The sequence below is a fragment of the Giraffa tippelskirchi genome, chromosome 14, assembly GCF_054371585.1.
Source record: "Giraffa tippelskirchi isolate mGirTip1 chromosome 14, T2T-mGirTip1v1.2.pri, whole genome shotgun sequence".
Lineage (NCBI taxonomy): Eukaryota > Metazoa > Chordata > Mammalia > Artiodactyla > Giraffidae > Giraffa > Giraffa tippelskirchi.
In genome coordinates, this window is record NC_137288.1 from 19,473,000 (window position 1) to 19,580,534 (window position 107,535).

At 46.4% G+C, this 107,535-nt stretch overlaps 1 long non-coding RNA gene across 1 annotated transcript; it reads left to right on the forward strand.

The window, feature by feature from the left end:
• The first annotated feature begins 33,249 nt into the window (after window positions 1-33,249).
• Window positions 33,250-100,564, forward strand: LOC145534719 (uncharacterized). Its single transcript, XR_014074900.1, has 7 exons — window positions 33,250-33,403; window positions 63,274-63,356; window positions 65,735-65,891; window positions 68,012-68,099; window positions 94,482-94,565; window positions 95,830-95,939; window positions 97,459-100,564. It is a non-coding gene; the product is annotated as an uncharacterized LOC145534719 (long non-coding RNA).
• The last annotated feature ends 6,971 nt before the right edge of the window (window positions 100,565-107,535 follow it).

Below are 107,535 nucleotides of genomic sequence, written 5' to 3' on the forward strand. Positions count from 1 at the left end.
GAGCTGGTCACCCCCACGCCGCTGCTGCTCCCCGAGGGTGGGGCTGGCTTGTTTGCTGCCTGTTGTAGCGCTTACTCCTTGTTCAGAGCGTGCGGGGCCCCGGGTTTCTTTCCTGTAATGCAAACACTCTACGTGCAGGCGTGTGTCTCAGGCCGGCCGTGTCTCTCGGCGACCCGGGGGGACATGGGGACGAGGAGAACGTGACGCTCTGGCTGTTGCTATGAGCGATGAAATCCTTTGTCTGGCCTGGGGGTCTTGTGTCTCCTGCCAGCTTTCACAAGAGAGCAATGGGCTAGCTTTCCGCTCCAGTGCTCAGTTGTGTATGACTCTTTGTGACTCCGTGGATTGGAGCCCGCCAGGCTCCTCTCTCCAAAGGATTTTCTGGCAAGAACACTGGAGCAGGTTGCCATTTCCTTTTCCAGGGCATCTTCCCGACCCAGGGATTGAACTCAAGTCTTCTGCATCTCCTTGCACTGCAGGTGGGCTCTTTACTGCTGAGCCACTCGGGGTATAAGCAAGGTTTGTTTGTACAAGCTTCTCGGCCTTGAAGTCCCAAACTCTGGGGACGGGGGTCTTCTTCTTAGCCTCCTGGTGCAGGGAGGCACCTTCACAGGAAGTTTTATTTCCTGGTCTCAAGGGGACAGAGGAGGGTCAAACTGTCTCTCTTGTACTGGCTGCATTTCAGGTTAACTTTGGGTTGGGAAGATCCGCTGGAGAAGGGATAGGCTACCCACTCCAGTATTCTTGGGCTTCCCTCGTGGCTCAGAAGGTAAAGAAGCCACCTGCAATGCAGGAGATCTGGGTTTGATCCCTGGGTTGGGAAGATCCCCTGGAGGATCCAGTGTTCTTGCCTGGAGAATCCCATGGGCAGAGGAGCCTGGTGGGCTACAGTCCATGGGGTCACACAGAGTCAGGCATGACTGAGCGACCTTCACTTTCACTTTAATTTGAAATAATCAGTACGCCATTGAGGCACATTTGGGGGCGATCTGCCCTGGACCCCTACCCCCCTCATGGTTATGAAATAGCTTCACTTTCTCCACTGTCACATCCACATCCCAGATAGGAAAAGAAGACGAAAAAGACAAAGAGAAGGAGGAAGAGGAAAGGAGAGATGGAATAAGAGGAAATGGGGAGTGTCTATTTCAGGAGAACAATCAGAAGCATGCCGCACACCTCTGCCTGTTGGCGAGAACTGAGTGTGTGAAGTATTCGGAGTGTCTAGTTACATTGAATAAAAGTAGGGTTTTGCCCATAAGAAAAGAGAGACCAAGTACTGAGTAATTTGCCCTTAGCATCTTCAAAAATGCTAATGTTTATGTAACTTTAAGAAGTACCCTTTAATAGACATAATCATTTCCTTTCTGTAGATGTAAAATAAAGGGGCTCAGCTGCTCAAGGTCACACTGCTGGTAAACTGGAAGCTAAGACTGAAGGACAGTCTTTCTAGCTCCATCCTGTCATTGCTAATAGTATCATACAACTGCCAATGACCCTAGAGTCCTCCGAATGAGTCTAGCAACAACGATCTTTCCCAACACTGTTGCCCTGGTCTGCTCAGGATGCTGTAACAAAATACTGTGGACTGTGGTTAAACAGCAGGAAGTTATTCCTCACTGTTTGAGGGGTTGGAAGTTGATTGGGGTGCTGGCATGGCTGGGTTCTGGCCAGAGATCCCTCTTCCTGGCCTTTTTGCTGGGTCCTCGTAAGGCACTGGGGTTGTAGCAGGAGGTGGAGGGAGAGAGTTGTGGAAAAGAAGCTTCTGCTCTCTTATAAGGGCACTAATCTCATCATGGGGACACTACTCTCATGACCTAGTCTAAACCTAATTGTCTCTCCTAATACCATCACGGGCTTCCCCAATGGCTCAAGCGGTAAAGACTCCGCCTGCCAATGCAGGAGACCCAAGAGACTTGGGTTCGATCCCTGGGTCAAGAAGATCCCCTGGAGAAGGGAAAGGCAACCCATTCCAGTATTCTTGCCTGGAGAATCCCATGGACAGAAGAGCCTGTTGGGCTACAGCCCATGGAGTCACAAAGAATTGGACAAGACTGAGTGACTGAACACACACACCATACCATCACATTAGTGGTTAGGGTTTCAAAGTATGGATTTTGGGGGAACACAACCATTCAGTTCAAAACAACACCTTTCTTTCTTTTTTTTTTTTTTACAGCTGAAGATGCAAGAGCTTTATTGAAACAGACACACAGCTATACACATGCAGGGAAGGAGAGATGTTAGGTCAAATACTTAATATCTCTAAAGTAGTTTTATTATAATTTCAGTTATTCACATCTTCTGTAGCATTTGATTAAAAAATATTTGTCATTCTGATTAGCATCCAGCACTATTTCACCATTTTGATTTCCATTTTTCACGTTATTAGAATGTGATCATCGCAGTGTATCTATGAGCAATTTGTTTCTTTTCTTTTTCACGTACCCTACTCATTATATTCTAATGGGTTTATTGTATTTATCTTAAAGACTTGCAAATGTTCTTTATCCATAGCAACAACTCTTGACATGATATTAATCTGGGTACTATGGATACTAAGGGTATTTGATGCTTTCTGGCATGAAGAATTTTATACTCCTATAGGCATGGTAAGATACAATCACATGAGAAGGTGATTCTCAATTACCTGAGAAGTCACGTTATCAGAGTTTAGAGAAAGGACTGTCTGGGCTGGTCTGGGAAGGCTTCAAAGAAAAGGTGGAATCTGATCTGGACCTTGGAAAATGGTCTTCATAGAAGAACAGGGAGAGGCATTTAAGGTGCAAGAAATTGTGTCTTGGTAGAAATGATGATACGTCCTTTCTTAGGACAAATCCTGAGAAATAATACTGGGGAGATTAATTATACTTCTAATGCATCCTGACACAAATAGAGACAGATGATTTTAATAAGCAAGCTGTTGGTACATTTATTGGTTCGGAATGTGGACGAATGTGAATTTATAGCCATCTCATCTCATCTCATCTATAAATAGAAGCTCCTTCTGTGGGTGGAATGGAGGGTGCAGAGCCCCCTGAGGGCGGGGGCCATGCTCTTGGTGTGGCAGTTAATCTCCTTCCGGGTCATCTGGCATGTTACATTCTGGAACCTCCGTCTGCGGGGGAACCGAGGTCAAGAGCATCCAGCTTCAGAACCCACAACACACTCAAGATGCCTTTTTAGTAGCAGCTGATTCTTCTTATTTTATTTTGTGCTATTTTTGTATTAATAGTCACTGCTCTGTTAAATGGGCAAACCCCCTGCTCCACTGGCTGGAGCTGATGAACTCGGGGTGGCCGCCTGGGTCAGAAGGAGCCATCCATGGTCTCAGGGCACCCGGCAACCTGGTGGTGGCTCCTGACACCCCACCTAGAGTTTTGGATCCCGCACAGCTGCCTCAGTCCTCAGGGCTCCTGCCAGGAAGCAGGAGTCCCTCAGGCTGATGGGGAGAGAGTCCTGCTTCACTGCACACGCGTGAACAGGTAGAGAGCGGCAGGTTTTGACACTCTTGGTGCTAATGAGTTGGAAGGAGGACCACGTGGTGCTGTGTTCACTGGGCTGTCCTCCCCCATGGCCTGGTTCTGTTCCCTGGGGGCCTGGAGGCTGTCCGAGGACCCTCCTGGTTGTCCTCGACTCCTCGGGGCAGGAGGTGCAGAGAGCAGAGGCGCGCTCTGCACGGGCGCATGGTGAGCTGGGTGGTCACATCGTTGGCTGCAAGGGGGGCTCACCCCCGCCCCTTTAAGTGCTGGCGAGTGCAGCAGTCCCTCCTGTAATTGTCAGTGGAGTCCTCGGTCTGGGACCCCTACCTGCTTCCCTGGGAGTGGCTCTATTATCAAAGGTCTAGACTCTCGTTTCTGAAAGTGTCACCAGTGCGGCCCTTCCCTTTCCAGCATCTCAGGGAATATGGAGCAGACAGGGAGGTGCCCGCACTCCTGGTAATATTAGACAAGGTTGGGTTCGATCCCTGAGTTGGGAAGATTCCCTGGAGAAGGGAAAGGCTACCCGCTCCAGTATTCTGGCCTGGAGAATCCCATGGACTAAGTGCATGGGGCTGCAAACAGTCAGACACAACTGAGCAACTTTTACTTCACTTCATTAGCAAGTTATAACCAGGGGGCGCTAGTGGTAAAGAGCCTGCCTGCTAAAGCAAGAGATGTAAGAGATGCAGGTTCAATCCTTGGATTAGGAAGATCCCCTGGAGGAGGGCATGGCAACCCACTCCAGTACTCTTGCCTGGAGAATCCCACGGACAGAGGAGCCTGGTGGACTATAGTCTATAGGGTCACAAAGAGTAGGACACGGCTGAAGCAATTTAGCACATTAAGAAGTTAAACTAACCAGAATCAAGAGTGTTAAGTCAGTAGATGGTATTTGGGAGCTGAACACCCACACCTCTAATGCCTCTAGTGAAATGACTTTAGTTAAGGTTAAGGTCTTGCCATCCTGGCTCTTGGACCCTCCTCCACCCTGAGCCCTTTTATCCGCCTGGCCCTGGGGCTCCTGTCTCACTTCCAGCTCTGCTCTCAGCCTGTCTGTTACCGAGGGCTCCCTGTCCCTCCACGTCCACCACCATGTGTTGGCCTCTTGGCTGCTCAAACCACCACACTCATGGCCAGAAGCACCTTGAAGTCACACGTGGGAGAGTCAGTGTTCCCTCCCTTTGGGGTCAGCACCTCTTTCTCTTTTTACTAGAAGGCAGCAGATGGCCAGTGCTCACTGAAGCCCTGCTTTCTCTGTTGTTGTTGTTCAGCCACTCAGTCATGTCCAGCTCTTTGCGACCCCATGGACTGCAGCATGCCAGGCTTCCCTATCAGTGAAGGACGCCAGTCCTTCACTATTTCTCAGGGTTTGCTCAAACTCATGTCCATTGATTGGGTGATGCCATCCAACCATCTCATCCTCTGTGGTCCCCTTCTTCTCCTGCCCCCAGTCTTTCCCAGCTTTGGAGTCTTTTCCAATGAGTCAGTTCTTTGCATCAGGTGGCCAAAGTATTGGAGCTTCGGCTTTAGCAGCAGTCCTTCCAAAGAATACTCAGGTTGATGTACTGAATAGGATTGAGTGGTTTGATGTCCTTGCTGTCCAAGGGACTCTCAAGAGTCTTCTGCAACACCACAGTTCAAAAGAGTCAGTTCTTCAGTGCTCAGCCTTCTTTATGGTCCAGGGAAGACTCCACTTCTCAGCCTGTGATTGGTTCTGGCCAGTGGATCACAGGAGACGGGACACTGGGGTCTCCCCATTAGAGACACTCAAGAGCTTGTCTGGGTTTTCTAGGTTCTTTCTTTCCCCTGTTGTAGCTATGCAAATGTCTGCTTGTTGAGAGAAATTCAGCTTGTGTCCCTGAGTAGCCATGTGGAGGGACGTCTGGGACTGCTCAGCATTGTGTGGGTGAGAAATAAACTCCCGTTTAATTTCTGAGATCTGGGCTTTGTAACCAATGCAGGGTCTCTTCTAACTACTTCTGGAAGCTGTTCACAATGTTTACCCAGGTGGCATCTAGATGAGTGCTGTTGTGCTCCCCTGGGGGACGGTAGCACGGACTCTGCTCTTGGTAACATGTTATCAGAAGATGCTTGGAAGTCATCCCAGGAAGAGGAGATGGTCCAGAAATAGTCATTTGTAAATGAAAGAAGAATGGACTTGGATAAAAGGGAAAGGATTAACCTTTTAATTAAGATATTAAGAAGAAGTGGCAAGAATACACAGAAGAACTACACAAAGGAGATCTTAATGACCCAGATAATCACGTTGGTGTGATCACTCAACTAGAGCCAGACATCCTGGAATGTGAAGTCAAGTGGGCCTTAGGAAGCATCACAATGTACAAAGTTAGTGGTGGTGATGGAATTCCAGTTGAGCTATTTCAAATCCTAAAAGATGATGCTGTGAAAGTGCTGCACTCAATATGCCAGCAAATTTGGAAAACTCAGCAGTGGTCACAGGACTGGAAAATGTAATTCCAATCCCAAATAAAGGCAATGCCAAAGAGTGTTCGAACTACCCCACAATTGCACTCATCTCACATGCTAGCAAAGTAATGCTCAAAATTCTCCAAGCCAGGCTTCAACAGTACATGAACTGTGAACTTCCAGATGTTCAAGCTGGATTTAGAAAAGGCAGAGGAACCAGAGATCAAATTGCCAACATCTGATGGATTGTCAAAAAAGCAAGAGAGTTCCAGAAAAACATCTATTTCTGCTTTATTGACTACGCCGAAGCCTTTAACTGTGTAGATCACAACAAACTGGAAAATTCTTCAAAAGATGGGAATACCAGACCACCTGACCTGCCTCCTGATAAATCTGTGTGCAGGTCAGGAAGCAACAGTTAGAACCGGACATGAAACAACAGACTGGTTCCAAATCGGGAAAGGAGTACGTCAAGGTTGTATATTGTCACCCTGCTTATTTAACTTATATGCAGAGTATATATGCAAAATGCCAGGCTGGAAGAAGCACAAGCTGGAATCAAGATTGCCGGGAGAAATATCAATAACCTCAGATATGCAGGTGACATCACCCTTACGGCAGAAAGCAAAGAACTAAAGAACCTCTTAATGAAAATGAAAGAGGAGAGTAAAAATGTTGACTTAAAACTCAACATTCAAAAAAACTAAGTTCATGGCATTCAGTCCCATCACTTCACAGCAAATAGATGGGGAAACAATGGAAACAGTGAGAAACTTTATATTTTTGGTCTCAAAAATCACTGCAGGTGGTGACTGCAGCCATGAAAATAAAAGATGCTTGCTCCTTGGAAGAAAAGCTATGACAAAGCTAGACAGCATATTAAAAAGCAGAGACATTACTTTGCCCACAAAGGTCCATCTAGTCAAAGCTATGGTTTTTCCAGTAGTTGTGCATGGATGTGAGAGTTGGACTATAAAGAAAGCTGAGTGCCGAAGAATTGATGCTTTTGAACTGTGGTGTTGGAGAAGATTCTTGAGAGCCCCTTGGACTGCAAGGAGATCCAACCAGTCCATCCTAAAGGAGATCAGTCCTGAATATTCATTGGAAGGACTGATGCTGAAGCTGAAACTCCAGTACTTTAGCCACTTGATGCGAAGAAGTGACTCATTTGAAAAGACTCTGATGCTGGGAAAGATTGAAGGCAGGAGGAGAAGGGGATGACAGAGGATGAGATGGTTGGATGGCATCACTGATTTGATGGACGTTAGTTTGAGCAACCTCCGGGAGTTGGTGATGGACAGGGAGGCCTGTTGTGCTGCAGTACCTGGGGTCACAAAGAGTTGGACACGACTGAGCGACTGAACTGAACTGAACTGAACTGTGCCTGGAATGCTTCTTATATGAGAAAGAAAAAGGATTGAAACCTACATATTCAGAGACCAGTCACTTAGTTGGGCCGAGGAGGGTGAATGGGGTCCACACAGATTCTAGGAACAGGGACCTGGGCTCTCGGGGAGGGCGGGAGGAGAGCCAGATGGGAACAGCACAGTGAGTCCCTGGAGACCCAAGTGGCTCGGTATATCCAGGGATGTATGTTGCTGAGTCCTACTCAAAGTCTCCTCGTTAGATGCTCATCAGGCCCTCAAGTTGTGGGCTCCTGGACCTGTGCCACTTTGTAAAGGCCAAGCCTAGAAGTGTATCTGCTCACTGACCTGTTAGGATAATTGGGTCCAGAGTGAGCCCTGGAGAGGCCTTCTCGAGTCACCTGTCCACCCTTTCATTCTGTGCATGGAGAATGTGGAGCCAACTTCTTTGTGACTAGTAGGAGGTGACAAACATGGAGATGACATGGGCCCCCACAGGTGGGCAGCTCTCCAATCTAGACCTTTCTGACTTCTGAGTGTGGTTTCCACACCCTTGGAAATTGGCTTATTTGTGGGGCTGGGGTGTGATTGGTTCAGTGTAGCAGCTTTGATGGGTTAAGGAGGCATGCAGGTTTTCTGACCCCGAGGAGGTTTTTCCCTTAGCTAAGATTATCTGGACATTGTTTTCTCCCTGATTTCAGAGTTTCATTCACAACGTAGACTTTGTTTATGATTTGTTGGTCCTACAACCTGACTTTTGGGGCCAAATAATGATTATTTGCATTCTGGGCAAATGTCACTTGTTGACTGTGAAATATGAGACAGCAGGGCTGACATGATTGTAAAAGTTCAATGTTGTACAGAGCAACTGCTCTAGGGCTTAACTTCAGGGCCACAAAGTACGTTGATGGTAATCACCTTGGTTCAGCCGTAGACCATGAATTAGTTACTAATCAATCTGCATTAAAGTAATTTATACACGACAGTTAAAGTAACAGGAGAGCCTCGGGAGTAAATATTTTATGTGATGAATTAACCATGTGAGGTTCACTCATGAACATTAATTCGAATCTTGAGGTTAAATTCCTGTGTGTTGTGAAGTGATTGCTGAGTAATCACCTCGGTGCAGAGTAATGATGCAGGGCTTGGGTTTTCATTTGCCAAGGTCTCTTCCCACCAGAAACGAGAGGTAACAGTAAAACCAGCAGTTCCGCTCTCCCTTCTGTTCTAAAGAGCAAGCAAACTGCCTCCCTTCTTCTGCTCCAAACCTCCTCCTGTGGTGTCCAGTTGGAGGAACATTGGCTGGTCCCCATCGGCCTGGCAATCTTGGGTGGCAGGTTTGCCTATGAACGTGAAGGTCCAGGAGACCCAGTGCAGCAGGGAGAATAAAGTCCCTTCAAATGTCCCTGTCCTAACCCCTGGAACCTGCAGTTGGTACTTTGCACAGCAGAAGGCATTTTGTTGATATGATTAGTTTAAGGATTTGGAGATGAGGTGATTATCCTAGATTACTGGGCGGGGGTGGGGGGGTGTTGGCAGTGTAATTCTAAGGTTCTGACAAGTGGAAAGGGGGCAGAAGAGGAGACCAGGCTGACAGCTGGTGAGAAGGGCGCTACCTGTAGACTCTGGCTGTGAAGACGGAGGACAGCGAGGAGGAAGACGAGTGTTCCGTGTTGTCGTTGACTCTGTGAAATTCCTCTGAGCACCTCAAGCCCTTTATAATTACAGTCGTAGCCCCCAGGTTCCTGGGAAAGAGGTAGGTAAGGCAATGAGCAGGCCAGAAAGGAGCCGGGGAACCAAAGTTCCCCCTTCCCTCGGCATTGAGGAGTGAAAGTCAAGGCTGAGCATCACTCTGAGCCCATGGGCTGAGACCGTTTTATCTTCTCATTCCCCTGGGGTGTCTGCATTTGCACCATGACCCAGTTGTGGAGGACGCTTTGGAAAACCTCCTTGGGTCTCTGATCACCGGGGACGTTGGGCCTGGAGGAATTTTATGAACTCAGAGGAATGACCAATTCAACTGAAATGATGGCAGGAGTGTTTTTAAAGGACATGGTACCGCGTGCATCCTGTCTCCCATGCCAACACCAGCCACTCAGCTTGTCCACAGCAGACCTTCAGCAGGCCTATGAGACCAAAGTTCAAGTTCATCTGAAAATTTAGCTCTTCCGTTGACTTAAGGGGGCTTCCCTGATGGCTCACCAGATAAAGACTCTGTCTGCAAAGCAGGAGATACAGGAGACTTGGGTTGGATCCCTTGGTTGGGAAGATCCCCTTAAGGGCATGGCAACCCACTCCAGTATTCTTGCCTGGAGAATCCCACGGATGGAGGAGCCTGGCGGGCTACGGTCCCTGGGGTCTCAAAGAGTCGGACACAACTGAGCACACTGCTTTAAGGCCATGGTTCCTCAGTGCACCGTGCAACTCTTTAGGAGCCGCCGGTCTCTTCATCCTGTGGTCTGGAAAAGGGAGCTTTGTCACCGCTCCCTCCTCCCATCTTAGCAGTGAGTGTGGACGCCCCCGGCACCTGCCTGGTTAAAAGCTCTCATCACAGCCCCTCGCCTCTTCTCGCCATGAATTTAACACTCTCGATAAACTTGCCTTTTATGTGGTTGCCCCTAAGTCTCTTCTGCTGTCACCAGAGACACCTCTTCAGTTGCTTTTACATCTTTTCGAATTACTCCCAGCGGTGGTGTGGGGACTGGTGTCTGGATCTTTCCTGAAAGCCGGTGATTCTCCTCCACACCCTCTGGTGACATTGTGCTGGGATGTCCATTTAGAGAGAGTCTCTGGGCAAAACTTCACATGTCCTTCCTACCCTGTCTCTTGGGCTCCTGTTCTTCACACACCTGAGGGCACAAATTTCTATCTTAGAAACATGCTTCAGCTCCTGATGAAACCTAAACTGACATCTATGCCACTGTTCACCGGGCACTTTGCAGTCTGCTTCCCATCCATGTATTCTGACAACTTAGCTGGAAAGCTTTGTGTCCCCACAAGGACTTCACATTCTTGGTCAGGAGGGCCCGCAACTTACACTTAAGACGCTTCCAACTCCTGGTACAGTAACAGGTGCTGGGGACTCAGTCCACAGCAACTGGACTGAGCATCAGCACCCCCGCTGTGGCTGTGTCCCCTCTTAGGGTTTCACTGGGTGATGTTTTAAAATTTTATTTATTTTTGGCTGCGCTGAGTCTTTGTTGTTGCAAGCAGGCTTTCTCTAGTTGGGGTTAAGTGGGGGCTACTCTTCATTGTGGTGTGTGGGCTTCTCATCGCAGTGGCTTCTCTTGTTTCAGAGCACAGGCTCTAGGCATGCAGGCTTGAGTAGTTATGGCACATGAGCTTTGTTGCCCCATGGCACGCGGAGTCTTCCCGGACCAGGGATCGAACCCGTGTTCTTTGCATTGGCAGGCGGATACCTAACCACTGGACCACCAGGGAAGTCCCTGCTGTGTGGTTAAAGGAGACAGCACATCCCCCAAAGAGGGTTCCCTGACTCCGCATCCCGCAAAGGGGCCACTGACCTGGTTGATCCAGTGTGACTGCCAACCATGCCACAAGTTACTCTACTTTAGAACTACTTGGGTCTCCTCCCGAATCTGAGTCCGTTGCATCAGGTCTTTAGACAGGTCACTTGAGTGTCTACAGCATGTGTGAAGCTATACTCTGTCATTAACTGTGCAGTTCTTTCACAGTGCACCCCAGAACGAAGCCAATTAGAGTAATCTGCAAGGGCAGTCAACTGAATGTGGGCCTGGTGGTAAACTCATCCTTTTGAATCCAGTCACTTATAAACTACACAGCCAGGGCTGTTTCAGGCAGCTTCGAGTTGCTGGTGTGTGTTTCTTCTGTTCATCGCTCCCAGTGTCTCTATATGGCTTATGCCACAGAGGTTTAGGGTTAGGGTTAGGGTTGCAGCAAGTTATGCCACATTTTCTTATCTCAGAGTTTATATTGAAATTCCATATTTCATGAAGAGTGTTATTGGTAGGTGTCCTGTAACACAGCTGCCCCAGGATCAAAGAGGTTTGTCGTATATTTCCTAGGGCCTCTCCTGCTCTAAAATGCATTGCCTGACTCAGCTGAGTTGGGGGGAGCTGAGCTGTCTGGTGTTGGAGTAGCCTATGAAGACCACGAACCAAATGAAAGTTACAGTTGAGACATTAATCTCTCACTGCCATGGTACGAGCAAGAGGCTACACCAGAGAAAGCACAGCCCCTGTTCTATTTTCCTCCATGAAACATCGCACTGGTCATCGGGTGTTGATACATCATTCAGGTGAATCAGCACAGATGTGGGGGTCCTCCTGTTGTAGAGGGAGCCCCAACAAAAGACTCTGGCAGTTTTATGCCTAGGACTGCGGGGGCCAGGGAGGGGCTGGGAGCGGAAGGTCCTGATGATGGAGTCAGCATGCAGAAAGCCTCAGGTCTTCTCCTCCCCTCCTGCTAGAAAGTCACTCCTGGCCATTGGCCTGGGTCATCAGAATTGCAGCCTGTGATTTCTGGCTGCCCGTGTCTGTAATTGCTCAGCGTTCAGCCTTGAAGCTGTTCCTTGACTTCATTTCTAATTCTCTAGCTATTTCTGTTCCTTTAATGGCTAATGCCGCAGTCGGAGGGTGAGACTTCCCTCCAAGGCAAAGGTGTTTGGAGATGCTTGTTACAAAACATTTTCCTGTGGAATGCCTATGATTGCTTCTAACTGTTTCTTCCCTGAACTGCTGTAGTTGAAAAGTTTTTAAAAAATATATGCTACTGGACTTCCCTGGTGGTACAGTGGATAAGAATTTGCCTGCCAGACCAGTCCAAGTTCGATGCATGAAACAGGGCACTCAAAGCTGGTGCACTGGGACCACCCAGAGGGATGGAGTGGGGAGGGAGGTGAAAGGGGGTTCGGGAGGGGGGACACATGTGCACCCGTGGCTGATTCATGTCAATGTATGGCAAAAACCGCCACGATCAGTTCAGTTCAGTCGCTCAGTCGTGTCCCGCTGTTTGCGACCCCATGGACTACAGCATGCTAGGCCTCCCTGTCCCTCACCAACTCCCAGAGCTTGCTCAAATTCATGCCCATCAAGTTGGCGATGCCATCCAACCATTTTATCCTCTGTCATCCCCTTCTCTTCCCACCTTCAATCTTTCCCAGCATCAGAGTCTTTTCCAAGGAGTCAGTTCTTTGCATCAGGTGGCCAAAGTATTGGAGTTTCAGCTTCAGCATCAGTCCTTCCAAAGAATATTCAGGATTGATTTCCTTTAGGATGGACTGGTTGGATCCCCTTGCAGTCCAAGGGACTCTCCATGATATTGTAAAGTAATTAGCCTCCAATTATAATAAATAAATTAATTTAAAAGAAAAAGGATCTGCCTGCCAATGCAGGGGACATGGGTTCGACCCTTGGTCCGGGAAGACTCCACATGCCAAGGAGCAGTTAAGCCCGTGTGCCACCACCACTGGGCCTTGCGAGTCTTCGTGCCTGTGCTCTGCATGCAGAGAAGCCCCCGCAGTGAGGAACCTGCACGTCGCAATGTGGGTATGCGACGCGCGCCGTGCGCAGAGAAGCCCGAGAGCAGCGGTGAAGACCCAGCACAGCCAAGATAAATAAATAAGTGCATTTTTAAAATTAAAAAGATAGAAGTGCTATCTCTCTCTCTCTATATATATACTCTGCTGGCGCTATACATGTGATAACTAGACGGACTCTCTCCCTCCAGCCAGGGTCATGGCCAGGGTCTCCCTCACTACACACACCCCTCCTTACACTGCCTGGAGTCTGCGATAATATAAGCTCTAGGGGCCGTACTTTCTCAGCTGAAATTTGGGACACACGGCCCTGCCAGGGTGACTGTACGTATGGGTACACAGGACATAATATTTCTTTCCCAGAAAACCTGAGGCATATGGTCTCCATATGTACAGAATCTATGGCCTCTCGCGCGTCTGTTTGCTGATGAATTTCTCACCACATGAATATGTAACAATAGTAATGCGATTTTTACAGCCTCGCTGTCCAGGCCTTTCCATTTGGAGAAGATATTCATCACTTCTGTTTATGGCCAAATTACTTCTCTCAATTTTGTGACCAGCCTTACATGATAAGTCATGTATCTTGGTTTTGATGTTCTTCAGTGAGTATATTTTCTTACTTCTATTTAGGGATCTGTGCTCTGTCTAGGCAAAAAAAAAAAAAAATGCTGTGTGTGTTCGTTTGTTCTGAAAATGTCTGTGGAGGAGGCTGCTTGATGGGGAATCAGTGTGGGGAGTGATTTCAGGGGAGTGTGGGGAGGAAGAACTAGAAAAGAGGATTAAAGTTTATGAAGTTCTCTCTCTGCTGGGGTCAGCGAACATGGGCATTCTGAAAGGCAGAGTAAGTGAGGAATGAAGGGAGGTTGAGAACATGGCAGGACAGGGGAAACCGTCATGGTGTGGGAGGTGTTTCCAGGCATCCCCTCTTCAGCCTGTTTCCAGGTGGCTAACCGAGAAACCAAATAGATAGGTGACTTTCACCCACAGCAGAGCCAGGAGATGGAGCAAATGCTGATGACACCTGGGAGGGTAATGAAATGTGGTTGAGCTAAGAAATGACGAGCACTGCGAGCATTTATTAATATTCATAAAAGTCCTGAAAGCAGTAACTGATGACACTCTGGTAGATACGATCACTCCAAAGTAAGCAAGAGATGACGTATTTGATTGGAATAATGAAAACAAGAAGTTCCTAAAAGAAAAATGATCCCTCGGAGCAGTTAAACTAAATTGGACGCAGTGCAGCTTGTTAAGGTGATGGGTGGAAGGGCGGTGATTGGCAGGCCTTGTACGTTACGTTGACCTTCAGACGGACGTGAGAGCCAAGCTTGAAGCACCAAAGCGAGTGATGAATGGAGCAGGGAGTCCCTTAATATTTTTCTCTCCATTAGGGAGTTTTAAATGAAAAATAAGCTCCATTTTAAAAATCCTTCGGTTTTTGGCAACAATTCTCTAGCGTCTATTTCCAATTTAGTCTTATTTCCCCACCAGGAAAGTGAAAAGTGAAAGTGAAAGTCGCTTAGTCATGTCCAACTCTGCGACCCTGTGGACTATACAGTCCATGGAATTCTCCAGGCCAGAATACTGGAGTGGGTAGCCTTTCCCTTCTCCAGGGGATCCTCCCAACCCAGGGATGGAACCCAGGTCTCCCGCATTATAGGCAGATTCTTTACCAGCTGAATCACAAGGGAAGCCCAAGAATACTGGAGTGGGTAGCCTTCCCTTCTCCAGGGGATCTTCCCAACCTGGGAGTCGAACCCAGGTCTCCCACATTGCAGGCGGATTCTTTACCAGCTGAGCTGCTAGGGAAGCCCATCCAGGCCATGTAGGTAATTTTTTTCTCCATCTCTTCCATTCTGTGCAGAGAAATAGTCATACCTTTCTTAAAACTTTTGAGGTGTTTCCTGTTTCCATTGATGGAAAAAATTCTCCACACGGTGTGCCTGCCCTATGCCTGCTTCACCCGCCGTGGCGGTGGTTACCCCAGGTCCCCAAGTGTCATTCTCAGGGCTCCCTGGCTCTCAGCACCTCTGTTAGTTCTGACCCCCTCCTCACCCTGGTGATTGCTTTCCCAGCTGTCAAGTTTCTGCTTGTGTGTAGCCTCCTTGGGAAAATCTCTGACTCTCAGCCGAGGGTGGGTCAACCGCTATGGACTCTCACATGCTCTGAGTCTTTCGTTTTTTAAAAAATTACTTATGTATTTTAATTGGAGGATAATTTACAATATTGTGATGGGTTTTGCCATACATCAACATGCTGCTGCTGCTGCTGCTGCTGCTAAGTCGCTTCAGTCGTGTCCGACTCTGTGTGATCCCATAGACGGCAGCCCACCAGGGTCCCCCGTCCCTGGGATTCTCCAGGCAAGAACACTGGAGTGGGTTGCCATTTCCTTCTCCAATGCATCTAAGTGAAAAGTGAAAGTGAAGTCGCTCAGTCGTGTTGGACTCTTCGAGACCCCAGGGACTGCAGCCTACATGAATCGACCATAAATATACATGTGTCCTGTCCATCCTGAACCCCCTCCCACCTGCCTCCCCACCCCATCCCTCTGGGTTGTCCCAGAGCACCGGGTTTGGGTGCCCTGCGCCATGCGTCGAACATGCACTGGTTATCTATTTTACATAAGGTAATGGACATGATTCAATGCTATTCTTTGTGGTTTTCAATACAATTATGTACTCATGTCAACATGCGTCTGCCTCACCAGACCAAGCCCTGCAAGGTCAGGGGACCATCTTTACCTCTCCCAAGTTTCAGTCATGGTGTTAGGATTGCCTGGGCTGGAGTGCGCATCGTGAGCTGGTGAGGAGGGTGGTGGAGAGAGGTACTCACGGCCTGGGGCGCGTCAGCTCAGTGAATGCCTAGGAGGGAGGCGCTGCTACAACCCACATGGTTTGGACGAGGACGCTGAAGCACGGAGAAGGTAAGTAGCCAGTAAATGTGGACAGATATCAGTGGTGAAGCCCAGTCAGTCTGTCTCCACAGGTTGACTCCCCTGAATTTTTGACTGTGGTGCAATTCAAGACAAGAGACTCCCTCCCAGACTTTCCTCCTTGATTTTATGCCCTCTTTTCATAGGACTGCAGCCATACTTAGTTGTGCTTTTGAGGCTGAGCTCCATCCATGCCTCCATCCATCTATCCAGCCGTGGATCCTCCCTCTCTCTTTTCTTTCCATCTGTCCTTCCATCCATCCATCCATCCTCTCTCTAAACATTTTCAAAACCTAATACGTGGTTTATTAATACTAGGTATTACTAATACTAGGTGTACTAGGTAATACTAATAGAAGGTACCATGGTTAGTGCTGAGAAATAGTAGTTCCTGTGTAGACATATTTATACATAAATATATAAATTTGTATATAAATATTAACCTCTATACTTATCTCTATATCAATCTATATATGAATTTATCAGTGTAGACCAGTCAATATCTATCTATCTATCTCTATCATTGGTCTGTCTAGCATCTGAATACACACATGCATTCAGACCACTGGTAGGAAGTATGATGGAAGTTTTAACCAATTATTATGGCCATCCAGAAGACTGAGGTTATTAAATGATTGGAAAAGTGCGGGAGGGCAAAGCTTATGGAGGAGCTAACATCTGGATCTGGAGGGATAAGCATGAATTTGGCAGGTAGATAAGTAGAGAAGAATGTTGAAGTGGGACTCTTATGGGTATGTGCTCTGTGTGTGTGCATGCGTGTGTGTACATCCAGGTGTGTGTGCACATGCATCTATCACATGTGTACCCACATGTGTGCACACACAACTGATGCCCTGGAGAATGTGTCAGTGGCCGAGTTTTGACGCAGATTGGGATTTCAGATTTCTGAGAAAGCTGCAGGGGGCAGGAGCCTGTACTGGGGACGACTGCCCAGTTAAGGCTGACGAAGCCCCGGACGGTCACGTGCAGCCCAGCAGACCCTCGCTGCAGACCCTGAGGGTGCGAGCGTGGTCCACCTCGGTGCCCCCCACCCCATCCTCACATGTGGCTGATGCCCTGGCCTTGGAGTCAGTGGTCCCCTAACCCCGCCGACCCTCACTCTCCTCATCTGTAAACTGGGATCGAGAAGTACCCGCCTCTGAAGCTGGGAGTGAAATGCCTCGCAGTCTCTGGCTCAGGCAGGGCTGACGTCCTCATTGAGTGGTGGTAGGGACGTCGGCTCTGGGACCCAGGCTGCCTGGCTGCCTAGCTGTGTGACGCTGACTAAGATAGGTAACCTCTCTGTGCCTTGGATACCCCCCAGGTGTAGGGAGGAAGACCCCTGCCCAGCGTGGCGCTCGAGGGTGAGGGAGCCACCCACGCTGGTCCTCGGACTGCTGCCTGCCACCCAGTGAGCGTGGCGTCGGCACTGCCGCAATGCTGCCCCCGGGGGGCAAAGTCTGGCTTCACAGAAGAGCGACTTGTGGACCAGTGGCCAGACCGAGAAAACCCTTGCCCTGTGATCTCTTGCTTCCAGTATGATGATGCTTGAGTCTTTCTTTTTTCCTGGTTGCAGATAATTTCTGTGCGCTTTAATTACGTAGCACCTGTCAGTTGATTCTGGTGTGCTGAGACCAGTGAGCTTTTTTTAGTTCCAAAACAGTATTTTTGTTCTAAGCTGTGGAGAAGGCGAGACTGACTCTGACATTGAGACCAGTCTGAGTCCGCAGGCTCACGCTGGCCTGCCACCCTTGGGGATCCCTTGTCTGTCCAGCCTTGGGTGCCTTCCAAGTTCAAAGCCACCTGCATTCCTATGTATCTCAGGAAAGGCACTGGAGGAGTGTCTCCCAGGAAAGGGGCAGACCTGAGTCACCGTGTTCCCTGTGGCTGTGCCTCCAAGTGGCCGGATCATGCTCCTGCCAGACATGACTGTCCTCAGAACAAGACCTTGGTGTCTTCCTTCAAGAATGAATGCAGGGCCTCACTACCCAGAGCCAATCCCAAGGATTATTACTTCTGCTTTTTTAAAAAAGTTAATCTTTATTTTTTTTTAACACCAAAGACATTTTGTATTGGGGTGCAGCCAATTAACAATCTTATGATAGTTTTAGGTGAACAGTGAAGGGACCCAGACATACATATCCATTCTCCCCCAACCCCTCTCCCATCCATACTTCTGCTTCTAATAAAAACATATATCTTTCGGAATCTGGCCTCAGATGTAGCATTATTTCAAGACTTAAGAAAAAACTGGGGGGCAGACCACACAACCTGGAATGAGTTACAATGGAATCTGATGTACAGAGGGCGATTAAATGGCTTGTATAAGGCTTTAAAGTTAGGAGATCTTTTCCTTTGATTACATAATTGTTTATCTGCTGCATCCAGCAAAAATATGAGCTGCCGCTCCATGACCGGAGGAGAGAAATCCAATTTGATCTCTTTTTATGCAGCCTGTTCATTTTCACAGGGAGATTCAATTATTCCCTCACTTATGAGGCTATAAATGCATTTGCTGGGCTGGTTCCTGACACCAGCACTCGCTCCCATCGTTATTCAGATTAGTTTTCACTCTTCTAAACTGGTCTTCTGCCTACTGCTCTTGGAGCCTGGCCAGCACTGGGGAAGAGGATTAAATAATCCTTCCCTCACCACTTCCTACATGTTGTGCTATTTTGTTCTCTCCCAAATGTCATCCTCTGCTCACACGTACGTTTTCCACAGGCGAGGCTCTCAGACTTCTCTGTGGCTGGTCGCTCTGTGGACAGCCGGGCTGTGCAAGGACCCGCCGAGCGGATGGTCCTCCACGCAGAGGCTGAGCTGGGGCCCGGAGCTGATCCCATCCCAGGAGCACAGACATCTCTGTCCACATGCAGATCCATTTGCTCTGTTGGGAGCAGAGGCAGAGAGGATCAGTGGGAATAAATTTTGAGGCATGCGTGCTAAGTCAGTTGTGTCTGAACTCTTTGTGACCCGCATGGACTGTAGCCCGCCAGGCTCCTCTGTCTATGGGATTCTCCAGGCAAGAATACTGCAGTGGGTTGCCATTCCCTTCTCCAGGGGATCTTCCTGACCCAGAGATCGAACCCCCGTTTCTTATGTCTACCTGCATTGGTAGGCAGGTTCTTTACCACTAGCTCCACTTGGGAAGCCCTAATTCCGAGGACAGGAAGACAAAATAAGGGCCCCTGGCACAGTGAGCGGGCGGTTCGGCCAGCTGCCCGGGCCCTCAGACGTGACTGGTTCTGTGGGCTGGTGCTTCCTTCCCTGTCGTGATGGTCTTGCCCTGACATACTCCAGATTCCCCCTTGAAGACCAGGGTGGGGAGCGGGGCCGCTGCCTCTTGAGTTTTAGGTGTGAGGTGTGATGAGTGCAAACTGTACCTTCCTGCATGGCTCAGGGGTAAAGAACCTGCCTGCCAATGCAGGAGATGCAGGCTTGATCCCTGAGTTGGGAAGATCCCCTGGAGGAGGAAATGGCAACACACTGCAGTATTCTTGCCACGGAAATCCCATGGATGGAGGAGCCTGGCGGGCTACAGTCCATGGGGTCACAAAGAGTCGGACACAAGTGAGTGACTCACACACACACCCCTTTCTGTGTGTGGATCCTGGGAGGAGGGTTCAGCGCAAGGAGGAGGACGAGGGGGAGGAGCGTAAGGAGGGCGGCTGTGCAGGTCCTCCCCCACGATGGGGACTCTTCTCACCTCGTGTCTCTATCAGGTTGGAGCCCCTCCAGGCAGAGTCCCGCCCCTCAGATACCACACGGGATCTCCAGCTGGCTCACTGCCAAGTCACATGGGCCGTGAACCAGCCTCGGTCCAGCGCCTCCACGGGGGTGTCTTCCTGCGGCTCTCCTCACTGGCGTTTTCCCTGTCTTTAGCCAGAAGAGCTCTGCCCACAGTCTGCCTTTCTTGTTGCTCACCTAGTCTCCAGCTCAAGCTGCTCACCCTCGCCGGGAGAGCTCTGAGCTCTTTGCCTGGTGGAGCCCTGATCCACCAGCTGTACCCGAGTCTCTCTGGGTGATGTCCAGGCCAGGATGGGCTCAGGACGGGTCTCAGGTGGCCAGAGTCTCTGCCGGTGATGCCCAGGGAGGCGTGGGTTCAGGATGGGTGCCAGGTGCTACATCCTGCAGCCCAGATTCTGAACGGGAGCCTAAGCCTTGGCTTCTCTCATCCTGAGGATTCAAAGTAGGTGTAGACAGTTCGGGGACTTTTGTAAATACAGACAACCCCATGCAGAAGCTGCAAAACTCTGTAAAGGTGACAACAAATTTGTGAGCATTGCCTGAGGGAGCCCTGAGGAAGGGATGCACAGCTCACTGGCAGCAGGCAGGGAGCACCCAGCGGATGGGCATTCTGGGCGTGGGTGATGGACAGGGAGGCCTTGGGTGCTGCAGTCCCTGGGGTCGCAAAGAGTCAGACATGACTGAGCAACTGAACTGAACGGAACCGGACTCGGGGCCTTTCCGGGGAGAGGCGGCGGGGGGGGGGGGGGGAGCAGGTTCGCAGGTGGAGTCAGGCGCGGGCGGAGTCAGGTGAAGAGACCTGGCGGAGCCTCGGTGGGTGAGAGGCATCGGGAGCAGGAAGGGGCAGGCCGTGCCGGCTCCAAGTGCCAGGCTCAGCCCTGCGTCCTCAGACCAGGGGCCCGTGGAGGCGTCCCCGCTGGTGCCAGTGGTCAGTTTCGCGCCCTAAAGTCACACCCATCGTACAACGTGGCCACCCATCCGTTTGTGACATCCCCAGACGTCTCCAGTTACTGACAAACGTCCCCCAGCTGAGGGCAAAGTGGCTCTGTTTAGGACACGACTCGAGTCCAGAGTTTTCACCAGGAGTGAGACTCATCCCCTCGGAAGCGGTGGGGTGGTGCCCTGCCCCTGTTCCCTGGGGAAGGGCGGGAGTCTGTCCCTCTCGTGCGGACGGAAACCGGACCGGCTTTCCTGCTGCTGCCCTCTGGGGACAAGCGGGGCGTGGTGCGGAGCCTTGCACGAGGATTTACACTGGGACTGTGTCCTCAGGAGACCCCGGGACTGGGGTGAATGCCCCAGCGAGCCTCACTGTAGTGTGGACCTTGGTGTATACTGGACCCAAGGGTCTCGCTGAGTCAGCGCGGTGGTCCCAGCGCTGAAGGCGCCTTAGAGGAACATATCTGACCGACACTGACTTCTCCAAGTTGGAGGGACCTGTGGGAGTGTAGCCACTTTCACTGTCTGTGATTCCAGGGCCCTGGGACCACCCGGACGTTCGCCTGATTTATGATTCGGGGACACACTCCTGTGAGTGTGGAGTGGGGAGCCTTGGGATGTAATTAAGCGCACATCTGTCTTGGACGTGTGCCCAGATGCTCTGCAATGGGTGAATCCAAAAATCAATACCAACTGCGGAAGACGGATAGGGTAGCACTAATGAGCTCCATAATCATCGCTTGTGAAACAAAGCCCAGCTTCGCAGGATTCCCGGGGGTCATGTGCACTTGGGACGCCAAGGAGCCAGAGCATGCGAATCTGTGGGGAATGAGCCAGAGTCGCTGGCTGGGACCCTTGCCCAGTCATCTGGGCACAGGGCGCTGCTGGGCCCAGAGCCCGGGGAAGCGAGCAGACGCCCCAGGAAGAGGGAGGCAGGCCCGGCCTCCTGCCAGGTCAGTTCTCTTCCGACAGAGGCCACCTGACCTCTCTGAGTCCCTATTTCCTCTTCTCCAGTGAATCCCGCATCCCTGATGGCTGTGGAGGTGAGATGCGTGTGGAAAGCGCTTTGTGAAACGTGCCAGGCTTCCCAGACAGCGGCCGCCTTGTCGGCATCGGCTGCTCCTGGGTCAGGGAGGAAGACACGGGCCTTCTTCATGGAGGGCAGCCCTCCCTGTGACCCCGGGTCAGATCTGTCTACAAGCCAGGAGCCCTGCGATGTTCTGGGAATAAGGGATGAGGTGTGGGCGCAGGAGCCTCCCCAGATGGAGAGGTTGGGGGGCAGGGAGGGGTCTGGAAGGGTCACAGAAACATCACCACCCATCTCGTGTTTGCGCCGCTGTGCCAGGACCAGTCAGAGCGGGTGGGAAAGTGTCGGGGCCGTGCGGGGCTGAAGCCCACACGCCGGGTTTGCAGAAACTCCTGCGCCTCCGTGAGGCGCCCTGGGCCTCTGAGGGCCTCCACCAAGTGGTTGCTCAGACCTGCGCCGTGAACAGGGCCTTCAGGCAGGAAGACAAGCTGGACCTGGGGCTGGAGGGACAGTGGGGACCCTCTGGGGCCGCAGAGCATCTCTGCAACATCTGCCTTTGGGCCTGGCTCCGTGCCTCCATTTACCCCTCCATGCAAGTTCTCCATCCTCTCTTTTTGCTATTGTGATAAAATAATAAAGCAGATATTTCACCACTATAACTTTTTTAAATTGATAGCACAGGGGCCTCAGTTACATTCACACGCTGCTGTGCAACCAGTACCTCTGTTTCCAAAACTCTTTTTTTAGCACTACAAAGAGAGCCACTAACCAGAAAGCAGTGACTCCCCCCCCCGCCCCCACGGTAACCTCAAGTCCACATCTGTCTCTATGAATTTGCCAATTCTAGATTTTCCAGCAAGTAGAATCCTGCATGGTAAAAGACGCTTGCTCCTTGGAAGAAAAGCTGTGACCATCCTAGACAGCATATTAAAAAGCAGAGACATTACTTTGCCAACAAAGCTATGGTTTTTCCAGTAGTCATGTATGGATGTGAGAGTTGGACTATAAAGAAAGCTGAGTGCTGAAGAATTGATGCTTTTGAACTGTGGTGTTGGAGAAGACTCTTGAGAGTCTCTTGGACACCAAGGAGATCCAACCAGTAAATCCTAAAGGAAATCAGTCCTGAATATTCTTTGGAAGGACTGATGCTGAAGCTGAAACTCCAATACTTTGGCCACCTGATGCAAAGAACTTACTCATTGGAAAAGACCCTGATGCTGGGAAAGATTGAAGGTGGGAGGAGAAGGGGACAACAGAGGATGAGATGGTTGGATGGCATCACCGACTCAATGGACATGAGTTTGAGTAAAGTCTGGGAGTTGGTGATGGACAGGGAGGCCTGGTGTGCTGCAGTCCATGAGGTCGCAAAGAGTCAGACACGACTGAGCAACTGAACTGAACTGAGAATCCTGCACTGAGTGACCCTCCTGCCTGGCTTGTGTCACTTGATGTGTTGTTTCAAGGCTCATCCATCTTGTAGCATTTCTCAGCCCTTCTTTCTTTTTTGTGACTGAAGAACATTCCGTTGTGTGGACAGAGTGTGTGTTGTTTACCCGTTAGCGTGTGAGAGACACTTGGATTGTCTCCACTGTTTGGCTGTTATGACTCTTTCTGAGACAATCGTTGGGACACAGGGAGCCGAGTCCCTGCTGGCGGTTCTCTGGGGTCCCTGCCTGGGGGTGCAGATGCTGGGGCATTTGCTGATCACGAGGTTAGTGTTTGGAGGAGCTGCTCTTTCCTTGGCTCCTCCAGCCTGGAGCCTCCAGAGGAGACGCTTCATGGGAAGGTGGTCCCGGCCACGTGGGCCGGGGCAGGGCCTGCTGACAGCACTGTCCACCCAGGCCCTGATCCAGTTGGCGCCTCGCAGCTCCCGGAGTGGCCTGGTGAGGGGGCGGCTGCCTAATAAGCCAACCAGACTGGCTCCTCTGGACTTCAGGCCAGAGAAGATGAAGACCTTTAACCAGGCAGGCGGAGACCGCAGAGGTGCTGAGAGAGAGGCTTACCTTGATCCTTAGTGGCTCTCAGATGGGGTCCCAGCGTTCAAATGACATCCTCTGCCTCTCAGAGGAGGCTGATGGGCCCCCAGGGGATGGTTTGTGATTCCAGGATCATCCCCATTTAAATGGTGATCTCCCCGACCCGGGCCCAGCAGGACACAGGCCAGCCTGAGGCTGAGGAGCCCCTGGATGGATGGTGATGGATCTGGTCAAAGGGAGGGGGACAGGGCAGCAGATGAGCCTAGAAGTGGAGACACCACACAGTAACCTGGGAACAAGCTGAGTTTGGGTGACACATGCTGTGTGTTCTGAGCCAGAATCCATTTCCCCCAGGGGCCTCCTTGTCCACCTGTGGGTCCTTATTTCTCTGCATATTTTCTACTAAATCCTATCACCCAGTGTAGACTCATGTCTCGTGTCCCTGCAGACTGAGGGAGTCTAATCAAAGCATGCACAGCCCCGGCACATACAGGCAACACTCACATACACGTGCACACGCCCTCTCACATCTGAACTTGCCAGATCTCCAGGCTGCGATCAGCCAGCCCTGCCCTTCAACACCTCAGCCCTGACTCATGCAGCCTCTGGGCAGCTGGCCCCTGTAAATTACTCGTGTGCTTGTTTCATCATCAGGTTGTAGGGCTGCATGATACGCACTGAAGGAGCAAGCGTCAAAATCATGCTGGAAATTTAGGCTGCAGAGAGTGCCAAACTGGGAAATAAAAGCAAAACTCACAAAAGTCTTTCCAGGCATTGAATCAGAAAATCTGGACAGTTGCTTTCCGTTATCTCTGGACTGAGATGGAGGTGTAAATAACATGTGCATAATGGAGTCGGTTATTTGCTCAAAATAACTAGTAATCCAGTATTTGTTTGTCCCCAAACGCTCACTGTTTATCTGTCATTGGTGGTGGTTTAGCTGCTAAGTCGTGTCCGACTCTTGCGATCCCGTGGACTGTAGCCTGCCAGGCTCCTCTGTTCATGGGATTCTCCAGGCAAGAATACTGGAGTGGGTAGTCATTTCCTTCTCCAGGGGATCTTCCCAATGCAGAGATAGAACCTGGGTCTCCTGAATTGCAGGCAGGTGATTTACCAACTGAACTATGAGGGAAGCCCTTATCTGTCATTATATATTTGTTAAAACCCAAAGAATGTGTGACACAAGAATGAGCCCTAATGGAAACTACAGACTTGGGTTGATAATGTTGTGTCAGTGGTGGCCTGTCCACTGTGACAAGTGTGCCACCCTGGGCAGGATGCTGGTGGCAGGACCGTGTGCATGTACATTGGTCCAGGTGGTACGTGGGACCTCTCTGTGCCTTTCCCTCAATTTTGCTGTGAACCTAAAATTGCTACAAAACTTATTAATATCAAACTTACTAATATATAAAAGAGGAAACAGTATCTTCCTTCCCACTTCCTTTTAAATCTATGGCTCAGAGATTCAACAATGGTATTAAATGATGGCAGGTGTTAAGAGATGCTGTAAAGACTTCACTGGGGATGAGACTTAACGTCCGTCATTGCAATCCCGCTGGCTGGGCAGGCCCCTGGTGCCCTGTGTTCTGTGTTCAGTTGTGCTCACTGTGACCCCATGGACTGCAGCCCGCCAGGCTCCTCTGTCCGTGGGATTTCCCATGTAAGAATACAGGAGTGGTTTGCCATTTCCTTCTGCAGAGGATCTTCCCGACCCAGGGATCAAACCTACGTCTCCTGCGTTGCAGGCAGATTCTTTACTGTCTGAGCCACCAGGAGGCCCTGGTGTTCTGAGACTCTGGCTTATGATACAGATGGTCTCAGCCTCAGTGGGCTCAAAGCTCTAAGGTCCCCATATGCTCTGGTCCAGTATTTTATCATCTGGATTTGTAACCCAACCCAGGTTTGGCTGGCTGCTCACTGCTCATATGCCAATATCGAGAGGCAAATTGTCAGTAGAAAAGAAAGTTATTTTAATCAGCAAAGCCAGCAATCTGGGAGGATGGTGGAGTTGTGTCCAGAGACCAACTCCAAAGATTCTGCTCAGCCAGGACAACTTTTAAAGGGAAAATTGGACGGAAAAGAACCCCAGTGAATCATGGAGGCAGGGGAGTGGGTTCCGCCTCCTTCTCCACTGCATGCAGACTGGCCAGCTCTCTCTTCAGAGAGAGATCTTGCCTGAGTGATGTGCCTGTAGGATCGCTTAGAGGGACTATGGAGGTGGAGAGCTGGCCTTCCTTCTTTTTATCCAGGAAAAGAATCAACAGTTTAGACAGCTCATGGTGTGCATTCAGAAGAGCGTAATTCATCAGTTTCAGTTGTCTAGTGATCACATGCCTAGCTTTAGGTTTTTTTTTTAAGAGGTTAGAGGCATTTTGGCTAAGATCAAGTAGTATGGAGGTTTCCCAGATGGCACAGTGGTAAATAATCTGCCTGCCAATGCAAGAGATCCAAGAGACGCAGGTTTCAGCCCTGGGTCTGGAAGATCTCCTACAGAAAGAAATGGCAACCCACTCCGGTATTCTTGCCTGGGAAATCCGTGGACAAAGGAGCCTGGCAGATTATAGTCCGTGTGGTTGCAAAGAGTTGGACACAACTCAGCAACTGAGCACAAGGCTAGAGGGGACAGAAATAGGCAAACAGGGACAAAGCAGCTGCTTTCACGTCACTGAAATCTTGTTCCTTCATCACAGGAGCCAGAGTCGGGACTGTCGTTTGCATTTACTGCTGTGCGTCCTGGACAAAGTCGTATCCGCTCTCTCCCAGCCTCAGCTTCCACAGTTTTGAACTGGGCTTAATAACACTCATTGCACAGTTATTGTGAGGATTATTCAGAAGAGACAAAGATATTCCTTTCTGGACCATCAGCACTATTTTTCTTGAGTTTCTGTACTGTACATGCTCAGAATGAGGGTGGAGGGAATTCTCAGGCCTCAGAAATGACTGTCAGCTTTCACGTGGACCTTAACCTGGGTTGTGGCCTCTTTCAGAACATCCTTGAACCACTGGAGAGACAGCTGTGAACTTTCAGGTGATTCTTAAAATAATCTCTGAAGTGCCAGGCACATTTTCAGAAAATGCTGCTGTGGTCCCTTTTAGACATTCTCCAATATTCTGTTACCGGCACCAAACTCAGCTTTAGATCTGGCCATTAGATTTAGCACTGCTGATATTACCGGGCCTCTCACCCCAGCCCATTTCCCCAGCAGCCTCCCCGGTAGCATGGGGAATTCAGAGGCTTTCAGCCACTCTGTGCTGGGTAGTTGGTCCTGATTGATTAAGGAATGTCTCCATTTCAGCCCACCTTTTAGCTTATTACTTGGTGGTGCTGGTTTAGTCTCTAAGTCATGTCCAACTCTTGTGACCCCATGGATTTGTAGCCCACCAGTCTCCTCTGTCTATATGATTTTCCAGGCAAGAGTACTGGAGTGGTTGCAGTTTCCTTCTCCAGGGGGATCTTCCCAACTCAGGGATTGAACCTGCATCTCCTGCTTTGCAGGATGATTCTTTACCTCTGAGCCACCCAGGAAGCCCCATGTTTGGATTGAACTAATTTTCCAATAACTAGATACAGATGACACCCCTCTATCACCTAGATTGATTCATGGATGTCTTATTCCATTTCTGATCAAGGTGGCAGGTCATGAAACTCAGTCCCCAGGTGTGCGATAAACAGCGTAATTAACTATCCAGCGTAAAGTTTGTATCATTTCCTATAAAAATTCATTTGGATTTACAACAGCTGCTATTACTCTTCTCTAGCTGGCATGCTGCCTCACATTCCACATCTAACTAGGCAGTGAGAGCATTTGAATCAGGTAGGTAGTTCATTATATTATGTAAGTATGAAGGCACTTTGGAAGAATATAAAAGGGCCATTAAATGTATTAAATTCAAAAGGTTTAGATGGCTTTTCTCTTTACTCAAATGTAGTAAATGATAGACTGAAATCGTAGTTGTTGGGGACTAAACATTTCCTCCCCTACGAGCACCTTCATACATTTGCATTTAGCAAGTCACAGGACATCAATAAAATATTTAAGAAAACATAAATTAAACCCAGATAGCTTATTTCTCTTTTGGTGTTTTATATATTGCCTACAGAATATGTGTGTGTGTGTGTGCATGCATTTTGAATACACTCACTCTCCTGCCTGGTTGGGCAAAATATATTAGTAGAAGGTTGTTCCTTGCAGGAAAAGATAAAACACATAGGAAGGCAGTTCTTCAGTTTAGAAGATTAGAACTTTAAAAACTATTTTATTGATGTATTTGGCTGTGCTGAGTCTTCGTTGCTGTGAGTGAGCTTTCTCTCCTCGCGGTGGAGCAGGGGCTACTCTATAGTTGCCGTGTGCAGGCTTCTCATTGCAGTGGCTTCTGCTGTTATGGCTCATGGACTCTAGGGAGCAAGTTCAGTAGTTGCAGCGCGTGGGCTCCATAGTTGTGGCACATGGGCTCAGTTGCCTCCCTGGCATGTGGAATCTTCCTGGACCAGGGATCGAACCTGTGTCCTCTGAATCAGCAGGCTGGTTCTTAACCACTGTATCAGCCCAAGAGGGTTAGAATTTTTAATCTTTTTGTTTGTTTGTTCTTCGGTAGATCTGGAGAACTGGAGAGGTAATGGAGGTATAGATATCTGGTGCAGATTTTAGATATTTCTCTCTCCCCACTTCCCTCATCTCTCCAACTTTCTCTCTGTTGAAACTACAGAAGTTTGAAAAAACTACAAGCTCCTTGAAGGCAGTAACTATGCCTTAAATGAGTGCTTTTGTTGTCGTTCAGTGGCTAAGTCGTGTCTGACTCTTTGTGACCCCATGGACTGCAGCACACCAGGCTTGCCTGTCCTTCACCATCTCCTGGAGCTTGCTCAAACGCATGTCCATTGAGTTGGTGATGCCATCCAATCATCTCATCCTCTGTCACTCTCTTCTCCTGCCTTTAATCTTTCGCAGCATCAGGGTCTTTTCCAATGAGTCACCTCTTTGCATCAGGTGTCCAAATTATTGGAGCTTCACCATTAGTCCTTTCAGTGACTATTCAGGGTTGATTTCCTTTAGGATTGACTGTTTTGATCCAGGAGGAGCTTAATAGATATTTTTTCATTTCAGGTTGCAGGAAGTTAGCTTTTTTTTTTTAATATTCATTTTCCTTAGTTCCTTGGGCCCATCATTATAATGTTTGCTGCTTTTAAGTGGGGTTGGCATCCCTGGTACCCATAAGATCACAGGTCAATGGTATTTAAAAAATAAAACATGGCCTATTATTAGGCATGGCTTTGAGTTAAAACATCTCCTTTGAGAGGGCACCTGGCTTTATTTTTCTAGTTCCATGGGAGGGTAGGGACTGAAGAGGGGCCTTCCTGCTCTGCCTCACCTCACTAGCATCATGCCAGGGGCTTACGCCTCCTCTAAATGTGAAATTTCACTTTAAATTCAGTTTGCTCATTTAATATGAAAGCAGACTATTATCAGGTTAATCCTTGGAAATGGAAATTGCTTTCCCCTGTTTTTCTAACTGAATAGACGTAAAAGAGGAAAAGAGATATGGCTCTCAGGGAGGCTCCTTGGATCCCGCGTGAGAGCTTTCCTGTTTCCTGGCCTCCCATCTGATGCCAAACAGGGCCCCGGGGGGCTCCTGGGCACAGAGGCCTCTTTGTTCCCCATATCTTATACGTGAGACTCCAGCCCCCCATGACCTTTTCTGAGTTCCAAAGGGCAGAAGAGTTACTAATCAAAGAAGCAGCATCCTGAGGCAAGATTAAGGGGGCCAGGGAAGCTCATCAAGTTTAGGAGACCTGACCACCAGAGACCCTGTGCACACCGTACTCTTGATTGATGGCCAGAGGAGGAGGGGGCAGCAGAGGGTGAGATGGTTGTATGGCATCATCAACTCAAATGACATGAGTCTGAGCAAACTCCAGGAGACGGTGAAGGAGAGGGAATCCTGGCGTGCTGCAGTCCATGGGGTCAAAAAGAGTAGGACCTGAGTTAGCGACTGAACGACAATAACAAAGAAGATTTGTATTTATAAGGGAAATGTCCATTTGAAAAGATGTCTCCTGTTCTGCACCAGAAAGAGAAGTGTTAGTTGCTCAGGCATATCCGACTTTTTGTGACCCCATGGACTCTAGCCCACCAGGAAAGAGCAGGATGTCTCTCAGTCCTGCTGGAGACACTGACTTAAATTGCATAGCAAACCTCCCCCTCATTTCCCATAGTTTCCTGGCCACCCTCCCTCACATTCTTTCTTTGATTTAGCTGAGATGGTCAAGAAGTCCAAGTTCTAGCCACCTCTTTGAGTTACTCTTCCCGGAGTTTCTCCCATGTTTGTGTGAGAGATACTTGCTAATAAATGCCAGCTTATGTTCTCTTGTTCATCTGTCTATTGTAACATGGATCCCAGCTAAGAACCTGGAAGAAAGGAAAAGGTTTTTTCCTTTCCTACATAGGAAACCCCGGTCATAGTCTCATGTTCACATGTTTTTATCTGCCGGCTGCTTTCCATCTGTGCTTAGAATCAATTCCACCTGCTGGACTGTTACACTATAATCAAGATTTTTTTTCTGTTAAGCACTTAAATTACACAAATAATGTTCTTTGGAGAAAATTCAGATAAATCAAAAATATTCACTCAGTATCCCACCCACCAATCAGAGAAAACTCCTCAGTTTCTAGACATTTCAGGCTTTATAGTCCTCCTTCAGACCATCAATTCGGAAACAAAACTGGATCACGTTATAAATACTTCTCTGTATTCTGCTCTTCTCAGTTAGTAGATCATAAACATCTCTTCCTATCAGCGCTGTACATTTATGTGATCATTGTGAATAAAAATAGCATTACATGCCTTCTGTTTTTAATAATTTACTCAACTAATTGCTAATTGTTGGACATTTAGGTTGCTTATGCATTTTATTTCTATAAACAGCATGATAAATATCCCCTGTCTTATTATGCAATAATTTGCCTAGGATGAATTTTTAGAAGTGGAATTTTAGGGCCAAAATTGTTGTACATGATTAATGCCTTTGCTAAACTGCTTTAAAAAAAAATCTAACAATTTGTATTCTGTATATTTTTTGCTAACTTGATAGATAATTATAGCAGTTTATTGGTTTTGGTGTGTACTTTTTACTAGTGAAGAACGTTTTTTCATACATTCATTGGAAATTCCTATTCTTTTCTTTACCTATGATTTTTCAGGATGCCATCTATACTATTTATTTCTAATCTAAAATATACATTAAGCATATCGATCATTTGTATAGAATATCTTCTGTAAACTTTTTCCAGTTTGCATTTTGAATTTCGACTCTATGGATTTTATGCAAAGGAGTTATACTTTAACTTTTTTGAAAATGTTTTAGGTATTTAAGCTTTCAGTCATTTTCTTTATAGGCTCTATTTTTTGTGTTAGAGTTAAAATGCACTTTTCTACATATCAGAATACTTACCTATATTTTTTCCTAGGAATTGTGTGGTTTTATGTTTTATGATGAAAATTTTAACCAACCTAAGAAAAAAGAATTAAAGTTTTCCCATACTGGTTCCTGGTTCATTGGAAAATCAGTCCTTTCCTGTTTACTGAAAAATTGGCCCCCACTTCCTGCTCTGAGTCAGCCATTCGTCCAGCAGCAGGCACGTGGCGTCTGCTCCAAGCCAGATGAAAGATGCTGGTCCTCCCTCAAGAGCAAATGGCTTAAACTGGGCTTTTGTGGCCCCTAGTTGGAGGCCTCAGCATCTCAGCCTCCCTTCTGATTTTTATTTTTTAATGTAGCAGGCACTTAAAACAATTATGTCTTTACTTGGCTGTGTTCGGTCATAGTTGCGGCAAGCGAGATCTTCGTTGTGTCCTGTGGGACCTTTCCTTGTGCACACAGGGTATTTAGTGGTGGTAGGCGGGCTTAGTTGCTCCGTGACATGTGGGATCCCGCCCGGGCATCCAACCTGTGTCCCCTGCATTGCAAGGCGGATCCTTAACCACTGGGCCACCTGGGAAGTCCCCTCCCTTCTGATCTGAGGCCGCTTCTATCCAATGTGGGGACCCTACTGTGGACATTTTCCTGGACTCCTGGTCTGTGTCTTCTTCCCCTCTAACTCTTTCTTCTGTTCCTCAGGAGGCGGTGTCATCACATCCTCTCTTCCAGGCTGCCCTTTTATGAGAGTTAAACAGCTCACCACTGTGGAGAAATAACCGAGAATCACAGAGACCGCAGTCCAAGGAAATGGGGGGACCTTATAGCAGGGGTCCCCGACCTCTGTCCCAGCGTCTCCCTGAGAATCCAAGCTCTCCTTTGTACCTCTTTTATCCACCAGGCCCTAAATGGTTTTGATTCTGCCTTTAGGGGAAACCAAGATAGACAGGTCATGGGGCATCTTGGAAACCATCCTGGATGAGGTGGCAGCAAGGGCCCTTGCCCTTTCCAACAAGGAGCCGCTCTAGGCATTTTCTCAAATCCCAATCCTTATATAGGAGTTCGGTTCCATTTATTCACTCAACAACTGTTGACTGATCCACTGCCGTGTGTTTGGGGATTGGAAACAGAGGAGACGGTGAATCCTGGAGCTCCCCTTGTCTCGGGTGTTTCTTTCATCTTTGTACCAGATAATGATGTACACGCCTGTCCTGCTGCTCTCCCCACTTCCCTCCTCCGGTTTATGCCTCCCGTGAGCTCAGGCACCACGTCTTACCCGTCTCTGGTTTGCCCACTTTATGGAGCACCAGAGGTTCAGTGTTCCTCTTGAATTAAAATCACTGAATAATGCGGCCTCAGGGATGAATTCTGTCTCCGTTCTGAAACCCAACCTGTAGCTCCAGGAGCATTTGGGGAGAGAGGTGTTTAACAATACCTCCTCATTTACTGTGAAAAAACACCTGAAAGCGATACTTCTCAATCTTGGCACCATTGCCATTCGGGGCCAGATGATTCTTGGTTTTTGGTAGATGGTCCTTGTGGGTTTCTGGGTGTCCAGTAACCTTCTTGGCCTCTGTCCACTAGAAACCACTAGTGTTCACCTCCCCTGATGTGATAACCAGATACGTTTCCAGACATCACTATTTATCCCTTGTTGTTCAGTCACTTAAGTTCTGTCTGACTCTTTTCGACCCCATGGACTGCAGCGTGTCAGACTTCCCTGTCCTTCACTATCTCCCAGAATTTACTCAAACTCATGTCCATTGAGTCGGTGATGCCATCCAACCATCTCATCCTCTGTCGTCCCCTTCTCCTCCTGCCTTCAATCTTTCCCAGCATCAGGGTCTTTTCCAATGAGTCAGTTCTTTGCATCAGGTGGCTGGCCAAAGCATTGGAGCTTCAGTTTTAGTGTCAGTCCTTCCAATGTATATTCAGGACTGATTTCCTTTAGGATTGACTGGTTTGATCTTCTCCCTGCAGTCCAAGGGACTCTCAAAGAGTCTTCTCCAACACCACAGTTTGAAAGCATCAATTCTTCAGTGCTCAGCCTTCTTTATGGTCCAACTCTCACATCCATACATGACTAGTTAGGAGACAAATTCACTTGGGTTGAGAACCACTGCCTTAAAGATTTGTGGTGGATTTAACATGGCCACAAGGGCTTTGACTATGAGGGAGTTTATGTCTCCTGACATCTGGGTGGGCTCTGTGATCACTTTAACTGAAAGTATATGACAAAGGATGCCAAGCCAGCTTCTGAGCCCAGGTCTAGGGGAGCATGGGCCCTGGAACTCTTGGAGCCTTCGACCAACATGTCAGAAATCTGATTGCCCTGAGACTGCCAGGCTGTGACAGTCCAGGGGGTGTGGAGAGATTCCAGAAGCTGTGTGTGTTAGAGAGAGAGGGAGGGAGGGAGGGGGAGAGGGAGCGGAGAGACACACCCACCGAGGAACACTGAGGCGCCATCTTGGACAGGAGCCCCCAGCCCGGTTGCCCCGCGTCGTGTGGGTCAGGGAGGCACTCGTTAGTTTTGGGGTGGCTTGTACACAGCAGTAGAGAACTAGAGCCACATTCTGACTTAAGGTAAAGCAGTTCAGTCGTTGACTGTTTTCCGTCTGTTTGTTTGGCTGGGCCGGGTCTTCGTTGCTGAGCTCGGGCTTCCCTCTAGTCATGGCGAGCGGGGGCTCCTCTCTGGTTGCGAGGCGCACAGGCTCCAGTGACTGTGGCGACAGGACTCGGTAGCTCCCGGGCTCCAGGGCACAGGCTCAGTCGTCGTGGCCCACGGGCTTGGTCGCTCCGCGGCCCGAGGGATCTTCCCGGACCAGGGATCAAACCCGTGTCTCCTGCATTGTCAGGCAGATTCTTTACCACTGAGCCACGAGGGAAGTCCCAGTCCTTGACTCTTTGCCACATATGCGCCGCTGATTTAGTCCTCAGCGTAATTTCTATAAGCCAAGAGCATGCAGACGTTAGAAAGCTCTGGTGACCCTACCGTTACTCCTGTTTCTAACACACGGTCCTCGCGTTGTTCTCTGTTATACTCCTTTTCTGTTCATGGTATTTTAAGTGGAGAAGGGTGAAGTGCTTTCTCTTTCCTATTAATATTATTTAGTTTTTAAAGTAAAAAGTACTTGATCATTAGCTAATTCATTTAACAGCCTTCTAAAATAGGCAAATTATATCCTTCTCAATTAACACTTGATAATAATAGAATAAACCACAAGAGAACTTTTATTTTTATTCTATTCTCATACAGATATAGTTAGAGCAAAAGGCCTATTTGTTAAGGGAATTATTTTGCTCTAAGTCACTAAGTACATATAATTAGGGAAAAATGAAATATACCAAATGACAAGAAGTATGAAACTAGGGTTTTTCAAATGCTTTCATTTTTTAAAAATGTTTTCCTTCTAAGTTGAGTAATTATACTGTGAAAGCCTGTCCTTCTGTACTTGAGGTGTCTGTGATGACCTAACAAGACAAATGATAAATAAATCAAGATGAAAGTCCATTTAAGACTGTGGTGTGAGTGATGCTGAGTAAAGGGGTGTTACTGGCTGTGGGACCTCAGCCACCATCTGTGGGTCTCCATTTCTTTTTCTGGAGAACAGTGGAGTTGGTTCCTGATGTGTATAACTTTAAAATTTTAGGTTGAGATATTTTCAATTTTCAGCAAATATACACGACATTGAAACTTGTTTCAGTAATGAAAATAAATAGTGAAAGGAGAGCTTCTTACTAGAAAAAAACTCTTGCAATTTACTTATTTATTATATTGTTGCTGTTGTTTAATCACTAAATCATATCTGACTCTTTTGCGACCCCTTGGAATGGACTGTAAGCCCTCCAGGCTCCTCTGTCTGGGATTTCCCAGGCAAGAGTTCCAAAGTGAGTTGCCATGCCCTCCTCCAGGGGATCTTCCCGATACAGGGATCAAACCCATGTCTCCTGCATTGGCAGGCAGATTCTTCACCACTGAGCCACTTGGGAAGCCCTGTCTACTATATGCCAGTAAGTTATCCACCTTCTCCCATGTACTCCTCAAAATCCAGTATTGTTGTTTTCATCATCCCTGTTTTATAAATGAAGAAATAGGCTCTGAGAAGTTAAGTCATTTTTCAAAGGTACAGAGTTCAATGGAAATCCATAGTTTGGATCCTGCTTCTCTGGACTCTTAAGTCCATGGTCTTTTCCATCGTCCCCTCCCCTAAGTTCCTCAGAGGATATACTTTTTTTTTTAAATAGCAAAACCTCTTGCAAAGTGGAAATGTTGCTGACATGACATATGCGCTGGGGTTCAGCATGGGGTGGGTGCAGTATTCCAGCTCCGGGAAGCATGTGTGTGTAGGTCAGCTAAAATGAGAAAAGTTAGTCTGCATGTTCCTACTAGTGAAGACATCGTAGCAGCTAACACATCAGATTGCTGGGTTCAGTGCTAGCCCTGAAGCTGATGGGCTATTTCACTTGTTTGGCGTCCCTGCCTGCGGTGCCTCTGAACTGAGACCCTCGCAGGCAGCTGGCGGGTTGAGCTAACAGCCAGTCTCAGGTGTGATGCTGCAAAATCTGGAAATTTTGAGGAACTCTCAAGTTCTGACTTCAGCGTGATTCTAATTCACCTTCTCTGTGCTGGGAGACCAGACATCGGCAATATACAATACCGTTTTCAAAAGGAAAACTATTACTTTGGGGGTGAGGCAGGCTCTTCCCTTTTTCCAGTGGGTGTAACCCACACAATAACTGTGTTTACTACCAGGCTTGTCTTCTCTGGCTTCCCTGGTGGCTCAGGCAGTAAAGAATCTGCCTGAAATGTGGGAGACCCAGGTTCGATCCCTGAGTTGGGAAGATCCCCTGGAGGAGGGTATGGCAACCCACTCCAGTATTCTTTCCTGGAGAATCCCGTGGACAGAGGAGCCTGGGGAGGCAACAGTCCATGGAGTCGTAAAAACTTCTTTTGGTGGCAGAGGTGCTGGTATCCCTCACTTTGGTGGGCTGCCTGTGTTCATCACGGAAGGAAATGACAAATTCTAATTGGTGATGAGTGAAAATCAAGATTCTTGCCTGGAAAATCCCATGGACAGAGGAGGCTGGTAGGCTACAGTCCATGGGGTCGCTAAGAGTTGGACACGACTGAGCGACTTCACTTTCACTTTTCCCTTTCATGCACTGGAGAAGGAAATGGCAACCCACTCCAGTATTCTTGCCTGGAGAATCCCAAGGACGGCGGAGCCTGGTGGGCTGCTGTCTGTGGGGTCGCACAGAGTTGGACACAACTGAAGCGACTTAGCAGCAGCAGCAGCAGAAAATCAAGATGTGATGTTTTTCCCCATCAAAGGTCCCAATGTGTTCTTTCTGCAGCTTCTTAGATACTTGTGATATTTCTGAAAGGGAGTTCTGTGGGATGTTGAGGAGTGTAAGGATATAAAAGGCATGTCGGACATGCTTGGTAGAGCAAAGGGAACCAGTTCCTTTATTGCTGGGCTCTTCAGATCCTTCACATCAGTTCTAGAGCCCCCAAGGGGGCTGTTTTCAAATGATTGGACCAAGTGACTCTTTTTAGAGGCGCACAGGGCGAAGTCAGGATGCACTTTGGGAAATGCTGCTCTTGCAGGCGAGCCCTTGCTGGGGGCCAGCTCGGGGTGGAGGCCCTGGTGCCCCGCTGAAGGACACGGCATGAGTGTCTCCCTCCCCTTGGGGCCAACGCCCACTTCTGTGAAGCTTCTCTGCAGCAGTGAGCTCTGCACCTTCTTAGGGTGGCTGTGCCCTCCTAAGAAATCTCTTAAGATGACGAAGAAATTATCTGAGTGAAACGAAAGGCACCTCCTCTCCTTACAGGACCCGAGCCCAGCAATGTGAAATGGAAGGACAGTAATTGACCCATCTCATGTTTTAATGAATAAATTAGACCTTCAGTGATCATCAGGAATTTCATGCCATAACTGACAACAAATAGCTGCTTTTGAAAGTATTCCCGCAGTGCACGCTCATGGCAGCCGGACACTGACCAGGGCCACACCGCTGCCTGTGTGTGTGGCCCCCGGGGAGCAAGGCTTTTTCCAGGAATCTCAGAACAAGATGTCCAGTGTCTGGCCTGGGTTCCTGAAAGTTCCACTGGTGGAAGAAACCACCATGGCTTTCGCAGATCGGGTTGTGTGTGAATAGACCTTACTTGGATAAACATTAAAACACAAAAGCCAGACTGTGTAAAGACAAACTTCACTTTGAAAAATCAACATTATATTGTTTCCTGGGGATTTTAATTTCATTTTGCAAGATGCGGTCTCCTTTTCGACCAGCTCAGATCGACACTACAATCAGCGCTGTGCTCCTAGATTTTCCATCTACACTTACTGGTTTTGTCTTGAAGTTTGAAAATGTTGAAGCTTGAGGTAGTATGCGTGTGTGCCTGCTACGTCGCTTCAGTCGTGTCTGACTCTTGATGTCTCTTGGACTGTAGCTCCCCAGGCTCCTCTGTCCATGGGATTCTCCAGGCAAGAATTCTGAGTGGGTTGCCATTTCCTTCTTCAGGGGATCTTCTGCACCCAGGGATCGAACCCATGTCTCCTGCGTCTCCTGCATTGACAGGCAGATTCTTTATCACTGTGCCACCTGGGAAGCCCTTGCTGCGTTATGAAAAAGTGAAAGTGTTAGTCGCTCAGTTGTGTCCAACTCTTTGAGACCCCATGGACTACTGTAACCCTTCAGACTCCTCTGTCCATGGGATTCTCCAGGCAATAATACTGGAGTGGGTTGCCATGCCCTTCTCCAGGGGATCTTCCTGACCTCGGGATTGAATCTGGGTTTCCTGCTTTGCAGGCAGGTTCTTTATCATCTGAGCCACCAGGGAACAGGTTAGTGTGGTATATCCAATATTAAAAAACTGGGTATATGCCAAATAGGTAAGCTAGGTAAGTTGGCATATGCTTCATATCTAAATACTTCCTACTAAAGATGTAGTTTCTCACATTTGCATCAGAAAAGTGCTTTAACACTCATTATACAGTTTTTGTTGGATGAGCTTATTTCCTTCCTCCAAAGACAGGTCCTTTAAAATTGTTATTCATTTTACACACACTTAGTTATTGAGCGCCTGCTGTAAGGCAGGCACCATTTTAGAAATATGGATACAGAGAGATACTTAATGCAGTCCTGCCTTTGAGAACAGAATAATGGAATAATTTCTGTGTTTTCAAAGAAATAATTTAATTCAGATACCTAAGACTAAAAGGAGATTAAAATGCAAGATTAAATAATCTCATCATCCCAAAGAGATTATCTGAGGAAAGAAACATTAAATTCTTAGAAATTATTTCATAATCTTATTTTGCCCAAGATGACTGAAACTAAAGTTAAAACAGTATTTATTGTCTATCCTTGAATGTGTGCCCAGTTATAGAATACATTTAAGAAAATTAAATGTGCATACAAATACAGTGGAATCAAGGCCAAAAGTTTTCATAAAAACCATGAGCTAAGAATTTGAGCACCACCCGGACTTCTCTGTGTGTTTGTTGGAATTGTGTACAGGCTTCTATAAATCTGAATTTCAGATTTTAGGCTTTTATCCAGGAAATGTATTACAAAGGCTCTGGAGAAAAAGCAAATTGATAATTTAATGAAAAACTTGGAAGATCCAATGAAAGCTAAGCATAAGCTATGTGCTGTGAGAGGTTTTTCTAAATTCTTCAGAGCTTATTTTAGCTTCAGGTGTTTAAAAGTCAACACTGTTTTGATTTAAAGGTTTAAAGAGCTTAGAGTTTTCTAACAGAGATTTAAAGAATTTGAGGAAGGGAAGGCGAGTTAATCCTAGATGTGAATTCAGGTGAAACACCTGATTCAATTTTTTAATTTTTTTTGAGACTCATAGTTGGCAGAAGTTGGAAGGCATTCTGTTCCTGTGATCTACCTTTGATGTTTAAATTAATCTTCAAATGCTTTTCCAAGATCAAAGACAAAGGTTGCGGACTGATTTACCTCGGCGCTTCTGCTCAGTAAAATAAGGACGTGCACACAGCCATCGCGGTCCTGTGTCAGCTCTGCCCGTGCTGTGGGAATTCGCGCGATTGCTGCTTCCGGAGTATCAGTGTTGGGCAGCAACACCCCAGACAGGCCCTGGTTCCACGGTGTTCCTGGAGGAGAGACACAGAGCTCTGGTGAATAGGACGACATGCAGCGACCCTGCAGATTCCAACAGTCCAGACAAGGGGCTCAACGCCAATGCGGAGATAAATTTCAGTTTCTAGGACAGAGTCTGAGAACAGTTGTATAGGAGACCCCTTAGTGGCGAGTGGTTTTTCTGATGCCTTCTTTCTTTCTTCTTCTTTTATTAAAAAAACATTTATTGGCTTAGTTTTGGCTGTGCTGGGTCTTCGTGGCTGCATGGACTCTCGTTATAGGGGTCGGGCCCACCTCTCTAGTTGCGGTGTGCAGGCTTCTCATTGCTGCTGCTTCTCTTGTTGTGGAGCACGGGCTCTAGGGTGCTCGGGACTCAGTAGCTGCAGCACCTGGGCTCAGTGATTGTGGCTCCTGGGCTCTAGAGCACAGGCTTAGTAGTTGTGGCACATGGGCTTAGTTGCTCTGAGGCATGTGGGATCTTCCCGGACCAGGGATTGAAACCGTGTCCCCTACATTGGCAGCTGGATTCTTCACCACTGTGCCGTCAGGCAAGCCCTCTGGTGCCCTCTTTCTGATTTCCTCTCCTAACTTGGCTGGGCTTGTGCGGGTATGTGGGCAGGAGGGGTGCTCCTGCACTGCAGGGCCCCTGGGTCTGTGTTGAGTGGTGATGAGAGATGGGCTCCTGCTCTTGTGGCCGTGAGCGTGGCGGACTCTGAGGAAGACCACGTGCAGAGGAAACAGACTTGACTGAAGGCAGTGTTGGCTCCGTCATCAGCTGTGTCCTCCCAAGATTCTGGAGAAAGTGTGTACAGGGACTCATATTCTGGAGACGGACAGCCAGGGGTAATACTAAAATACTCAGTGGCTCCCAAGACAGGGGCTTGGAGACAACCCGTCAGAAGGTAGAAATGGAGTCAAGGTCATGTCGTTAGTTTTTAGTTGTGGGAAGTCAGCAAGCTCCTGGGAAGGTGCTGGGGTGGCTGGGACAATGGGAACAGGGACCAGGAGTGTGGTTGCAATCCAAGCGGGGGTTGGAAAAGAATTTCCAGACACAGAGTATTGCAGAAAGGAATGCGTTTATTAAGCACAAAGAGCAGAGATAATGAGGGCACTTCAGCAAAGGGGACCGACCTCCTGACAGGCCAGGGAGAGTCAACTGGACACTGCTAGGATAGCGGCTCAGGGAGAGCTGACCCTTTCCATGGGTTAGTAGTGCATTTTTATAGCCTCAAGACACAGAAAATTCTTGCTGGAAAGGTGGCATTAGGTGATTGGTCAGGGCACTATAGGGTGACCCACGGGGTGGGTATGTTTGCCTCACTTGGGGTCAGGAAGCTGGCCGGTAAGGATCAGGGGGGCTTTTGGCAACAGTCACGATGGGGCTCAGTCAGTTCTGGAGATGACCTAGGTTCTGGGCTCCACTTCCGTGGCCTTGATACAAGGCCTCGCACCTGTGATCTTGGTATGGGACACCACCAGGAGCACAGAGGATAAGAGAGGGCTTGGGAAGTGGCTACTTACCAATCAGTACAGAACTATTTCCGGCTGCCTGCAGGAGATGCAGGTTTGATCCCTGGGTCGAGAAGGTCCCCTGGAGAAGGGCAGGGCAACCCACTCCAGTATTCTTGCTTGGAGAATCCCCTGGTCAGAGGAGCCTGGCGGGCCACAGTCCACAGGGCTGCACAGAGTCAGACACGACTGAAGTTACTTAGCATGCACGCACAGAACCCTTTTCAGTACCTGGTACGGCTGTGCAATGATGGGCTACTGCCCTGCAGAGACTGGCGTTTGATCCTGGTCTAAGTATTGGGCTTGGACACACCTATTTACCTCTGACTTTTCTTCTGGGAAATAGGAGTGTTAGTGATACAACCTTTGTGAAGTTGCCCTGAGGATTAAATGAGATAATGCATGAAAAATGCTGAGCCTAGTGCCTGGCCAGAGGAAAGTGTTCAGTAAATGGCCACTGTGATCTGGTTCCCACTTTCTGCCCGTTGTGACTGATCTTTTAAAGGATTTTAAATGGGAACAGCTTGTATGAATTGAGCGCTTTTCTGGAAGAGATTAGACACTGCCGTTTAGATTTTATTTGTGCATAGATTTCTGCTTAAATTTTATGATTATCTTCAAAACACTGGTAGGAGAAAATGCAAAAATGATGCTTTAATCTGCTGTGTTATTACCACCATAACTAAATAGTAGCAGGCTCAGGGATTGTTTTTCGATGTAGAGAAAGTCTTGCTTATGTAACTTCAGAATAATTTCTTCATTCTTTTCAAGGTATTGGGGCTCTGCCTCTGAATTGCAAACGCTTCTAGCGGCTTTTTTGTTATCCTGCTATGGGAAAAGGTCATTGAAATGTTTAAATGAAATGAACTCAAATGCGAATGAGTCATATTTAATATTTATTGAATCTGAACAAAGTGCCTTGGAACATTCAGGACACACACACAGGTCAGAGAAATGTTATGACATGTTATGAGAACAGAATTCTTTTGAATGCACAAAGGAGCTTGCTAACTAAAAGAATATTTCAAGCAAATAAGTATTTCCAGTGTTTTATTTTATAAGAGGTCCTTTTCACATATTTATTTAAGTTGCTGTAGGTATTGGGTGTGTTAGTGTGTATTAAAGTATCTGTTCTTTTCTTATTGTTTCTTTATATTACTTATCTGGCTCCATCTGGTCTTCATTGTGGCACTCGGGTCCTTTGCTGTTCATGCACGATTTCATGGTGCAAGGACTCTTTAGTTGAGGCACGTGGGCTCCGGAGCCCTTGGGCTTCAGTAGTTGTGGCACGTGGAATCTGAGTTCTCCAACCCGGGATCGAACTTGCATCCCCTGCATTTCAAGATGGATTCGCAACCACTGGATCACCAGGGAAGTCCCTTTTTTTATGAGCAGACTTTTTGAGATCTATTTCACATACTGTATAGTTTATCCACCTAAAGTATACAGTTTAGTGGTTTTCACTGTGTTTGCAGTCTTGACCGATCACCACCATCAATTTTTGAACATTTTCATCACCCCAAAGAGTGTTTTGTTCATGTATTTGTGAATTTCCCAAGTTTCTCTTATTCACTTCTAATTTCATTCCAGAGAAATTAGAGGACATCCATGGTATGATTTCAGTCCTTTGAATGTGGGGGAGATTGTTTTGCGTCCTGCGATCAGGTTCAAACTCCAAGAGATAGTGGAGGATAGGGAGGCCTGGTGTGCTGCTGTCCACGGGGTTGCAAAGAGTCAGACATGACTTAGTGACTGAACAACAGCAACAAATTGGGTTCATCCTAGATAAACTGCCGTGTGGCTGGGGGAGGAAATGTGATCCGGAGTTGCTGGGGACAGAGTTCTGTAGCTGTGTTGTGTCTACTTGGTTTGCAGTGTTTATATCTTCAGTTTCCTTGTTGAATTTCTGCATAGCTATGGTGCACATTGACCATCGTTCCATGCAGTGTGGGGGTGTTGAAGTCTCCAGTTACTGTGGTTGAACTGTCGATTTCTCCCTTCAGTTCTGCCAGTTTTTGCTTCGTGTGTTTTGGGGTTCTCTGCAGGATTTCATTGCTCTGAACTAGGAGCTGAGGGGAGGGAGTCCTTGATAGCACCTTCTAGCAGTGATTTCCATCGTATTAAGCTGGGTTGTAGCTCAAATGCAGAGTCTGGCTGTCTTTACTGAGATTTAGTAGATTTTCTTGCATAAATGTTTTTCTATTTGCTATATGCCCTGAGGAAAAGTTCCAGAGATTTTAATTGGTTGCTTTGTTAAAAATAAGTTTCACCAGTTATAACTGTTCTGTTGGGGAGAGGTATGTGGTCCCTCTATGCTGCTGTTCCAGAAATTTCCTCCCTCTGTGTTCCATTATTTTATTTATTAATTTTTAAAAATTTATTTATTTATTTGGCTGAATCAGGTCTTAGTCATGGTGTGTGGGCTCCAGAGCGCAGGCTGAGTTGGCCCAGAACATGTGGGATCTTAGTTCCCCAACCAGGGATTGAACCCTCATCCCCTACACTGGGAGGCAGATTCTTAGCTACTGGACTACCACGGAAGTCTTCCTGTGTGTTCCTTTAGGGTGTTAAAAAACAAAACGACCCACATCATGTCTATGATAAGCAAGAAATTGGAGCAGTAAATGAAGTGTTTATCCTAGACCCAGGATTTACAATTTTTACACAACAGTCATTTTTAAGCCACTTACATTTACTCTCCTCATTACATGGTACTATGTGTACAAAGAAACTAAAGCAAATAGTCTTGGGCCTCAGAAGCTTATAGAATAAAACAGCTCTTTAGTCGGCATTAAATTAAACTATACTGTGCTCATGAACTGGGAGAATATTGTTAAAATGTCGTTACCACCCAAAGCAATATACAGGTTTAATGCAATCTCTATTAAAAAGGACAGAAATGGTATGGACCTAACAGAAGCAGAAGATATTAAGAAGAGGTGGCAAGAATACACAGAAGAACTGTACAAAAAAGATCTTCACGACCCAGATAATCACGATGGTGTGATCACTCACCTAGAGCCAGACATCCTGGAATGTGAAGTCAAGTGGGCCTTAGAAAGCATCACTACGAACAAAGCTAGTGGAGGTGATGGAATTCCAGTTGAGCTATTTCAAATCCTCAAAGATGATGCTGTGAAAGTGCTGCACTTGATATGCCAGCAAATCTGGAAAACTCAGCAGTGGCCACAGGACTGGAAAAGGTCAGTTTTCATCCCAATCCCAAAGAAAGGCAATGCCAAAGAATGCTCAAACTACCGCACAATTGCACTCATATCACACGCTTGTAAAGTAATGCTCAAAATTCTCCAAGCCAGGCTTCAGCAATACATGAACCGTGAACTTCCAGATGTTCAAGCTGGATTTAGAAAAGACAGAGGAACCAGAGATCAAATTGCCAACATCCACTGGATCATCGAAAAAGCAAGAGACTTTCAGAAAAACATTCTATTTCTGCTTTATTGACTATGCCAAAGCCTTTGACTGTGTGGATCACAATAAACTGTGGAAAATTCTGAAAGAGATGGGAATACCAGACCATCTGACCTGTCTCTTGAGAAACCTGTATGCAGGTCAGGAAGCAACAGTTAGAACTGGACATGGAACAACAGACTAGTTCCAAAGAGGAAAAGGAGTACATCAAGGCTGTATATTGTCACACTGCTTATTTAACTTATATGCAGAGTACATCATGAGAAACGCTGGGTTGGAAGAAACACAAGCTGGAATCAAGATTGCCAGGAGAAATACCAATAACCTCAGATATACAGATGACACCACCCTTATGGCAGAAAGTGAAGAAGAACTAAAGAGCCTCTTGATGGAAGTGAAAGAGGAGAGTGAAAAAGTTGGCTTAAAGCTCAACGTTCAGAAAACTAAGATCATGGCATCTGGTCCCATCACTTCATGGGAAATAGATGGGGAAACGGTGGAAACAGTGTCAGACTTTATTTTTTTGGGCTCCAAAATCACTGCTGATGGTGACTGCAGCCATAAAATTAAAAGACACTTACTCCTTGGAAGGAAAGTTATGACCAACCTAGATAGCATATTAAAAAGCAGAGACATTGCTTTGCCAACAGAGGTCCTTCTAGTCAAGGCTATGGTTTTTCCAGTAGTCATGTATGGATGTGAGAGTTGGACGATGAAGAAAGCTGAGCGCCAAAGAATTGATGCTTTTGAACTGTGGTGTTGGAGAAGACTCTTGAGAGTTCCTTGGACTTCAAGGAGATCCAACCAGTCCATCCTAAAGGAGATCAGTCCTGGGTGTTCATTGGAAGGACTGATGTTGAAGCTGAAACTCCAATACTTTGGCCACCTCATGCGACGAGTTGACTCATTGGAAAGACCCTAATGCTGGGAAGGATTGGGGGCAGAAGGAGAAGGGGACGACAGAGGATGAGATGGCTGGATGGCATCACCGACTTGATGGACATGGGTTTGGGTATTCTCCGAGAGCTGGTGATGGACAGAGAGGCCTGGCGTGCTGCGATTCATGGGGTCGCAGAGTCGGAAACGACTGAGCGACTGAACTGAACTGAAGTATTAAAATACCATTGGCATTTCTCATAAAACTGGTATAAATACTTCTAAAATTTGCATGGAACCACAAAAGACCCTGAATAGCCAGTGCAGTATTAAGGAAGAAGAATAAAGTTGGAGGTGTCATGCTCCCTGATTTCAAACTGTAGGTTGAATATCTTTTCATGTGCCTTTGGCCACTGAATATATCTTAAAAGTCTAGTTGAGAGACTTCTCTGGCAGTCCAGTGGTTGGGACTTGGCCTTCCAATGCAGGGCATGCAAATTTAGTCTCTGGTCAGGGGGCTAGGATCCCACTTGCCTCAAGGTCAAAAAATCCAAAACATAAAGCAGAAGCAATATTGTAACAAATTCAATAAAGTCTTTCTTGAAAACATATTTAAAAGTTGAGACATTTTAAAATTCTGGCTTAGACATTTCTTTTTAGTTACTTAAGGATAAAAACCTTCCCTTTCTTTTTCTTTTTTCTCTACCTTTTCCTTCTCTTTTTTTTTTCTTTGATGTTCTTTTGAGATATCTCCAAAAGTAGATGTCAAGTAGGGGTGCATTTCGATTTTAATTCTCTCATTATTATGCATTGTCTCTGTCTACAAAGTATCAACACATATGGAGGTCAGACAAGACTAGATATTACTATTTAATGAGATTATAAGTATCACAGAATCCTCACAAAGACTAATTATTGCTTTTACAAGTGAAAGTGTTCATTTTCAGCCAGCAAATGTATTTTAATACTGGGGCTCTTTTTGAGAAAAAAATAACACCTTTGATTTATACTTGTATAAACTTCAGTATTAAGGTTATATGAGTATAATTTTAAGCTTATAACTCATGCAGTTCTGTCTCATTTTAGACTTATGTTTATAGTAAGGGTAATTCTAAATTAAACCTATAATGCCTGAAACTATCTGCACTTCAGTTCAGTTCAGTTCAGTCGCTCAGTCGTTTCCGACTCTTTGCGACCCCATGAACCGCAGCACACCAGGCCTCCCTGTTCGTCACCAACTCCTGGAGTCCACCCAAACCCATGTCCATTGAGTCGGTGATGCCATCCAACCATCTCATCCTCTGTCGTCCCCTTCTCCTCCTGCCCCTAATCCTTCCCAGCATTAGGGTCTTTTCCAATGAGTCAACTCGTCGCATGAGGTGGCCAAAGTATTGGAGTTTCAGCTTCAACATCAGTCCTTCCAATGAACACTCAGGACTGATCTCCTTTAGGATGGACTGGTTGGATCTCCCTGCAGTCCAAGGAACTCTCAAGAGTCTTCTCCAACACCACAGTTCAAAAGCATCAATTCTTCTGCATTCAGCTTTCTTTATAGTCCAACTCTCACATCCATACGTGACCACTGGAAAAACCATAGCCTTGACTAGACAGACCTTTGTTGACAAAGTAATATCTATGCTTTTTAATATGCTGTCTAGGTTGGTCATAACTTTCCTTCCAAGGAGTAAGCGTCTTTTAATTTCATGGCTGCAATCACCATCTGAAGTTAGGCTATTTAATAAAAATATAGTCACTTGATATATATCCTTTTTTTTCCCATCTCAATTTCTGGCTTTTCTAGGTGTCTCCACTTGACTTCTTGGGTATCTCAATTGGTAAAGAATCCAGCTGCAATTCAGGAGACCTGGGTTGACCCCTGGGTCAGAAAGATCCCCTGGAGGAGGGCATGGCCACCCCCTCCAGTATTCTTGCCTGGAGAATCCCATGGACAGAGCAGCCTGGTGGGTTATAGTCTGTGGGGTCGCAGAGAGTTGGACACAACTGAGAGACGAATACACACACACACACACACACACATACCACTTGTAATGCAAAGAAACCTCCCAGCAGAATTCATCATCTACAGCATGTCATTTGGTTTTCTCTGTTTAATACCCATGTGTCCACAAATCCCTGGTAGTTTATTAGGCTCTGAGGATGGTGTTGAGGCTGAAGTGGCAAATAAAGGATGATCTGGGGATTTGCAGTGTGTGTATCACAGTTTCTCAAAAATGCTACCTACACTTAAAAGTGGGTTAAAGATTGAAATAAATCCTGGCATGAGTGAATTGATACAGTACATCATAGGAGATCTTGCTGAACCATTTAATCTAAGAGTGTGCTTCAACTAGCAAAGCCCTGCAGTTGTTGACAGTAATTTGTGTTATAATAAATCTGAAATGAGAGAAGTTTTTTTTTTTTTGATTAAAAAAATAGGTACACAAAACATCACCTTTCTAAACCCAGTGCTTCATGAAGGATCCATTATATTTAAAGACACTAAATATATCTTGGTTATGCTTAAAGTACATAAAGTTTCCAAAGATGGTGTGGGAACACTTAAGGGGTGATGTGATAGGAAGAAATAGATTTAGGATAGGAATTTTTACGGCAATAGAATGTACTATAGTTGGAGAAATAAACCTAGGCAACCTATTAAAAAGCAGAGACATCACTTTGTTGACAAAGGTCCGTCCAGTCAAAGCTTTGGTTTTTCCAGTAGTCATATATGGATGTGAGAGTTGAACCATAAAGGAAGCTGAGTGCTGAAGAATTGATGCTTTTGAACTGTGGTGTTGGAGAAGACTCTTGAGAGTTCCTTGGACTGCAAGGAGATCCAACCAGTCCATCCAAAGGGAAATCAACCCTGACTGTTTATTGGAAGGGCTGATGTTGAAGCTGAAGCTCAAATGCTTTGGCCACCTGATGAGAAGAGCTGACTCTTTGGAAAATATCCTTGTTGACCTAGTGATGTCTCTGTTTTTTAATTTTAAAAAGGTAGGGAATCTCAAATTGATTGAAATTTCACTTATTCTTCATGAAAAAATGACTTCTCTTTCAATTCCAGATGAATATCAAAGGATATTAGCCAATTCCAGGTAAATGTTGTCTCTTCTGTCATAAAAAAAGGCACATAGACATGGCAGGTGAAATTAAAGGGTGAAATGAAGTCTTTTAGCAAAAACAAACACTTTGACAATATTCCTGATATTTCTGCCTTCTTACAAATACATCAAGTGTTGTGTTAGCAATTACTAGCCAAGTTTTAGCCTTTTAGGACATTAAGTGACTTTGTAGGACTACATTACAAACTGCCTACTGTATGTGAGTTAGTAAAAGTCGCTCAGTTGTGTCCGACACTTTGCAACCCAGTGTTCTGGAATTCTCTAGGCCAGAATACTGGACAAGGTAGCCTTTCCCTTCTCCTGGGGATCTTCCCAACCCAGGGATCGAAACCAGGTCTCCCACATTGCAGGCAGATTCTTTACCAGCTGAGCCACAAGGGAAGCTACTGTATACAAATTACTAAATAAAATATGCTATCAAATTGAGTCATGGTAGAAAATAGTTCTGCTATATTGAGAGTTTTAAAATGTTCTGTTGAAACTTCCCAGGTGGCGCTAGTGGTAAGAACCAACCTGCCAATGCAGGAGACATAAGAGATGTGGGTTCGATCCCTGGGTTGGGAAGATCCCCTGGAGGAGGGCACGACAACCCACTCCAGTATTCTTGCCTGGAGAATCCCAAGGGCAGAGGAGCCTAACAGCTACAGTCCATAAGGTCACAGAGAGTTGGACACGTTCAAAGCAACCTAGCATGCATACACACAAACCAACATGAAATAATGCAGAGTCTATGGGGCTTTTGTTTTTGTCTTTCAAACATTTTCTCCTGATTGTCCTGGGCAAATCATAAAGGGTTCATATTTATCTTTACCTTGTCTGGAAAAGGTCAGTTTTCATCCCAATCCCAAAGAAAGGCAGTGCCAAAGAATGCTCAAACTACCACACAATTGCATTCATCTCACACGCTAGCAAAGTAATGCTCAAAATTCTCCAAGCTGGGCTTCAACAACATGTGAACTGTGAACTTCCAGATGTTCAAGCTGGTTTTAGAAAAGGCAGAAGAACCAGAGATCAAATTGCCAACATCTCCTGGATCATTGAAAAAGCAAGAGAGTTCCAGAAAAACATCTATTTCTGCTTTACTGACTTTGCCAAAGCCTTTGACTGTGTGGATCACAATAAACTGTGGAAAATTCTGAAAGAGATGGGAATACCAGACCACCTGACCTGTCTCTTGAGAAACCTGTATGCAGGTCAGGAAGCAACAGTTAGAACTGGACATGGAACAACAGACTGGTTCCAAAGAGGAAAAGGAGTACATCAAGGCTGTATATTGTCACCCTGCTTATTTAACTTATATGCAGTGTACATCATGAGAAATGCTAGGCTGGATGAAGCACAAGCTGGAATGAAGATTGCTGGGAGAAATATCAATAACCTCAGATATGCAGATGACACCACCCTTATGGCAGAAAGTGAAGAAGAACTAAAAAGGCTCTTGATGAAAGTGAAAGAGGAGAGTGAAAAAGTTGGCATAAAGCTCAACATTCAGAAAACTAAGATCATGGCATCTGGTCCCATCACTTCATGGCAAACAGATGGAGAAACGGTGGAAACAGTGGCTGACTTTATTTTTTGCGGTTCCAACATCACTGCAGATGGTGACTGCAGCCATGAAATAAAAAGACACTTACTCCTTGGAAGAAAAGTTATGACCAACCTAGACAGCATATTAAAAAGCAGAGACATTGCTTTGCCAACAAAGGTCCTTCTAGTCAAGGCTATGGTTTTTCCAGTAGTCATGTATAGATGTGAGAGTTGGACTATAAAGAAAGCTGAGTGCCGAAGAACTGATGCTTTTGAACTGTGGTGTTGGAGAAGACTCTTGAGAGTCCCTTGGACTGCAAGGAGATCCAGCCAGTCCATCCTAAAGGAAATCAGTCCTGAATGTTCATTGGAAGGACTGATGTTGAAGCTGAAACTTCAATACTTGGCTACCTGATGCGAAGAGCTGACTCATTTGAAAAGACCCTGATGCTGGGAAAGATTGAAGGCAGGAGGAGATGGTTGGATGAGATCACCAACTCAATGGACATGAGTTTGAGTAAAGTCCAGGAGTTGGTGATGGACAGGGAGGCCTGGCGTGCTACAGTCCATGGGGTCATAAAGAGTCGGACATGGCTGAGCTACTGAACTGAACTGTCTTTGAAAATATTCTTTTCTTAGTCCAACATTTAGACACCGCATCTCTGGGACCTTTTGTGTTTTTGCTCTGAGTTTCCTACCTCTCTCTGACTGTGGAGGGTACAACATCTGTATAAGCACGGACCTTGTGGATTCTGGGAAGATAGAAGTTTGAAAATATCCCTAATGCCCTTCTTTCTCAACTACTCACTAATGATGACTTTTTCCAAGTCCATTTGGAGCTGGCACTATCAGAAGTGGTGGCCCATCAAAAGTGAGTGAGGCTCAAGCTCTGCAGGGACCAGATATCCCCAGTTGTTGTTACCAGATTGATCTTGGGGTCCACTCACCTACCACACAGCAAAGTCAATCTTCTGACATTGGAGTCATGAAGAAAGTATTGCCAGAAGGGGGAGCCCCTTCCAGGGCCCAAGAGTGGGCTCTTGTCTAACACTCGGAAATGAATTGTGGGAGGGGACACACGAGCTGACAAAGCTAGAGATTTTATTAGGAAAGAGGGGCCTGAAAAGAGAGCAGCAGGGTGAGGGAACCCAGGACTGCTCTGCCACGTGGCTTGCAGCCTGGGTTCTGTGGTGATGGGATTAGTTTCCAGGTTGTCTCTGGCCAATCACTCTGATGAAGGGTCCACCCTGGTGGTGCCCACCCACGTTGCTTGGTCAAGGTGGATTCCAGCAAGGAGGATCCCGGGAGGTTGATAGGACAACCTTTCCCAAATGCTTCAGTTGATTTTGACTTGTTAGTTCTGTGTTGCTTACCAGGACCTCCTGTCACAAGGTAACTCATGCAAATGGTGACTATGGTACCTGGCCAGGTTGGGCAGTTTCAGTCAGTGTTTCCCTTAACAAAATTACAGTGTTTGTTTCTGGGCCAAGTAAGAGAATGGGCAGCTGGTGCTCAAAAGCCTGGACACCCTGGTGGCTTTCAGGGGAGGGTTTTATAGGCAACATTTGGAGTGAGGGTTGCAGCTCGTGAATTTCGTTCTGATTAGTTGGTGGGGAGGTAACTGTGATGTTTTTTGAAAATCTTAATCATCAGTCTACTGGTCCCATCCAGTCTGTGTGCTTGTGGTCAGCATAGAGTCACCATCCTCCATTTCGGGGGGAGGGGAGCAAGGGTGTCTTAAGGGCTTCCCAGGTGGCTCAGCGGTAGAATCTGCCTGCCAATACAGGAGATGTGGGTTCGATCCCTGGGTCAGGAAGATCCCCTGAGCTATCCACTCCAATAGTCTTGCCTGGGAAAATCCCATGGACAGAGGAGCCTGATGGGCTATAGTCCACAGGTCGCCAAAGAGTTGGACACAACTTAGCGACTGAACAACAAGGTTTGCCTTAGTTTCCACAGAGCAGCTCAGAGATACGTGTCAGATCTTCCTGTGGATTTCTGGAGGAGGAACTAGGACTCAGTTTTGTTTCTGAACTGTCTTCTAACCTGTCATTACATTTATTGTAACTGTGCCTGGCTCTATTGTGTCTGATTCTACTCCATGGACTGTAGCCCGCCAGGCTCCTCTGTCTTTGGGATTCTCCAGGCAAGAACTGGAGTGGGGGGCCCTTTCTTCCTCCAGGGCATCTTCTCGACCCAGGGATTGAACTGGAGTCTCTAGCATCTCCTGCACTGGCAGTGGGATTCTTTACCATTGAACCACCTGGCAAGCCATTACTTTTATTGCCTGATGCCTTTTCCTTTGTTCCTCAATTCCCTCACCTCACTTCCCTAATTAGCTAGAGTCTGCTGTTAGGAACTCAGGGAAGGCCTTGGAGAATACAGCCTTTCTCTTGCTTGCTTGCTTGCTTTTTTTTTTTTTTTAACAGAAAAGAAATAGGGGCGCAGATAGACTTTTCTGTGGGTTCTGCTAGGTTTCAATTATCCTTTTCTTTGATATTCCTCAATTTGAGAATAACAGAGGTGGGACAAGAAAAGAAATTAAAGTTTTTAATTCACAATAATAACAAAAGCTATGAAATATTCAGGAATTGCATTAATAAGGAATCAACATGAAAAATAATTATAAAAAATATGAGGGGTAAACAAAAACACTTTGAACAATCACAAATGTATACCTTGACCGTGGATGGAAATTTTAAATTACTAAGCATTATTAGTCAATTCCTTTAAATCTTATATGTACAGGTAATGAAATCCTAATGAGAGCCACATTTTTAAATTAGATTAAAAACTTCCTATAGAAGATAAACATCTGAAAATAAGCAAGAAAATAAATGCCAGATATTAAAAGTAACTACATAGACTTAAATAGAACAAAAATTACAGAAAACAAGAAATAGGTCACACATACATGGTAATTTACTATGTGACAAAGTGAGCACTTCAAAACAATTGTTTAATATTTCCTTAACAATATGTATAATATGTAATTGGTTGCTACCATCAATGGAAATGAAATTAAACTCTTCATATATAAAACCAAATTTTCAGATGATTTCAAAACTTAAAGATAAAAACATTTAAATATTAAGAGATAATTTAGATGACAAGAATTGGGATACATTTCTAAGAAAGAAAACCAGAAGCTATAAAAGAAAGATACCACAATATAAAATGAAAACAGGCAAATTATGACAAAACTACTTACAAAGCACATTTTGTCTATTTTTGAAAATACAAACAACTGAGTTGGGGGGCAAAAGCCATACAAATAAAATCATCTTAGATGATCTTACATAATTCCATTTGTGTGTGTACATGTGTGCAGGTATGAGAAATGTATGGGATGTGTTCACCATAAGTTAGCAGTGGTTCTTTTAGAATGGTGATCTTTTAGGTGACGTCTACTTATTTCAACATATGTGTATTGCTGGAAAATATTATCATAATTGTTTCAATTAATATATCCCGCAAGAAGCTTTTTTCATCTTGAAAACAAAACAAAAAAGAGGCTTCACATCTTTCTGGGAAGGTAATTTTGGGCATTAGACCACTGAGATCTCTGGTTTTCTATTTGCATGAACCTGACTATGTTTAAAAAATAACCTGTCACTTCTGAAAACGCTTTCCTGTTTGGACCGTGTTATCAATATCAGCTTCATTTTCAGACAGAACCCTTGGTCGGGCCGTGTAATGAATCTGGAAAAGCCCCATTTCTTCAGCTTTGACATCCCTATTTGTGTCTTTTATTCTCTCCTTGCTGATGGCAGCAACATCCACTCCCCAGTCGGTGCTTGTGGATTTCCTGGGGCTTGTGTCTTGCAAATCCATGCATCACAGGACAAAGGGACAAACCTCAGAAATGCCATCAAAGGTACTTTATCATTTATTTCCTGGGTGCAGAAAAGCATTAACTGCCCTCCAGAAAGCCAATAACCCTCCAGGAAGAAAATAGTACGTCCTGTGCTCTCCCTGCTTTTGTTAGACATACGACAGCAATTCCATCACATTCTATAATTTCAGATTATTAAGATGCGGCATGACTTTTGATCAGATATTTCCTATCTTAGACAGAAGTGGGTTTCAGTATTGTAACTCTTTATTGATTTTTGATCACAGGTTTTGAAGGGAGGCTTACTGAGCTCTCAAAGATCACATAGAAACTCAGTGACAGATCTGGACAAAACACCTTCAACTGTTACAGGACTAATGAACCCTAAAGGGAGTTTATTCTACTTCCTGACTTTAAAGTGATATATGGCCACAAATTGGATTTTGCAGATAAAATCTCTGTACCTGCATACTATTAATAATTTAGATTTTTCTTTCTTCCTGCATGTTCTGAGGGACCCTCAGAAAAAGAAATGTCTTCACATTCAATTTGGTAAGAGGGTGGTGTTTACCAGAATTTTCATTGCTAATACTAATCTATGCTCATGAAGTTCACAAAAATGGCTAAAATGGAGACTGAAGGAGATTCTTTAACTCAGGGTATTGTGAAGATGACCAAAATGCTATTGAGATGGACTGAAACCCTACTATAGAATCAGACATACCGATATTTACTTATTTAACCTAGGCAGAACTATAGCTATGTGCACATGTATGAATGTGTGTGTGTGTGTATGTGTGCATGAGTGTATATATGAGTGTGTGTGTGCATGCATGTGTGTGCATTGTGAGAGTGTGTATGAATGTGTGCAAGTATGAGCATGTATGAGTGTGTGTGTGCGTGCATGTGTGTGCGTGCATGTGTGTGCATGTGTGAGTGTGTATGAATGTGTGCATGTATGAGAGAGAGTGTGTATGTGTGTATGAGTGTATATATGAGTGTGTGTGTGCATGCATGTGAGTATATGAATGTGTGCACGTATGAGTGTGTATGTGTGTGTGAGTGTGTGTGCATGTGTGTGCATATGTGTTTAAGATGGATGGCCTCAACTTTAAGGAAACCACTGGTGTGTAGTAAGTGCTCCAAAGAGGTCTGCACCATCATGGTGGCTCTCTTGATAATTTCCAATTCTTTCCAACTACAGAACTAGGGAAAATCATCCATCTTAGTCCAGGACCAGTTGATTTTTCTTCATCATCTTGGCTCCATGCTGTCTATTCATCTTTGCTTTGTCCACAGCAATTATGTTCCTGAATAATTATTTGCTTGTATCAGGGCACTGAGCACCAGTTGGCCTGTAATTGCTTATTCCACGAGAATGAGTCTCCATCTGTGAAGGGAGTGATCTCTCACTGACTTGGGGGAGGGGGCTTTCATTAGGCTATCCTGGCTTTTGTCAGGAGGGTGCTGTGGCTCAGGAAAAGGTTTCTGTTGCACAGAATTTACTGAGGCCTTCGATGCTCTCTGGGAACCATGATCAAACACCCCTTTGCATTGGTAACTGGAATTCACACCTAAGTATTTTTAAATCAGTTAGGCTAGAAATTCATACAATGTTAAAACATGCATTTCTAGGGAATTCCCAGGTGTGCGTGTGTGCTAAGTCACTTCAGCCCTGTCCGACTCTTTGTGACCCTATGGACTGTAACCCACCAGGCTCCTCTGTCCATGGGATTCTCAAGGCAAGAATACTGGAGTGGGGTTGCCGTGCCCTCCTCCAGGGTATCATTTGAACCCAGGAATCAAACCTGCATCTCTTATGTCTCCTGCAATGGCAGGCAGGTTCTTTACTACTAGCACCACATCAGTTCAGTTCAGTCGCTCAGTCATGTCCAACTCTTTGCGACCCCATGAACCGCAGCACACCAGGCCTCCCTGTCCATCACCAACTCCCAGAGTTTACCCAAACTCATGTCCATCAAGTCAGTGATGCCATTCAGCCATCTCATCCTCTGTCGTCCCCCTCTCCTCCTGCCCCCAATCCTTCCCAGCATCAAGGTCTTTTCCAATGAGTCAACTCTTCGCATGAGGTGGCCAAAGTAGTGGAGTTTCAGCTTCATCATCAGTCCTTCCAATGAACACCCAGGATTGATCTCCTTTAGGATGGACTGGTTGGATCTCCCTGCAGTCCAAGGGACTCTCAAGAGTCTTCTCCAACACCACAGTTCAAAAGCGTCAATTCTTTGGCGCTCAGCTTTCTTCACAGTCCAACTCTCACATCCATACATGACCACTGGAAAAACCATAGCCTTGACTAGATGGACTTTCGTTGGCAAAGTAATGCCTCTGCTTTTTAATATGCTGTCTAGATTGGTCATAACTTTCCTTCCAAGGAGTAAGTGTCTTTTAATTTCATGGTTGCAATCACCATCTGCAGTGATTTTGGAGCCCCCCAAAATAAAGTCTGACACTGTTTCCCCATCCATTTGCCATGAAGTGATGGGATCAGATGCCACGATCTTAGTTTTCTGAATGTTGAGTTTTAAGCCACCTTTTTCACTCTCCTCTTTCACTTTCATCAAGAGCCTTTTTTAGTTCCTCTTCACTTTCTACCATAAGGGTGGTGTCATCTGCATATCTGAGGTTATTGATATTTCTCCCGGCAATCTTGATTCCAGCTTGTGTCCCTTCCAGCCCAGCGTTTCTCATGATGTACTCTGCATATAAGTTAAATAAGCAGGATGACAATATACAGCCTTGATGTACTCATTTTCCTATTTGGAACCAGTTTGTTGTTCCATGTCCAGTTCTAACTGTTGCTTCCTGCCCTGCATACCGGTTTCTCAAGAGACAGGTCAGGTGGTCTGGTATTCCCATCTCTTTCAGAATTTTCCACAGTTTATTGTGATCCACACAGTCAAAGGCTTTGGCATAGTCAATAAAGCAGAAATAGATGTTTTTCTGGAACTCTCTTGCTTTTTTGACAATCCATCAGATGTTGGCAATTTGATCTCTGGTTCCTCTGCCTTTTCTAAATACAGCTTGAACATCTGGAAGTTCACGGTTCATGTATTGCTGAAGCCTGGCTTGGAGAATTTTGAGTATTACTTTGCTAGCGTGTGAGATGAATGCAATGGTGTGGTAGTTTGAGCATTCTTTGGCATTGCCTTTCTTTGGGATTGGAATGAAAGATGACCTTTTCCAGTTCTGTGGCCACTGCTGAGTTTTCCAAATTTGCTGGCATATCGAGTGCAGCACTTTCACAGCATCACCTTTGAGGATTTGAAATAGCTCAACTGGAATTCCATCACCTCCACTAGCTTTGTTCATAGTGATGCTTTCTAAGGCCCACTTGACTTCACATTCCAGGATGTCTGGCTCTAGGTGAGTGATCACACCATCGTGATTATCTGGGTCGTGAAGATCTTTTTTGTACAGTTCTTCTGTGTATTCTTGCCACCTCTTCTTAATATCTTCTGCTTCTGTTAGGTCCATACCATTTCTGTGCTTTATTGAGCCCATCTTTGCATGAAATGTTCCCTACCTGGGAAGCCCAATTCCCTGGCGTTGAGTGGTTAAGACTCTGTGCTTTCACTGCAGTGGACTTGGGTTTGGTTGTGGAACTAAGACCCCATAAGCTGTGTGAAGTGAAGTGAAAGTTGTTCAGTTGTGTCCGACTCTTTGTGTACCTATAGACGATATAATCCATGGAATTCTCCAGGCCAGAATACTGGAGTGGGTAGCCTTTCCCTTCTTCAGGGGATCTTCCCAACCCAGGGATCGAACCCAGGTCTCCTGCATTGCAGGCAGATTCTTTACCAGCTGAGCCACAAGGGAAGCCCACAAGCTGTCAGGCATGGCCAAAAATAGTGCATTCCCATTACATAAAGCCATCATGTTTTCAGTCTATTTTGTTACGCCTGTTTATGTGTTTTTCTTTTCTCTGCTTGACTGTAAACGCCTTGCTTGTCCAGGTCTAGCTCAGTCTAGTGCATGGACCATGTTAGAATGCAGGATGTTTTACTGAGTTAGTTTCTAGATGTCCCTTGCTGGTGGATTTTGTCATCATTTACTTGAATGAGGGAAATCACATTAATGAACTTATTTATATTCTCTGTTCATTAATTAAACCAGTAGATTTTGAGCACTGCAATCAAAGACTGTTTGTCTTTCAGAAAATTAGGATTTCCATATTGGTGATTGGGTCCTGAATTGAAGATGGTTTTGAAAAATAGATTTGGTGTTCAGGAAAACCAGGTTAAGAGATGGAAAAAACTTAACTGAAAAGTACTACTGTATATTTCCAAGTCTCCTGTAGATGTGTTATCATAGTTTTGTAATTAAAAAAATAAAAATTAAAAAAGTACTACTGTATAAATTAGTAATATCATCATTATTTTGGGAAGAACTGAGAAACTTGTATGTAATTTTTCTTTACCATCATCAAATTATTTTTGAATAGTAAAAATAGCAATGGATTGAAATATAAAGACATAAGAATGTATTTTTTGTTATCTGATTCCCAACTCGGTTATGAAAATTGGTGGCAAATAGAAATATTATCACTTACTCTTCTGAATTCTTTATAGCATGGTACCATTTGAGGAGTTTGGGTTCCAGAAAGGAAAGAAAGTGCTGCATAGAGACCACTGTGTCTCATCTTATGAAGTAGTTACATTTTCCTTAGATTTGTGGGGAAACAAATGGATTATACCTGGTTTTCTTTCCTTTCTTTAACCCAGGGGCTGAATAAAGAGTAGAGAGACAATCAAATCAGCCTGTTGTTTCTTTATCACTATGATAGCCTTTATACTCCAAGTATGTAATTGTTTCTGTGAGCAGTAAATCCACATCTAGTGGCCCCGAGTCAAGAAAATATCCTGAAAGAGATGGACAAAACAAAACACATTTAATGAAAGTAATAATAATACAAAAGAATGTTCACGCTTCTGAAAAAAACTATCTTATTTTAAAAGTTTCCTCAGGAAATGAATCCTTTAAACATGGAGAGTGGCTGCGTGGATGGTTTCCTTTCCATGGAGGGCGCTGGTCTTCAATTGAAGGCTTCAGGAACGTATTGGCACAGGGGATAATAATAGCCAGCGATCCTGGTGGAGGAGGCCTGGGGACCACAGATGGTCCTGGCTGGCATGGCCGGTTTGTCGGCGATGGTGCAGACCCGGGATGGAGCTCAGGGATGCGTGCCCTCTGACCTCGGTGCCAGCAGCACTGACTGGGCACCTGGGGTCTGGCTCACTTCACTGCGTGTGATGTCCTTCAAGTTCATCCACGTCGTTCCCTGTGGGAGAATTTTCTCCTTTAAGGCTGAAGAATATTTCATTGTATGTCTCTACCTTAACCAGTTAAACACTATTTAAAAATTAGATGCATAAGTTAGCTAAGTTTATAAAATAACAACGAATTGCCTGCGAGGCTTGGGTCCCAGCCGCACTTGGCTTTCCGGTCCCCAGGCTGTGATGTTAGGGGCTCTCTGTGAGGCCCTGAAGGCGGCTGCCGTGAAGCCCACCCCTCACGTGAGGACCAACCAGATTCCTGTTCTGGAAGGTTCCTTCTGTCATAATGACACTCATCTTCCACCACCAAAGAGCAGGATCAAAATCTGAGACTCTCAGTCTAGGTGGACGGACGCTCACCCCTACGGCGTGTCCTCTGGCAGGGACAAGCAAGCCCCCTGGGGAGTCAGCCTTGCTCCTGAGCGTCAAGACTCTGTTCTCCCATCAGGGTGGTTCTGTGGGCCTGAACTGCAGCACGTTTGTCTCCTGGGTTAATTTTAAATACACTAATAATCAGAATCGACTCCCTTCCCCTGACAGGCAGTTGTAGACACAGTCCGCTCCACCGCTGATCTAACTCGAGTTTGCCTTCAGCCAGGATGGAGAGGGTGATGTATCCGACAGAAAGGGAAACAGCTGTGGGTCGCCAAGGTCTGAGTCTAGCACTGCGGGTCAGAACCGGAGGAAGTTCGGGGCGGGCCTCGTGAGTCAGGGCGGGGCGTGCGGGGCGTGGTGGGCGGAGCCTGCGTGACTCCTGCCCCGGGCCGCTCGCGCTGGGTGGTGGCTGCGCCCTCTACTCGCAGGTGTGGAGCTGAGAGCGCCGTCTCCCAGCTCAAACTGGTGACCCGCGCTGCTGCTTTTGATACGGTAATAAGTCAGTGAAATGATTGTGTTTTACATCATTAAGACTCTATTCTAAGGATGGATAATGAGTTTTCCTCCTCCTGGAGTTTACTTATTTTTTTTAAATATGAACTGTGCGAGTCCAAGAATTTGAATTAGCTGAAGATAGTTGTGAATTCTTTATAAGCGGCTTTTCATAAGTAAAATAAAATGAATTTCATAACTCAGCTGGTAATCTTTTCACTTTGTTCAAAATGGCATTTGAATTTGGCAGGAAACGAATGCTGCTATTGCCCAGGTTTCAAGAGAAGATCTTCCTGATTTAGGCTGACTTAAAAGTTCTCTATCGAAGAAATACTCCTCTTTTTATTTCATATAGATAATTTGGAAGGAAGCTAAGCATTCGAAAATATGACAAGACTTTTTTTCCCCCCCAGGTCCTGCCCTAGTATGTTGACAGAAATCATCCTCTGTCAGGTTCTGATCACAGATGTAGATGTTGAACCAGGAAGCGGAAGTCAGGCAGGACATAGCATCATATTAGCTTTATTTCATAGATGTTCAGTTGCTAAGTTGTGTCTGACTCTTTGCGACCCCTTGGACTGCAGCACGCCAGGCTTCCCTGTCCTTCACTATCTCCCAGAGTTTGCTCAAACTCACATCCATTGAGTCGGTGATGCCATCCAACCATCTCATCCTCTGTCGCCCCCTTTTCCTCCTGCCCTCAATCTTTCCCAGCATCAGGGGCTTTCCCAATGAGTTGGCTCTACTCATTTGGTGGCCAAAGCATTGGAGCTTTCATAATGAGGAAGGAAAATTCTGCAAGACTCTCAAATCAGGCCACGTAGCCGGCTCAAACAGAACTGGGTTGGAATCCGGTTTCTTCCAGTCCAGCACTTTTCTCCATATGACCTGATGCCCTCACACATCCTGTCCTTCAGTCAGTACTTTGAAAGGAAACTCTGGTCACTACTTATTGGTTGACACTGTTTATATTTGTTGATGATTCACGGAGCACAATGGAGTGAAAGAGAGCAATCACAACGTTGTTTTATATATTTTTAAGCAGTCAAGACTTTGGCACTAGATTTTTAGATGGATGAAGCTCTATCTTGCTTTAAAGCACAATTCTTTGAACTGCTAAAGCCATTAGACTACCCATTTATTCAGCAAGTCCTTATTGGACACCTGCTATGTGATATTGTATACCTGGGGACACCAGCTTGTTGGTTTGCCAAGAAATCCATGTGATCCATGTGGAGGTGGGTTATGGACCATCCCTGTAACAGTCTGTGTAACCGCCTCCTTTCTCAGAAAGGCAGCTGGGTGCTCATTGCTGAAGGCAAACTCCAAATGTCCTTTGTCCGGCAAACCCCTCAAGTTAACTAAATACAAATGTCACTTCTATGGTTTCAATCAAACCTCAAATGCTGTGCCAGAAATTAGTATGCTGAAGCTCCAGATGACCAGCATTATGAAAAGCACTTATGCGTTCTCTGGACCGTGACTACGTGTTTAATATCCAATTAAAGAATGGGGACTTTTGCTGGTAATGATAAGAGACAAACAAAGCTGTAATTACCCAGAGAGACAAGGGTGATGCATGACATCAAAGCACAAAATTAAACACTGAGTGGACTTTTCATACCTCTACTGAATTACTCCTAGAATCATATTTTGGTTTTTGGTGATTCTATAATTATATATTCACAATGTACACTTGTCCATAAAAATTGTACCTTTAATGTATGCAATATTTCCAAGACATGTATTTTTTCAGGAACCATTTGCACAGTCTAGTTCAAGAATTGATTTACTGTGCAATCAGAAATGAAGTTTTCAAATTAGATTGAGACCAGGTTCTGCGTCTGGGCAACAGGAATTAGGGACGGTACCAGATCTTCACCTCGTGTCTTTGGTTGCCCTTCAGAATCCTGAAAGTTTCAGAGTTAGCATCAGCATACCTGTGAGCAGCATCTGTGAAAGCGATGGAGTTTTGAACACTTGGCTGTCTTTCCCTCTTAGGACACATAGGTTGTTGGCACACCAATGATCACTTTCCATGCTCCCCACTCCCCAGCACCCTTGAGAGCCACAACTGCCCTACATTGTGGGGTCACGTGGGTGGATGAGGATCAGGGTGGGTCTTTCAGAGTCTTCGGGGCCATTTCTCAGCTTGTGATGCATCAGAGCATCAGAGGAAGAGCTACATTCTGCTCAGCAGGTCAAATGTTATTGGCATTTGTATCAATGGTATGTATTTCCATGTCGCAATATATTTTAAGAACCACCCCCCCTTCCCTGATGGCTCAGTTGGTAAAGAATCCGCCTGCAATGCGGGAGACCTGGGTTCGATCCCTGGGTTGGGAAGATCCCTGAAGAGGGGAAAGGCTACCCACTCCAGTATTCTGGCCTGGAGAATTCCATGGACTGTACAGTTCATGGGGTCACAAAGAGTTGAACACGACTGAGTGACTTGCACTTTCACTTTTTCAAAAATGAATTTATTTATTTAGTTTTGGTTGCGCCGAGTCTTCGTTGCGGTGCGTGGGCTTCTCGTCATGGTATCTTCTCTCTTGGAGCACAGGCTCTGGGTGCTTGGTCTTTGGTAGTTACAGCTTGCGGGCTCTAGAGCACAGGTTTAATAGTTGTGGCCCCTGGACTTAGTTGCTCTGCAGTGTGTGGGATCTCTCTGGATCAGGGACCGAACCCGTGTCCCCTGCATTGGCAGGCATATTCTTATCCACTGCGTCACCTGGGCAATCCAGGAACCCCTTTTAATTAACCTGCTGCCCTTCAGCGTGCCAACACTGTTCCGCCAATCCATCACGGGGGAACTTTTGATGGTTTCCTTCAAGAATCCCATCTGGGAGTCTTACCCTCTCCCTCTATGCTCTTGGTATTCTGTGAAATGCAACAGAGAGGAGAGGCACTCGCTAGTGCTAGCGAGCGTGACCTGAACTCCTAGGCACTGGCACCCCACTCCCGTACTCTTGCCTGGAAAATCCCATGGACGGAGGAGCCTGGTGGGCTGCAGTCCATGGGGTCGCAAAGAGTCGGACATGACTGAGCGACTTCACTTTCACTTTTCCCTTTCATGCATTGGAGAACGAAATGGCAACCCACTCCAGCGTTCTTGCCTGGAGAATCCCAGGGACGGCGGAGCCTGGTGGGCTGCCATCTATGTCGCACAGAGTTGGACACGACTGAAGCAACTTAGCAGCAGCAGCAACAGAACTTTGTATTCATCTTGAGCTCCTGTCTTCTGGGTGCTTTTTTGTAACACACGTATGCGGTTTCCTCCACTGAAGATTCATTGACCTGAACGTTATATCAATTTCAGGTGTCCAACATGATGAGCTGATATCTGTGTGTATTGTGAAGTGATCACCACACTACTTGTAGTATAACATCCATCGCACACAGAGTTACACATTTTTTTCTTGTGATGGAAAATTTCAAGATCCACTCTTTTAGTAACTTTCAAATATACAATATTGTTAACTGTAGTCACCATGCTGTACATTACATCTGCAGGACTTTTGTTTTATGACTGGACGTTTGTACCTTTTCACTTTTTTCACCCATTTCACCTCCCCTACCACCTCCCCCCAACCCACATCAACCACCTGTCTGTCTTCAGCTCATTATTTTTTGAGGCTAGAGATGAGAATCTTTCACTCCTTTGTATCACCTACGCTGCATAGCATAGTAATTTGCACATAGAAAGTACACAGTAAATATCTCTTGACTCTATAATATTTGTAAAGTACACTTGTAAGTCCAGGAGTGTGCTTCTGTTTAGTCTTATAATGTCAAGGCTAACTTTCTAATGTAAGGACACTTTTTTGATTACAGCCCTGAGCACGTAGAGGTTAATTCACTGGGTCTTGTTTCTAGGAATAAAGTAAGACATGCCGACTGAGTTTCAAGTAACTGTGATTCTCATCAAGGAATTCTTGAAGAGTTCTGAGATCAGACACGTAAGTAGAACCACAAAGCACACATCAGATGATTGACTTTCTCTTACTGTAAAGAGTTTTGGACTCTAGAAGCTTCATAGAACTGCTTGCTGCGTTTTTGAGGCAGACCGTCTCTGACCTTGTTCTGTAAAGACACACTGTGATGCTGGTTTAAAATCAATGAGGGGACAATGGTGGATGTGTTTCAGGAACCCTGAAAAGTGCAAGATACTTTCCTATGCATCTTCAGTCAGTGAGCACCTACCATTGATTTGTTGCAAGTTTATTTATGGAGAACACATGCTGAGACTTAGTACTGTTTTGTCAAAACCTTGTGTGGCATCTCCCCGCTTGGGCCCGGGCACGGTGACTTCACTTTCAACCATGGTACGTGGTCCATGGCCTGATGTGCAGTCACGACCCAGCCACACACTTGAGCCCTGGCAGAGCACCTGGAGCTGTGATGCACTGGCAGGTACTCAGCAAATTTAATGTGCTTTACCAACAGTGGGTACTCTTCCCATGACAAAACAAACTTAACTGCACCAAGATTTCCGACGCAAAAATATTTCTAACAGCTTTTTTCTTTCCCTTTCCTTCAGTTTTTACTTTATCTCCTGGTGTCAGGTTTATTCAGTTCCAGAATATATATATATGTTTCTTTTTTTGTTTGTTGTTTGAAGTATATATATATTTTCCAGCTGTTTTCTACACACTGTTGGTAGGTGTGTGGCCTGAAGTCCAAGGACTGCTGGGCCTACATTGTAATTCTGCTGTGTACTAGTCATATGACCTTGAGCTCAGCATTCAGCCTCTGTGGGTTTCCAACCTTGTAAAATCAGAACAATTATATAATAATATTCACTCTGATATCATCTGATAAACAATGACACTATTACATGATAGATGATTGTAGATCCTTTTGAAATCTTTAAGGAGTGATGCAAAAAGGTATTTGTTTCTATTTGCTTTCCTTCCGTATTATATGCCTTTTGAATATTTTTGAGGTTGATTTTTTTTGTTTACTTCTTTCAGTCTTTCCCTGGGAAAGCCCTTTGCTCACCTCTTTGATACATCTCGATGCATTTGTGGCTTTGATCTACTTACTACCTATAATTCACAGTCTTCCTCCTCTTCCTTTTCCAGCCTCTCCTCCTCCGTCATCCCACCCTGTTGCTTTCTCACCGCTCCAGACTGTTGCCTTCCTCTTTCCCATCACAATATTTTCTTCTCTCATCCTCCTGTTTCCTTCTTCTCTCAGCTTCTGTTCTGCAAGTGCCAGAAATACCTCAAATTCTAAATCAATTCATCGTCCTCCATGGACGCATTCATCTGTGCGTTCCTGAAGCTTCGGTCCCTGTGCGTGTCCCCGGCAGCAGCTCATCTGCTCACAGGCGTGAGTGGTCCCTCCATGCCAGGGTCGCCTAGACACGTCCACAGCCTAGGGTCACCCCCTCAGCCTCTCTCTGGGAATGGCTCACCAGCACCTCCAGCTCCTCACACCCTAGCTGACCTCTGCTGCTGGTTTTCCAAGGCCACTGCCAAAGCCCGCCTCCTTAGGGTACCTCCTCCCTTCCTGTCCCCTGGACGGACACAATCCCTCAGCCACTCCCAGAGGTTTGCTCGCTGCCCCCAGGCTCCCGGCCACCACTTCTGCTCAGACCCTCCCCACCTCTTGACTCGACAACAGCTGTGGGCTTTCTGGTCCCTGGAACTGCTTCAGTGTCAGGCCTCCTCCGGGGCTCCTGCCAGAGCCTCCGTCACCAAACCCCGTATCTGCTCATCTCCACCCCCGTGGAGAACCTACAAGAGCATCCAACTTCCTGGAGCAGAGATCCATAGTCAGGGCCCCTCAGCTCCGCAGGCTTGAGGAGGGGAGGGAGTGAGGTTGCATGAGTGTCTGGCCATTTTCCCAGGGATAGGGACCAGAGCTTCCTATCAGATCATCAGAGCACTCTGATGTCCCCCAAAGATTGTCCCCCTCCAGCGCCTCACCAGGGACTGGAGGGGCTTCCTCTCCCGGTCCCCGATACACCCCAGTCTCATTTTTTGCCCCACCTCACAGTCAGTGTTTCCAGCACATGCTTTTTTCATTTGCCTCGTATGCGTGTTCTGTCCATTTAGAGAAATCCTTGCCCTTGAATAAGTTTCATTTGTCCTGTAAGTTGTCCTTGAATAAGTCTCACCTGTTCTGTAAGGATCAACTCTGAGAGTTCCTCTGGGAAGACCTCACCTGAGCCTCCAGACTTGGGAACCTGTGGTTCCTGCCCCTCCCAGCCATGTTCCCTCCCCACCCTGCTCACCTGTTCACACCTCTGAGTGCATCACATGCTGGCCTGGGTGTTTGCCTGGCGGGGAGACCTTGACACGGGGGCATGTTCTGTGTCCTGCTTTCTCAGGGTCCAGCACAGGGTGGGAGCCTGGACGTGTTCTCAGCGTGAGAAGCTCCGTGTCCTGGGACTGAGCCCTCCTCATGATGCAGTGAGCTTTGGGGACAGCGGAGGATCCCACGAGGGTGCTGGGTGCTCGGGGAGCCCGCGACTGGCTTTGTCTCTGGTGAGGTTTGGTCTGAGGGCTCTTTTCCAGGAGATGGTCCTGGTTGCAGAGATGTGCCTGCAGAAGTCTTCAGGATTATAGCGGATCACTGAGCTCGTGTAATTGCTGCCCGTGACCCCCCTACACACGCCTGCACACACACACACACACACACACACACACACACACACACCAGCCCGTGACCCCCCTACACACGCCTACACACACACACACACACACACACCTGCCCGTGACCCCCCTACACACGCCTACACACACACACACACACACACACACACACACACACACACACACACACACACACACACACACACACACACACACACACACACACCCAGGCTGTGGAGAAGTGCTCTGTGGCAGGCACAGGGGTTGCCATCTCTGCACTAACTGCCCGCTCCTCCTGGCCTTGGCAGAGGGAGAGCGATCAGCCCAAGGGTTCCATCTACCCCGGGGGAGGTGACCCTGGGCCACAGGGAAGCCTGCTGGGCGGGGTAGGGGGGTGCTGCAGTCTGCCCCTCCTCCACGGTGCAGGAACCCACCCCCCACCATGGGGGCCCCTGTGGACTTGCTCTCATCACTGGGCAGGGTAAGTGTGTTTGTGTGCCTGTGTGTGTCTGGGGGTGTTCACACCCGCAGAGAGCAAGCTTCACGGTGTGGCACCACATAGCAACAGCCTTTGCGGCCTGCAGAGCACTCAGATTCCAAGGTTTCTCAGTGACGCTCTCAACTCTCCTCTGCCCTGAGCTGGGATAATTGCCATCGCTTTACCCGAGGGTACAATAGAGACCGGGGGAGACTGTGACTTGCCCTAGGTCGTACGGCTTCCGAGTGAGCCGGTGGGATCTGAATTTGTGGCTTCTGGCTCTCCACCTGTCAAGAAGGGCTTGTCTGTGGCACCCTGTGAATTGTTCAAGAACAGCCTGCTGCTGCACGTCACAGTCAGAGTCCCCAGAGAGGCAGGCGGGCTTCGGGGGCTCTACGCTGGCTGGCAAACCGTGGCGTTCTCGAGTGGGTGTTGAAACGGTTAGCTCTCAAGTAATATTCAAATGTGCCTCAGTATTGAGCCAGAGGGGCTCAGTTAGAATGGAGTAGAAAAATTAGCAGGTGAGATAGTTTATTCTGTAAAGTCCTAGGGTCAATACCCTCACATATGATATTGATAGGTCTGTCTGATGCGAAGAGCTGACTCCTTGAAAAAGACCCTGATGATGGGAAAGATTGAGGGCAGAAGGAGAAGGGGGCGACAGAGGATGAGATGGTTGGATGGAATCATTGACTCGACATAAGTTTGAACAGACCCTAGGAGATAGTGAAGGACAGGGAAGCCTGGCATGCTCCAGTCCATGGGGTCACAAAGAGTCAGGCTGAACAATAACAACAGCAAGGTCTGGTTTGGATATATCCTCAACTTTATTTCACATCGGATTCTAGTCCAATTATGACATGATCTTTCTGTATCTTTTTCTAGGCAATTAATGACTCCCTGAGAGTTCCCCTCAAATGGATGATTGCCATCTGTCTGCTTGCAGTAGACCATTCTCATGCATTCTGATTTATTTTCAGAATCATTAGCAGTTCTTCTGTCCTCTGACTAAGGTTGCATGAGTCTAATGTTTGGTTGGGTGACTTTTCTGCATTGCCGTCTTTGATAGGAAACCAGGGAAAGTTTCCTTTATTTCTGTGCATTCGCAGAGCTGACCCTAAGACAAGCTGCAGTGAAAGGAGATCTGAGCTCATGGAGGTAGCAATTCTAAGAGAAAATAAGAAGAACGTTCTTTCAAGGCTATCTGTAATCACCACTACGCCTGAAAAAAGACTGTGTTTTCTGAACAGCATTAAATTCTGACAGCTGCAAAAGTCACACACATTTATTCTTGCTTCACATCAAGATTTAGTGGACAGGTTTACTGCAGCCATCATGTTGAGATGATAAAGTAAGAAAGGAGAAAAAAGGAAAACATGCTCCCTACTCTTATAGCTTGAAAGGTAGTGGCTTAAGAGATGCGTGTATCCCACTTACGTTTTACACTGTCCATGGAAAAAGCAGCACCTCCTCCAGTTGTACTTGTGTTGTCATGGTGATGCCATGAGTGTCTCTTTTCCTCTTGTGTCTGTAGGTCTATCTGCCGGTACGTACAGGGACCGCTGAGGCCTGCTAGGACCATTGCTCCAGGAGCTACAGCTCTCAAGGGATGTGTACTCAAGGTATTTCTCCCTTGGCTATGTTGTCAGTCATCTAGCGGTGGACTTTGACACCAGAGAATTTAGCTCCAGGCTTTAGCAAAAGGGAGCCGATGTGGATTTTGCATCATTGGTCTCTTGGAAAAGCCAGAGGCTACTGTCTGCCTGGGGAAGCCTCGAGCAAGCATTTTCTTTTGATGGGACACTGAAGGGCTTAAGTTGTTTCCTGCGGGTGGCATGCAAAGTGCCCAGTGGGGTTTTGGAATCTTTTAATTTGGGGCCCGTGAGGAGCTAAGAATGGTTGCAATGTAATTACTTGCACGGTTGTGTTCAACCCTTTGCGTCTCCATCGGCTGTAATCAGCCAGGCTCCTCTGTCCATGGAATTCTCTTGGCAAGAATACTAGAGTGGGTAGCCATTCCCTTCTCCAGGGGATCTTCCCAACTCAGGGATCAAACCTGGATCTCCTGCATTGCAGGCAGATTCTTAACCGTCTGAGCCACCAGAGAAGCTCTAAGAATGGTTACTTGCTTTCAAAAATGTTCTTTTGGAAAACTCTTCAGCCATTGCTGTTCTCACGAGATGTCCAGCAGGCTTCCCCCCCCCCCCAGTAATGGTGACTTTTCACTTAATACTGAATTGGACCTGCCATTATTAATATTTTGGAATTATAAGAATTTTTAATGGTTATAAGTATAAATTCCAAAAGAAACATGATGAGCTAGCTGCCTACTGTAAAAAAAAAAAAAAAAAGTGAGAATGATATTATTTTCTGCAAGCACAACCAAAAGGAATGAAAGAATATTAAACCCACTGGATGTTTGACAGACCTCATTCTTCACACTCCACATAACCACTCACTGTAGATTTCACAGCTGCTGTTCATATTGACAAGAGTTAGTGAAACTTGCATTATTCCTGAATCTCAGTCTTTCAACCTGCATCAAAATAGTTAAGTCTAAATCACCCTTGGCCACATGACCCAAGGAGGGGGAAGCCTTTTATCTCATAGATTTCTATTTAAAAAGTTCCTCATAAAAATGCAAAAAAAAAAAAAAAAAAGGAGAGAGAGACATGCTTCTGTCAGGGCTTTCGGCAAAAACCTGTGGCAGTTGGGAGAACCAAGTGAAGCCGAATTTAATGTCCCTTTAAAACGTTTGAAACTTTTATTCATGAAAGAAAAATGCCTTTGCTTAAAGATAGTTTGAGGCGATCAACAACAATATGGACAAAACTGTGAATTTAAAGCAGGTTTTAAAGAGACTATGCTTTCCACAGGCAAGTTTGACAGCATCTTGCAAGAACCCCCAAGAGTTCAATTTAAAATGTACAAAAGCATGCTGGGTTCCAAGTTCCTGAATTCAGCCAGTGGGGATAGTTGATCTTAAGGGTGGAGATGTAAGTAGGGAATAACAGCCGTCCTGGGGTGGGGCTGAAACTTCTCCGTGGGGCACAGGGGAGTCAGCCTTGTCCACCCACAGACCCTAGAAGGGAGGCGGAAAACCCAGGGGAGCATGGGGGCAGCCTGTCACGTTGTGGGGCATGGGGTGGGGCAAGAATGGCAAGACTTGGGATTCTAAAATACGACACCCAGGGTGCGAACTTCCGTGACTATGAGAAAAGGCACAGAGTAGACAGAGAATGATCGAACCAAGGCCTGAGAAGAGAAGGAAGGGTCTCCGTTTCAAAGCAGTGGGGAGAAGCTGTCCGGCTCCATCCAGTTCAGAGCATGAGTGAGGAGCTGTCCAGCAAGACCACATGTGCTCAGACACTCAACAAGCCAATGGTATAAATCCAAGACACAGACTTTTGGCACTTCAGATTTGCAAAAAGAAGACATTTGTGCTCTGCTTTAACTTACTTCTTGAAGAACCAGCCGGAGAAGGGGCCAGCCCTCCCAGAACAACCCAACGGTGATCCCACCTATTTGGAAACAAAACAACGCAAGACATATTTTAGTGAATTATCCCAAACCATGACTTGCAGAGTTCAAATTGCAGGGTCTCTTCAATAAGAGCAATTTGTCTCTTATTCTGATGAGTTTGCAAGAAATTGTATGGGTGTTTAGCAATTTTTTTTGGTGCTCATTCGCTCAGTCATGTCTGACTCTTTGCGACCCCATGGACTGCAGCCCGCCAGGCCCCTCTGTCCATGAGATTTTCTAGACAAGAATACTGGAGTGGGTTGCCGTTTCCTTTTCCAGATTCCTTTGGTAGTAGGTTTCAATAGTGTATGAGAAATGATGTCAATGAACAGCTCAGAGACACAAGACAATAGTGGTAATATATTTACAACAAGTACCTCTAATACGGTTGAAATTTCTGAGAGGCTACTCACAAACTCCAGTTGCTAAATTCAGAAGTCCCTTGTTAGTCCATATTCTACCCAGCATCTGAGAGGTGTTGGATATTGTTGCATATTAAATACAGGTGTCCTTCAGTATTTAGCCTCTGACTCTCTTTTCACTCTCCCTTGGTGACTGAGTCCCTTTGAAGACATCAGTTTTTCCAACTTTTGTCTCTACACCTCCCCAAATATCTGTACTTCTAGTTCTGCTCTTCATGCTAAGATTTGACCAAGTCTTCAGTCACTTGTTAGCATGGACTTGTTGCAAATGTAACCATCTAGAGAAAGTGCCCAAAGAGGTGCTGTATTTGGAGTGTAAGAAGGAGCTGGTTAAGCAAAGAGGTGTGGGGACAGCAAAGCTGGTTGAAGGATGCACATGTGAAAACTTGGGGGCCAGAGCTGGTGCCCTGCATAGTGCCTGGAGCGTGTTGTGGGGGGGAGGTTCTGCAGGCAGAAAGGGGGCACAGTCTAGAGGTCAGTGGGGATTTACTGACACAATCCTGCAAAACCCTTGTAAGGGCCTGAGGTTTTGTCATGAGATTGTAGGGAACTGTTGCAGAATTTTAATGAGCGTTATGATGTGTGTAGGTTTGCTTTTTAGAAGAATTACTTTGGTGACAGAGAGGAAAATGAACTGAAAGGGGTTCATTAGAACCAGTTACAAGGTACCTCAGGATCCAGGTAAGCGATGCTGCAAAGCCCAAGCTGAGATGCTGGCAGAATAGGTTAAAGGTAGCAATTTAGAGTGGTGTTTAGGAAAGTGAATTGGAAGGGATTTATCATCAAATGGATGGCAAGTGAGATGGAAAGGTCTAGTGTGACCATCAGAATTCAGATTTCGGAAATTGAGAGGACGGTTACACTTTTCATCAAGAAAAGGAAAATATAATGGAAGTGGGTACTGAGGAAGAGAGGATAAGTACAGCTCCTCAGTGACATTCGCTGTCTCTCTCACTCTCTCTCTAGTGTGATGTCTCGGAAGGAATCTCATAAGAAATAGTATAAGTATAGTATAAGGAAGATCCCTGATGGAACATAATTCTTACCTGTGAAACAAAAAAAGAATTCTACAAGCATAATCTGTCTCTGTCTCCATCTCTGTCTCTCTATGTCCCCCATCTTACACACACACACACACACACACACACACACACACACACACACACACACTTGCTTCAGAGGAAACGATCAGATTTAGTTACAGTTTCAATGACAGGTCCTGGAGACAAGTAGTTAAGTAGTTGTGTGCTTTTTTAATGGCTCTTCCATAGACCATCTGGATGCCCACATACTTCCTTGCACATGGAGATGCTCTCTGTGGCTTTGGCATTTTTTTGTGGGGATGAGCAATGTTGTAGATTTGCTGTTTACATCAGTGATTTTGCTGTCCCAGGCTCCAAGAACTTTGGGTACAGAATGTCTTGTGAAGTTATTGTTTTTAAAAGGTCTGACATCAGATCTGTCCTTTCTGAAAGGAGAGAGCCTTCAAAATAGGGAGTTTAGTTGAAATTATTTTCAGCTGGGTAAAGCCTCGATATGCTGCTCTATTTCCATTAACATATTGTTTCTTTCCCACAAACCTGTACATACGATGTGCTCACAATGCTGTATTTCAACAAGATCTCCATTGACTTATTGATGCAGGATCATTGTCAGTCACTTCTTAGCAAATGGTTACCAGACACGTCGCCTGCCTTATGGCTGGCCCTGGCCACACCCTGCTTTGGGGGTGCCTCTCCTCCTCTCAGGGGCCCCGGCTCCCGCAGTCAGGCGATGTCCAGGGTGGAGCTGGCCGGCTCAGGCCAGTCTGGACTCCCTTCTTGCTCTGCGAGCGCTACTTTCCTGCTCCTGGACTCTGACGTATGCTTTTTTGTCCATCCCATCACTGTATTGTTGACTCACCTTTAGCATGAACATGACCAGAGCCACACAACCTTGTTATGTATGTTGCTTCTGATTCACATCTTTTCCAGTGAATTCTTATGCCAGGAGCTGGACTTTACACTTATCTGTAGACTTGGTACACGGTTCAGCCTGTGGTTTATAAAAATAGCATAACAAAATATAAGATATAATAGTATAAGCCAATAGGCTTCCCTGGTGGCTCAGACAGTAAAGAATCTGCCTGCAATGCAGGAGACCCGAGTTCGATCCCTGGGTTGGGAAGATCCCCTGGAGAAGGGAATGGCAACCCACTCCAGTATTCTTGCCTGGAGAATCCCATGGACAGAGGAGCCTGGGGAGGGATATAGTTCATAGGGTAGCAAAGACTTGGACACAATTGAGCAACTAATACAGATATACACATACATAACGTATGATATTAAATTATACCTAATATTTACATGTGATATATTTAACATATGCATTCAGTTCAGTTCAGTCTCTCAGTCATGTCTGACTTTTTGCCACCCAATGGACTGCAGCACACCAGGCCTCCCTGTCCATCACCATCTCCCAGAGCTTACTCAAACTCATGTCCACTGAGTCAGTGACACCATCCAACCATCTCATCCTGTGTCATCCCCTTCTCCTCCCACCTTCAATCTTTCCCAGCATCAGGGTCTTTTCAAATGAGTCAGTTCTTTCCATCAGGTGGCCAAAGTATTGGAGTTTCAGCTTCAACATCAGTCCTTCCAGTGAGTATTCAGGACTGATTTCCTTTAGGATGGACTGGTTGGATCTCCTTGCAGTCCAAGAGATTCTCAAGAGTCTTCTCCAACACCACAGTTCAAAAGCATCAATTCTGCGGCGCTCAGCTTTCTTCACCGTCCAACTCTCACATCCATACATGGCCACTGGAAAAACCATAGCCTTGACTAGATGGACCTTTGTTAGCAAAGTAATGTCTCTGCTTTTTAAGATGCTGTCTAGGTGTGTCATAACTTTTCTTCCAAGGAGTAAGCGCCTTTTTATTTCATGGCTGCAGTCACCATCTGCAGTGATTTTGGCGCCCAAAAAACCAAAGTCTGCCACTATTTCCACTGCTTCTCCATCTATTTGCCATGAAGTGATGGGACCAGATGCCATGATCTTAGTTTTCTGAATGTTGAGCTTTAAGCCAACTTTTTCACTCTCCTCTTTCACTTTCATCAAGAGGCTCTTTAGTTCTTCTTCACTTTCTGCCATAAGGGTGGTGGAATCAAGATTGCTGGGAGAAATATCAGTAACCTCAGATATGCAGATGACATCACCCTTATGGCAGAAACATATGCGTTATATTAAATATAAATAATAAAGATGCTGCTGCTGCTAAGTTGTTTCAGTTGTGTCCAACTTTGTGCGACCCCATAGATGGCAGCCCACAAGGCTCCCCCATTCCTGGGATTCTCCAGGCAAGAACACTGGAGTGGGTTGCCATTGCCTTCTCCAATGCATGAAAGTGAAAAGTGAAAGTGAAGTCACTCAGTCGTGTTCGACTCTTAGCGACCCCGTGGACTGCAGCCTGCCAGCCTTCTCCATCCATGGGATTTTCCAGGCAAGAGTACTGGAGTGGGTTGCCATTGCCTCCTCTGAATAATAAAAATAGTAAATATAAAATCAGCAGAAATATAGTAGCATATTCCAGGACCCACATGTGTGTATGTATGTGTATGTGTGTATATGCATGTATGTAACTATATGTGTGTATGTTTGTGTATACGTGCATGTGTGCATATGTGTGCATGTATGTGTGCATGTGTATGTGTGTATGAATGTGTATGTGTTAATATGTGCATGTGTGTATTTACGTACGCATATGTACATGTATATGCGTGCATGTGTGTATGTACACATGTGTGCACGTGTGTTTGTGTATGTGTGTGCATGCCTATGTATGTGTGTATGTATGTGTGTATGTATGTGTGTATGTGTATATATGTGTGCATGTGTATGTGTGCGAATATGTACATGTGTGTATGCACACACGCACATGTACATGTATGTGTGCATGTATATGTGTGTGTGTGTGCATGTGTGTATACCTATGTGGGTGTATGTGTGTATACTGATGTATATGTATATGTGTGCATGTGTGTATGTGTGTGCATGTGTGTATGTATACATGTGTGTATACCTATGTATGTATGTTTGTGTGTATATGTGTATGTGTGTATACCTGTGTGTGTGTGTGTATACATGTGTATGTGTGTGTATACCTGTGTGTGTGTATGTATACCTGTGTGTGTATACCTATGTATATGTGTGTATGTGTGCATTTGTGTATATATATGTGCATGTGTATATGTATACGTGTGTGTGTGTGTGTATACCTGTGTGTGTATGTGTGTGTGTGTGTGTGTGTGTGTGTGGCAGAGCAGGGCACTGGGACATTTTGCTCTGGGTGACGGAGGACGGGAAGGCTGCTCAGAGTTTTGCTGGGAGGGCGGTGCGGCTTAGGACCCGCCCTGGGGTCCTGGTCACCCACATACGCTGTGTGAACACAGGGTGCCCAGAGGAGGGGGGAGCTCAGCAGGGGGCAGGGAGGCAGGGGGCACGGCAGAGAGTCAGTATGGAGTCGAGGAGCCCAGAGCTAAGGCAGAGGCTTAGTGGGAAGAAGCCCAGGTCGAGTTCACCTCAGCCAGCGCGGTGTCCTGGGCCACCCCAGGCCCTGACTCTCAGTCCCCTCACTGGGTGGAAGGGACAGTGTCTACTGTGAAGCGTGGCTGTGAGGGTGACAGAACCACCGGGCACGTTGCCCAGCCCCTGGCGGGGCACCCTGTCATGTACTGGCCGAGAGCTGGTGCCCCGGAGTTACGCGTCCTGGTGTGAGACCCCCTTAGCAGCCATAACCACAGGAAGCTACCTCCCTGCCCCGTGTTTGCCCATCTGTAGACTGGGGTGACCACGTGCTTCCATTGCGATGGAGTCTGCAGCAGGTCCTGCCAAGGGCCAAGTGTTAAATGCACAGGAAAAATGTTAGTCATTGTTAGGAAGGGGTAGTGATTAGTACTATTTTCTTATTTCCAATGTTGCTTCTGATCATTCTCAGGGCTAAAGGATTTCTTAATGAGTAAAAAGTTCTAGAGATGTCTGTTTTGATTTTTAAATTACACCAGTACTTCAAGCTAAAAGGGCAACTTAGAGAGCAAAAAATAAATCAAATCTTAGAATCTTTTGGGAGAAGATCCTGTAAACAAATCCAGGTGTATTGTGAGTCTGAAAAGTGAGCTACATCGAAAGCACCATGCTGCTCTCAATAGTATCGATTTTTCCAAAGAGGAAGTGCTTGGCAGGGGCCCCGGGGCTTCCTTCGAAGCCAGTCCAGACCCACCCCCACCCCACTGGATGGAGCAGAGGCCCAGTTTGTCTCCTAGAGGCAAAATGTCCTCACATCACACTGGGCAGCGTCTGCTGTAAAGCAGAAAGACCCCTTACACTCTCTCGAGCTTCGGGGTTCTCTCCAAGCACCACTTTGGGGAGCATTTCACACTCTGTGTGATCCTGCTGTTGCAGTTTCAGAGGCTGCTGACAGTTGTAGCTTCTTGTTTTTACTTTTCTCTTGCCTCACTTGTTTTACTTTGAAGCTCAGCCAGGGGAACAGACCTCACTTTCTTGCCTCCGGATCTTTGCCAGGTCACCAAAGGCTCTCAAGTGACCCCATGTTGGAAGCTTGCTGGCAACTGAAAAGGTGACCTGGGAGGTTAAGATTGGTTGTTGGATAAAGCAGGAGAGAGGTTGGGCTCAGGACCTCAGACTTTATCCGCACTCATTGTCAGCTTCTTAGGTTGTCTCTGTTGTACGTCGGGTGCTAAACTATGTGGTCGGGGGGCAATAATAAGTCAGATCTTCTTCCTTCCCTCAGATGGTGCCCCTGCATCCTGGTTGAGCAGAGACGGATAAACCAAAGGCAGTGATGGAGCAAGGTCAGGATGCTGTGGGACCCTGTATGAGGTCTTGGACCAGTCTGTCTGGGGAGTGGGTACCCAGAGAGGCTTAGGGGCTGAGCTGAGTTCTGCATGAGAACAGTGGGGTGAAGAATTCCTGAGAGGAAAGAGTGTGTCCAGAGACCTGGAGAAGTTGCTGTGTTTGGAGATATTGTACACAGTTCAGTGTGTCTGGAACACAGACCTCAAGCCGCAGGCGCTGGTGAAATACAGGCTCCTGGAAAAAGAGGAAGGGTTTTGTCGTTAACGGCTTTAAAAGATAGATGGGAGTATTTGGTCCTGTGGGCGGTGGGGACACATTGAAGAGTTTTTAATCAGGGATAAAGTGAATAGACATTTGCAAGGCTCTCCTCCAGAATTCACTCAAGAGGCCAAATTACAGATCCAAAGATTGCTTGATGAGCAGAAAATTGGAGCAAAGGAGCTGAATGATCTGAAGAAATGCTCCCAACCAAGTCAGTTCACTGGAGGATGGGCACCTCCACTGTCTGGGGATCGTCTGCACAATCAGTGCACAGTCAGCGCACCGTCCGGGGATCGTCTGCCTGAAGAGCTGACCCAGTCGTGCACAGTCCTTCCTGGTCATCAAGAACAGTCTCCACCTCCCAGGCCTGTGCATCACTGCATTCCTGCTCCCAAGCTTCGTGCTTATTTCTCATCACTTTCTTGTTGGATAGAGTTTTTCCCAGTGAGCCCTTAGGCTCCCATCATTAGTGACACACTCAGATTTTGTTTCCTTAGGCAGGTTGCCGTGGGAACAATGACCACAGACAATGAGCTCCTGCCCTCTCACTTGGGGATGGACCCTGTTTTGTCCCAGTGCACTGGTGACCACCCTGTGGATTAGCAATAAGGACAACCAGAAAACAACAACAACAACAACAAAACAAAACAAAAAAAACAACTAGATAAGAAGCAGCCTGAGGACTGAAAAACTTGAAATGAGAAGTCGGAGCATGCCAATGTTATTTCTTCTTTCCCATTTACTGTTTGACTTTGGGTGAACAATGACATTTATCAGAGCTTTACTTTTCTCATACAAAACGTAATTAATGAGACTGTCCTGATGTGGTTGCTGAGAAGACGAGATGAGTTAATGATTTGGAAAATGCTTTGTAAACTCTTGCTTTAGGAAAAGAGGAAAATCAAAGCATGTGCTTTGCTATTACAAAAAAAGCATTTGCCCTGCACTTGTTAAAGATAATCCCCCAAATAATCATTTTAATCCATAAGGAAGTTGAGACTCCAGGAGATGAATCGCCTTGGTCATGATCCAGGAGCCCTGAAGGTGGAAGCACAATTATCTGTTCTCGCAGTTTCTAGACCAGCACTCTCACCAGCACACCATTCAGGTTCTGCTCAGTGCAGGCCAAAGCCCCATTTCTCTGGCTTCTGCCTCTCAACCAGAACACTATGTGCTTTTCTCCCTTGGAACTGGAAATGCAGACACTTAATTATCATTTTCGATTGCTTGAAATTATAGGACTGCAGACTTACTGGCACGTGTTTCTGAGAAAAATCATATTCTAAACCCTGAAATAATCATCTCCATTTTTTTTATCCATATTCAAGATGAACACAGGGACTCTGGCACCATTTGTTATAAACTCACAGTATCTCCTAGGATGACTTGCAGGTTTTGGAAGTAACTGTTACCGATGTAGAGGGTGGATTGTTACAGCATACTTCTCCATGCAACAAGCTAGGTTTTAACTGCTGCCACCCCAGATCATTAGGAAGATTTTGGGGTCCTTGCCTATGGCCGCTTGGTTAACACTAGGATGTAACCTCGTGCTGATGGCCGTCTTTGGGGGAGGGATTGGGCTTCCCGGTGGTTTGGCAGGAAAGAATCCACCTGCCAACGCAGAAGACACTGGCTCCATTCCTAGGTCCAAGAAGATCCCCTAGAGGATGAAATGGCAACCCACTCCAGTGTTCTTGCCTGGGAAATCCCATGGACAGAGGAGCCTGGCGGGCTACAGCCCATGGGGTCACAAGGAATTGGACAAGACCGAGCAACTGAACGAGATCTTAGAGGGAACAACGGTGCAAATAACACAAGTAAAGACCCTCACGTGTGAGCATTTGTGCCGAACATGCTGGCCTGGCTGGAGCAGAGGATGTTGGGACAGAAGCCATGAGAGATGAGGCCTCTCTTCCTGATCCTGCGCTCTCCCTGTCCTCACAGTTTCAGTGGAGGCATGACTCCACTGGTCCCCCTGGTGCAGGCAGGCAGTCCTTCATTACTTCACCTGGAGCAGTGCAGACAAACGCTCATTTGAGCGGCTGCTTTGTCCACCAGGCTGTGGGCTTCCCGAGGGAAGCTTCTGTGTCTTTCTTCTTCGTGTCTCTATTGCTGAGCACCTGGCTGGCTTAGAACTCACTAAATGTTTGAATAAACACATGCAGGATCAGCTCAAGATTCAGAACCCCCTGGGATGTTCTGAAATCATTCAGACAACTTTGATGTTTAGATAGAAGATACGACCTGTCTTCCGCTTTTCTGATTCCCCTTGGAGTCATACAGGAATTGAGGTGAAGGATATCTGTACTCTGTTTTTCGTTTTTTTAATGCAGAAAAATCAGAGAGGCCTGTGAATGAGGATGGCAAAGACCAAGCAGTAAAACTCTGATGAGCTGTTGGATGTTCTGAGCTCAGAGTAGGCTGGTGGACCAGGAGCTGGTGATGGGATGGAGGTGGGGAGTGTGGGTGGGGTGGGTGGGGAGGCCAGGGAAGCTGAATACTGACAGAGCCAGAGAGGACCACTGAAGACAGTGTTTCAGCCATTGTTGTCCAACCATTGCTGTCGCTGTTCAGTAGCTCTACGTTGTCTCCAACTTAGCTTGCCAGGCTTTCCTGTCCTTCACTGTCTCCTGGAGCTTGCTCAAACTCATGTCCATCGAGTCAGTGATGCCATCCAACCATCTCATCCTCTGTCGCCTCCTTTTCCTCCTGCCCTCAGTCTTTCCCAGCATCACGGTCTTTTCCAGTGAGTCAGCTCTTCACATCAGGTGGCCAAAGTATTGGAGTTTCAGCTTCAGCATCAGTGCTTCCAGGGACTATTCAGGGTTGATTTCCTTTAGCATGGACTGGTTGGATCTCATTTCAGGTTAGGTTATAGCCTCCCCTCTTCATGCTGCTCCCTGTCGGAGGGTTGCGTGTCCCGCCTGTGGCCATATGACTGTCACTGTCATCCTGTAGGTAGAATAGACCTCCTGTCTCTTTGTCAGGTTTGACCTTGTGACATGTTTGGCTGATGACCTATGAATCGGTTAACATATGCTGGGTAAGGGCAGAAACTTTAAAGGCAATTGCTCTTGGCAGGAGGACAGGCATGGCCACTTTGCAGGTTGCTCTCTGGGCTGAGAGGCCACAGAGCTGTGCCTTGGAGCAGAGATGGTGGACCTGTAGGGTGCACGCAACACAAACAGCGAATCGACCTTGGAGCAAAAAGTAGACCATTATGTCATAAGAATCTGAGGTGTGGGGGTTCTCCTCAGGGCAGAGCTAGTCTGATTTAGAGTTGAGTAATTTCTAAAGACCCACTTAAAAAATGAACCGCAATCAAAGTAAAACACAAACACACATCGTCTTAACAGAATGTTTTACATTTTTCAATTTTTAAAGAAGTGCTTTCCTGTTGCTGTCCCGCTGAATCTGGCATTTACATTGTTAGGACAGGTAGTGGTCTCCGCTCTGCGGATCTGGAGGCAAGTATGACCTCCAGGGGCTCCCAGACGACAAGTGGCTTCCATTGCGCCTGGGGGAATGGTAAATTGCACCCCAGTGATGCCTAGGATTCCCCTGGTTCAGGGATTCTACTCTGGCCAAAGTTACAGTCGGCTTCACTTGTGGATTCTTGAGTTTCAAGAAGGGAAACAGTGCATTCAGTAGATGCCCGTTAAGAAAGCATCTCCATCTTGTTTACTAAAGAGGACATTCTTTTCTACATTTCTAGAGTGCTTGTACATCAGCTCAGGTATTGTATGAGTCAGCATTGTTGATTGCAGCTGGGGATGATATTGAAAATATTTACCAGCTGGAAGCACATGGATGCTGGGCAAGAAGAAGGGGTTCCATGACCTGGCGCAGCTCTGGGGGAAGGTCTGTCCGTGTCAGTTTCTGGACAGTAGTAGGGACTTAGTCAGTGGGAATGGTGCTGGTGGGAGTGGATGTACATTATGGTGATTCAGGGTATTTAATTAACCTGTGGAAGAACTAGTTGAGGCCTTCTCAGTTGGCACAGTGTTAAAAGAATTCGCCTGCCAAAGCTGGAGATGCAAGAGACTTGGGTTAGATTTCTGGGTCAGGAAGATCCCCTGGAGGAGGAAATGGCAGCCTACTCCAGTATCCTTGCCTAGAAAATTCCATGGACAGAGGAGCCTGGCAGGCTACAATCCTTGGAGTCACAAAGAGTCAGACACAGCTGAGCACGCGTGCATACTGGTGGAATTAGTTGAACGTTTTAACAGCTGGTACAACTGAACCAGTGTCTAGTAATTAAGTACCAACCATTACTGCAAGAATAAAAGTGAGTTATCGGAAGGCTGGCTGGAAGCTCCCATAATTAAAGAAAAGCTTGGAGAGTTGGACCCAGAAAGAACTCAGCGAGGTGATGCATAGACAAGCTCCTGCCATGGGCTGATCGGGGTCCCTCTGGTGTGGTCCCACTGGGCTTGGCTGCCCCATCACTGGCCCCTCACCTCAGTGCAGCTGGAGCTCATCACCTCCAATGACCCCTGGCCTAGAGGCTGAGCCCAGCAGTGTGATCCCCTGCCCGCTTTTAAACCGTGAGGTGGCAGAGATGGCAAGCATCTTTCTCTCCTCACTTCCCACCAATCCTGGCATTACTTCCAGAGAGGAGAGTTGTATGGGTGCTGGGCGGCCGTCATGACAAAGGTTTCCTTCAGGAAATTGGACCTTATGGTGCACCAAGCATATCACTGTGGTTCTCGTCCATCTCTTCCCCTAGACTGTGCACTTTAGAACAGGTAGTGCTCTTCACCTTGACTACCCAAATCCTGCTGTGTATGTCCATCATGTCCTGCATTTTTCCTTCACAAATTGTAGCTGCATATCCCATATTCATCTTTCGTGACAAACACATTCTTGACCAATGAATGAATGTATGAATAGGATACAGTGCCCCATACTGGGTGGTATTGGGTGGTATAGTTATGGAGGTGGGAAGTCCAAGATCAAAGTATCTGCAGGGCTGGTTCCATCTGAAAGAGGTGAAGCAAAATCTGTCCTGTGACTCTCTCCCAGTTTCTGGTGGTGGCTGGCAATGCTGGCATTCCTTGGTTGTCAGAAGCATCACTCTTATCTCTGCTTTCATCTTCAGATGGGGTTCTTCTCCCTGTGTGTGTCTGTGTCCTAATTTGCCCTTTTTATAAGGACACCAGTCGTATCGGATTAGGGCCCAACCACAGCCTCATTTTCCCTGGAGAAGGAAGTGACAACCCACTCCAGTATCCTTGCCTGGGAAATCTATGGACAGAGAGGCCTGGTGGGCTGCAGTCCATAGGGTTGACTGAGCACGCACAGCCTCATTTTAACTCGACTCCGTCTGCAAACGCTCTCTGCTATGTTGCATTAAGACCCAATATAACTTTTATTGGAGGATGGGGGTAGCACAACTCAATCTATCACAGGCATCATTCTTCTTATTTTAATTTTGTTTTCTACAATTTTGTCAATTTGTGTGATATATACAAATGTGGGCATTGGTACTCCCCACCCCACCCCGCCCCCTTCCCCCCAATAATACAATAGGGAAAGACAAGAAGATTGATAAAAGGACCAATAACACTACCTTCATCCCCACTCGTAGAATAAACAAAGCGGACCCTCCTTGAAACATAGGTGGGGTCTCACTATGGTGCATGGTCAGCCTGTGACATTGATCCTGTTTGGATGACCCCCCCGGGCTGTACCTCCCCTGTGGGCACAGGCACAAGATCCATCCCTTTTTTATTAGAAATGATTCTGGAAGGAATGCAGATCTCTATGCTATTTTCATGTAGAAAATAGGAAATGAAATCTTCCACTGCTCCTGCTAAGTTCTGCTCTCTCATTAGAGTGGGTCAGACACTGTTCATGGATCAACTGTTCCTCCCACGTAAATGGCAGACACAACCAAGTTCAAGGGTAGTGGATCAATACCAATTTCATGTTTAGGCCTGGGGGTTATTCACTGGCAAGACAGGACCAGGCAAGCCATTCTGTCTGCTGCTAGGATTGCTAGCGTCTGTCCCCCGCAGGTGGCCGGAGGACTGAATGGATCCCCAGACAGCATCATTAGGGCACTGGACTGATGTGTCTGTCAACAGGGAAAATTCTAAGGTTGCAAGTGTGGAGAGGATTTCTTTCTGCATAGACTTCTACTAGCCATAGATCGTAGAGTTTTCTTTTTACATTGTATGTTTTTAATTAGAAGATAATTACTTTACAATATTGTGATGGTTCTTGCTATACATCAGCATGAATCAGTATTAGGTATACATCTATCCCCTCCTTAAAAATCTATGGGACATCATAGATTTTTGTTGGATACCATGACACTTGAAGAGATAGATATCAAAATAACTGAATCCGCCAAACACCTGGGGATGGGTGAGGGTGTGTGTCCCACTGAAGGCAAGGCTGGTGGGGCTGCCCATGGGCCTCCCTGAGGCAGGAGCTCTGGGTGCAGCCCACAATGAATCTGGGGTTGAAGGAAGAGGAATATGCAACAGTTATGAGACACCCTTTTACCAGCTCCCATTGCCACCAGACGTTTCTGCAAAGCTCTGCTGTATAAATGACTTTGGATTTTCTGACAGAGCTTGGAGATAACACGTAACTATACCTCAAATGAAATGAATTGCCTTTTTTTTTTTTTGAAAGTATGTGGATAGAAAATTGCTTTTCTCTAAAACTGGCATTGGCAAAGCTCTCTTCCTGGTCATGGATTAGTTCCCGAGCAGGAGCGGGAGTTTGGAGGGAGGCTGAATTGGGAGGGTTCCACGCAGACCTGAGGTGTGTTGGGAAATGCAGACACCTCGTGACTCTTGGGTGCAGGACAGGGGCCTGGAGCCTGGAATCTGGCTCCAGTGTACTGGGCAAAAGTCAAATCAAAAAGAGCCTCAGTCAAGTCGAACTTTATGAAAATGCCTTTTTGTGTGTCAACATGATTGGTTACCAGCAATTTTACAAGCTCTATCACCACTGCCCCTGACAACCCCTTTGGCAATTGCAGTTAATGTACAAGTGTTTGGATGTGAGAGTCAGACCATAAAGAAGACTGAAAATGATGCTTTCGAAATGTGGTGTTGGAGAAGACTCTTGAGAGTCCCTTGGACAGTGAGGAGATCAAACCAGTCAATCCTAAAGGAAATCAACTCTGAATATTCATTGGAAAGACTGATGCTGAAGCTGAAGCTCCAGTGCTTTGGCCACCTGATGTAAAGAGCCGACTCACTGGAAAAGACCCTGATGCTGAGAAAGATTGAGGGCAAGAGGAGAAAGGGATAGTAGAAGATGAGATGGTTGGATGGCATTACCAAATCAATGGGCATGAGTTTTGGCAAACAGGTTAGCGGAGGACAGGAAAGCCTGCGGTACTGCAGGCTGTGGGGTCACAAAGAGTTGGACATGACTTAGCAACTGAACAACAGCAACAACAAGTGCTCTAAAGTATTTGTGTAAATGTGCAAAGGGAGAGAGCAGAGGATTTAGCCTGTGCACTGGGCTAGAGACACCTCTGGTTGCATGATTGGGGGCAGTCCTTCCAACTTTCTGAACTTCAGTTTCCTTAGACAGGTTGTTATTGTTTAGTTGCTCAGTTGTGTCCAACTCTTTTCGACCCCATGGATTGTAGCCTGCCAGACTCCTCTGTCCATGGAGTTCTCCAGGCCAGAACACTGGAGTGCATTTCCATTTCCTGCTCCAGGGGATCTTCCTGATTCAGGGATTGAACTCAGGTCTCCTGCATTGCAGGCAGATTCTTTACAGCTGAGCCACCAGGGAAGCTCCTTAGAATGGGTGAGACATTCTACAAATTTCCTCCCAAATTACACATTCTGAGAAAGCGGTGCTGGTGGTAAAATGTGCACCAGCCCCTTGCTGTTATCAGGACAGGGGCTGTTCTGGAGACTCCCTCGTGAGCCCATGGCAGACTTTCTGCAGACATCTTGCTCTCCTGCATCTTTGGGCATCTTCTCTGCTCCCAGCACGCCCGACACTGTGATGAGCACTAAGACATTTGAAATGAGGCCTTTGTGTATTAAATTAAATGTCAACCTGCTTGCATCACTCCGCATGTCCCTGGGGAACCTGGGCTGGCATTTAATTTCTGATTGCTATCATACTCTTGGGGGAACTTCTGGAGCCCAGTATGCTTTTTTCAAAAGTTGCAGGGTTTTTTTTTTTTTTCACATTTAAAGAAATCTGGGAAGTTCATGCTTGAGAGCTTCTCACACAGCCTCAGTTCTGTCCACTGTGGAAACGTGTAATCAATCAATATTTCCACGTCTGACCCTGGTCTGGTCCACGGAAGTGAGACGACTAAATCTGTGACAGTGCTCAGGAGCTAACGTTCAACTCCATGCTCAATTGGTGTCTTCTGCTGGGAGCTTTTCCAAGAGCTGGGCTGCCTGTCTTCTAATCAGGATGCAGGATGAAGTCCTTCTTCTAGAACTTGGGGTCTCTGGCTGGCACTCTATTCAGTATGGGAGATGCCTCTGATCTGGGAAAGTCATCAGTCTTTCAAAACCTAACTTCAGGGGGAAGATCTAAGAAGAATTGATGGTAAGAAAAATGTGGAAGGGATTATATTAATCAGTTTGCAGTCACTCAAACTTCAAAAAAATTTCCCTTTGAAAACAACTAATTTGCACAGCCTCTCAGCCCATTATGAATCTCCAAGACTTATCAGCAGAAATTGCACGTCAGAAGTTCTGACAAGCTTTGAGTTTTCACCTCCATTTAGTTGGGCTCAGTTCAGGGAGACAGACTCATTTTCTCTCTGTCACCCTGCCCCGCCTCTTTGGAGAAATTATTGCAAAGAGGCGTTTCCTGCAGGAACTGCTTCGGGGTGACTTTATTAAGACCACTTTCCCCGAGGTTCCTCCCAAACCATATTTCAAGAACTCTTTTCCACAAAGCCTGCAGCTTGTGCAGCCATAACCAGTTATTCCAGCTTAGCCTGAGGTGGGAGCAGGCCCCTTGCAGGAGTAGGGAGCCAGGAGGGAGGCAGTTAGGGACCGCTTGACCTTGAGCCAGTGGAAGAGGGGAGAGTCCCTGAATGAAACAGACCTCAAGACATGGTAATTAGCATTCAAGGTTATGCCTGTGGGTCTGCTGAGTGTGGGCAAGGGGTTTGAAATATACAGACCATTTATTATCATTCAATTTCTATCTTTAAGATTAAATTTACACAAAGAGTCCCTTAAAATTCTGTCCGGGGAAATTTGGCTTTTCCCTGAATGTTGGAAGAATCTTAGTAAGATTGTGACTCTACAACCTGCAGAGATGGCCCAATATTGATAAATGTTGACTAGATTGAAAAACAACAAACCCAAGTAGGACTGAGTCTTTTGTGCCATATTTATTCTTTGCAAAGAAGGAAAAATGCCTCCAAATCAAAGCCATGTTCAACAACCTGCCTGGCTGTTTGTGGTAGTCGCTCAGTCACGTCTGACTCTTGTGACCCCACGGACTGCAGCCCTCCAGGCTCCTCTGTCCATGGAATTCTCTAGGCAAGAATACTGGAGTGGGTTGCCATTTCCTTCTCCAGGGGATCTTCCCACTCCAGGGATCGAACCTGGGTCTCCTGCATTGCAGGCAGATTCTCTACCATCTGAACCATACACTTTTATAAGACGGTTAAATCTGTCAATTTGGAGCAAGTGCCAAAATATGGCTTGTACGTGGCTGGAATAGATCCTGATGAAGCAGAGCTCCGAACACTTCAAAGGGGCTTTCAGGGGCCTGGAATGCTGGGTTCTGGGGTATGAGGAGTGGACGCTGATTCTACAGCTGGATCTTTGCTCCCCGCCCCTGTTTTACTATGTATCACAAAAACATTAAGAACATCCTTCATATTAGAGCAACTCAAATATATAGGGCATCTCAAGTGGCTGTCAAGTTGAATGTGGTTATCAGAGGAAACATGCATACACGTTTTACTCGCTTGACTTGCTCTGATTAATTCTTTGTGGCATTTACCTGTTTGATCTTAAGTGAGCTGCACCGCTGATCACGTCAGCTAGTCAGAGATTTGAGGACAGATCCAAAAGATACTGAGAATTATTTACTATGGAGGATAAACTCTGCAGTGTGTTATGATCCTGACATTGTTTTCTTGACAGCCGAGAAAAATGAGGTCCAGAATTTTAATGTGCTTTTCATGAGGCGCAGTTCAGTTGCTCGGTCGTGTCTGACTCTTTGCGACCCCATGACGGCAGCACGCCAGGCTTCCCTGTCCTTCACCACCTCCCGGAGCTTGCTCAAACTCATGTCCACCGCGTCGGTGATGCCATCCAACCATCTCATCCTCTGTCATCCCCTTTTCCTCCTGCCTTCAATCTTTCCCAGCCTCATGGCCTTTTCCAAGGAGTCAGTTCTTTGCATCAGGTGGCCAAATTATTGGAGCTTCAGCTTCAGCATCAGTCCTTCCAATGAATATTCAGGACTGATTTCCTTTAGGATGGACTGGCTTGATCTCCTTGCAGTCCAAGAGACTCGCAAGAGTCTTCTCCAGCACCACAGTTCAAAAACATCAATTCTTCAGCACTCAGCATTCTTTGTGGTCACCTCTCACATCCGTACACGATTACTGGAAAAAACATAGCTTTGACTATACGGACCTTTGTGGGCAAAGTAATGTCTCTGCTTTTTAAAATGCTGTCTAGGTTTGTCATAGCTTTTCTTCCAGGGAGCAAGCGTCTTTTAATTTCATGGCTGCAGTCACCATCTGCAGTGATTTTGGAGCCCAAGAAAATAAAGTCTGTCACCGTTTCCATTTTTTCCCCACCTTTTCATTCCCAGATTGGCTTTCTTCTGAAGCTAGGATTGCCAATGCTCTCCAAAGCAGAGAGACCTGCAAAACTCTTTCTTTACTGTGTTTCCCTTTTGCTTGAATTTTTACGTTCAAGATGTTCTTTGAAAAGAGATCTTTTCTAAAGTAAGCAAGAACTCTAGTAATGCTCCAGGCAGACTTTTTTGTTTGTTTGTTTCCGCTTACTACTAACTTCATGTCCCTTGATAACGAAGTTCTTCTTTACACATAAATTTAATTGCTTTCATCACTGGTTCTTAACTGTTTTTTGGTCTGATTTGTCCTTTTTTCTTAGATGATTGGCCCCCAAAACTAGAATTCTGAGAGCAGGAGGCTGGTTCTATTATCCACTCTCTTCTTAGCCAGAGCTGAGGGTGGCCCACGGATGTGGTTATCTTATGATAATTCAAGTGGACAAGGTTTTATTAGAAGAGGGGCTTTTCAACTGGAGCCTAAGCTGAGATTCGGATGAGAACAGAAGTCACCTGGAGGTGATGTGGAAGGGGGTGTTCCGTGCATTTTGCCTTTGGTGATGGAAGAGAGAGGGATTTGCATGGGTGCCTGTCCAAAAAGCTGGAGAAATGGCTTGTCTGGCTGTCGCTGTGAAGTCTGGTCCTCCAGGAGTGGGAGCCTGTCAGCAGGAGGTAAGGGGAGAGTCCCTGTGTTCTGAGAGCATCCACCTGTTGGGGTTTCAGTCAGTTCCCGTGATCCCAGCTTCCAACAGTCTGCGGGAGGGAAGGATGAGGCGTGAGGCACCTGGCACATTTCTTAGAATTCTCCACGGCCCGGCTCTGTCCCCGGGGCTGAGCACGTCCGTTGAGGTGCAGAGAATCCACGTCACGGATTTAGAATAAACGGAATTTTCCTTTTATCCTGCCCCCTTCTCTTTCTAACCTATATATTAGGTGTCCATGTTTATCCGATTCAATTTTAACATGAAATCCTTTGAAGATGAGGGTATTTTGACATTGACGAACTTGTGGGATTTTCAAAGAAAGACTCGTATATACCTACAGAGGCTATTTGAACACAGAGATGCAGTGAAGGTCAGAGGAAGAGCAGAAGGAAACCGAAACCCCATTAACAAAAGCAGGAAAAAAAATGTGCTTTCTGAAAAGACAAAAGCAAGTCCATTGTCAAGGTGTTTCAGTTAGGATTGTTACAGAAAGGAAGCTCAGCGTCTGAGCAGACTGCCATGTGGTAGGATTGTGGTGAATAAACAGATCTTCCCAAAGCGTCCATGTCTGTGTGTAATGTGACCACACTAGACCTCTGACCACACGGTAGGAAATTTACAATTTCAATAATGCCCACCATTTACCAATTAGGCATTTACTTCCTGCCAAGCACTCTTCTTTTATATTATCTATGATTCATAGAGGCTGGCTCAGCTGGTAAAGAATCCAACTGCAATGCAGGAGACACAGGAAAAACGAGTTCCATCCCTGGGTCGGGAAGATCCCCTGGAGGAGGAAATGGCAACCCATTCCAGTATTCTTGCCTAAAAAATCCCTTGGATGGAGGAGCCTGGCGGGCTACTGTCCATAGGGTCGCAAAGAGTTGAACATGACTGAGCGCACGTAATTCCTAGAATAGACAATATTTCATGTAGTTTCACTCAGTCCTTCCAAGAACCTTGTGATTTGTGCTGTCATCCTGATTCACTCAGTCATGTCCGACTCTTTGCGACCCCATGGTCTCTACAGTCCATGGAATTCTCCAGGCAAGAATACTGGAGTGGGTAGCCTTTCCCTTCTCCAGGGGATCTTCCCAACCCAGGGATCAATCCCAGGTCACCCACACTGCAGGTGGATTCTTTACCAGCTGAGCCACCAGGGAAGCCCTGATTCACTAGAACCCTGGCCGTGAGGTCTGTGCGTGGAGAGCTGGGATCTGAGCACCTGTCCACTGATGAGGCTGCACATGAGTGGACCCCCAGATGGAGTGGTGGAAGGTCTTCTACAAAGGCTTAGCCTCAACACACCAAGGAGGTTCTCAGACAAGTGCGTGGAGATGTCGTGGGGAACCCGAGCAAACAGCATGCTCTGTCTGTGTTCTTAGACACTTACAACGTGACCTTTTCCAAACATTTTTCATGCCTTTCACCAGATAAATTGGAAGTTGTGATTCCTATTCAAAATATCCTTGAGAAGTGGCAATTACCATTTCAAAAGAGGTATATGGAGTCTGGGCTCCTGTGTGAAGAATAAGACATGCATTAAGCACCAGTGTGTATATTCAACAAGCTTATGTTGAAAGCTGTGCTTGTAATCATCAGTATGTTCCTCTTCAGTCTTAAAACAATACATATTTCTCACCCAATATTTTAAACTTAATTTTTATTTGAATATAGTTGCTTTACACTGTTGTATTAGATTCTACTCTGTGGCGAACTGAATCAGCTAAACAGACATCCTCTCTCTTTTGGATTTCCTTCCCATTTAGGTCCCATAGAGCATTGAGTAGAGTTCTCTGGGCTCTACATTAGGTTCTCATCAGTCATCTATTTTATACACAGTAGGGTGTATATGTCAATATCAATATGAATTGGGAGTCAATACCAACTCCCAGTTCATCCCCCGCTCCACCCAGTATCTCTGATTCAGCACAGCTCATTTATCCACCTCTGATGTCTCTGAGGAGGCTGTGGCTGGCTCGCTCTTCTGTCTCTTCTTTTCACTCTGGCTCCCTCTGGACAGGCAGGAGCTGCACAGGCCCGTGATGGTGGAGGGCGCCCCGCAGACCCTGAGAGCAGCCCTGCACAGGCTGGCTGGAGGCCCAGCTCTGCCTGTGACTCCAGGTTGACTCCAGGATTCACAAACCCCAGACCATCACCCTCCATTTCATTTTATCCAGCATCCCAAGATGGATCAGCCTAAGGCTTGGGTCTTGAACCACTGCAGCCATTCTCTGAACAGCAGAACCATCACTGACCAGTTCAAGTCTCCCATTCCCACTCCAGTTTCTGTGGCAGACAGGTGTTGTCATCTCCATGCACTAGAACTCTGTGTGGGGGTGTCGCTGACCCCCAGTGGGACAAAGGTGATCTATCCTATCTCCCCCAGCCCTGGGGTGCAGCATCCATGGCCATGGCTGAAGCCTGAAGGCTCTGTCAACACTCTCTCCTGGAGGGACTCGGCAGAGTCTTGTTTTAAGGGCATGATGCGTGCACGCTAAGTCACTTCAGTTGTGTCTGACTCTTTGCGATCCTATGGACTAGGATCCTATCCTCCATCCATGGGATTCTCCAGGCAAGAATACTGGAGTGTGTTGCCATGCCCTCCTCCTGGGGATCTTCCCAACCCAGGGATTGAACCAAGTCTCCTGCATTGCAGGCAGATTCTTTACCACTGAGCCACCAGGGAAGCATGAGGACAAGTACAAATTAGAAATAAGAGACTTAATGCTCTCTGTTAAGAATAAGAGAAGAGACTTCTCTGGCTCCTTTTCTTTTTATATCAGTCACCTTAGAAAATGTGCAACTGTAAGTACTTTCTCTTCTCTCCGAAATGTGTACAAATCCTTTTGTAGATGAGATAGTTCTCAGCCAACTTTAGGACCCAGGATTCTCTTTCTCAAGAACTGGGAGCCGTCTCTTGAAAATGCAGTTATCAAGGAAGATAGCATGCTCTGTTTCCCAGGCTCTGCAGAATGGTAGTGGGGGCCTTGCTCCAAATTGCTAAACCGTCTCCTGTCCTAAGGATATGAGGACTAGTCACTGTTTACCTCGAGAGCATGTTTGTAAAGTACTCTAGATGCTTGGCTACGTGAAAGGTGAGAAATAAACAAATGGTACCTAATTCCACTTAAAAGCTTTTGCACAACAAAGGAGACTATAAGCAAGGTGAAAAGACAGCCTTCAGAATGGGAGAAAATAATAGCAAATGAAGCAACTGACGACAAATTAATCTCAAAAATATACAAGCAACTCCTGCAGCTCAATTCCAGAAAAATAAACGACCCAATCAAAAATTGGGCCAAAGAACTAAATAGACATTTCTCCAAAGAAGACATCAGATGGCTAACAAACTCATGAAAAGCTGCTCAACATCACTCATTATCAGAGAAATGCAAATCAAAACCACAGTGAGGTACCATTTCACGCCTGTCAGAATGGCTGCTATCCAAAAGTCTACAAGCAACAAATGCTGGAGAGGGTGTGGAGAAAAGGGAACCCTCTTACACTGTTGATGGGAATGCAAACTAGTACAGCCACTATGGAGAACAGTGTGGAGATTCCTCAAAAAACTGGAAATAACTGCCATATGACCCAGCAACCCCACTGCTGGGCATACACACCAAGGAAATCAGAACTGAAAGAGACACGTGTACTCCAGTGTTCATCACAGCACTATTTATAATAGCCAGGACATGGAAGCAACCTAGATGTCCATCAGCAGACGAATGGATAAGAAAGCTGTGGTACATATACAAAATGGAATATTACTCAGCCATTAAAAAGAATACATTTGAATCAGTTCTAATGAGGTGGATGAAACTGGAGCCTATTATACAGAGTGAAGTAAGCCAGAAAGAAAAACACCAATACAGTATACTAACACATATATATGGAATTTAGAAAGATGGTAATGATAACCCTATATGCGAGACAGCAAAAGAGACACAGATGTATAGAACAGTCTTTTGGACTTTGTGGGAGAGGGCGAGGGTGGGATGAATTGGGAGAATAGCATTGAAACATGTATATTATCATATGAGAAACAAATTGCTAGTCCAGGTTTGATGCATGAGACAGGGTGCTCGGGGCTGGTGCACTGGGATGACCCAGAGGGATGGGATGGGGAGGGAGGTGGGAGGGAGGTTCAGGATGGGGAACACATGTATACCCATGGCAGATCCATGTCAATGTATGGCAAAACCACTACAATATTATAAAGTAATTAGCCTCCAATGAAAATAAATTAATTTATATTAAAAAAAAAAAAAAGAAAGGTGAGATTTCTCTCTGTCTTCACAACCTCTTAGCTGATTGCCTGTGTTGCATGTCTCATTCTGGTTTACGGTTTATTCAATAATAAGAGTGTTTTCATTCATTTCTACCTTTGTGGAGTGGCTTTCTGGATTGGGAGGACATTTGGTTCTTACTTATGTCTTCCCAACAAGGGATGGAGGTATAGCTGGAGGAGTCCAGTCCTGTTGGCAGAGAGGACCACCCTCCGCTGGGGTCTTAGAAGGTCCTCGGCCCCTCTGTCTCTGGAGCCCCGCCCTTCCCAGCTGCATCCTACCCACCACACTGTGCTCTGATCCTCCTCGTCTGATCACCCCGAGGCCTCCACCCTCCAACCAGACCCCCGAGGCTTCTCGCTGGGGCCCTCTTTGAGAAGGGTGGTCTGTGTCTGTACCCTCAGTAACTGAGAGGATTCCTCTCTCTCCCCACCATTTCTTCAGCCAGCTTCCCCCATGTCCCAGGGGCACATAAATCATCAACTGATAGGCAGAATGTGCCGTTCCCAAATCTGTGTGTTTGAGTCCTAACCCCCAGACCCTCAGAAGGCACTAGTATTTGGATAGAGGGTCTTTTAAAGCACAATTAAGGTGAGGCTGGTGGCTCAGATGGTAAAGAATCTGCCTGCAATGCAGGAGACCCAGGTTCGATTGCTGGGTTGGGAAGATTCCCTGGAGAAGATTCCCACTCCAATATTCTTGCCTGGAGAATCCCATGGGCAGAGGAGCCTGGTGGGCTACAGTTCATGGGGGCGCAAAGAGTCAGATATGACTGAGTGACTCACACTTTCACTTTCAAGGTGAAACAAGGTCATTAGGGAAGGCCCTTTAGGGCAGAAGTTCCCAACACTTTTAGAACCAGGAACTGGTTTTGTGGAGGATGATTTTTCCACGGATGGGGTGGGAGATGCTTTGGAGCTGATTCAAGTGTATTACATTTGTTGTGCACTTTATTTCTATTATTATTGCATCAGCTCCACTCTGATCATCATGCATTAGATCCCAGAGGTTGGGAGCCCCTGCTCTAACGGAGGGAAAAAGCGTCCTTCCAGCCTTCTAGGTTCTGTGCTCGGTCTACAAATTAAACTGACAGAAGATTGATAAACAGGCAATATAATTATATATTTGCGGACACATGAGAGGTTCACAAAAATATGCGACTTGAGAAGGTGGGTGACCAGATGACTGAGATATATGCCACTCCAAGCTCTGGGGAGGAAGTGGGGCTGGGGGCTTTTGGGGAGAGCAACTGATGGGGAGAGGAGGGAAGGGAATTATGATCAAGTTAGGACTTCCCTGGTGGTGCAGACAGTAAAGCGTCTGCCTACAACACAGGAGACCGGGGTTTGATCCCTGGGTTGGGAAGATGCCCTGCAGAAGGGAATGGCAACCCACTCCAGTACTCTTGCCTGGAAAATCCCATGGACGGAAGAGCCTGGTGGGCTGCAGTCCATGTGGTCGCAGAGTCGGACATGACTGAGCGACTTCACTTTCTTTCTTTCTTGCCTTGTTATGGAGAGAAAAGTCTCTCCAGTGAGAAAATTGTCTCTGCGAGTAGCTTTCAACTTGTTACAGATAACTAATGGAAATCTCCTTTAAAAAAGGGGAAATTTGTACTTTATCTTAGGCAGGTAAGGGGGAGTTAAAGAGCTTTTTCTGTGTCTGCTGGTTCTCCATTGCCTTTAGTTCAGAATAATCTATACAGCAAATGACATATTTTGGGGTGGCATGTTCTGAGTCCCTTCAGCCCTAATCCATTGTGACTGGTTTCCTTATAAGAGGGGATTGGGACACAGACACAAAGCAAAAACCCTGTGAGGAGTTGGGGAGAAGGCGCCTGTCTGTAGCCAAGGAGAAACCTTAGGAGAAAGCAGCCCCATGGACGCCTTGATCCTGGATCTAGTCTCCATGTTTGTGATAAAATGAATGTCTGTTGCGTGAGTCACCCAGACTGTGTTGCTTTGTTTTGGCAGTCCCAGAAAACTCATACTATGACTCAAGAGCATTTCTGGGTGATGGTCTCTTGTATGTTATTATTTTACTTAAGGACGGGTACACTTAGCTATATGAAGCCTCAGATCTTCCAGTTTTTTCATAACACCAAACATATCAATGTGGTCATTTCCTACATGTGTTTGTCTAAAAAAATCTTCCGATGCCCACTTTTTTTTTCCTGTTTCATATAGGCACATCCGGAAATGTTTCAGCAAACATACAAAACTCCTCCTCCATCCTGTCCTGTAAGTGGCCCCAAGATGCATCACAGAACTGTGAGTATCCACGACTAAGGACATCCATGAGACTCCTAGAGCCCTTTTGCTTTCAGTCTGTATCTTTTCGAAACGAGGAATGTTTTCTGTTGGAACTGATCCTGAGTTTACTTGACTGTGTTATGGATGCCGTGATTCCTCGGTCAGAAACTGAGCTGGGGAAGGTATCTTTGGGTCCATTTCTGTTGTGTTGATTTGGGGGCTGACTCCAGTCTCCTGTTTAGAATAGTGCCTGGGCAGGGGTTGGGGGGGAGGCCCCTGTTGGTGGGGACCTTGCCTCGAATGGGCAGGAGAGGGATGTTGCTGCACCAGGTAGAATATACTACTGGATGAAGTGTGGCTTGTGAATCATGGCTGAGCTCGCTCCAGGCAGGAATAAAGCATTTGATTAAACTGCCATTTATGGGAACCATTAGATTCCTGCTGTGCAGGCTTGATTGCTTGGAGCTTAAAGCTTGCATCTCATTTGTGATCCACAGTGTCAGGAGTTGTGAGTGGAAGGCAGCCTGTTGCTTCTTGCATGTTGCCGGAGTTTATCCAACTCCCCCCATTCTGCGATGCTTGGAGACAATGGCGGACACAACTGGTTGTGGAATTGCAGTGAGGATAATGGCATCGTTAGATTAGAAACCACGGCAATTATCCAGTCACCTTCGTCTTTAGCGCTGGCATGAACCGTGGGAGTCATGGAGTACATAACACTCAGAAGGCATCTTATTAATTAGCGTTTCCCCGCTTGCTTGGGACGACGATGATATGCGCGTTCTAAATGCACGTGAACACGGACAGTAAGAACCGCCTTGATACTCCAGTTACCATGCCAACTATCACGTATTCCTTTTCTGATGACACTCTTGATGGGTTCTTTAGGGAGCTCTGGTTACCACACAAGCTGAAGGCAGTCTTTTTTTTTCCCCTTGCTATCTTGACAACATCTCTCTTCTCTCCAAGGGAAATACAAGTGCATCTTCACGGTGGGTATTATTTCAACCTGAGCGTGCAAACTTTATTATGAAATATTTGTCAGAATGAAACAAATGGTGTCATTAATTAGTACAGCGATGAAGATTTTTTCACTGGTATTGGGGCTTTGCCTCAAGGGGGCAATCAGAGCCGCGATTGCCTACATGATCCACTAGATGGAGCAAATGAGAAAGTATTTGCATTCAACTTCCGAAATCATTGAAGAAATAAATAATGGGACTCTTGATCAGTCTGTAGATAAAGTAATGACTGTTTGCTTTTTCTGACAACTTCGGTACAGATCTTGGAAATGAAAGATCGGCTTGACAGCTTCCTATCTGCCCAGCAGAAAATCAGTTACGTTCCCAGTTAAGCATATCAAGAGGAGACAGACTTTTGACTCAAATTTAGGTATGAGTTGTTTTATTATTGAATCGAATTAAATTGAATTTATTAATTTTTATTTATTTATTTTATTTTTTATTTAGGGTAGTTCCTACTTTTCTGAAGGCAAAAATAGAAAAGTTTTTTAAAAACCCTTTCTTGTCTTCATTTATATGTACCAGTGCAACCCTCCCCATAAAATCGCTATCCTGTTTGGTTTTAAACTTCAGGTTGTAAAACCTTTCCATGTAGGATATTATCTTGCTGGTAATGGAAACAGTGAGCAGCTGTGTGTATTTGCGATGCTCAGTACATATTCCATGTATCGCATTGTTCTGTTAAGCAAGCATCTTGATTGGGGTGGTGTGACTGGGTCACCCACCCACGGTGGCAACTGCAGAGAGACAAAGCGTGAAGTCTCTGCAGGAGCTGGTGGGACAGACATGCCCTGAAACTGAACCCCAGGACCGTTCTCCACGTGCCGTGCTCTCATGCCCCACTGCTACCTACCAAAGGTTGCACTGTGTCTGAGACTACTTCTATTAGCAGCCTGTCTGATCTCAGCTTCAATTCAGGAATTTAGCCAAGTGCTATTGGCGAGCATTTTGACTGTGAGCTTTCTCGATGCTTCAATTTTACATTTTACTGATACACACTCTTTGCACTGGCAGCAGAAGAGGCGTCCCTTAGATGGTGAGCTCAGCTATTATTATGGGTAAACAGGAAGAGTTATGATCTCTTTGGAGAACAATTTGGCAAATACAGCAGCATTTAAAATACGTATATCCTTTGATCCAGCCAGTCCAGAGCTAGGAATTTAACTTGCGTGCTTGCACACAAACTCAAAGGTAGATGTGTGAAGTTTCTTTCTTCTTCTTCTTCTTCTTTTTTTTTTTACTGCAACCTTGTTTGCAAGAACAAAAGACTCAACCTAAATGTTCACCTGATTAAAGTTCCTGCCTAAGGAACTGATTAAACGAATGAGGATGTATCCATATCAGGGAATGCAGGGGGATTCATTTTATTGACTCATGTTGTTTAGTTCCTGCGTCGTGTCTGACTCTTTGCGATCCCATGGACTGGACTGTATCCCGCCGGGCTTTGCTGTGCATGGGATTTCCCAGGCAAAAATACTGGAGTGTGTAGCCATCTTCTCCCCCAGGGGATCTTCCCCACCCAGGGATGGCACCTGCATCTGCTGTACTGAAGGCAGATACTTTATCACTGAGCCACCAGAAGCCCAACCTTGACTCATATTTACTAGTGTATCATCCTTATATTGATTATTCCCAGTGTCCAAGAACGATTAAGTGAAAAGTAATGCAAACGGATATGTATGATGTGGCATCATTTATATAAAAAGTAAGGATCCATTAGTTATATAGGTACATGTATGTGTGTATGCTTGGAGAGCACAGAAAAATCTGGAAAAACACCAGAAAATGATAACTGTCATTTTCAGAAAATGGAGCCGAGGGGAAGGGGGAAAACACACTTTTCCTCTCCATTTGTGTTCCTCTATATCGCTCGTCTTTTTTTCCATCAGGCCCCGCTCGGTGTCTCCTCCAGGTGCGCTGTGCGGCCGGCTCCGCCCGGGCTCCGCGGAGACGCGGGAGGAGGACAGCCACCGCCGCGCGGGGCGGGGGCCGGGGACGCAGGGCCGGGGCAGGCCGGTTCCAGTTCTCGGAGGCTCCTCCTTGGCACAGCCTGGAAGAGCGACATGATGGGTGCTCCAACCGCCGCATCCCTGGGAGGACGCGTCGCTGACTCCACTGCTTACTGACTCCGGCCCGGCTGCAGTCTGGTGCGAGGGACACGGGGACTTGCTGACCCCTCCAAGGTGTCAGCGATGGTCTTGGAACGGGCGCGGTGCTCTCGGCTAACTTGCCATTTGCTCCCAAGTTTTTGCTCCTCCTTCTCTACCTTGCAGGCAGAGTTAGACTTTGGAAAGTCGTGGTTTTGCAAACCCGGAGTTCTCCAGGCCAGGAGCACACCAGACTGGGCAACACGGCTGCCCCAGTGAGCTGGCCGACTCCATAAGGACCGCATTAAGGAAGAAGGGGACGGGAGGAGACCAGGCCTTCTCACTCTGCAGCGAAGGCTGCCGTCATTTTTCAGAATTACTTCTGCTATTTTTTCCCCCCAAATCTACAGCACAGATGTGGTGCGTCATGAGCAGTTTGCACCGAGCAGGTTGGAGCCCCGCCAGTGACCCGCTGAGTGACCGGCTGAGCAAGCGACCGTTTGCAGAGGGCTTGCTCTGGGTTTCCGGGGGACAGGCAGCCTGTCCTTCCCCTTCCCCAGTCCTGCAGAGGAATGGAGACCCGCCTCTCTCAGTAGCAGCCGGGGCCGGAGGGCTGCCTTCTAATGGCGTGGACAGGCCCAGAGACCCCCCAGGCTTGTCAAGGGTGGCCCCTTCGATGAGTTACAAGTCAAGGATAATAAGCCCGCTGCAACTTTGACTGTGTTTGTCTGTGTAAGATCTGTTCAATCAGCCGTTTGGTACACTTTCTGTTATACGCTGGTTCCTCGGTTTTTTCTCCATTAGATAATGAAGCTAGACTAGCATCTTTAGTTTCTTTTCACCGCCCCCGCCACCCGCCCCTCCCTAGGTAGGCTGGTTGTTTCAGCCTCCTTGCGTACCTGGAGCCGGGCTCTCCCAGGGCAGGGAAGGGGTGGAGGGCTGCCATGGGGCTGCTTGGCGGTGTCCTCGGGCCCTGGCTGACCGACCGCGTTTGGATTCAGTGGGCTGCAGAGTGTGTCTAGGGAGACCGTGGCGGGTCGTGTCGGGGCGGGACTGGCTTGAAGTAGCGACTGCAGGACTACTTCCCAGACACTGGGACTTGACGCTGAGGAGGCTGTTTCAGACATTTGTTCAGCAATTTCCTCAAGCAGAAGTTGATTAAATAAAACTATCGGCCCCGGCTGGCTTTCGCTGTGGGTACTGGCTGCCTTGTCTCCACGTAAGCCCTTCTCAGTCCCTGTGGTTGGGGGTGGGGGCGAGGAGGGACTTTCCCTGGCTTAACTTCTCCCAGAAGTGACATTGGTTTATCACCCCCATCACCACCTGTGATTCTCAGGTGGAGATGCCTGGGTCTCCCTGCAAACTTCTGCGGGAACCAAGAGACCAGTTAGGAGACCAGACTCAACCCTCAAGGTTTCTGGCTCTTAGGAGGCCAGAGAGATGGAAGAGTTGACATCCTCGGCACGTTCTTCCCAGCAAATGTGTCCTGACTCAGGGGACGGCATTGTCCTCCACTCCTCTCTGCAAGTCGTCATCTCCTTTTGAAATGTCACGGGGTGGGCAGGGGGTCCGCGTCTCCTGTGCCACCCGCCTCCTTTCTCCGTCTCAGCTCTTGTGCGGCCCCGTGAGGCTCAGGTTCTTTTTCTCTTTCCCTACATCTCTCCAGTAGGGCCTGTGGCCACGTTGTCTAATGTTTTGCATTTAGATTGTGTTTTGTGGAGCTTAGAGGATGAGGTCCAAGAACAAGAAGAAAACTCCCCTCGATCGGGTGGCGACCACCCCGCCCACCCCGTCCGTCACTGCCCCCCTGCCCCCCAGGGGAGACACTCAGGTCTGAGAGTCCCAGCAGCACCTCTTCACTCACTGCTCAAGGGGAAGCTCTGACTCCACCCCCAGACAAGTGATATTTCTCTTCTTGTGGTTTTCAGTAGGTGTTATTTTTGGAATTGGCCAAAATACTTCAGCTTTATACCAGCTCTTTCAGTAAACCTGATCCTTTCTTGGAAGTGTCATTCACTGAGATAAGTGACTCTAAATTGGGTGTTGTTCAGTCATGTCCCACTCTTTGCGACCCCATGGACTGCAGCATGCCAGACTTCCCTGTCCTTTGCCAGCTCCCAAAGCTTGCTCAAACTCATATCTATCGAGTCAGTGATGCCATCCAGCTATCTCATCCTCTGTTGTCCCCTCCTCCTCCCACCTTCAATCTTTCGCAGAATCAGGGTCTTTTCCAGTGAGTTGGTTCTTCGCATCAGGTGGCCAAAGTATTGGAGCTTCAGCTTCAGCATCAGTCCATCCAATGAATATTCAGGATTGAGTTCCTTTAGGATTGGCTGGTTTGGTCTTGGGTATGGCAAAAAAAAAAAAAATGGAATGCCCAGTTAGGTTTGAATTTCAAATAAACAACAAATAACTCTTTCCCCTCACTGAAATTCAAGTTTATCTGGCAATCATATCTCTAAGACCAAGACTCAAATGGGTTCTTTTGATGAGACACTTTCTCTAAAGAAATCTTGACAGCGAGAGTCCCTTTCCTCTCTTCCTCATCTTCTATCAGTTTAACAAACCATCACAATTTTTCTCAAAATCTTCTCTCTGAAGATTCATTTCTCCTCTTCATTTTGAATTATGGAGTCAGAAAATCTCTACTCTGTTAACAGTCTTAGGATTTGCTTACCCTCTTACCCAGTGAGCATTGTTGAGTTCAGTAGATGGATCCTGGATTTGTACAGCAAGGTCCCGGGGCAAATGAGAAGGGCTGCTGTTTCTGTATTTTCAAACCGCTCCCAAGGAAGTTCTGAGCAGTATTGTCTGGTTTCCCCGGTTTTGTATAATCACAGCCGCAGCTTCGCCTCTGCAGCCTACTTGCAGTAAATGTCTTTAGTGATTAATTAAACTGATTCAGTTCTACTTCAGCTGTTGTTTATTGTTGCGCATCCTAATAGCAATAGAAGCGTTTATTTAAATACTCCTTTATGCCAGAACACCCTGAAGAGCAGAAGAGCAAGGTATCTGGACATGACAGAGGGGCAAATGGAACTTCTTTCTGTAACAGGGACAGAGCATCTGTATTTACCAGAGAACCTGAAGTCACTTACCAGGGAAATCAGTCTTGTTTTTTTTTTCCCAAGGTGGCTACTCTTTTGTAGTAGAAATGGGAGGAAACGTGAAAGCAAAGGAAGCTAGAGTCTAAACTGTGTGGCCCCTTGTGAATTGCAGGCTACACTCTGTCCAGACACACTGTGGCCCCACAACTTTGACGATAAAGACAGATACTGCCTTTATCTGACTATCTTATGCTGGTCATAATCTTCATAATCTTCATTGTCACCTCTTCATCTAATTGGGTGGTTTTGTCCTTCACCCTTTGACCTTGAGTTTCTTTATGTTCTTTATTTTTTAAAACATTTTTAATTGGTCTCTGCCGTTCTTTCATGGGCAGTATTTTGTGTGTAATAAGCCCTGACTACTTCCTAGTTTGATTTTTGTATATTCTCAGAGTGTAAGTTTACTGATTAACAGATTTATATGAAGGCCAGAAGAAGTCAGCTTGCTCGCCTTCAAGAATTCTCATCAGTCTTCAGCAAACAGTGTTGGGAGAACTGGATGTCCACATCCAAAAAACTGAAATTGAACCCTCCTCTAATACCATACACACAAATCAACTCAGAAATGGATTAAAGATTTCAATATAAGACCTGAATCTATACAATTCTTAATGAAAACACAGGGGAAAACTTCATGGCATTGGTCTAGGTAATGACTTCTTGGGTCACAGCTGGACTCAGGTGCAAACCCAGCAGTGTGAGGCATTCACACCTGTTGGATCACAATTGACAACTGAAGCGTGAGCTGGTACAGAAACCTCCTGTTCTGATGGTTCTGAGACACCACTCATCCAGGTGTCCCAGCAGGACCGAGCTCATGTCCTCAACGGTGAACAGTCCAACGCATACCTGCCTGTTTGTTTTCCCTCTTTCTGGTTCCCCACTTCTGTTCTTGAGATCACATGTCTCCAAACAATTCTTGGGCTGGAGTTGATCTCTAAGCTCTGCTTTTTGGGAAAAGACAAGGGGGAAGTGGTCTTCAGGATGGTGTTCTAGAGCCAGGTCACGTACGAGGAGGACTGTGTGATGGGGTGTAGGAGCCCCGCTGTGCAGGCGAGTCCCAGTGGTTCAAAGTGCTCCTGTGCTAAGCTGCAGGCAGAGGCAAGCTTGGCAATGTGAGGGCAGGGGTGTGAAGGATGGTGGACCTGCCTGGCTTGTGACCACAGCCACGGAGAAGCCTGGTGACAGTGGTGGACTCGGGTGAGGTGACAGCCGGCTCACTGTGAACCTCGGAGGCTTCCCAGGCAGCCTTTAATATAACCGTTTGTTCTCAGCTTTGGTCTCACACTAACTAGACTCACATAATCTGAGGTCCTGATGCTGTCCAGACCAATTCATTCACAGTTTCTAGACTAGAAACTTGGGTGCACATTCACCCAAAATTAAGAACCACTGGGGATCTTTGTCACCTGGGCTGCGTGTTGGCTATTGGCAGCTGCAGGCTAGTGTGTGCTTCCAAAGAAACATTAATGAAAATATTCTTAGGTAAGGTTCTCTATTTCAGCCCTTCACTAATTAGTTCCAGCTTTTCAGTTAACCCAAGTCAGTGAGGCTTCCTGCAGACTAGTTTGCTTGTTTTTGCTTTTTCTCCAGTGAATATTCTCATCTGTTTTCTTTCTCATCGGTTTATCGTGTCTCCAAGGACATTTCAAGTTTAGAAAAGCATAATTTGATGGAATTCTTCCTTCTATGTAAGTAGTGGCTTTTTTGTAGTTGTAAAATATTTCCTGGTCCATTTCAAATCTTCTGTGACTAGTAAACACTCCACGTAAAATAAATACTTGAAATGCTGGTGACTTGAAGCAACCATGCCCACCACCGTCACGGAGAGCTCATTTATTGATCCGTGTTACTCCTTTGCTGTTGATCTGAACAGGTTTCTTCACCTGCCTTCTTTTAAAAAGAAGCTGCGTGAAGAAAAAGATATCAGTGAGCAGCCATTTCCTATTGGCTGAAGGACTGTGATGTAGGTGCTTTCTCTTCTGTTTTGGAAATAAAGACAGAATGACTTCCTCTAAGGCTCCAGACGCAGCTTAATAGACTAAGATCCTGCTTAGAAGAACTCCCAAGGGTGAGCTGCTTGAGGGGGGGACTGAGCCCACCTGACAATCACCCCATGCTGTGGTGCTCACAGGCTGGCGTTTGCTTGTCTCCCAGGACCTACTGGGGACAAAGTGGCCAATTTGAATAGCCCAGGGGGTCTTTCTGCAACTCATTCCCCGGGTCCCCCTTCTCCCTAATGTTGGTTTTCATGTTCTCACAAAGGAGGCTGGGCCTACATTTCCTGTTGTACTGTTCCCCTCAATCAAGAGCTCAGGTGAGTTCACCAGGGTTGTGTGAGGACAGGTGAGTGAGTACAGGTGAGTGAGTACAGGTGAGTGAGGACAGGTGTGTGAGGACAGGTGAGTCAGGACAGGTGAGTGAGGGCAAGTGAGTTCAAACAGGTGGGTGAGGACAGGTGTGTGAAGACAGGTGAGTCAGGACAGGTATGTGAGGGCAGGTGGGTCAGGACAGGTGTGTGAGGGCAGGTGAGTGAGGACAGGTAAGTTCAAACAGGTGGGTGAGGACAGGTGTGTGAAGACAGGTGAGTCAGGGCAGGTGTGTGAGGACAGGTGAGTTCAAACAGGTAGGTGAGGACAGGTGTGTGAGGACAAGTGAGTCAGGGCAGGTGTGTGAGGACAGGTGGGTGAGGGCAGGTGTATAAGGACAGGTGAGTCAGGACAGTTGGGTGAGGGCAGGTGTGAGGGGCCACTCTCAGTGACCGACTCCAGCCTGAGGCTTCTTCACAAGCATGTGCTGTCCCCAGGAGTCTCTGCTTCTCCCCTCACTGCTGTCTTTGCCAGGCCCCCTCCTCCTTTCCCTCAGAGATTCACTTCTGATGCTTCAGAAATGGAAGTTTGGATCCCAAGCCCCCTCTGCAGTTTCTTGCATTCTTCTCCTGAGAGTAGCACTCGTGGAAGCCTTTCTTCTAATCCAAGGGGTCTCTGTGGCCCAGCCCCGCCGTGACCTGGCCATTCTTCTAGTGAAGAGGGTGTCGTCGCCTCGGACACAGAAAACTCTGAGCTCCACGCTGGGCCAGGCCTGCCCGAATTGGAACAGGACTGAGAATCTGTGGCAGACTCATTTCCAGTGTCTTCGCTGCCATATTTTACCTTTGCCAAGTCTTATTTTTACATTAGTTAGTCAGGAAATGACTATTTTCAAGGAACTCTGACAATATCCTGAGAAAAAATGGACTGAATCAGCATTTTTCAGAATCAGAAATTCTGAGGAATGTGGGAGTCTGCAGACAGGATGCAATAAAGACAGGATTTGCTGCACAGCTGTGCCAGGTTTAAGGGAAGTGTAGCTTTTAAAATGGGCATTGTGACTTGACAATGGGACCAGAAAGATTTCCTCCAGATTCTTGGCTGCGAACCACATCCTTGAAGGATCACCTTGGCTCCGTGGTCTCGGGGGTCTCTTCCCTCTGTTGTGTTGCTCAAACCCCACACTGTGGTCACACTTCTCCATTCGCGTCCCACGAACAACAGAGAAGGCTGCCCTAGATTCATTTTTGAAGCATCCACCCACAGCAAGTGGTTAACCTGGGGCTGCCTCCCAGGGTTGCTAAACTGGCTGCTTTTAAGAGATTTGAAGTAGTGGCTTGAGGCGGGTGGTGCTGGTGGGGGGATCTCTGACAAGTGCTTTGACTTTTAAGCAGCAACACTCAGGGCCTTTAATGCCAACCTCCAGAAACATCTGAGGACCAGAACTCAGGAAGACATAGACTGAGCTGAGGTTGTACACTCTTCCCCGACCTCGGGGCCAGCCGTCTGGAGCACGTAGGAGAGTGGAGAAGTGACCCAAGCTTTCTAGAGCCCACTCCTGGAGCTTCTGCTCCAACTGCTTCGTTTTCCACATGGAGATGATTTCATTAGGGCAAACCTTCCAAATAGGTGCATCCTTTTTCTCTTCTGCTTTTCTGTGATGTGCTGAGAGCTTCAGGTACTGGCGTTCTGACAGCAGCCCAGCGAGCAAGTTCTGTTCTGTATCTGACCCAAGTCACGTATCCGACCCAAGGATGCTGAACTAGAAAGCAAGCTGCAAGGCACGTGAGAACTTGCGCTGGCTACGCGCCCCCCCTCCTTGTAAATGCTGGAGTAAAGCAAAGGCGGTTTACAGACAGGCTTCAGACGCTTCCATGTGGGGTCTACAGGGGTTGTGAGCATGGCTACAGGGTGTGATTGCTGACACTGGGGTGGGAGAATGCTGGATGGTGATGCTTCACTCATTAGCTCTGCAGGACACACCGTGTAGAAGTCTAGTCCACTTACCACGTGACTCCCAACTGCTGATGCCAGTTACAGCAGCCGCTCTCGGCCATCGTTCCCCTCCCCCGGGCTCCTGAAAAACTGAGATCACTGGATATTTATTGGTTTATTGTCTGTCTCACTCACATCCCCTGGCCTGGAATATAAATTCTGAAAATTTGTCTTGTTCACCATGGCTTCACTTATATCTGTGTGTCTCGCACAGAGTCCTTAATACATAATTAAAAAAAAATAATTTGCCTTTTGACTGCACTGCGTGGCATGTGGAATCTTAGTTCCCCGCCTAGGGATCTGCTCTGTGCCCCCTGCACAGGGGGAGTAGAAGCTTGAAGTCTTAACCACTGGACTGCCAGGGAAGCCCCCTTAATATGTAATGGTTGAATGGGTGGCCAGATCGCGTTAGCATGCTTTCCTCCAAGAGCAGCTACTATTTCTAAGCTCTTTTGTATTAAGCCTACTTAAAATAATTTGCTAAATTTGTCCCATATTTATGTGCCCCATAGATTTCTTATAAATGTGTATGCTTTAAATTTTCATGTAAATGCTACCCTATTGTACATGTCCTTTAACAACTTGCATTTGCTTTTCTGATCCCCAAATGTCTTCAAGACTAACCCATGTTGATACCTGTGGTTACAGCACGTTGATTTTACAATTGTGCAGTGTTTCATTGAATGGATAAACCATAGTTTATTCATTCATTCCCATGCTGAGCAATAGTTAAGTCATTTTTGGGGTCATTTTTACTTTTTAGAGGGAGGAGCCTCTCTATGCACATGTGTGAGAATTCTTCCCAGTTAGGTCCTTAGAAGAAGAATTTCTGGACCAGAAGTTATGTGCGACTTGAACTTGGCCAGATGTATCAAGTTGCCCAAATCGTAGGTGTCATTTCTTAAAGTACAAGAACTCCATTTTCTACATCCTAATCAACATTTGTACTTATCATATTTAAAATGTTTGCCTTTTGACAGGTGTCTTCCGCTTCTCATTTTTTGTTTTAGCTTGCATTTCCTGTGTTATTGGGCACTATTATCTTTTTCTCCCTGTGTTTATTGGTCCTTTCTCCCAGTGTTTCTTTCCTTCTGAATTGCTTGCTCATATTTTTGCATGTTTTTCTCTTGGATTGTTTACCTCTTGTTGGTTTGACGGAACTTTTTAGAAACTCTATATTAAAATACATTGTAGTCCATTCACATGGCAAATATCATCCCACAGTCTGTGGTTTTCTTTTCAATTTGTTTATGATGTCTTTTTTCTGTATATGTTTTAAATTTAATGCAGTATTTTCCTTCATATTTGATTTGTTTCTCTGTATCTTAAAGAAATCCTTCCTTGCTCTGATTTATAAAGATGTTCTCCTATATTTCATTTTCAAGTTTAAAGTTCTCTTTCTACAAGTTTGAGTTTTGAGGGGTATGATACAAGATAGGGATCTATCTGAACTAGTGTCATTTAAAAATGTCACGTAGTTGTTTGAACAGGAAACCCAAACACATGCTTTGAAGATAAGAATAATGTTATAAAATGTAAAGTGAGTGGTCTTGTTCTCACCTCTGCCCTTTCACCCTCCTCTCTTCATGCAGGCAGGCCCATTCTTATGTTGTTCTGTGTTTCTGTCTGCAAATAAAGCAATAGGAAAAAATATATATATTTTAAATTAAACTGTTTATTTTGTATTGCAGTATAGCCGGTTAACAATGTTGTGATAGTTTTGAGTGAACAGTGAAGGGACTCAGCCATCCATATACACGTATCCATTCTCCCCCAAACTCCCCTCCCATCCAGGCTGCCACATAACATTGAGCAGAGTTCCCTGTGCTCTACAGCAGGTCCTTGTTGGATATCCATTTTAAATATAGCAATGTGTACCTGCTTACTTTCTCTTTCTTGAGTTTAAATAGCATGCTCATACATTCTGCTTGGGACCTTGCTTTTCTCACTTGACTATGCAGGAACTATACAGGGAGCTCCTCACCCTCTTTTTCAACTGAATATTATTATGTTTTGTTATGTTATTATGTTTTGCTGAGCCCTCAGGATGTGTTTAACCATTTTCCTCTGAGATGGACATTTGAGATGTCCCCAGGCTTTTTCTGGTTATTACTAACAATACAGCAATAAATGACCTTTTCCACACACCATTTCACAGCTGATGAACTTCTGGAAGTGGGGTGCTGGGCGAAAGGGGAATGTGCATGTAGTTGTAATTATGATGGACGTTGCCAGTTTGCCTTCACAGCTGTTGAATCATTCTGCACTTCTGTTGGCATCCGTGGGTACATCTCTTTCCTCACAGGCTTGTCAGTAGCAGGTGGTCAAGTCTGTAAACTTTCGACAGGTGAGAAATGCTATCAAGGGTATGATTTGCATTTCCATTCCTTTATTTTCCATTTTAGAGTTTTTTTTTTTTTAATTGAGGTGTAACTAAAATTAGGCACACAAATCTAAGCTCAATGGTT